At 42.6% G+C, this 124,963-nt stretch overlaps 1 protein-coding gene, 1 long non-coding RNA gene and 1 pseudogene across 11 annotated transcripts; 2 read left to right on the top strand and 1 right to left on the bottom strand.

The window, feature by feature from the left end:
• Positions 1-6,357: 6,357 nt before the first annotated feature.
• FUT10 (fucosyltransferase 10) lies at positions 6,358-106,580 on the top strand. 10 transcript variants are annotated; one of them, XM_054561415.2, is made up of 8 exons: positions 6,362-6,993; positions 8,506-8,869; positions 18,542-18,895; positions 26,655-26,949; positions 87,602-88,437; positions 104,320-104,480; positions 104,913-105,012; positions 105,377-106,580. In XM_054561415.2, the coding sequence occupies exons 3-7, from the start codon at positions 18,815-18,817 to the stop codon at positions 104,983-104,985; spliced, it is 1,446 nt and encodes a 481-aa protein (XP_054417390.2). In that variant the 5' UTR covers positions 6,362-6,993; positions 8,506-8,869; positions 18,542-18,814; the 3' UTR covers positions 104,986-105,012; positions 105,377-106,580. The 10 variants fall into 10 exon arrangements, 8 of the variants coding, with proteins under 8 accessions (XP_063582674.1, XP_063582675.1, XP_063582673.1 ...); XM_054561414.2 differs by having other exon boundaries at positions 104,913-105,016; XR_010141086.1 differs by having other exon boundaries at positions 104,320-105,012.
• On the top strand, positions 33,702-43,061 carry LOC129060950 (uncharacterized; annotated as a pseudogene).
• LOC129060951 (uncharacterized) lies at positions 93,455-99,598 on the bottom strand. The gene is made up of 2 exons (XR_008527859.1): positions 99,166-99,598; positions 93,455-95,035 (listed from the first exon to the last, which is right to left on the bottom strand). It is a non-coding gene; the product is annotated as an uncharacterized LOC129060951 (long non-coding RNA).
• Positions 106,581-124,963: the final 18,383 nt, after the last annotated feature.

The following is a 124,963-nucleotide window of genomic DNA, read 5'->3' as shown; positions in this document are numbered from 1 at the left end:
TGGGAGGCCGAGGCGGGCAGATCACTTGAGGTCAGGAGTTTGAGGCCAGCCTGGCCAACATGGTGAAACCCCGTGTCTACTAAAAATACAAAAATTGGTCGGGCGTGTTGGTGGGCACCCGTAATCCCAGCTACTTGTGAGGCTGAGACAGGAGAATTGCTTGAACCTGCGAGGTGGAGGTTGCTGTGAGCCGAGATTGCGCCACTGCACTCCAGCCTGGGTGACAGAGCAAGACTCCCATCTAAAAAAAAAAGGGGGGAAATAGGAAAGAGGTGATGAGGAAACAATCTAGAGGAATGACTTTCAAACTTGGTTATGTTCAAACATCAGAAGCAAATTGTGAACTGATTAATAATACAGATTTCATTGATAACATCAGAACTGCTGTGTCAGAAACTCAAGGAGTAGAGCTCCCAGATGATTCACATGTTAGATAGTGCCAGACACATTAGCAGTGCAAGAACTTGTATTTGAGAAGCAATGCTCTGAAACAGTTTGTACCCTCTTAGAAACAGGGGAATGCAAGAACTGAAGCTGCCTATAGAAGGTCACCAGGCTCCCTCTTTACTTGTTTCTTTTCTTTTTCTTTTTTTTTTTTGAGACAGAGTCTTACTCTGTCACCCAGGGTGGAGTGCGGCGGCGCTATCTCAGCTCACTGCAATCTCCATCTCCCTCCTGGTTCAAGTGATTCTCCTGCCTCAGCCTCCCGAGTAGCTGGGACTACAGGCATGCACCACTATGCCTGGGTAATTTTTTAATTTTTTAGTAGAGATGGGTTTTTGCCATGTTGGCCAGGCTGATCTCGAACTCCTGACTTCAAGTGATCCTCCCACCTTGGCCTCCCAGAGTGCTGAGTTTATAGGCGTAAGCCACCGTGCCCAACTGGAGGAGCAGATTTTACAGGTGGTGAGAGTTGAATTTTGGACATGTTACTTTATTTTATTTTTTATTTTTTATTTTTTTCTTGAGAGGGAGTCTCACTTTGTTGCCTAGGCTGGAGTGCCGTGGCGCGATCTTGGCTCACTGCAAGCTCCGCCTCCCGGGCTCACGCCATTCTCCTGCCTCAGCCTCCCGAGTAGCTGGGACTACAGGCGCCCGCCACAACGCCCGGCTAATTTTTATTTGTATTTTTAGTAGAGACAGGGTTTCACTGTCTTAGCCAGGATGGTCTCGATCTCCTGACCTCGTGATCCGCCCGCTTCGGCCTCCCAAAGTGCTGGGATTACAGGCGTGAGCCACTGCGCCCGGCCACTTTATTTTTTTAAAGACAGGATCTTGTTCTGTTTCCCAGGCTGGAGGATGCAATCATAGCTCACCGCAGCCTCAAACTCCTGGGCTCAAGCGATCCTCCTGCCTCAGCCTTCTGAGTAGCTGGGACTACAGGTGGGTAGCACGATGCCCAGTTAATTTTTAAAATTTTCTGTAGAGACAGGGTCTTGCTATGTGGCCCAGGCTGGTCTCAAACTCCTGGGCTCAAACAGTCCTCTGGCCTCAACCTCTGAAAGTGCCAGGATTATAGGCGTAAGCCACCATGCCCAGCCTGAACGCGCTGATTTTCATTTGCTCACTAGACATTCAATTAGAGTTGTTAGTACCCAGCGGTAAGCACACAGCAGTCACTGCTCCATGCAATACTGAAATTCCACCCAGCAAATGTTGTCAGGTCCCTCTCCTCCAGGGGCAGGGAACATTCTATGATTAGAGCCCAGTTTTGCTTTCTAGGAATGGCTCCCTGACACCTTGTTCACCAAAGCTTTTGGATTGATTCTCTGAAGCACCTTTCTTTTCCATTATGCTTTGTGGATTCTTAGGAAGAAATGACTCCTGTTGGCAGCTGAGTGCCCTTCTAAGTCTGTATCTGGCCCACAGAAACTTGGGGCCTCAGAAACCTTTTTTTTTTTTTTTTTTTTTTTTTTTTGAGACAGGGTCTCACTCTGTCACCCAGGCTGGACTGCAGTGGTGCAATCTTGGCTCACTGCAACCTCCGCCTCCCGGGTTCAAGCAATTCTCATGCCTCAGTCTCCCAAGTAGCTGGGATTACGAGTGTGTGCCACCACACCCGGCTAATTTTTGTATTTTTGTAGAGGCGGGGTTTCACCATGTTGGCCAGGCTGGTCTCGAACTCCTGACCTCAAGCAACCCGCCCATTTTGGCCTCCTAAAGTGCTGGGATTACAGGCGTGAGCCACTGTGCCTGGTCAAAACATGTTCGCTATGTAAAACTTTTGAAACTTTGTGAACTTTCTATGTTGAGTCTGATTTCAGTCTACTCCGCTGGTCAAAAGCTATATACATCATTTTTTTTTTTCAGACAAACTTCTTTCCAGACTTAATTGAGATTACTTCGACTGTAACCGGCAGCTAAGAGAAGACATTTTTATGATTCTTACTGGCTCTTTTGTTTAACTGAAAAGATCCATTAGTACCAACTTAACTCTTTTAAAGGTCTTAACAAAAGATCTTCCAGCCTCATCTTGAGGATCTTTTACTGGCTGGGGAGGCTGGAGGTAAGAACAGGATTTTTTTTCCAATCTGCTCAATTTTAATCTCTTGATAGTTCCTCTAAATTCAGTACAGAAGCCCTTTCCCCTTATTTCTCTTATTTCTTTCTGGCCGTCCTTACAATATGCAGCTAAAAGACACCAACTAACACATTTAGCATTCTGCCTGGAAATCATTTTATCAAGGCATACAAATTAAGTATGTTTTATATCTTGTGAGTTGTTACAGGTAATAGTTTTACCAACTATTTTGCTGCTACCTAACATGTCATCATTTTTCCAGTTTGCTATAGCAGTTTTCTTAGCACCTTAAGAAAAGCCTCAAATTTTAAATTCATTTTGGAGTAAAACAGGCTCTTTACTATTTACAAGATTATTTCTGAGTTGCAAAAATTATCTGTCTATGTTTTTCCCTTTATTACCATGTTTTTTCCCTGTATTTCCCCTACTCAATCTTGGCTGCCACAGTCCAACAGAGAGCATGGCACTTCTTTTTTTCTTTTTGCATCTGTAGTGGAAACCTTGGCAGCAGACAGTAAGTGCATCAGGTCTGTCAAACACAAGCATACTTCTTGCTTTTTCAGTGTTGCCCAGCACTTGGTCCCTAAACCAATGCCACATATTTTAGGCTTTTGTTAAACAGCATCCCATTTCTAGATGGCAATTTCTTTTTTTGTTTGTTTTTTGTTTGAGATGGAGTCCTGCTCTGTAGCCAGGCTGAAGTGCAGTGGTGTGATCTTGGCTCATTGCAATCTCCACCTCCTGGGTTCAAGTGATTCTCTTGCCTCAGTCTCCCGAGTAGCTGGGATTACAGGCGCGCACCACCACACCCAGCTAATTTTTGTATTTTTAGTAGAGATGGGGTTTCACCATGTTGGCCAGGATGGTCTCCATCTCCTTACCTCGTGATCTGCTCACCTCAGCCTCCCAAAGTGCTGGGATTACAGGCATGAGTCACTGCATCCAGTCATAGATGCCAATTTCTGTATCAGTTAGCTATTGCTGCATAACACATGCCTCTGAAACTCAGTGGCGTAAACAGTAAGCATTTATTAATGTTTGTGTTTCTGTGAGTCAGGTGGGTAGTCTGCTGACCTGGGCTTGCTCATGTATCTGCAGTCATCTGGTGGACTGGCTCGAGGCTGATTAGTCTAGGATGGCCTCACTCACATATCTTAGAGTTGGGTAGCAATTGACTGGGGCAACAGGGGTGACTGAGCCATTATCCCTCATGGTCCAGAAGGCTATTCTGAAGTTGGTTTCATGGCAGTTGCACAGAGTGGCAAGAAAATAAATGGAAGTATGCAAGGCCACTTAAGGCCTGGACCCAGAAATGGCATCCTGTCACTTCTGCTACATTCTGTGGCCAACACAAGTTACATAGCCAACCTTGAATTTTAATTTTCTTTCTCTTTCTTTCTTTTTTTCTTTCTTTCTCTCTCTCTTTCTTTCTTTTTCTTTCTTTCTTTCCTTCCTTCCTTCCTTCTTTCCTTCCTTTCTTTTTTTTTTTTTTTTTGGAGTCTCACTCTGTCACCCAGACTGGAGTGCAGTGGCAGTGATCTCTGCTCACTGCAGCCTCCACATCCCGGGATCAAGTGATTCTCTTGCCTCAGCCTCCCGAGTAGCTGGGATTGTGGGTGCCTGCCATCACACCTGGCTAATTTTTGTATTTTTAGTAGAGTCAGGGTTTCGCCATGTTGATCAGGCTGGTCTCAAACTCCTGACCTCAGGTGATCCACCCACATTGGCCTCCCAAAGTGCTGGAATTACAGGCGTGAGCCACCACACCTGGCCAAGTTTTCTTCTTTGATCTATGTGCTATATAGAAATGTGTTGTTTTTATCTCCATGTATCTGGAGATTTTCTAATTATCGTTCAGTTACTGGTTTCTGGTTTAATTCCTTTGTGGTCTGATAGCGTGCTTTGTATGATGTCCATTCTTTGAAATTTGTTGAGGTGTGTGTGTGGTTTTTTTTTTTTTTTTTTTAATCGAGTTTCGCTCTTGTTGCCCAGGCTGGAGTGCAATGGCGCTATCTTGGCTCACTGCAACCTCCGCCTCCCAGGTTCAAGTGATTCTCCTGCCTCAGCCTCCTGAGTAGCTGGGATTACAGGCGCCTGCCAGCACGCCTGGCTAACTTTTTTGTATTTTTAGTAGAGACGGGGTTTCTCTATGTTGGTCAGGCTGGTCTCACACTCCCAACCTCAGGTGATCCGCCCTCCTTGGCCTCCCAAAATGCTCAGATTACAGGCGTAAGCGACCGTGCCCTGCCGAGGTGTGTTTTATGGCCCAGTATACATGCCTTTTGATGTTCATATATAGGTATGTGTATTAGGCCTATACCTAGGAATTTCTGGGTCACAACTTGTATATTCAGCTCTAGTAAACATGAATAGACGATTTTCTAAAGTGGCTGTCACAACTGCACCCCCAACAATAGTGCATAATAGTTCTATGTGCTTCATGGCTTTGTCCTTGTGTTGTCAGTTTTAAAACCTGTAGCCATTTTAGTGGATGTGTAGTATATATCATCATCGTGTTCATTTGCATTTCTTTAATGACTGAAAACATTAAGCATCTTTTTCACATACTGCCTGGCTATTTGGATTCCTCTTCGTTGAAGTGCTGTACTTATTGATTGCTTTTCTTTCTTATTGCTTTTAGGAGTTCTTGTTATATTCTAAATTCATTGTTAGATAAAATATATCAAAAATACCTTCTCTCATTCTGTAGATCATTTTTCATTCTTTTTCTTTCTTGAGACGGGATCTAACCCTGTTGCCCAGGCTGGAGTGCAGTGACACAATCCTGACTCACTGCAGCCTTGACCTCCCAGGCTCAAGCAATCCTCCCACCTCAGCCTCCTGAGTAGCAGAAACCACAGGCGTGCACCACCCCACCTGGCTAATTTTTAAAAATTTTTCTTAGAGATGGGGTCTCCCTGTGTTGTCCAGGCTGGTCTCCAACTCCTGGGCTTGAGTGATCTTCCCGCCTCAGCCTACCAAAGTGCTGAGATTATAGGTGTGAGCCACTGCACCCATTTCTTTTTTTCTTAATGGTGTCTTTTGATGAATAGAGTTTCTTACTTTTAATCATATCTAATTTATCAATCTTTTCTGTGTGTTTGATGTTTTTTAGACATGGACACCATTATTATCAACCTGTTTTTATAGAAAAGTTGAGTTGCTTGGCACTGGAGCTCCGCAGGGTTGGGACCAGGGGGAGGCACGCCTGAAACAGCAAATCACTCTCAGGCTTCTGCAGTGCACCCAGGACTGCAGGACACCCAGAGTCAGCGCCTCCTCAGATTTTGAGCCCTAAGTGCCTCATTTGCCTTGCGCTAGACCCAGCCCTCCCAAAGTGCTGAATTACCTCCTTAGGTTTATTACCTCCTAGACTAGGGCACAATAATTTAGAGTTTTTGGACTTGGAACTCAGTAGCTTGAAGTCAATTAGCTTTCCTTTACCAGTGTCTAGTCCGTTTGGGCTACTATCACAACACACCTTAGTTTGGGTAATGCATAAACAACAGAACTCCACTGCTCCCAGTCTGGATGCTGGGAAGTCCAAGATCAACACACTGGCAGATTCCTCATCTGTTAGCGTCTGTGCCTCATACAAGGGACCCTCTGTGTCCTCACATGGCAGAAGCTCTCTCTGGTCTCTTTCATAAAGACACAGTACATTTGTAAATTTATAAAGACTATAAAGGCACGAAATTCACATATGAATTTGGGGCAGGGTACAAACATTCACACCATAGCAACCAGTACAATTTTTTCTTGAATAAATGACTTTGACCTTTTTTTAAAAATTTATTTTATTTGTTTTTGTAGACAGTCTTGCTCTGTTGCCCAGGCTGGAGTGCAGTGGCTTGATCTCGGTTAACTGCAGCCTCTACCTCCTGGACTCAAGAGATCCTCCCACCTCAGCCTCGCAGTAGGTGGGACTACAGGCACGGGCCACCACACTCGGCTAATTTTTGTATTTTTTGTAGCGACAGGGTCCCGCTATGTGGCTCAGGCTGGTATCGAACTCCTGGGCTGAAGCGACCCGCCCGCCTTGGCCTCCCAAAGTGCTGGGATTACAGGTGTGAGCCGCTGCCACGCCTGGCCTCAATAGGTGACTTTGAATGCGCTCCAGTCCTAGTCCAGTTGGAGAAGCAGAAAGTTTCCCGTGTCTTGAAGAAGAGGGCCCCCGAAGCCTTCCCGAGAACTTTCCATAGGGCCGTGGCCTCAGGCGGACTGCGAACCAGGATCATCAGCAGGGGGCGGCCCAGTGTTCTTAGAACCTGGGTCCCACGAGCTTGTGAACAGGGCACGAGTGAAAACCCGGATCCAGGCTGGCTCCGCCGGAACGCGCCCCGAGCTCGCCCCCGCGGCCGCCTCCGCCGCTCCTGATCGGCTCTCCGGGTCTTCCCGGAGCCCAGGCTGGGGCTCTTAGGGAGAAAGGAAGCTGCGCTGCGGTCCGTTGGGCGAACCCTGCTCCGCGCGAGGTGAGTACGAGCGCCGCATCTCATCTGGCCTCTGCGGTCGCTTGGTGGGGGTAAGGGCTTGATGCTGAGACACGGAAAGACGCTTTTCTGATCCCACGGAAGCTGGGACACTACCTCCGGGAGTCACAGCCTAAGGAAACTCCCTCACTGTGCCGAGCAGTGGGTGCGTGTAAGAGACGGAATGGTGTGTGCAAAATAATCCAAGTCTGTTTTGGAGACTTAGTGGCGCATAGGCAGAGCCACTGCCTGAGATTGAAGCCTGATCCACCAGGCGGGAGGCGGATGCCGGGCCGGAGCCTACGCTGGAGCACGCAGGAGGAGCGCGGGGTCCCGGCGCCTCCCCGCCTGCCCCGATCGGCCTCCTCCCCAGGCCCGCGGCCGTCCATTCCAGAACCTGATCTGCCTTTGCGGGGCGTGAATTGCTTTGTTCTCGCCCAGGTCTTCCCAGAGAATCACTTGTTGCAGGAATGTTGTGTTGAAGTCTTAGCAACTGTGACTTTCTAGTTGCAGAGAATACGGTGTATTTAATGGAGAAAATGCCCCAGGAAAGCACCGGCAACCGCAGGCCTGGGTTATCCCATTTGCAAGCCATGTGTTAGGTATTTTGCACCGATTAGTGCCCTCACAACAGAGCTCATTTTTTGTAAACTATAGAAATAATCTTGCTGTGATTTTATGACATTTTCTGGGGATCTTTTAATAATTCTTCAAAATAAAGCAAATGTCACACAAAATGACTTTTTCTAACACCACAGCCCCAACAGCCTGCCCCCGTGCTCCCTGCTGCAGCTCCCTGCAGTAATAGTTGGTTAGAGTGTTTTATGCATGAAATGACTTGGATTGTTAATTTAGTTTGTGGAATGCATCCAGCTCTGGCTGGCCACAGTTTTGAATAAGGCAAGTTGGCTTTCAGGACTTTATTCCCTTCGTACATCCTTCTTTCCAATGAGACACCCAGTAAACTCACGACCAATCTGGGGCTTGTTAGTAACGTCACACTACAATTAGGGCAGGGTTTCTCCCTGGTCTACCGTAGTCTCAAATGGAGGCCTTTCTCTCATTGAATAAGCAGCTCAGCTCTTTGAACGCTGAAGTTTCACTGCCTCCAATCTAGCAGCACCATAGTCTCCATTTTAAAACTTTCTTCTGAGTAAGGAGAAGCCAGAGGCGATTGGGTAGCCTCAGGTGATCATTCAGGTCTGTTCCAATTTTGAAATTGCTGTAATAACTCTTGCTCGCTTCCTGCTAGATGGCAGTGTGTAACAGTGAATTAAAAACACGATCTCAATTCTTACTGTGTTGTTATTGCTTGTCTTTTACAATAAGAAAAAAAAGTAAGTTTTCAAGTTTTATCTTACAAACAATATTTTTGAAAAATTCCAAACTATGGTTAAATTCGGGAAGTAAAAAAATATAGTTTGGAAAAACAATGTTATTTATATATGTACAAATGTCGTTCAGTAGGCAGACATTTCCAACCCATATTTAAATGCTTTAAACTTTGGAATGTAGGCCGGCCGGGCGCGGTGGCTCATGCCTGTAATCCCAGAACTTTGAGAGACCGAGGAGGGCGGATCACGAGATCAGGAGTTCGAGACCAGCCTGGCCAATATGGTGAAACCCCGTCTCTACTAAAAATACAAAAATTAGCTGGGCGCATGTGGTGGCGTGTGCGTGTAGTTCCAGCTACTTGGGAGGCTGAGACAGAAGAATCACTTGAACTTGGAAGGAGGAAGTTGCAGTGAGCCAAGATTGTGCCACTGCACTCCAGCCTGGGCAACAGAGCAAGACTCCGTCTCAAAACAAAACAACAACAACAACAACAAAAAAACAAAAACAAAAAAACCAACTTCGGAATGTAAAGAGTTAATTTCAGGTAGATATTCAATATCTAATTCAATTACCAGCATTCTACAATGAACATTTGTTACAGTGTTTCTGAACATGGGTTTTTGAAAATTTTTTAAAAGTTAAGTTTATCTTAAAATGTCTTTCAGATTTTTTTCTTTGATAATGAAATTAGAGTTTTCAAAAGATTATACAGAATTACCAACAAGGAAAATGAAGATAAAGTAATCCCAAACCTGTTATATACAATTAAAAAAATATATTTCCAGAAATCTTACTTTGTGATGACTCAAGTTGTCTGGATTACTGTCTCTTGATTAATCTTTTATGGAGAGTTTTTACTCCTGGATATAATTTATGGGATGAGAGAGCTTAGTTTTGGGATGGAACCTCAAGATCCTCAGGGATTTGTCTTTAGTCATGTGAAATATTAGCTACATTTTGTCAGTGTTACTGAACCAGCTCCTCGTTCATGATTATATAAATGATAAAAGCAGATCAGGGATTTTATTTGTTTTTTCTAGTCTGCAGTTATTCAATATTTATTAATTTATATTTTTTTCTAGAGATGAAGGATTTTAATTCGGGTATCCTGTAGGGTAGGAAATTGCCACAAAGTAACCTATAAGCCCTACTTGGAGGAAGAATAGTTACTAATAGTTACTAATAACACCTCATAGGAAAAACAAAGATGAAAAAGAATCCCTGCTCTTGAAGAATTGACTTAGTTCTTACTGTGACACATAAACTTAATAGTCTTGTGCTGCCACCCCACTTTTAATTTTTATTTATTTTTGAGACGGGGTCTAGCTCTGCTACCCAGGCTGGAGTGCAGTGGCACGATCACAGCTCACTGCAGCCTTGACCTCCAGGGCTCAAGGGATCCTCCTGCTCAGCCTTCTGGTAGCTGGGACTACTACTGCAGGTGCACACCAGCATGCCCAACTAACTGTTTTTTTGTTTTTTTTTTTTTTTTTTTTGTGGGGATGGGTTCTTGCTGTGTTGCCTAGGCTGGTCTTGAACTCCTGGGCTCAAGTGATCCACCCACCTTGGCGTCTCAAAGTGCTGAGATTACAGGCATGAGCCACGACACCAAGCTTTCCATTTAAAAAATCTGTGCTTCTTGCCGGGCACCATGGCTCACACCTGTAATCCTAGCACTTTGGGAGGCTGAGGCAGGTGGATCATGAGGTCAGGAGGTCAAGACTATTCTGACCAACATCATGAAACCCTATATCTACTAAAAATACAAAATTAGCTGGGTGTGGTGGTGCACACCTGTAATCCCAGCTACTTGGTTGGGAGGCTGAGGCAGGAGAATCGCCTGAACCTGGGAGGTGGAGATTGTGGTGAGCGCCAGTACACTCCAGCCTGGCGACAGAGTGAGACTACATCTCAAAAAAAAAAAAAAAAAAAAAAGTAAAAAATCTGTGTTTCTAATTGAGGCATTGTATCAGTCTGTCTGTTTATCTGGCTGTCTGTCTTTTGGATTTGTTTTTAGTTTCTACATCGAATAGATCCACTGAATACTCATTCTTGTGAGGTTGTATTATTAACACTGCATAATTTAAGCACTTTAGTATATGTCTGGAATTTAAGGATTGAGGAATGACATTGACTTCATTTCTGCAATAGAAGTGCAGAGGTGTTCTGGCTACACCTTCTCTTTCCCCATTAATCACCAGTCTTGATTCACATGACTGCCAGTGTGCCTTTCTCCCTTACTGTTCTCTGTTGGTCTCTCCTGAAATTTGTGTAGTACGAAGAGGATGACTTTCCCACATAGAAATCTACAATCCAAAGCATGCTTTATATAAAAATAAATGCTCAGCAAAATATGAAGTTCACTGAAAATGAGTGAGGAACACATTAACACAAATTTTTGTTTTTGTTTTTGTTTTTGTTTTTTTTGAGACAGAGTCTTGCTCTGTAGCCCAGGCTGGAGTGCAGTGGCGCGATCTCGGCTCATTGCAAACTCTGCCTCCCGGGTTCATACCATTCTCCTGCCTCAGCCTCCCCAGTAGCTGGGACTATAGGCATGCACCACCACACCCAGCTAATTTTTGTATTTTTAGTAGAGACGGGGTTTTGCCATGTTGGCCAGGCTTGTCTCCAACTCCTGGCCTCAAGAAATCCACCCTCCTTGGCCTCCCAAAATGCTGGGATTACAGGCATGCACCACTGCATCCGGCCTCACATTGATAAATGGCACTTTACTGTGAATACTTTAAATTTGATAATTAGATACATTTCTTCTAAAAACTTTCCATGGTATTACCTCTAGCTTATTAACCCAGTTGACTCCCAATTACCAGAACAGAAATGGGCAAAGGAGTCTTCCCAAAGCTCCCTGTTTTCTAAGCTAACAGTTTTATTTTTATCTTGAGGTCTTTGGGCAGCCATTGAAGGATTTTAATCAGGAGAGATATCCAATCAGCACTCTAGGGACATCTCTTTATGGCTGCATGAAGAATGCAAAAGGGTCACCACTGGGAAGAACACCAGTTGTTGGGCCCTTTGGAGTAATCAGGCAGAAATGAATGAGGAGTATTGAGGTCTAGTTGAAAGGAGGTACTTAAAAGTGCCTGAAGAGTTGTCCAAAGGCCTTTAGGCATCTCCTCAGCCTATCACATGTCTTTCCCAGGACAGTCACCATTTAAGGGACGTTAGGAGATTTATATGTTATCAAGTGAAAACACCTTGGGAGAGTCAAACCTATTTGATACATTGCATTTTAGTGTGAATGGTTTAAATTTGATAATTAGATACATTTCTTCTAAAAACTCTCCGTGGTATTACCTCTAGCTCATTAACCCAGTTGACTCCCCAATTAGCAGAAATGGGCAAAGGAGTCTTCCCAGAGCTCCCTGCCTTCTGCCTCGCCACTCCTGCAAGTAGGGAGAGATAGGAGGAGGAGAGGCACACGAACTACCAGGTTCTTCTTCTTCTTCTTCTTCTTCTTTTTTTTTGAGACACAGTCTCATTCTGTCGTCCAGGCTGGAGTACAGTGGTGCAATCTCAGCTCACTGCATCCTCTGCCTCCCAGGTTCAAGGGATTCTCCTGCCTCAGTCTCCCCAGTAGCTGGGATTACAGGTGACTGGCACTACACCTGGCTGATTTTTGCATTTTTAGTAGAGATGAAGTTTCACTGTGTTGTCTAGCCTGGTCTCAAACTCCTGACCTTAGGTGATCCACCCGCCTTGGCCTCCCACAGTGCTGGGATTACAGGCATGAGCCACCGCACCCAGCCTCACAAACTACCAGGTTCCGAAAGCTCAGAGTGTCACCTAAGGTTGTTTTCTCATTTTACAGTCAGACATGCAGGAAAGAAATCATCCCTTGGTTCCATTTCTGAGACTCTTATACCTTCAACTGGCCCTGAATGGCCAAAATTTGAAGCTGGCACCCTCAAGCTGCTAATTACCTGGAAGATATTCAGTCTCTCTTCTGTCCATCTTAATTCAAAATACGGTTGAAAATTTGGAATTATTTTAGGATGAAAGTGTTGCTGGTTTTGATGGCGTAGCTCGTGCAAGAGTATGAGGTAGTCATACTCAGCTCCAAACCCCACTCTGTGCAGCAGATGGTTAACCCTGGTGGTGCACGCCAGCCGTGCAGTGCACTTTAGAAGCTCAGCTCCTAGGGGTAAGAGGATTGGTGAGTGAGAGTCCATTTCAGATGGTACCTGCCATGGTTGTCTGAATATACATATCGTTCTGTCCCAGGAAGGAGTATTCTAGGGCACCCTCTTGCAGAACTCTGAGATTCATCCTGTAGGCAATGATGAAATGAGAGCATTTGTCTTGGAGTCTCATAATTTAAGTGCTTCAGTATGTGTCTGGAATTTAAGAATGGCATTGCCTTCAGTTCTGTAATAGAAATGTGCTCTGGCCACACCTTGACTAATCACTAGTGTTTTTTTTTTTTTTTTTTTTTTTTGAGACTGAGTCTCGCTGTGTCACCCAGGCTGGAGTGCAGTGGCGTGATTTCGGTTCACTGCAAACTCCACCTCCCGGGTTCAAGTAATTCTCCTGCCTCAGCCTCCCGAGTAGCTGGGACTACAGGTGCATGCCACCATGCCTGGCTAATTTTTGTGTGTTTTTTTTGAGACAGAGTCTCGCTCTGTAGCCCAGGCTGGAGTGCAGTGGTGCAATCTCAGCTCACTGCAACCTCCGCCTCCTGGGTTCAAGCAGTCCTTCCTGCCTCAGCCTCCCAAGTAGCTGGGATTACAGCAGCCTGCCACCATACCTGGCTAATTTTTGTATTTTTAGTAAAGACAGGGTTTCATCATATTGGTCGGGCTGGTCTCGAACTCCTGACCTCAGGTGATCCACCCACCTCAGCCTCCCAAAGTGCTGGGATTACAGGTGTGAGCCACTGTGCCCGGACTAGTCACCAGTCTTGATTGACATGGCTGCCAGTGTCCCTTTCTCCCTTACTGTTCTCTTTTGGTCTATTCTATTGAATTGGAGCCTGCTGTCCTTCATAGTGCTCTCTGCAAGTCTGTCTGTCCCACCAGTTGGAGGACCGCTGACTTGACGTCAGGCTTCTGGGTAACTAATACCATATACAGTATTAAATTGACTGTTATTGTTATAAATGTACCCTGAGGCCTGGATAATGGTTGCATGCTCTAAGTCAAAATACTACTATCTACCCTGGCTGGGCCCTGCCCTGTCCTGCCCTGCCCTTCTTTTCCCTTCCCTGCCCTGCCCTTCTTTTCTCTCCCCTTCCATTTTCCCTTCCCTTCCCCTTTCCCTTTCCTTTCGTTCTTTTGTTTTCTTTTTTGAGACAGTGTCTCACTCTGCCACCCAGGCTGGAGTACAGTGGCATAATCATGGCTCAGTGCAGCCTCGAACTGCTGGGCTCAAGTGATTCTCCTGCTTTAGCCTCCCAGGTAGCTGGGACTACCGACATGCACCACCATGTCCAGCTAATTTTTAAATTTAAAAAAATTTTTTTTGTAGAGACAGAGTCTTGCTTTGTTGCCCAGGTTGGTCTTGAACCCCTGGGCTCAAGGGATCTTCCTGCCTCAGCCCCCCAGAGTCACTGCACCTGGCTGGCTCTGTTCTTTAGTGGTAGTTATTTAACCATAGGTTGGCCCCTGAGACCTACTACACTTCTGGCTTTGGGAAGATAGCCTAGGTTGAGATTCTTTAAATATAAGGGAATTCATAATCTTAAATTCTTCTGTCATAGTTCATAAAGCTATGCGAAGGTCCCAAAAAGGTCCTATGATAGACCTGAGCTATGCAGTAGCTGTAAAAATATCCCAAACTCTGTCCTCAAATTGTATCTTTTGTTTTCCTTTATTCCTGATTCTTTTTGTACTTTTCACAAGCTGTCACTATGTTCCTTCATTTGTTTGCTTTCCACACATCTTTGAGTCGAGTGAGCTGATATCTAGACTCACTTCTGTCTTTAAAAAATATGATCTTGTGGCCGGGTGTGGTGGCTCACACCTGTAATCCTAGCACTTTGGGAGGCCGAGGCAGGTGGATCATTTGAGGTGTTCAAGATAATTCAGCAGTTCGAGACCAGCCTGGCCAACATGGTGAAACCCTGTCTCTACTACAAATAGAAAAATTAGCTGTGTGTGGTGGCACGCACTTGTAGTCCCAGCTACTTGGGAGGATGAGGCAGGAGAATCACTTGAACCCGGGAGGTGGAGGTTGCAGTGAGCTGAGATCACACCACTGCACTCCATCCTGGGCAACAGAGCGAGACCCTGTCTCAAAACAACAACAAAAGCAACAACAACAACAACAATAACAACTCTCTCTCTCTCTATATATATATGTATATGTGTGTGTGTATGACTATGTGTGAGTGTGTGTGTATATATGTGTGTATATATATATGTATGATCTTGGGCAAATCTCTTAAAACTTGAGGAGGTTCAGCTTCCTTGGGAACTGGGAATAATAATACCTACCTTGCCTATTTTTCAAAGTGGTTATAAATAAGATTGAGTAGAGTGATATATCTAAACATTTTTTGAAAACAATATAGGTTTATTCCCATTCAAGTAGGTGATATTATTTTACTACTGTAAATGTAATCTGGGTTACATTAATGATAACTGTAATAAATTGTTTCTGCACATTAAATAAAAATTTGGTAATCTTTATGTTATGCAAGGGAAAGAAATAGTGATATTTAACATTTATTATTTACTATGAAGAAGCTGAGGCTTAGAAAGATTCAGTAGCTTGTCTAAATTTATATTAAGTGATAGAACCAGGATTGGGACCCAAAGTGCTAGCTCCATATTGTATGTAGTTAATAGCTACAAGCATCTACTAAGTAGGAGCAAAGGTACTTTACAGGTTCTTATAGATTTTTATTCCTTTTTTCTCTGATATACCAGCTGACAACTGTACTACATATGTTTTCTGTGGTTTAGGCAGGTAACCTGTGAGTGTTGGTATTGTCTGGTGGTAATTTTACAGTATTTCTTTTTTTAAATTTTTTTTTTATTTTTTGAGACCAGGCCTGGCTCTGTCACCTAAGCTAAGTGCAGTGGCACAATCACTGCTCACTGCAGCCTCAATCTCCTGGGCTGAAGCAATCCTCCTGCCTCAGCCTCCCAAGTAGCTAGGACTACAGACACTCACCACCATGCCTGGCTAATTTATTTTTTGTAGAGATGGGGTCTTACTGTGTTGCCTAGGCTGGTCCTCCCACCATGGCCTCCTAAGCTGTTGGGATTACCTGCATGAGCCGCTGTGTGCAGCCAGGGAATTTTATAGTATTAATGCTAAAATATATAAAGGAATGTGTGCACTTCAGATCATAATACTTGTCAAAGTTAGAGTCTTGGGCAAGTTACTTTACTTCATTCAGATTCAGTTGTCTTATATTTGAAAATGAGAGTGGAGTTGTTGGGAGGATTGAATGAGTGCCTGCCTGTGTGCTAAGTACTTAGGAAAGGCCTTGCCCATGATAAGTTACTCAACAAATATTAGCAATCTCCTTTTCTTTGGCAAAGTGAGCATTTTTCCTTTTAACCTTCCAGTTGATGGGGTAGCAATCTATTTTATATGCTTCATTTTCTACCTAAAGGGATAATAAATTCGAATAATATTTAAATATAAGGATAACAAACATTTATTGGATATTTATTATGTGTCAGGGTCTGAAATAAGTGTTTTACCAATCATAGCTCATAAAATTCTCACAACTCTGATTAGGCCTCATGAGGATCTACTTTTGGAAAGTGAGTTACGGAGAGGTGAGGTTAAGCCAGCTGGGGAATTGGGATTTGAATCCTGGCAGGCAGACTTGAGACCTTCTCTTAGTCACTGGGTTTTGGGAATTTCATGGATGAAAGAAGAAAAATGCACTTTTGGTGATTTCTGAGTCCAAGTGTTACTTTGTGATTGAAGGAAAAAAAAAATCCTGGATTTAAAAGTGAGGCTGGGCACGGTGGCTCACACCTGTAATCCCAGCACTTTGGGAGGCCAAGGCAGGAGGATCACTTGAGCCCACGAGTCCAAGACCAGCCTGGACAATATGGTGAGACCTCGTCTCTACAAACAAACAAACAAACAAAAATTAGCTGGGTGTGGTGGCACATGCCATTAGTCCCAGCTACTCGGGAGGCTGAGGTGGGAGGATTGCTTGAGCCTGGGAGTTGGAGGCTACAGTGAGCCATGATCGCACTACTGCACTTCAGCCTGGTTGACAGAGCAAGACCCTGTCTCAAAAGAAAAGTAAATCAAGGTAAACTCATGAGAGGGGAGCCCACCTTTTTTTTTTTTTTTTTGAGACGGAGTCTGGCTTTGTCGCCCAGTGCAGTGGCACGATTTCGGCTCACTGCAACCTCCGCCTCCCAGGTTCAAGTGATTCTCTGGCCTCAGCCTCCCGAGTAGCTGGGATTACAGGCGCCTGCCACCGCGCCCAGCTAATTTTTGTATTTTTAGTAGAGACGGGGTTTCACCATCTTGGCTAGGCTGGTCTTCAACTCCTCACCTTAAGTGATCCACCCGCTTCGGCCTCCCAAAGTGCTGGGATTACAGGTGTGAGCCACTGCGCCCGCCTGGGAGCACACCTTTAAGACTACAGTTTTTAACTAGGATTCTATATTATTTTTATAGGTCTAATTGTATCTAATTATATCTTTAACTCTGTATGCCAGGGGCATGATGTAGGTCTGACTTAGACTCAGATCTGTGAAGTACTGTGCAGCAGCACTGCCCTTCCTCTAGAAAGTTGACCCTTCCTCCACTCGGAGCTCCACAGTGCCATTTGCCCAGGACATTGAAGTTCATAGACTATCACAGGGATAAAGGGCATTCTATGGGGGCATTTTTTTTTTTTTTTTACCTTTTCTTTTTTTTTGAGGTAGGATCTTGCTCTGTTGCCTACACTAGAGTGCAGTGGTGCAATCACGGCTTACTGCAGCCTTGACCTCCTGGGCTCAAACAATCCTCCCACTTCAGCCTCCTGAGTAGCTGGGACTATAGATGCACACCCCCATGCCCAGCTAATTTGTAAAATTTTCTGTGCAGACAGGGTTTCACTATGTTGCCCAGGCTGGTGTCAAACTCCTGGGCACAAGCCATCCTCCTGCCTTGGCCTCCCAGAGTACTGTGATTAAAGGTATGAGCCACTGTACCTGGCCCTCATTTAGTTCATTTTTACAACTTTTTTGAAAAGATCATTCATTTCAGATAGATGAAAATTTTATTTGGAAACTTCCAAAGAATAATATTGCTCCAGCAGCCCACTGCTTTATTCATTTGCTGTAAAAGACAAATAAATCATATTCAGAATTCCTTATGCTGTGGCAAAAGTTGGTTTCCTTAGTGGGCATTGGGGGCCACGTGATCATTATCCATTTTTGATTAAAGCCTGAATCTTTTATTTTCTTCCCAAATTTTATGGGAGTGGGTGGATAGTCCTGGTAACTTTTATTCCATTTCTAAACTCCTTTGAAGCTTAGATAGAAGAGAATGACTCCATATAAAAATCTTGGAATTCAGTCTTCTGATGGCAGAGAGCGTTAAATGGAAGCAGAGTTTTAGATTTGGGATCTGGTTGTAGATTTGTCACTCTCCCCTGATGGGCTATGTGGCCATGAGTAAGTCAATTCACCACTCTGGTTCCCTTCCCCTCCCCTCCCTTCCCTTCTCCCCTCCCCTGCCCTCCACTCCCTCCCCTCCTCTCTCCCCCCCTTCCCTCCCTTCTCCCCTCCCCTCCCTTCTCCCCTCCCCTCCCCTTCCCTCCCCTCCCCTCCCCTTCTCCCCTCCCCTCCCCTTCCCTCCCCTCCCCTCCCCTTCCTTTCTTTTCCTTTCCTTTCTCTGTTACCCAGGCTACTCACTGCAACCTCCACCTCCCAGGTTCAAGTGATTCTCCTGCTGCAGCCTCCTGAGTAGCTGTGAGTACGGGTGCATGCCACCATGCCTGACTAATTTTGGTATTTTTAGTAGAGACAGGGTTTTGCCATGTTGGCCAGACTGGTCTCAAACTCCTGACCTCAAATGATCTACCTGCCTTGGCCTCCCAAAGTGCTGGGATTACAGGAGTGAGCCATCACGCCCAGCCTTGATTTCCTTACTTATGAGTGAGGTACTAGGACTACATGATCTCAATGCTTCCTTTTAGTTTAAAATGTCTGTTTTTTCATGATCACCCTCCTGCAAGACTACATTTATTGAATCTGCGCTATGGCTAAAAGGTGATCTTTTGTTGCAGAATTTTTTTGATGCCTTCTTATTTGGAGAAATCTCCAGCTGCTCTGATGATAGCCTAAGAAGACTGCATGCTGCTTCCTCTCGATGCCAAGCCAGGCCCTCTCACAACTTCGGATCTCAGTCCTTCATGGAGACCTGGTCCCAGCAGGAATGGCAGTGCAGGAAATTGGCGCCCAGATGGTTCTTCCATGTGAAGTTGTCTCGGGCTCTGGGCTGACAAGAGAACACCTGGTAACCAGGTTAGCCCTCTGTCAGCCACCCAGGGCAGGGCAGCATGGTACGGATTCAGAGGAGGAAGCTTTTGGCATCTTGCCTGTGCATCACAGCTACCGTCTTTCTGCTTGTCACACTCCAGGTACCAAGAATGTGGGTTGTGTAGTGTTGATAGCTGGGCCTTTGCCATGTCCCCCCACCCCGTATTTTCTCAAAACTCCAATTATTTCACTTTTTGTTGAATCAGGGGTGTTCAGGATCAGAGTTTTTTTTTTTTCTTTCTTTCTTTCTTTTTTAAGACACAGTACCACTCTGTTGCCCGAGCTGGAGTGCAGTGGCGTGATCTCTGCTCACTGCAACCTCTGCCTCCCGGGTTCAAGCAATTCTTGTGCCTCAACCTCCCGAGTAGTTGGGATTACAGGCGCCCGCTACCACGCCCAGCTAAATTTTTTGTATTATTAATAGAGATGTGGTTTCACCATGTTGGCCGTGCTGGTCTCGAACTCCAGATCTCAAGTGATCTGCCTGCCTTGGCCTTCCAAAGTGCTAGGATTACAAGCAGGAGCCACTGTGCCCAGCCAGGATCAGAGGTTTTCTACTGGGAGGAAAATACCTCCCAGCATTCCTCCCAGTAAAAAACCTCTGGCAGGGAGACCCTTCCATTCACCCCCTGCCCCACTTTTTTAAACAGGTGAAACTGAGGTTTAGTGAATGGACGTGTCAGGCAGAAACAAAGTCATTGAGATACAAGGTGAGTTTGAGATTCTCGTAGGCTCCTGGTTATAGAGAAACAGAAAGTAAAGCTCAGCCTGTCTTCCTGGGTCAAAATTGGATGGCTTCCTCAGAATCTCCTACTGTTATCACTTTTGAAAGACTGCATTCTTGGAGAAGCAAGGACTATTCTGAGAACAAGATAGTCTGTATCTTGTAGTAAGTATAGAACACAGACATCTACATTATAAGTAAATCTTGACATGTGCTTCTAGACCAAGGACTGTGTATGGATGAATGAACTGAAACGTGTGCTTAGTTTTCCTACCTGTAATCCCTTAGTCAGTTATTCTGAACTTCATTCACGGATTTCTATTTATTTATTTATTATTTTTTGAGACAGGATCTCATTTTGTCTCCCAGGCTGGAGAGCAGTGGCGCAGTCTCAGCTCACTGCAGCCTCCACCTCCCTGGGCTCATGTAATCCCACCTCAGCATCTCCAGTAGCTGGGACCACAGGCATGTGCCACGGTGCCTGGCTAATTTTTTTTTTTTTTTTTTTGAGGTGGAGTCTCACTTTGTCACCCAGGCTGGAGTGCAGTGGTGTGATCTTGGCTCACTACTACCTCTGCCTCCCAGGTTCAAGCGATTTCCTGCCTCAGCCTCCCAAGTAGCTGGGATTACAGGCTTCCGCCACCTAGCTAATTTTGCATTTTTTAGTAGAAATGAGGTTTCACCATGTTGGCCAGGCTGGTCTTGAACTCCTGACCTCAAGTGATCCTCCCGCCTCGGCCTCCCAAAGTGCTGGGATTATAGGCGTGAGCCACCACACCTGGCCTAGTTTTGGTATTTTTTTGTAGAGACGGGGTTTTATCACATTGACCAGGCTGGTCTTGAACTCCTGGGCTCAAACAGTCTGCACACCTTGGCCTCACAAAATGCTGGGATTACAGGTGTGAGCCACCATTCCCAGCCCCTTCACTGATTTCAAATTGAAATAAAAATTGGGCAGTGATAGTAACAGTATAGATATCAGCTCAGATAGAATTTGCACCCATTCAGGTACCAGCCATCCATTTCAAAATCCACAGAACTTTTTTTTTTTTTTGAGACAGTTTCACTCTTGTCACCCAGGCTGGAGTGCAGTGGCATGATCTCGGCTCACTGCAACCTCTACCTCCCAGGCTCAAAAAAATCCTCCCAACGCAGCCTCCTGAGTAGCTGAGACTATAGGTGTGTACTACCACACGTGGCTAAGTTTTCTATTTTTTTGTAGAGATGGGGTTTCACCATGTTGCTCAGGCTGGTCTTGAACTCCTGAGCTCAAGCGATCTGCCTACCTGGCTTCTCAAAGCACTGAGATTGCAGGTGTGAGCCACTGCGCCTGGCTTCCACAGGACTTTTTTTTTTGAGATGGAGTTTTGCTTTTGTTGCCCATGCTGGAGTGCAATGGCGTGATCTCGGCTCACTGAAACCACCACCTCCTGGGTTCAAGCAATTCTCCTGCCTCAGCCTCCTGAGTAGCTGGGATTACAGGTGCCTGCCACCACGCCTGGCTAATTTTTGTAGTTTTAGTAGAGACGGGGTTTTGCCATGTTGGCCAGGCTGGTCTCGAACTCTTGACCTCAGGTGATCCACCTGCCTTGTTCTCCCAAAGTGCTGGGATTACAGGCATGAGCCACCACGCCTGGCTCTCCACACAACATTTAAAGGTTATTTGTGGATGTGAGTAGTTGCACTTGTGGGACTGGTAGAAGCTAAGGTGTTCTCTGGGCTTTTTCACTCTGCGGGATCTCCCTTCTGCGTAGGATTGAATGAGATAATGCTTATAAAAGCACTTTGGCAGACAATATGGTGCTGTATTTCTACTGCTGCCTTCTGCCAGATTGGGATTCTGGTGAGAGGCAACATGTGCCTCTTTCCTTGTTTGTGCTGGAGGTATCTAGGACCTGCTGCACAGAAGGCCTGACATTTTCAGCTTTCTGCTGCTTTCTGTGGGAAGTTTTTTTTTTTGTTTTTTGAGACCGAGTCTTGCTCAGTTGCCAGGCTGGAGTGCAGTGGTGCAATCTTGGCTCACTGCAACCTCCGCCTCCTGGGTTCAAGCAATTCTCCTGCCTCAGCCTCCTGAGTAGCTGGGATTACAGGTGCCTGCCACCACGCCTGGCTAATTTTTTGTATTTTTAGTAGAGATGGGGTTTCACCATGTTGGCCAGGGTGGTCTCGAACTCCTGACCTCAAGTGATTCACCCGCCTTGGCCTCCCAAAGTATTGGGATTACAAGCGTGAGCCACCGTGCCTGGCCTCCATTCCTGTTTTTAGGCAAATGTAATACTTTGCCACATGAGTAGGGTAAAGATAGGATAAATAGGAAAAAATCATGCCATGGATCCTTCGTTAGTTTGCTAGCGCTGCTGTAACAAAATACTGCAGATGAAGTCGCTTGCTTCCACAACCAAAATTAATTTTTTTTTTACAGTTCGGGAGACTGGGAAGTCCAAGATCAAGGTGTCAGCAGGGTTCTTTCTTCTGTGGCCTCTCTCCTTGGTTTATAGATGGCTGTTTTCTCCCTGTATCTTTACACTGCCTTCTCTCTGTAATTGTGTGTGTCAAAATTTCCCCTTTTTATAAGGACACCAGTCCTACTGGATTAGGGCCCACCCATTTTAACTCAGTTACCTCTTTGAAGACGCTGTCTCCAAATATAGTCATGTTTTAAGGTACTGGGAGTAAGGACTTCAACATATGAATTTTTTTGTGGTATACAATTTAGCCCATAGCAGATTCTATAACATAAATTATTTAATTAATATTAATCTAAACATGAAAATATTATAGTTACCTACACTTAAGCTAAAACATAGTTCTCTGGAGGAAAACTTAGACATTGTTTTCCATTCACATTTAACTATATTTTGTATAAACTGTCTGTAAATTCTTTGGGTATATATGTATATTTATTTTTTGATTTTACTTTTTAGTTGCATAAATAGTTTAGGAATGTATTTTGGAGTATTTTAAAGCAAATCCAGGACATAATAGCATTTCACTTGAATATATGTTAATATGATTCTCTCACTTTGGAGCTGGGAACTTTGAAAAATATAATGTAACCATATTGCTACTATCACACCCAGCAAAATTAACAATTACTGAATATTCTCCGTATGATAGGCCATGTTAAATTTTTCCCAGTTGTCTCAAAATAAAAAGAATTTTCATAATGAGTTGGGTTTTTTTTTTGAGACGGAGTCTTCCTCTGTTGCCCAGGCTGGAGTGCAGTGGCATGTTCTTGGCTCACTGCAACCTCCACCTCCTGGGTTCAAGTGATCCTCCTGCCTCATCCTCCCAAGTAGCTGAGATTACAGGTGTGTGCCACCAAGCCCAGCTAATTTTTGTATTTTTAGGAGAGACGGGGCATGCCACCATGCCCAGCTAATTTTTTGTATTTTTAGAAGAGATGAGGTTTCACTATATTAGCCAGGCTGGTCTCGAACTCTTGACCTCAGGTGATCCACCCACCTGGGCCTCCTAAAATGCTGGGAGTACAGGTGTAAGCCACCATGTCTGGCCTGAGTTGGTTTTAATTTGGGATAAACAAACCTATACATTGCATTTTGTTGGTGAGTCTCAAGTTTTATGTTTTTGTTTTTTTCACTCTTAAAAGGTTTGGCCAGGCACAGTGGCGCAGGCCTGTAATCCCAGCACTTTAGGAGGCCAAGGTGGGTGGATCACGAGGCCAAAAGATCGAGACCATCCTGGCCAACATGGTGAAACCCCATCTCTACTAAAAATACAAAAAAATTATCTGGGCGTGGTGGTGCATGCCTGTAGTCCCAGCTACTTGGGAGGCTGAGGCAGGAGAATCACTTGAACCTGGGAGGTGGAGGTTGCAGTGAGCCGAGATTGTACCACTGCACTCCAGCCTGGTGACAGAGCGAGACTCTGTCTCAAAAAAAAAAAAAAAGAAAAAAGAAAAAAAAAAAAGGCTTTTCTGCCCCACCTTTTATTCCATGTCATGGACTTGTTAAAACTGGGTCATTTATCCTTTTAACTTTTCTAGAGTGTGGGATTGGCTGATTATGGTTTTATTTAATGCATTCCTTTATTCTGCCATATTTCCTACAATCTGGTAGTGATATCCGAAGGTAATGTCTTTTAAAAAGCTGTTTGGGCCAATGTGATGAAACCCTGTCTCTACTAAGAATACAAAAAAATTAGCGGGGCGTGGTGGCCCGCATTTGTAATCCCAGCTACTCTGGAGGCTGAGGCAGGAGAATCATTTGAACCCGAGAAGAGGAGCCTGCAGTAGGCTGAGATTGCACCATTGCACTCTAGCCTGGGTGACAGAGAGAGACTCTGTCTCAAAAAAAAAAAAAAAAAGTTGTATGGCAGAAGAAGAATCTCTCCTTAAAAGCATCCCTATTATTTGTAAATGAATTTATAACTCACATAGTAGATACTGATCTGAAATGTGGAATAAATTTTACCTTTGGAGTTGTATCCTATGGCTTTCTAAAAGCCTTTCTTTTAAGTGACTGGTTGTACATTTGGGAAGAGGGTCAGATGAGAAGATAGTTTGTGGCTACAAGTCATCTCCCGTGGATCAAACTACTGGGGAGAGCCACATTGCTCCATCATAAAAATGCTGAGAGAGCTATTGGCAACAGGCAGACTTTAGTTTTCAGTGATGGTTCTGCTGCTCTAGTGTTGACTTTGGCATCTCAGGTGATCCATGACTTTTTAAAGCCAATATAATTTCTTACTTCTTCTGGAGTGCTACTTGGCTTTCACTCAGTGGTTTTTTTTTTTGGCCTTGGATACCGTTGAGAATCTAATGAAAGTCACGGGCCCTCCCCAGACTCCATGCAATGCATCAATGATCAGTGGCCTTTATCTAACACCAGGAGCAGCGAGCACATAAAAGAGGTAACACTCTTGGCTGCTAAAAGCAGGACCCGAGGGCTGCACAGGGAATGGCCTCCATGGCCGACTGGTGGAGCAGTTGACACATAGAAATGTAAATGTGCCTTACTTTAACTGCTTTAACACTGTATTTGTTTCATAATCTGACTACTAAACTTTCAGTTACATATGGAGCAGATCAACCCTTTCTCCAGCATATTTCTATAATTAGTGCCATATCAATTATATTAATATCAAATCTTGTTTTTTTGTCGAGATGGAGTCTCCCTTTTTTGCTCAGGCTGCAGTACAGTGGTGCAGTCATACCGCACTGCAGTCTTGAACTCCTGGACTCAAGCGATCCTCTGGTCTCAGCCTCCTGAGTAGCTGGGACTATAGGTGTATGCCACTGTGCTCAGCACAATACCAAATCTTAAAATTTGATGAAAAGGCAGCACTTCTGGAGTTTCTGCTACACTCACCCTGCCCTCCAGATGACTGTTACTGATGTCCAAGCTGTCCAGTGACCCAGACTTAGACTATCCTGGAATAAATTTAAAAATGTGGTTCTAAGTGGGAGTGAGTGGAAGCCCAGTATTTATGGTCTACTATGTTGGTAACATAGACTCTAGGGAATTTTGACATTAGGTATTGTTTCACCATCTCAATGCTATAGTGAGTATTATTAGAAACATAAAACACATGTTATGACTACTTTAATTGTAATAAAAAACCAGTTGGTAATTTATAACTCATTTTCCCTAGAGTGCATTCTCTAGTAGTAGTCAGGTAATTATCCTGTCATAGGTTTCATTAAGAGGCAAAACTGGCCAGGTGTGGTGGCTCATGCCTGTAATCCTAGCACTTTGGGAGGCTGAGGCAGGCAGATCACGAGGTCAGGAGTTTGAGACCAGCCTGGCCAACATAGTGAAACTCCATTTCTACTAAAAATACAAAAAATTATCCGGGTGTGGTGGCTGGCACCTGTAATCCCAGCTACTTGGGAGGCTGAGGCAGGAGAATCGCTTGAACCTGGGAGGCGGAGGTTGCAGTGAGCCGAGATCGCGCCATTGCACCCAGGTGACCGTGCGAGACTCTATCTCAAAAAAAAAAAAAAAAAAAAAAGAGGCAAAACTATTTCTGGATATCCTATAGACTTATGAGATGGAGGGGAAATGTATTTGTTCTAAGTATTTAGTAGAATCATTGGCCATTCTTGTTGGTTGATATTTGGAGGCTGTGTCCGCTCCCTGATCCCTGAAACCTGTGAATATGTTACTTTAGGTGGCAAAAGGGACTTTGCAGATGGGATCAATGTGACCCACTTTGAGGTGGGGGGATTATCCCAAATTATTCATGTGGGCCCTATGTAATCACATGAGTTCTTAAAGATGGAGAGCCTTTCCTGACATGGTCAGAGAGAAGAGGTGACATCAGAAGAGTCAGAGAGATGCAGTGTTGCTGGCTTTGAAGAGGAGGAATGAGGCCATGAGTCAAGAATGGTGGAGGCTCTAAAAGAGAAGCAAGAAAGAGGTTTCTCTTCTAGAGTCTTCAGGGAGGAATGCAGCCCTGCTGACCCCTGGGTCTTAGCCCAGTGAGACCCATTGCAGACTTCTGACTTCAGAACTGTGTGATAACAAATTTGTGATTGATTGATTGATTGATTGGTTTTTGAGACAAGGTCTTGCTATGTTGCCCAGGCTGGAGTCCATTGGTGCAATCATAGTTCACTACAACCTCTAACTTCTGGGCTCAAGCAATCTTTCTGCCTCAGCCTCCTGAATATCTGGGATTACAGGCCTACATCACCACGCCCAGCCGATTTTTTTTCTTTTCTTTTTTTTGACACGGAGCTTTGCTCTGTTGCCGAGGCTCGAGTGCAGTGGCGCGATCTTGGCTCACTGCAACCTCTGCCTCCCGAGTTCAAGTGATTCGATTCTCCCAACTCAGCCTCCCAGGTAGCTGGGATTACAGGCGTGTGCCACCACCATGCCTGACTGATTTTTGTATTTTTTAGTAGAGTCGGGGTTTCACCATGTTGGCCAGGCTGGTCTCAATCTCCTGGCCTCAAGCGATCCTTCCACCTTGCCCCCCTGATGACGCGCTGAGATTACAAGTGTAAGCCAGTGCACCTAGCTTAAATTTGTGTTATTTTAAATTACTGTTTGTGGTAATTTGTCACAGCAGCAATTGAAAACGAGTCAAGGGCTAAATCATCAAGATGAATGAGAGATGTGCAAAAGGAAATCAAACAGTTTGACTCTGGTAATAATTGTCTTCTCTTTTAGGTCATGGTTGAGCTGGGGAAGTTTGAAAGGAAGGAGTTGAAAAGTTCCAGTTTGCAAGATAGACATACAAAAATGGAGGAAGCACCTACGCATCTTAATTCATTTCTTAAGAAAGAAGGATTGACCTTCAACAGGAAAAGAAAATGGGAATTGGATAGCTACCCCATTATGCTCTGGTGGTCCCCGCTGACGGGGGAGACTGGGAGGTTAGGCCAATGTGGAGCAGATGCTTGTTTCTTCACCATCAACCGGACCTACCTGCATCATCACATGACCAAAGCATTCCTCTTCTATGGTAAGCAGGGCTTTCGCCTCTCTCCCTTGTTTGCTGTGGTCTTCCTCCAAAGCTGAGTTACAGTTTACCTCTGAAAAGTGATGGTGGAGCTCCCCTTGAAAACACTTTGACACCCCTGATTTCCTTTGCATTTGCTCTGTGGAAGGCCTGAGCATTTAGCAGATACAAAAAAGAAACAAGCCTGGCTGGGCGTGGTGGCTTCTGAATTCTCTAACACGTATATCTCTGAAGGGTTGGATAAGGGATTATGATCTTCTAGTTGTGCTTTGAGATGAAGCAAAGTTAAATGTTGAGTTTAATTTCCCAAATTGTAACAGAAGCTTCTAGAAAGATTTCCGTTACATTCACAAAAAATATAGATAATATAATGGGCATTTATGTACCTATCACATAGCTTAAGGCATAAAATACTACATGTATAATTGAAAATCTGTATGAGCCCCTCCCTGACCGATCCCATTTCCCTCCCTGATACTCTAGAGGGAATCATGATGTGTGTGTGTGTGTGTGTTTGTGTAACAATCTAAGTATGTTATTTAGACATATAGGAGTTATATATACATGTGTGTTAAAGTTTTTTAAATGTTTAAAACTTTTAAAAAAGTTTTTTAAATGTTTAAATGTTTTAAATGTTGACAGTGGTACAACCACTTTAGATATTGGTTTGGCAATATCTAGTAAATGTGAATTCATACTTAGTAATTCCACTGCTAAATTTATAACCGCATGAAATCTCACATATAGACATGGATTGTTCATTATAGCATTGTTCATCATAAGTAAAGCTTTTAAAGTAACCTAAATGTCCAATAACAGAAAAATGATTAAATGAAGTGTAATATATAAATTCAGTGGAATACTATGCAATGATGAAAATGAACTAGAGCTGTGAGCATGTAACTTTGATAAACCTCAAAACTAAGTTACAGATAGAAAGTTACATATAACACTACTCTACATTGTTTATGTTATTGTTAGAAATCTGTAGTAGAAATTTATTTAAGAATATGTGATGCTACTCTAGGGAAAACAAGTTGTACACACATATACATACATAAACACATGCCTACACATACACACACATATATATATATACACACACACATATATATATACACACACATATATATATACATATACATACACTATATACATGCATATATACACACATATATACTGATATGGTTTGGCTGTGTCCCCACCCAAAATCTCATCTTGAATTGTAATCCCCATAATCCCCACGTGTCAAGGGTGGGACCAGGTGGAGGTAACTGGATCATGGGGTGGTTCCCGCATGCTGTTCTCATGATAGTGAGTGAGTCTAATGAGATCTGATGGTTTTATAAGCGTCTGGCATTTCCCCTGCTGGCACTCACTCCATCCTGCTGCCCTGTGAAGAAAGTGCCTGTTTCTCCTTTGCCTTCTGCCATGATTGTAAATTTCCTGAGGCCTCCCAAGCAATGTAGAACTGTGAGTCAATTAAACCTCTTTCCTTTATAAATTATCCAGTCTCGGGTATTTCTTCATAGCAGTATGAGAATGGACTAATACAATATACATATATATATGTTCATACACATATACACGTATACGCACATATACATATGTACACACATACACATATGTACACACATACACATTTATGCATACGTACGCATATGCATATACATATGCACACACATATACATACATATACATACATGCATATATGCATATATACACACATATACATACACACATACACATGCACATATACACACATATATACACACATATATACATGTACACATGTAGATACATAAATACACTTACACACATACACATACTGTAATTTTTATATACATATACAGATTGAGCATCCTAAATCTGAAAAATTTGAAATCTGAAATGTCCCTGAATCCAAAAGTTTTTGAGCACCAACATGATGTTCAAAGGAAGTGCTTATTGGAACATTTTGGATTTCAGAATTTCATATTTGGGATTCTCAATGGTATAATTCAGGTGTTCCAAATTTAAAAAAAATCCAAAATCTGAAAATCTCCTGGTCCCAAGCATTTCTGTTAAGGGATACTCAATCTGTACATAGGTACATGTATGTGTACACACACACACACACACACACACACACACACACACATCCTTTGTGTGTAGTGTACTTTTTTTTTGCTCCTCTCTCATTTCTCTGGAAGCATATAGAATCTTCTCTTTTTCACCAGTTTGGAAATTTAGTAATAACTGCTTTGGTGTGGGTCTGTCTCCTTTTACTGAAGTGGGAACGTAAATGTCTGGTTGCCAGGAAGCCTACAAAACGGTCTTTAACTTGGTGACTTTTTCGGGACTCACAGATCTACAGAGTCATGCACTTAATTTTGTCAGCACACTGAAGAGTTGGTTTTTCTGTCTGAGATGGACTTATCTCCAACCAAATTCCAAGGAGACTTCTGGTTTGACCTTCCATACCTCAGATCCTGTTACTCTCCAGTGCCCGAAACTATCAGTGACTCTCATGGAGAACCGAATCTATGCTGTCTATTACCTCGGCATTCAAGGCTCTGTGTAATCTGACTCCAGTCTACCTTCCAAGCTCACCCCCCTCTGATTCTACCAACTAAACCTTACGTTCAAAAGTCAAACTGGAATAGTCCCCATTTGAGGCATAAGTCACAAATATTCGTCACTTAGCACCATTGTTCATATAGTTCTGTGTCCTAGATTGTCCTTTTCGTATTTGTCCTGTCAGAATAATCTACTGAATACCTTCCATTTATTTGGCAATATAGATGAATAATATAGTTTCTGATGTCAGAGATTATTATCTTGAGAAAAAGATATGACCCAACTGTAATGCAGGGGCAAATGGTACGTGTACCATGAGAGAAAAGCCAACAAGTCTTTGTGGGGTTTCAAAGACAGGAGAGAGCACCTACTATTGGAGGGATCAAGAAAGGCTTCATAGGCCGGGCACAGTGGCTCATGCCTGTAATCCCAGCACTTTGGGAGGCCGAGGCGAGTGGATCACCTGAAGTCAGGAGTTCAAGATCAGCCTGGCCAACATGGTGAAACTCCGTCTCTACTAAAAATACTAAAAATAGCTGGGTGTGGTCGTGTATCATGCCTATAATCCCAGCTACTCGGGAGGCTGAGGCAAGAGAATCACTTGAACTTGGGAGGTGGAGGTTGCAGTGAGCCGAGATTGCACCACTGCATTCCAGCCTGGGAGGCAGAGCGAGACCCTGTCTCCAAAAAAAAAAAAAAAAAAAAAAAAAAGAAAGGCTTCATAACCCCTTCTTTAAAAAGTAAGAAATTTGAATTTGAAGTGGACCTTGAAGGATATTGGGATTGGATAACGTTGAGATTGGAGGATATTTCAGTATGAAGAACAGCATGAATGGAGGCATGGAGGAAAACAATTATAAGTAATATCTGAGGTACAGCAAGCAGAGTGGTTGGCTATAGCTTAGTTCTGGGTAAGGGAAAGATAAAGATTGAAGGACATATTGGGACCAGAGCTTGGAGAACCTTCAATGTTGGCTTAAGATTTTTCCATCACATCATAGGATGGTGTTGAAGAGTCAGTCCCTGGAGTTAAAACCACCTTTTAAAAGTCAACTCAGGCCAGACGCGGCGGCTCATGCCTGTAATCCCAGCACTTTGCGAGGCTGAGGTGGGCAGATCACCTGAGGTCAGGAGTTTGAGACCAGCCTGGTTAACATGGTGAAACCCCGCTTCTACTAAAGATACAAAAATTAGCCAGGTGTGGTGGTGGGTGCCTGTAATCCCAGCTACTCAGTAGGCTGAGGCACAAGAATCGCTTAAACCTTGCAGTGAGCCAAGATCGTGTCACTGCACTCTAGCCTGGATGACAGAGTGAGACTCTGTCTCAAAAAAAAAAAAAAAAAAAAAATCAACTCGGATATAACACCTACAAACCATTCCTGATTCCTCTCCATCAGATAAAGCCCTTCTTCTCTCAATGCCCACAGAGCATTTTATATCTCCTTTATGTAATTTAATTGAGTATCTACTATATATCAGGCACAGTGCCAATCATGAGGAATACAGAAGATAAATAAGACAGCTATGGCATTTGGTCTTATACTGTATGACCTTCTCTTCCCTAGTGCAGTGTAGAGTTCATGACAGACAACGTCAATTCATCTTTGTTCCTCCTCCCACCCACTGTATATAGCGCACTGCTTTGTACACAGTAGGTGCTCAGAAAATATTCTTAGAGACTTACAGTCTTTTTTTTAAGATGGAGTCTCACTCTGTCACCCAGGCTGGAGTACAGTGACGTGATCTCAGCTCACTGAAACCTCCGCCTCCCAGATTCAGGTGATTCTCCTGCCTCAGCCTCCTGAGTAGCTGGAATTACAGGAGTGCACCACTATGCCTGGCTAATTTTTGTGTTTTTAGAAGAGACAGGGTTTCACCATGTTGGCCAGGCTGGTCTTGAACTCCTGACCTCAAGTGATCCACCTGCCTCGGCCTCCCAAAGTGCTGGGATTACATGTGTGAGCCGCCATGCCGTGCGGAGACTTAGAGTCTTTATGAATAGAGAGACCCATTCTAAACCCGAGAGTCTACCTTCTTTTTTGTAAAGGTGAGAGACTGTGGCTCAGGAGTGTTAGGGATGTGCCAAGATTGCAGTGGTTAGTACCATTGCAGTATACCAGTGGAGAACCAAGGTGTACTGACTCCTGACTGTGTGCTCCTTCACCTAGACCATATTTGTTTTTTGTTGGTTTTGGAGACAGGATCTCACTCTGTTGCCCAGGCTGGAGTGCATTGGCATGATCATAGCTCACTCCATCCTCCAACTCCTGGGCTCAAATGTTGGCTTAAGACTTTCCATCACATCATAGGATGGTGTTGAGGAGTCACTGGAGTTAGAATAACCTTTTGAAGGACAAAAGGCTATTTCCTTTCGTCCTGCCTCAGCTTCCTGAGTAGCTGGGACTACAGGTGCTTGCCGCCATACCTAGTTAATTAATTTTTTTTTTTTTTTGTACAGATGGGGGTCTTATAATGTTGTCCAGGCTGGTCTTGACCTCCTGGGCTCAAGCAGTCTCTCTGCCTCGCCCTCCCAAAATATTGGGATTACAGGTGTGAGCCACTGCACCTGGCCTAGATCATATTTGAATGGACACTCATGACTATAATTAAACCTGAATATTTGGGTCTTGGAATTGCCTAAGGTGCCTGGTTTTTAACAAACGAATTAGAAATTCAATTTATTTATAAGGTCTATTGAGCAAAACAGAATGAAGACAACACACTCTTCTGTCTGAGTGTTCCAAATCCTAATTAAGTAGGTCAATTAAAACTGCAAATGGGATTCTGGGGCAGCAGGATTGAAAGAGAAAATGCTGAAAAAATGATGGAAGTATCAAAAGCTGACCTAATTAAGGATAAAGGAAACTCACAGGATTATGTGGCCTGGAAGTTTTGCAAACGTTTTACATTTGAAATTTTGTTTGTTACCTTTGTAACCTCCTTGTTTTTTCTTCTTCCTAGAGATGAATCATTTTCTGAATATAAACACGTTTCTGGAGGTACTTGTTAAAGACTTTAAGCAGTGAAATATGCGAATACTGTGTCTGGTTTGAGTCTTTGAGAAATGCAAGGATTTAGCTACATTAACAATTCTCTAGCCACCACTGAAGGAGTTGTTATTTTTAGACTAGTTTATTGAAGTGAGGAAGAAAAGAATAAAGTTTTTTTTCCTTTGAGATGGAGTCTCGCTCTGTCACCCAGGCTGGAGTGCAGTGGCGCCATCTCAGCTCACTGCAAGCTCTGCCTTCTGGGTTCACGCCGTTCTTCTGCCTCAGCCTCCGGAGTAGCTGAGACTACAGGCACCCGCCACCACGCCTGGCTAATTTTTTGTATTTTTAGTAGAGATGGGTTTTTACCGTGTTAACCAGGATGGTCTTGATCTCCTCACCTTGTGATCCGCCCAGCTTGGCCTCCCAAAGTGCTGGGATTACAGGCTTGAGCCACTGCGCCCGGCCTGGAATCACCATTGTAGTCCTCCATGACCCGATGTGGTAGAGAGCAGGTGTTCTAGTTGAAAAGGTCTCCCGAGTGATGAAGTATCTCTACATACACCATCTATGGATGACGAATTCCCAGAGACTTGTAATGAAATACATTTAGAACAACTGAGAGCAGACCTAGTCGATGCTTCCTTTGTTTCAGAGCATGCTTCAGGATTTCTCAGTGCCTTCCTGTGATCACCTATAAATAAAAAGAGAGGCATACCCAGATGGGAGCCTGACTGTTCAGACAGGGCCTCTCAAGGGTCAGACCTCTGCTGCAGTCCTCATTCTTCAATGTCTAGTCAGTTTTTTCAGTTCACCAAGAATCAGTAAAACTTTAATGAACTGAATGCCATTGACCTACATAGGAGATTCATGCTTATAACAAAAAAACAATTTGTTGGTGTCTTTTCATGGGAACAGGAGTACTGATGTTTATTGTTCAGGGTACCTAGTCCTGATGATCAGGTTAGACAGAAAATGGCATTAGACTCATGAGGTTGCTTAGTGAGCTTAGAATTATAGTAAACACTTGAGCAATGGACCATCCAAGAAATGAGAAAGCCTCATTAGCTTCCTTTGTCTCTAACAAACGAGCAGTAATAATGATCACTGTCATTAATTGATACCTACTCTGTGCCAGGCACCAAAGGGACACTCTCTAAGTATTCTCTCTTTTATTTTTTATTTTATTTTTTTTAGATAGGATCATGCCTTGTCACCCAGGCTGGAGTGCAGTGGTGTGATATTGGCTCATTGCAACTGCTGCCTCCTGTGTTTGAGCGATTCTCATGCCTCAGCCTCCCTAGTAGCTGGGACTAAGGGGTGCATCACCACACCTGGCCAATTTTTGTATTTTTAGTAGAGACGGGGTTTCACCATGCTAGCCAGGCTGGTCTTGAATTCCTGACCTCAAGTCATCCACCCACTTCGGCCTCCCAAAGTGCTGGGATTACAGGCATGAGCTACTGCACCTGGCCACCAGTTGTATCTTTTTGCATTCCCCAGCTCAGACCCCTTCCCCACTGGAAGGCTGCCGTGGTCCTTCTGCTCTATGCCCTTTCCTGGTTCCTCATCTCCTTCCCTCTCCAGCTGCTTTCTGGAGCCTGTCAGAGTTGCAGTGAGGACAGGGAGGAGAATGAAGGAGACAGGACATTTCTTAATTGGCTGGGTGGCTTTATGTCCTCTGAACCTAGTAGGTGGTTGGAGCTGGTGTCTTTGGGTGGGTCTGGCAGGTGATGCAAGTGAACTTTTTTTATTCTGGGGTGGTTTCCTGGCATTTGATATTTCTTTGCTGGACTTGTTGCTTTTATAGTTTCTTTTCCTAGGAAGCTGCATCTCTGCTCTGGGTAGTCATATGGGACAGCTTCCCAGCACCTGGCATTTTGCAGACCACAGCCAGCTTCTTTCTGCAGAGGTCTCTGGTCTCTATGTCCTCATGGTTACTTTGGAATCTTGATATCTGTCCTTTTAGTTCCATCTCAACAGTCAGTTCTAGAATGTCTCTTTGGAAGGTCACCATTTGCCAGGTCCCTTCTGTGTTGGAGAAGCACAGAAATGGAACAAGTACAGTCCAAGATGATTATGTCATCATTGATGGGATAGCAACCTTGATAGATTTCCTTATACTGCTACCCCTGGTGGCAGTACTTGTACTGGGTATCTCCTAAGGCTTCATAAGTGATGTATCTATGACCCATTCTCATGGGGGGAGATTTCTGCTGATCTCATCCATTTCATGTTGATTCTTACTAGTTTTTTTCTCCAGAGGTTAGCTTTATTTTGGAAACTGTGCATTGAATGCAGATAGTAGGTAATTGTCATTTATAGTGTGCCAGATTTAAGACTTTTTGGGAAGTGGCAAAGAAATGGGCTTAGAGTGTTTGGCAGTAACAAAGTTGGACACAAAAATGAAGGTCATGGCTAGGCGCAATGGCTCACACCTGTAGTCCCAACACTTTGGGAGGTCAAGGCAGGCAGATTGTTTGAGCTCAGGAGTTTGAGACCAGCCTGGACAATATGGCAAAACCTAGGCTATACAGAAAATACAAAAATTAGGCGAGCATGGTGGCGCTTGCCTGTAGTCCCAGCTACTCTGGAGGCTGCGGTGGGAGGATTGCTTAAGCCTGGGAGGTGGAGGTTGCAGTGAGTTGAGATTGCGCTACTGCACCCTAGCCTGGGCAACAGAGTGAGAACGTGTCTCAAAAAAAGAAAAAAAAAAAGAAGATGAAGGTCATAACTGAACAATAGATTTTATATATATCTACTCCAATCAGATACTTTGTTTAAAATAGACATTCCATTTTTATTTAAATAAATAATAATAATTATTTTTTTGGGGATGGAGTCTTGCTCTGTCATCCAGCCTGGAGTGCAGTGGCGCGATCTCAGCTCACTACAACCTCTGCCTCCTGGGTTCAAGTGATTCTCCTGCCTCAACCTCCTGAGTAGTTGGGATTACAGGCGCATGCCACCATGCCCAGCTAATTTTTGTATTTTTAGAAGAGACAGGGTTTCCCCATGTTGGCCAGGCTGGTCTCAAACTCCTGACCTCAGGTGATCCACCCGCCTTGGCTTCCCAAAGGGCTGGGATTACAGGTGTTAGCCACTGCACCTGGCCCAAATAATAATAATAATAATAATAATAATAATTTTTTTTTTGAGATGGAGTCTCGCTCTGTTGCCTAGGTTGGAGTGCAGTGGCGTGATCTCAGCTCACTGCAAGCTCCGCCTCCCGGGTTCACACCATTCTTTTGCCTCAGCCTCCCAAGTAGCTGGGACTACAGGCACCCACCACCACGCTGGGCTAATTTTTTTGTATTTTTAGTAGAGATGGGGTTTCACTGTGTTAGCCAGGCTGGTCTTGAACTCCTGACCTCAGGTGATCCACCCACCTTGGCCTCCCAAAGTGCTGGGATTACAGGCGTGAGCCACTGTGCCTGGCCAGAACCATTTATTTATTTATATTTTATTTTACGAATTTTACAGTCGTAGTTTGATCTACCTTATCTAGATTGTTATAGGGCACAGATTCGAGTCCCCTGGCCTTTGAGGAATGTGAGTGCCAGAGATCACTTGCCCACTGTTGAGAACCAGTGTCTGTTTCTCAACCAGCTTTGTGTTATATACTTTTTCATATGTTGGAACGCCCTTGAAATATTAAAAATTTTGCTTACTAGTGAAAAAAATGACCCCTCAGAAGGAAGTCAACTACATGTACTGTTAATGGAAATGAAGATAAAAGTCAAGTGTTTTAAAACAGCAGTTTATTAGGCAGCAGATAGTAATTTAAATAGATTAAATTGTAGAACATTGGACTAACTTGATGGTTTGCATCTGTGTGAAATGGTTCATGTGACTCCATTTTTTTTGAAGAAATCATATGCTATAATGGTTGTGATCTGGGATAACTTGAGGGTGTCTCAGGATGTATCCCTTGCTACTATCAAAGTCTGTTCTTTATTCATTTATACAACTGGCATCTAGAAACCTATTATGGGTTAGGTGCGGGGGGTTTATAGTGGCAAACAAAACAGGCTCTGCCCTCATGGAGCTTATGAGATATGTACACAGCATGCCACCAGATAGGGATGAGCATTTTGACTTTAATTAATTAATTAATTAATTAGTTTTTTGAGAGAGGGTCTTGCTCAGTTGCCCAGACTGGAGTGCTGTGGCATGGTCATAGCTCACTGCAGCCCGGACCTCCCAGGCTGAAGCAATCCTCCTGCCTCAGCCTCCTGAGTAGCTAGGACTATAGGCGCATGCCACCATGCCTGGCTAATTTTTAATTTTTTACAGAGACATGGTCTCAATATGTTACCCAGGCTGGTTTTGAACTCCTGAGCTCAAGTGATCCTCCTGCCTCAGCCTCCCAAAGTGCTGGGATTACAGGTATGAGCCATCAGGTTCTGTCACATTTTGACTTTAGACAGAATGATCAGGGAGGTCTCTCTGAGGACCTGACATTTGAGGCAGAGACTTGAAGAGGAAGCAGTTTGAAGGTGGAAGGAAGAGAAAGAAGGCAGCATGAGATGAGATTTGAATGGGAGTCAGGAGCCAGGCCATCAGGGTTTCATCAGAGTGGGAAGTTTGGATATATTCTTTTTTTTTTTTTTTGAGACGGAGTCTCATTCTGTCGCCCAGGCTGGAATGCAGTGGCACAATCTTGGCTCACTGCAACCTCTGCCCTCCAAGTTCAAGCAGGTCTCCTGCCTCAGCCTCACGAGTAGCTGGGATTACAGGTGCCTGCCACTGCGCCTGGCTAATTTTTTGTATTTTTAGTAGAGACGGGGTTTCACCATCTTGGCCAGGCTGGTCTTGAATTCCTGACTTTGTGATCCACCCACCTTGGCCTCCCAAAGTGCTGGGATTACAGGCATAAGCCACCGCGCCCGGCTGAAGTTTGGATATATTCTAAGTGCCTTGGGAAAATATCAGGAGGTTTAAAGCAGGGATGATATGATCTGATTTTTATTTTGTTTGATTCCGATTTATGATTTAAAAAGATCCCTCTGACTTCTCCACGGAGAACCGATTAGAATAGGAACATGGAAACAACACACAGTTTCTTTCTTTCTTTCTTTTTTTTTTTTTTGAGACTAAGTCTCACTCCGTTGTTCAGGCTGGAGTGCAGTGGCGTGATCTCGGCTCACTGCAACCTCTGTCTCCCAGGTTCAAACGATTCTTCTGCCTCAGCCTCTCCAGTAGCTGGGATTACAGGCACGCACCACCATGCCTGCTAATTTTTTGTATTTTTAGTAGAGATGGGGCTTCACCATGTTGGCCAGGCTGGTCTTGAACTCCTGACCTGAAGTGATCCACCCGCCTTGGCCTCCCAAAGTGCTGGGATTACAGGCATGAGCCACCACTCCCAGCTGCAAAACACAGTTTCTATTCAATAAGTGGAAATGATGGTGTCCTGGATTAGGGTGAGATGCAGAGGAGAAGGAAGTGGTAGTTTTGAGATGTGATTTGAAGATAGATACTATGTCTTTTTTGTGGGTGATATGGTTTGGCTGTGTCTCCACCCAAATCTCATCTTGGATTGTAGCTCCCATAATTCCCATGTGTTGTGGAAAAGACCCAGTGGGAGACAATCGAGTCATGGGAGCGGTTTCCCCCGTGGTAGTGAATAAATCTCACGAGATCTGATGATTTTATAAGGGCTCTCAGTCTCTCTTGTCTGCTTCCCCTTTCTCTTGGCTCTCATTCACCCCTTTCACTTGGCGCTCTCATTCTCTTGCCTGCCACCATATAAGACATGCCTTTCGCCTTCCACCATGATTGTGAGGCCTCCCCAGCCATGTGGAATTGTGAGTCTATTAAACCTCTTTTTCTTTATAAATTACCCAGTCTCGAGTTTGTCTTTATCAGCAGTGTGAAAATGGACTAGTACAGTGTAGGCGGACTAGTACAGTGTGGGAGAGGAACAGGGTCTTGCTCTGTTGTCCAGTTTGGAGTGCAGTGGTGCAAACAATGCTCACTGCAGTTTCAACCTCCTGTGCTCAAGCAATCCTCCTGCCTCAGCCTCCTGGGTGATGGTACCTGGCACTACAGGCATGCGCCACCACACCTGGCTAATTTTTAAATTTTTTTGTAGAGACAGGGTCTCCCTATGTTGCCCAGGTTGGTCTTGAACTCCTGGGCTCAAACGATCCTCCTACCTTGGCCTCCAACAGTACTGGGATTACAGGCATGAGCCACGGCATCTAGCCAGATTTTATGTCTTGCTGATGGCTTAATGGTATCTGTTTTCATATATACAGGTATATATATATATATATATATATATATATATATATGAAGAATTAACTGAGGTTATTTATTTAACCTCTTGACTTTTCAGACGCTTTGTTCAACCTCATGTTATCAATTTAACACAACTGTGTTGCATAAAAAACCTAAATGCAGTTATTCATTTCCTTCCTGACGGGCATAAAAACGTCAGTAAATTATTGATCACAAAATATTTTGCTTCCATAGGCATATAAATATTTAATCCTTAAGGTAATTGACATCTACATATTTTACCTTCCTGAGTACAGGCATCTAAATTTGACATCAAATCGTTGATAACTATATATTTCGGTTGCATGTGAGGACCCGTGAAAAAATTTAAGTGTGCAACTGTTAGGCAGTCATATAATTCACAGCCCAAAACTTTATATCTAAAAATGTAAATACAAATTCCTTAGACGCCTTTATTTTTATTATTTTTTATTTTTTTGAGATGGAGTCTCGCTCTGTCACCCAGGCTGGAGTGCAGTGGATGATCTTGGCTTACTGCAACCTCTGCCTCTCTGGTTCAAGCGATTCTCCTGCCTCAGCCTCCCAAGTAGCTGGGACTACAGGCATGTGCCACAATGCCCAGCCAATTTTTGTGTTTTTAATAGAGATGAGGTTTCACACTGTTGGCCAGGCTGGTCTCGAACTCCTAACCTCAAGTGATCTGCCTACCTCAGCCTCCCACAGTGCTGGGATTACAGGTGTGAGCCACCATGCCCTGCCTTCAGACTCCTTTTTTAACTGATGAAGCCATTTAATCAGTACATCTAGAAGAAAAACATCCACAGGCATTTATATGTTTGTTTGGTTTTTTTCCCCTCCAGTAAAAGTGTCTTGAAAGCTGGCAGTCTGCTTTTTTTTTTTTTTTTTAATTTGTTATTTTAACTGAGCCTCTGCTCTGTGACTGATGCTTCAGTTTTCTCTGTATTAGCCAGGGTAGTTTGAGTTCCATTATGGGTACAGTGCTAGGGAAGCAAGAGTGAGGGGGAAAGGGAAGTGATGCTGGAAAGGAAGAAAAAGGATGTAATGCACTCACATGTTCATCATAGCACTGTTCACAAGAGCAAAGACATGGAATCAATCCAGGTTCCCATCCATGGTGGATTGGATAAAGAAAACCTTCATATACACCATGGAATACTACACAGCCATAAAAAATAACAAAATCATGTCCTCTGCAGCAACATGAGTGCAGCTGGAGGCCGTTATCCTAAGCAAATTAGAATTAATGCAGGAGCAGATACTGCATGTTCTCTCTTATAAGTGGTAACTCAACATAGGGTACCCAGGGACATAAAGATGGCAACATTAGACACTGGGGACTACTAGAGGGAAGAAGGAGGGAGGGGGGCAAAGGTTGAAAAGCTGTTGGGTACTATGCTCAGTACCTGGGTAACGAGATCATTCATACCCTAAACTTCAGCATCATGCACATGGACATCCTGATTCTAAAATAAAAGTTGAAAAAAATTGGCCGCTATTTTAGCATTTTGTCAGAAGCGTCCATGCTGCGAGGAGGAGGCCCTGCTGATTTCTGTGCTGGCTGTGGTCAGGATGGTGAAGCTGTTCATTGGAAACCTGCCCTGGGAGGCTACAGAGCGGGAGATTCGCTCACTCTTCTAGCAGTATGGGAAGGTGCTGGAATGTGGCATCATTAAGAATTATGGCTTTGTGCACGTAGAAGACAGAACTGCAGAGGAAGATGCCATACGCAACCTGCACCATCACAAGCTTTATGGGGTAAACATCAGTGTGGAAGCCAGCACGAATAAGAGCAAAACCTCACCCAAGTTGCATGTGGGCAACATCAGTCCCACCTGTACCAATAAGGAGCTTCCAGCCAAGTTTGAGGAGTATGCTCTGGACGGTTGTTGAATGTGACATTGTGAAAGATGATGCCTTCTTACACATGGAACGGGCAGAGGATGCAGTGGAGGCCATCAGGGGCCTTGATAACACAGTTTCACCGTGGGATGTGTGTGGGCTGAAATTCCGAGCTGCGGTTATGCATGAGAATACACCCTTCATGGTACCCAGTCCCCGGGACGTTCTCAGCTTGGTGCATTCAGTCCCTCAGGAATCGTGGACCTTAATTTACCTTGCTAAGTTGAGACCTTCTCTTCCTTTCCTTTCCTCTCCTGCCCATTTTCGTGTTCTTCTGTCCTTCAATACTTCTGTAGCTTCCCATTCATGTTCTGTTCTCCCAGCAGGCCTCATTGTGTGCAGAAACCATGGTGGGGGCTGTGCTCTCTCCTCCGTGCCTTCTGCGCCTGTTGGATTTGGGAATGACTGTGGCAAGAGTCTCGCTGCCCCTGGGTCTTTTTTTGGTCCAAAGGCTAGACCTATAGAGTTGGATCACTTGTTTTTCTCTCCGGTGAAATAAATGGTTTTTCAACTTAAAAAAAAAGTTGAAAAAAATTATATAAAAACAAAATTAGGCTGGGTATGGTGGCTCAGGTCTGTAATTCCAGCACTTTGGGAGGCCGAGGTGGGTAGATCACCCGAGGTCAGGAGTACGAGACAAGCCTGGCCAACATGGTGAAACGCCATCTCTACTAAAAATACAAAAATTGTCCAGGAGTGGTGGCACACACCTGTAATCCCATCTACTCAGGCAGCTGAGGCAGGAGAATTGCATGAACCAGGAGGCAGAGGTTGCAGTGAGCCAAGATCATGACACTGCACTCTAGCCTGGGTGACAGAGTAAGACTCTGTCTCAGAAAAAGAAAAAAAAATTGTCTGGGCGTGGTGGCTCACGCCTGTAATCTCAGCCCTTTGGGAGGCTGAGGTGGGCAGATCATGAAGTCAGGAGTTCGAGACCAGCCTGGCCCATATGGTGAAACCCCGTCTCTACTAAAAATACAAAAATTAGCCGGGTGCGGTGGTGTGTGCCTATAGTCCCAGCTACTCAGGAGGCTGAGGCAGAAGAATCACTTGAACCCGGAAGGTGGGAGTTGCAGTGAGCCAAGATCACGCCACTGCCCTCCAGCCTGGGTGACAGGGCAAGACTCCATCTCAAAAAAAAAAAATTAAATTAAAAACTAAATAAAATTAAGCAAGATATAAATAAATTATGAGTAAAATATTAAAAGAAAAGAGCATGTAGATGGCAGTTTCACCAGGAAGCATAGTCATGAGAAGTCTCTGGAAAGGAAACATGTCTTGGATGGGGAGGAATGAATAAGAAAATATTTTTCAGGTACTCCCTGTCTCCTTCCTGTCTTTGATTGATCAAAGTTTGCCCCAGCACTCTGGGTCATGTTATTTTGTTCCTTGGACAGCCACTGGGAAAACTAGAGCCAGTGACAGCATCTGCACCACTAGCCAGTGAGCCAGTGCACCTGCACCTGTGTCCAGCCAGCCTCTTATTATCTGGTGGCAGTGGCAGGAAGACCCCAGGAGGCGACAAGGCCCTTTCAGGTGATGTGGGAATCCCTGGGGAGCGAGGAGCTGCCCTGCAGTGGCTTTAGCAGGGGTGGAGGTGCACATCAGTGAGCCTCACTCTGGGGAGGGTTGGAACCTCCTCTCTGGGGCCATAGCTGATTCCAGGTGGTCCTCCTGGAGTCACCAGCAGCACTGAATGGAAAGCCAAGGTCTAGTGCCCTGCTAAGGGGCTCTCTCCAGTTCTATAGTGGGGCATGAGTGATCATGGGAAGGGGAAAAAACGTAATAAAATAGCTTTTATGCTTATTTGGTTTGTTTTTAAAGAACCCACAGAGCTACATTAAACCCTAGGTCCTAAGTAGCAGGGTCATGAAAAAGGAATCAGTAGTGGCCTTCCCATTAGCTGGCCTTTCCATCACGCCCTCTGGGACTTCCTTTCTCCTCCACACTTTGGGATTATGGGAGTGGGAGGGGTGCCTTGGTGAGGGATGGAAAGAAAAAGCTAGGAAGAGCAAAGACAAGAAGATGAATAAGAGAATCAGATTCAAGAGGGTCCTGTAAGTAAAATGCTTCATGTGGACTTGCTGCAGGGCAACTTTTGTTTTTTTTGTTTTTGAGATGGAGTGTTGCTCTGTTGCCCAGGCTGGAGTGCAGTGGTGTGATCTCGGCTCGCTGCAACCTCTGCCTCCCGAGTTCAAGCGATTCTACTGCCTTAGCCTCCCGAGTAGCTGGGATTACAGGCATGCGCCACCACACTCAGCTAATTTTTATATTTTTGGTAGAGACAGGTTTCACCATGTTGGGCAGGCTGGTATCGATCTTCTGATCTCGTGATCCACCTGCCTCGGCCTCCCAAAATGCTGGGATTACAGGCATGAGCCACTGCACCTGGCTTTTTTTTTTTTTTTTTTTTTTTTAAGACAGTGTCTTGCTCTGTTGCCCAGGCTAGAGTGCAGTGACACAATCTCAGCTCACTGCGGCCTATACCTCCTAGGCCCAAGTGATCCTCCCACTTCAGCCTCCTGAGTACCTGGGATCACAGATACGTATCATCATGCCTAGTTAATTTTTCAAATTTAGTTGTTGTTTTTTTTTTTTTTTTTTCCCGAGACTGAATCTTGCTCTGTCACCCAGGCTGGAGTGCAGTGGTGCTATCTTGGCTCACTGCAATCTTTGCCTCCTGGGTTCAAGTGATTCTCCTGCCTCAGCCTCCCGAGTAGCTGGGATTACAGGTACCTGCCACCATGCCCAGCTAGCTTTTCAATTTTTTTTTTTTTTTTTTTTTTTTTTTTTGAGACAGAGTCTCGCTCTGTCGCCCAGGCTGGAGTGCACTGGCGCAATCTCTGCTCACTGCAAACTCTGCCTTCCCGGTTCACGCCATTCTCCTGCCTCAGCCTCCTGAGTAGCTGGGACTACAGGCACCTGCCACCACACCTGGCTAATTTTTTGTATTTTTAGTAGAGATGGAGTTTCACCGTGTTAGCTAGGATGATCTTGAACTCCTGACCTCAGGTGATCCACCTGCTTCGTCCTGCCGAAGTGCTGGGATTACAGGCGTGAGCCACTGCGCCCAGCCTCACATTTAGTTTTTGTAGAGATAAGGTCTTCCTATGTTGCCCAGACTCTGCAGGGCTATTTTTGAAAAGAATTGTTTAATGAATGATTTTTTTTTCTTTTTTGAGACTGAATCTCACTCCGTTGCCCAAGCTGAAGTGCAGTGTTGTGATTTTGGCTCACTGCAACCTCTGCCTCCTGGGTTCAAGTGGTTCTCCTCCCTCAGCCTCCCAAGTAGCTGGGATTACAGCTGGGATTATGGTTAATTTTTGTATTTTTGGTAGAGATGGGGTTTTGCCATGTTGGTCAGGCTGGTCTTGAACTCCTGACCTCAGGTGTTCTACTTGTCTTGGCCTCCCAAAGTGCTGGTATTATAGGTGTGAGTCACTGTGTCTGGCCTTAATGAATGATTTTAAGTACTTCTATATGCTACAAGGAAATTTATCAAAATTTAAAGGAGCAGTGCAAATTTCCTTTGAAGAGCTTGCTTAGACCTTGGTTATTTTGTTTATCATCCTGAAATTTCTTTTATAATAAAAAATGAATGTGGAATTAGTTAAAATATTTTAATATATCTTTTTGATAGCTAAATATTTCTATTTGGAAATATTTTAAAATTGTACATTTTAATGTATTCTAACACTATAATGTTTAGTATATTCAGACCTTTATATAAGCAGCATATTTGGGATTTCTGTATAGCTGGCACTCTGATGTGGAAAGAGCATTGATTTGGAAGTCAGAATATCTAGGTTTGAGATCCAGCTCTAATACTAGTCATGTAACTGTGAACAATTCACATAACCAATCTAGCACTCCCAAATCTAAATGTACATGTGAATCACCTGGAAAAATTAAAAGAGACAGCATTTTGTTTCCTAACCGTACCAATAGGAATGAGGCCTGGGAACTTGTGTTGTTTTTTATTTTTACTTTTTATTTTACTTTTTTTTTTTTTTTTGAGACAGAGTCTCGCTCTTGTTGCCCAGGTTGGAGTGCAGTGGTGTGATCTTGGCTCACTGGAACCTCCACCTCCCAGGTTCAAGCAGTTCTCCTGCCTCAGCCTCCCGAATAGCTGGGATTACAGGTGCCCACCACGCCTGGCTAATTTTTGTATTTTTAGTAGAGACGGGGTTTCACCATGTTGACCAGGCTGGTCTTGAACTCCAGACCTCATGTGATCTGCCCACCTCAGCCTCCCAAAGTGCTGGGATTACAGGTGTGAGCCATCGTGCCTGGCTGTATTTTACTTTTTAAATAGAGAGAGTCTCACTATGTTGCTCAGGCTGGTCTGAAACTCCTAGGCTCAAGAAATCTGCCCACTTCAGCCTCCAAAGTGCTAGGATTATAGGCATAGCCACTGTGCCAGGTCCCCAAATTTGTGCTCTTTATGAAACTTCCCAGGAGATAACGGTGTGGTCCTTCAGAGGGAATGTGTTTGGGACAGCTCCTAGGAGATCTCTTAAGTGGTTTCCACTGCTAATATTTATGACTAAATATAAAATCTCTAAGCTTCATTGTGGAATTTGTAGATGTATCTTTGGTTTTATCTCTTGTTATTGCTCATATATGCCTATTATTTATTTGGTGTTAGCCTTGATTGGTAAAAAAAATATCCAATTACAGCATTATGCCTTTGGGAATATATAATCCTCTTTAATACATCAGCCCTCTAACAAAGTTTCCAAGAATGTTTTGTGTTGAAATTGGAAAACTGTAATCAAGAATGTGAATTTTGATGATTCCTTCAAAGGAATTATGCAATTAGGGTATTCTTTTTTTTTTTTTTTTTTTTTGAGGCAGGGTCTTGCTCTGTTGCCCAGGCTGGAGTTCAGGGGCTCAGTCTCAGCTGACTGCAACCTCCGCCTCCCAGGTTCAAGCAATTCTTGTGCCTCAACCTCCCAAGTAGCTGGGACTACAGGCACGTGCCACTGTGCCTGGCTACTTTTTGTATTTTTTGGTAGACACTGGGTCTCACCATATTAACCAGGCTGGTCTTGAACTCCTGGCCTCAAGTGATCCACCTGCCTTGGCTCCCCAAAGTGCTGGGATTACAGGTATGAGCCACCGTGCCTGGCCAACTAGGGTATACTTTTAGCCACATGGGCATGATTAGCCTTTGAGGAGCACTTAATTATTGGACTAATATGGCATCTGGTGATATCTGAAAGTGTCAAAACGAGTGGTCTCTGCTTAGAATAAGATACTTAGCTGATGCTGAGCAAAAGCATGGATCCAGGAGGGATGACTTTGAAATCCTTCTCTAGCATCTCTACCCAGGCCCACACAGACCCACAATGCACACTTTCCAAGGGTAAGTGTGCATGTTGCCATAAAACCGTAAAACTCTTGAGGTTGAGGGGGCTCTGGAGTCATCTGAGTTAGTGTCTGCCACAGTATACAGGTGTTCCTAGTTTTCTTTAAAACAATGTCTTTGGCCAGGTGCAGTGGCTCACACCTGTAATCCCAGCACTTTGGGAGGCCGAGGAGGGCGGATCACCTGAGGTTGGGAGTTCGAGACCAGCCTGACCGACATGGAGAAACCCCATCTCTACTAAAAATACAAAATTAGCTGAGCATGGTGGCGCATGCCTGTAATCCCAGCTACTCGGGAGGCTAAGGCAGGCTAAAGCAGGAGAATTGCTTGAACCCAGGAGGTGGAGGTTGCAGTGAGCCGAGATCCCACCATTGCACTCCAGTCTGGGCGATAAGAGCACAGCTCTGTCTCAAAATACAAAAATAAATAAATAAAACGATGTCTTTAAATTTCCTCTGTGAGCAATAACTGTAAAACTCCTGGTTTTTCTCAAGTCTTTGACACATGATTGGCTTGAGTGGTCCATATTCCCTTTTTTCTCAAGGTAACTAAACACTAGTTTTTAATTTTCATACATGATGTTCAGCAGTTTGCAACCTTTCTAGTCAAATTGTCCCATAGTTTGAAGCAAAGGCAAACGATCACACTCTACATTCCCGGGTTTCCTATTTTCAGCCTCTAAATTTGGTTTTCCTAGCACTGCCTGGTTAAGTCACCAAAAGATTGAGAGGAGTTGAAGGTATAAAGATGAAAGGACCATTTTTGATTTTCGGGGCAACCAAGTTACTTTGGCTTTTGCTCATCCTGTAACATTGATCTCCCTGGACAGTGCTCTGTCTTTAAAGCGTAATAATGACATTTGGCACCAGGACATCATAATGCTCATACAAGTCATAGATTTTCTCAGTCACAGCCTGGGTGTGAAATGGGGGTTGGTAATGGCGTTGGTGGAGTAGAGGGTGGTGAGTTTTGGCACATGGGAAAGTTTGCTAGGCTTACATATAAACTGGAGTCTTTCTTTTCTTTTTTTTTGAGACAGAGTCTTACTCTGTCATCCAGGCTAGGGTACAATGGTGCAATCTCGTCTCACTGCACTCTCTGCCTCCTGGGTTCAAGTGATTCTTTTGCTTCAGTCTCCTGAGTAGCTGGGACTACAGGTGCCCACCACCATGCCCAACTAATTTTTGTATTTTTAGTAGGGATAGGGTTTCACCATGTTGGCCAGGCTGGCCTCAAACTCCTGGCCTCAAGTGATCCGCCCATCTCGGCTTCCCAAAGTGCTGGGATTACAGGTGTGAGTCACCATGCCCGGCCCATTTTTTTTTCATTTTAGTTAAGATCAGGTGTTTCTCCTCATTGTTGGTTGCATGCACCCGTACCTCCTGTACCTTTTCTTGCTCAGCTTTTTGTCACTGTCTCTTCCTCCCCTTCCTCCATCTGCCCTCCCCCTCAATTGCTTCATGCATTTCTGCCATGAATTATAGAAAGTACGTATCTTCTTTGTAATACCCCACATGCTCTATTTTATACTGTATTATTCCTTGGAAGAAAGAAGCCAAAGTTGATTTACATTAGTCAAACAATGATTACATACTCAGTTTGACAGAAACAACTTCTGTCTTTATGCACAATGGCAGATCTAATTTTATACATTTCTATACTTTGCAGAGATAATAGTGACTTTTTTGGCAGGGAGAGGGGTGATGTGAGGCATGTCATAACTAAACTCTCTACCCTGAATTGCTTGAGAAACTGGAGTAATGGAAAGACCTTGGGTTCGAGAGTACTGCAGTAAATATTGCGCCGAATTCATCTCCACCACGTTACATCTCTGACATTGGCATCTTTACTTAATATCTTTAAGCTTCTTTTCTTATTTGTAAAATGAAAATAGAAAACCATTTTCTTTAGGGTTTTTGTAGGGTTTGAGTATAATTCATCTAAAGTACACAACATATTGCCTGGGGCAGGGTGGATGCCCAGTAAGTTGTATCCTGTGACTTAGCATCATGCATTTGTTCAGATGAGCTGCTGTACACAGTTAAAGAGCAGTGGCAATAGGATTATGATATTGTCTTAGCCTGTTTTGTGCTACTGTAACAGAATACTGGAGACTGGGTAATTAATATGCAACAGAAATTTATTGGCTCATGGTTCTGGAGGCTGGGAAGTCTAAGATGGAGGGGTCATCACTTGGCGAGGTCCTCCTTGCTATGTCATCCCATGGTGGAAGAACCAAAAAGAGTGAGAGCAAGAGGTTGGACTCATAGTCTCAAACCCTTTTACCATTGGCATTAATCCATTCAGAGGGTGGAGCCCTCATGATCTAACCACCTCCCATTAGGCCACACCCCCCAACACTATTGTGTTGGGGATTAAATTTCCAACACATGCTTTTTGGGAGACACATTCAAACCATAGCAAATATATTTAAAAGCTGTACTAATCAAGATGGTTTTCTGGGGGAAGGTTCTTCTTTTGAATAGGTTACCATCTCCCTTGTTAGTCTAAAGCATCCATCTGTTTTGGGGAGAATAGGACTATTGCAGGAGAAAAGTTTGACATTCATACTCAATTTTGACATTGATAATAGGGTCTTTCCTATAAAATAATAAGAGCCTTCTTGCTTCTCCTTTGACATAATAAGAATGAAGATTAGAATACTCAGTGCTTAGATTTCTCCTGTTGAGAACGTGCTGCTTCCAGTGGTGACAGCTTGGTCAGGAGCCTTGACACTACATGGTTGAAGGAAGAAGAGACAGCCTTATGTCTTTTAGTCTTAGGTGCTGGGAAAAGAACCAGGAGAAAGAAGGAGATGAGGAGTTGGAGGTCATTTTTTTTTTTCTTTTTGAGACAGAGTCTCGCTCTGTTGCCAGGCTGGAGCGCAGTGTTGCGATCTTGGCTCACTGCAACCTCCGCCTCCCGGGTTCAAGCGATTTTCCTGCCTCAGCCTCCCAAGTAGTGGGATTACAGGCATGTGCCACCAAGCCTGGCTAATTTTTGTATTTTTTAGTAGAGATGGAGTTTTACCATGTTGGCCAGGATGGTCTTGATCTCCTGACCTTGTGATCTGCCCACCTTGGCCTCCCAAAGTGCTGGGATTACAGGTGTGAGCCACCGTGCCAGGCTGAGGTCAGTTTTTATATTCGCTCTTGCCAACCCCAAATCTTGCTTTGGGGATAGCTTTTGAAGACAGGACTTTAGAAATATCATGGTAAGTTGAGGAAACCACAAAGACAACAGGTTTTGAGATAAATTAGTTATTTGGGTAGATTGGCTGGCCAGGCAGCGGGCTTGTGGTCTGCTTTCCAAGCTTTTGGTGTTTTAAAATTTTTTTCTTTGTAAGTACTGGTTATAGCAAGATAATTTTTTTTTGTTTTTTGTTTTTTTTTGAGACAGAGTTTCACTCTTGTTGCCCATGCTGGAGTGCAATGGCATGATCTCGGCTCACTGCAACCTCTGCCTCCTGGGTTCAAGTGATTCTCCTGCCTCAGCCTCCTGAGTAGCTGGGATTACAGGCATGCACCACCATGCCCAGCTAATTTTTTGTATTTTTAGTAGAGATGGGGCTTCTCCATGTTGGCCAGGCGGATCTCGAACTCCCGACCTCAGGTGATCCACCCATCTCGGCCTCCCAGAATGCTGGGATTACAGGTGTGAGCCACCGCGCCTGGCCCTTTTTTGTTTTTGTTTTTGTTTTAAAGAGACAAGGTCTCCTACGTTGTCCAGGCTGTTCTTGATCCTCCCATCTCTGCCTTTCAAGTAGCTGGGATGGTAGATGCATGCCACCATGCCTGACTGCTCACCAAGCCCCTTTGTTTCCATATTAGATGTTCTGCTTAAAGTGAAGTTGTAAAGTGAGCACCTGGGCCAAAGCCTGGGCAGAGTGTGTGGCAGTGATTCCTCTGCAGGGGGCTGCACGCTTGTTTGCCTAGGGCAGCCCGGCTTTCACCTGCTGTCCAAGGCTTCTCTGCAGTTGGTACCCTCTGTCACTGGTACTCTCTGGAATAACCATATAATTTATGGTACAACTGGCACACATAAATTATGTGGTTATTCCAGAGAGGGTACCCTTGTGAGCCCTGAGTGGGGCTGAGTCCTCAGTGGAACATTCCCCAGGCCCTGGGAGGGTCCCTCGGGGCCAGATCATAAGGACGCCAGGTGCCGATTTCAGCATTCTGAGGTCAGAGAAATCAGAGGACAGAAATTACATGGCTTCCAGGCCCTCCTTTCCCCTGGCAAATGTAGTCATAGAGGAGAGCTGGGGAGGGAGGTAGGACCTGGGAAATCTGAAAGGCAGCCATTTTTACTTAGAGTGAATGTTACCTGAGAGCACAGTTTTAAGGTTTTGCCTTAGATCAGATTGAATCTGTTGTTTTACCTTTGTATGCCCAGGGGATGGGGACTCATGAGAAAAACTGGATTAGTTACAGAGAAGATATACTTCACTTCCTCTGCAACACCTGAGCGCTAGGTGAGCAAATTTTGTAGGCTTGTCAATGAACAATTACTTTTTCCTACAGCTTCTTTGTGTCTTCACTGTGCTTTCATTCCTAAAGTTTCTCCAGCTATTTAGACAAGATCACTGTGAGCCTCATAGCTTATGGTCAACACTTTTCTAAAAATATTTAGCACCAAAATGAAGCAGAGACAGTCCTCATTTTTCACTACTTCACATTTTCCTTCTCATTCAATACTGACCACAGAGATAGGTAATACTTCATATATGGGCAGAGTCCACTTTATATCTATAATGCCTTTAAGAGGTGATCTTCAGGCCGGGCATGGTGGCTCACACCTGTAATCCCAGAACTTTGGGAGGCTGAGGCGGGTGGATCACATGAGTCCAGGAGTTCAAAACAAGCCTGGCCAACATGGCGAAACCCCATCCTATTGAAAATACAAAAAATTAGCTGGGCATGGTGGCAGGCGCCTGTAATCCCAGTTACTCAGGAGGCTGAGGCAGGAGAATTGCTTGAACCCAGGAGGCGGTGGCTGCAGTGAGCCGAGATCGTGCCACTGCACTCCAGCCTGGGCAACAAGAGTGAATTCACTAATCTTTTTTTTTTTTTTTTTTTTGAGAGGGAGTTTCGCTCTTGTTTCGGCTCCCTGCAACCTTTGAACGCCTCCTGTGTTCAAGTGATTCTCGTGCCTCAGCCTCTCGAGTAGCTGAGACCACAGGCATGCACCACCAGGGATGGCTAATTTTTGTATTTTTTTGGTAGAGATAGGGGTTTCACCATGTTGGCCAGGCTGGTGTTGAACTCCTGACCTCAAGTGATCTGCCCGCCTCAGCCTCCGAAAGTGCTGGGTTTACAGGCATGAGGCACCATGCCTGGCCCATTGAGCCCCTTTTGCAGCTCCTTCCTCCACCCTCCCCACTCCTCTGGCTACACCGATTTTCTTCAGGTCCCTTCTAACATCCCAACATGCTCCTCCTAACCTAGACCCTAGACCTTATACTCAAGCTGCTTCCCCCTCTGGACTTTTTCCTTCTCCTCCTTTTTTCTGTTTATTCCACTCATCCTTCAATTTCAGCCTTAACCACCATCTCCAAGAAGACTTCTTTGACCTGACAAGGTCAGATTCTGTATTATAGGCTTTCATAGCATTTATTTATAAAATTTTTTAATTTTTATTTTTTTAAGAGAAAGGGTTTTGTTCTCTTGCCCAGGCTGGAGTGCAGTGGTGTGATTGTAGCTCACTGCAGTCTCGAACTCCTGGGCTCAGGCAATCCTCCTGCCTCAGCTTCCCAATTAGTTAGGACTAGAGGCGTGGACCACCATGCCCTAATTAAAAAATTTTTTTTGTAGGCATTGTGTCTCACTGTGTTGCCCAGGCTGGTCTTGAACTTTTGACCTCCAGCCATCCTTCCTTCTGGGCCTCCCAAAGTGCTGGTATTACAGGCGTGAGCCAGCACCCGGCCTCTTAGCATTTCATCACACTTTTGAGTTCTGGTATTATACTTACTAATATGATTCTTTGTTTAATGCCTGCGTTTTTCACTGTACTGTAAGTTCCATGAGAACAAGGCATTTTCTGATTTTGCTCACTTTGCTCACTGTTGAATCTCTAATACCTAGCACAGTGCCTGGCCCTGACCTCAGTTAAGTGCTGTGCGTTCCTGAAACCTGAAATGAGATTTCTGTGGCAAGAGCAGTGGCCTGTTCCATTTGGCGACAAGAGGGGGCAGCAGAGAGCTACCAGAGTAGAGGCCTCTAGTTTATCTTTCGGGTTAGCAAATCCAGTTTGTCAGGCTGTTTAATCAGGAGTGGAGGAGAGGGTGGAATGTCGAAGGGGAATCCAAGAAGCAAAAGAACAGGGATTATCCAGAAGAAAAATTGAGTGAAAGGGAGGAACTCCGAGCTGGAGTTAGCTGGAAAGGGATCTCAGCTGTGAGTGGTACACAATCTGTGGCCGGGCATCCTGCTTCTCTCTAGGCCTTTCGAGGGTTGGAAAGCATCCTGTCCCAGTATACCTGGAAGCCCTAATGATGCAGACAGACGTGGTATAGGAAGAGGAGAGAGCAATTACATCTTGCTGGTAGCAGCTTCATTTAGGAAGCTTCTGCATGGCAGGTGGGTAGTACTCCTATCCATTGCACAGGACATAGGACCGTGAGATTGGCTGTGGGACACAGGGAAGAAATAGGGAGGGATGGAAACTAAGATTTCCTAAGTAGCTTCTGTGTTACAGGCACAAAGGAGTCCAATATGGCCAGTATTTTCCTTATTTGAAAGATGAGGGTCATGGCTTAGAGAGTTACAATAATTTGCCCAAATCATATTGTGGCTAAACTCAGTTTTTATCCCTAATTCCCATGGCTTAAAAACCCATGTTCTTTCTCATATACTCTGGTGACTTCTTAAAGATTTTAGTAATGGCTTTTTTTTGAAATGGAGTCTTTCTCTGTTGCCCAGGCTGTAGTGCGGTGGTGCGATCTCAGCTCACTGCAACCTCCACCTCCCGAGTTCAAGCAAGTCTCCTGCCTCAGTCTCCTGAGTAGCTGGGATTACAGGCATGTACCACCATACCCAGCTAATTTTTGTATTTTTAGTAGAGATAGGGTTTCACCATGTTGGCCAGGTTGGTCTCGAGCTCCTAACCTCAAATGATCCACCCGCTTCGGCCTCCAATAGTGCTAGGATTACAGGCGTGAGCCACCACCCCCAGCCAGTAATGACTCTCTTTTTTTTCACTGCTGTGCCTGAAGAGAAATAGACCCTTCTCAGTTATGTGCCATATTGGTAGATTCAAAATCTATACTAGAAACAGTTATCCCTATTTTTAGATTTGTTGGCTTGTGAGAAATTTATTAACATAAATATAAAATGTTGCATTTTAGGCTAACAGCATATAATCTCTGATTGTCAACAATGACTCAGAATTTGAAATGTCCAAATTCTATATGGCATGCCTGTGAGGGTCAAAAACTGCAAGAATTGGGCCGGGAATGGTGGCTCACACCTGTAATCCCAGCACTTTGGGAGATGGAGGCAGGAGGATCACTTAAGCCCAGGAGTTCAAGACTAGACTGGGCAACATAGTGAGACCCTATTTCTACAACAAATTTGAAATATCAGCTGGGCATAGTGGCAAGAACCTGTAGTCCTATCTACTCAGGAGGCTGAGGAAGGAGAATCACTTGAGCCCAGGAGGTCAAGGCTGCAGTGAGCTATGATTGTGCCACTGTACCATGGCCTGGGTGACAGAGTGAGACCCTTTATCAAAAAAAAAAAAAAAAAATTGCAAGAATTGTCATCTTGATTTTGTATCAAAGGATACAAACTTATGGGGAGGGTTTTTGGTCAAAGTGTTAATCAAGTGAATACCAGTGTAGGGAATAGGATCTCTGCTCCTTGATCATAAGCCAAAATTAGAAGCACCATAAAGCGAGTTAAAGAATTTCTGAATCATGGGTCATGCTTGTAATCCCGGCACTTTGGGAGGCCAAGGTAGGTGGACTACTTGAGTCCAGGAGTTCAAGACCAGCCTGGGCAACATGGCAAGACCCCGTCTTTACAAAAAATACAAAGAATTATCCAGGCATGGTGGTGCATGCCTGTAGTTCCAGCTACTTGGGGGGCTGAGGTGGGAGCATTGCTTGAGGCTGCCTGGAAGGTGGAGGTTGAAGTGAGCCGAGCTCGTGCCACTCCAGCTTGGGCAACAGAGCAAGACCTTGTCAAAAAAAATGATTTCTGACCTGGAATATAACTATCAGAGAAGAAACATTCTTGTGAAATCCTCTAAGAGAGGATTTCTCAATAGAAAACAAATCCACCCTATTGTAGGTATTGACTATAGCATGACTTGAACACTCCAGTCCAAGTCAGTCTTTAGCAAAAGTTAATCTTCCTGATTAGCAAATTGAGTATAAGATCGAGGTCTCAGAGCCTGGGGCTTTGGGTGGAGGGGCAACAACGTTGTGGAAACTGAAAACTGTGGTTTTTTTTTTTTTTTTTGAAACGGAGTTTTGCTCTTGTTGCCCAGGCTGGAGTGCAATGGCACGACCTCACCTCATTGCAACCTCTGCCTCCTGGGTTCAAGCGATTCTCTTGCCTCAACCTCTCAAGTAACTGGGATTACAGGCACCCCCCACCGCCACACATGGCTAATTTTGTATTTTTAGTAGTGACAGAGTTTTACCATGTTGGCCAGGCTGGTCTTGAACTCCTGATCTCAGGTGATCCACCCGCCTCGGCCTCCCAAAGTGCTGGGATTACAGGCGCGAGCCACCGCGCCAGGCCTGGAAACCGAAAACTGTTGAAGTCAAGGGGAAACAAGGCACACTTCCTCTGTTATCTAGTAGCAAAGGAAGAACATCTTGGAACTGAACATGTGTCAGAATTTTGGCAGGGAGAAACGTGATTTTATCAAAAAGTAAATAATGCTGAGGAAGAAAATACATTCTTCTCATTGCAAAGAAAAGACTGTGAGGGAAAAGCAGGGTTTTGTTTTGTTTTGTTTTTTTGTATGGTTGTTTTTTCTTAGACCAAAACCATTTGATCTAGGGAAGTTGGCCTAAAAAGTTTGTTCTTTTTTTCCTTTTAGGAGGTGATGGAAGGCATCAAGGTGGGCCTTTCACCCATTAATCTCTCCATTTTCCCCTCCAGAAATGATTTAGATTCTATCATCTGTGTTGACTTGCCCATGTTCACTAGAGATTTGGCTTGGGCAGTTATTAATGATGACAATGATCACTCTCCTTTATGGCATTTCATGCTTAAAAGAATTCTTCAGACTGCCTCCAAACAACGAAACGAGTTCTGAACAGTCATTGCCAGACTCACTTAATGTTCCTTTGGGCATCCACTGCATATCAGACTTCTGTCCAGCACTGCATTTGATTTGAGGCATGTACAGTACTCTCAAGGAGTCAAAGACAAACAAATGGGTTCTTTCCCTCAAGTGAATAAACATTTGTTTAGAACTCAGACATATTTCCCCATTAATTAAGACCAGGTTCCAAGGCCCTCCCATTAAACCTTTTGAATCCATAACGAACCATCCTATAAAACTAGTAGCCTCGCCCTGAATTCTGGGTCCTAGGTCATATCCTAATAGGATATGACCACATGGAGGTGATGGAAGATCCAAGAAGAAGAGAGAATATGGCATTCGAAGATTTAGTTAAATTTCTAGTTTATGAAATTCAAGATGCTTGTCCCACAAAGTGACACTAGAGGGCAGTGCATACAGCAAAACCTTGCAATGGAACAAGACTGTATTCCCATTTCCAATTAATGCTTTTTAAAATTCAAATGTCAGCTCTGAAGTCTTTTCATTTCATTCCATAGATAAAGGGAAAATATATTTAAATTATATGTCATCATAAAAAATATCTTGAGGATGAAGAATTTTGTTAATATTTATCAAATTAATAATTTGATAATTTTAAAAATTAAATAGTATTAACATTTCTTTCATAAAAAGGAAGTTCTTGTCCCTTCTTCTTCCCACCTGTCTTTCCTATAGTTTCTTCTGAATTTACGTTTGTATTTCTATTTAATATGAACATACATATATTTTTTCTTTTTTTAAATTTAATTTTCTCTTTTTTTAAACTGACAAATAATTTTACATATTCATGGGATACGTAGTGATGTTTTGATACATATAATGTGATTAGATCAGGGTAATTAGCAAATCTATCATCTCAAACATTTATCTTTTTTTTTGTGTTGGGAATGTTCAATATCCTTCTGGCTATTTAAAACTCTATAATATATTATTGTTAACTATAGTCATCTTAGAGTGGTTTAGAACATGAGAACTTATTCCTTCTATCTAGCTGTAATTGTCATACTTACATTTCTTGAGGCAAGTGATTATTTGGTTTGTTTTTAATGAATTTCCCCGGATACATTTTTCTGCTCCCCCAAATCTATCTAATGTAGTCCAATTTTATTACATCAGAAATCATTATTTACAATGAGATGTTATAATTGAAACTTTTCATTTTGGCAATTTTCTTATGCAAACAACAGACAGAATGATATAAAGAATGCCCATTTAGTCTTCATCTAGCTTCAACAACCATCAGTTTTCTCATTCGTGTTTAATTATTCCCACATTATCTCTTCCTCCTCTCAATTATTTTAAACAAATTTTAAACCTTGTCATTTCATCAGCATTGTTCATATTACTATGACTTTGAAAATATTGCTCAACGTAGAACCAGCAATTACATTTTTTTGTATATTTTATTTGTCTAAAGCTAATAATTCTCTCTTAAATTTTTGTTAGTTTTTATTAATTACTTATCATTAATTTTATTTTAACAGTGTTCCATTAGATATATGAGACACACACATATATGTAATAAATAAGTACATACATTTTATTTATTTATTTATTTTTTGAGACAGGGTCTCAGTTTGTTGCCCAGGCTAGAGTACAGTGGCGTGATCATGGCTCACTGCAGTCTTGACCTCCCTGGGTTCAGGTGATCCTCCCACCTCAGCTTCGAGAGAGGCTGGGATTGCAGGAGTATGCCACCACACCTGGCTAATTTTTGTATCTTTTGTAGAGACGGGGTTTCACCATGTTGACCAGGCTGGCTTTGAACTCCTAGTCTCAAGGGATCTGTCTGCCTTGGCCTCCCAAAGTGCTGGGATTACAGGCTGAGCCACCATGCCTGGCCATAAACTTTAAATAAATAAATGAAGTTTAAATAAATGACCTAACATATTACATAATGTATCAACTTTATTTTTCCCCCAGAAAACATTGTTCTGCAGTCCCCATCCTCCTTCTTTTCTTTTTATTGATACATAATATTTGTACCCATTTATAAGGAACATGTAATATTTTGTTACATGCATAGAATGTATAATGATCAAGTCAGGGAGTCATGGCATTTAAGGGAGGGGTCCCCAACGTCAGGGCCTGTCCGTGGCCCGTTAGGAACCAGGCTGCACAGCAGGAGGCGAGTGGCGGGTGAGCCAGCATTACCACCTGAGCTCTGCCTCCAGTCAGCTCAGCAGCAGCATTAGATTCTCATAGGAGCATGAACCCTATTGTCAACTGCACATGCGAAGGATTTAGATTACTTGCTCCTTGTGAGTGTCTATCTAATGCCTGATGATCTAAGGTGGAACAGTTTTATCTTAAAACCAATCCCCCACCACCCCAGTCTGTGGAAAAATTGTCTTCCATGAAACCAGTCCCTGGTGCCAAAAAGGTTGGAGACTGCTGATTTAAGATATCTATCACCTCTACTATTCTATGTGTTAGGTACATTTCAAGTCTTCTAGTCTAGCTGTTTCAAAATATACAATAATTTGTTGCTAACTGTAGTCACCCTACTCTGCTATCAAACACTAGAATTTATTATTTCTACCTCACTGTGTGTTTGTACCCATTAAACAGCCTCTCTTTATCCACCCCACTCCCAACCTTCCCAGCCTCTGGTAGCTACCATTCTACTCTCTACCTCCATGAGATCAACTTTTTTAGTTCCCACATATAAGTGAGAACGTGTAATATTTGTCTTTCTGTGCCTGGCTTATTTCACTTAACCTAATAACCTCCAGTTCCATCCATGTTGCTGCAAATGACAGGATTTCATCCTTTTTAATGGCTGAATAGTATTATATTGTGTATATGTACCATATTTGCTTTCTCTGGTCATCCATCGGACACTTAGATTGATTCCATATCTTGGCTATTATGAATAGTGTTGCAGTAAAGATGGGGGTGCAGGTGTTGCTTTGACATACTGAGTCCCCTTCTTCTGGAAAGATACTCAGCAGTGGGATTGCTGGATCATATGGTAGCTCTGTTTTTAGTTTTTGAAGAAATCTCCATATTGTTTTTGATAGTGGCTGTACTCACATTTCCACCAACAGTGTATAAGAGTTCCCTTTTCAGCTGGGCTTGGTGACTCACGCCTGTAATCCCAGCACTTTGAGAGGCCGAGGTGGGCAGATCACCTGAGGCCAGGAGTTCAAGACCAGCCCAGCCAACATGGTGAAACCCTGTCTCTACTAAAAATACAAAAATTAGCTGGGCGTGGTGGTGCATGCCTATAATCCCGGCTACTTGGGAGGCTGAGGCAGGAGAATCACTTGAACCCAGGAGGTAGAGGTTGCAGTGAGCCGAGATCATGCCACTGCACTCCAGCATGGGCAACAAGAGCAGCAAAACTCCATCTCAAAAAAAAAAAAAAAAAAGAGTTCCCTTTTTTCCCACATTATCACCAGCATCTGTTATTTTTTGTCTCTTTAATCTTAGCTGTTGTAACTGGCATAACATGATACACATTGTGGTTTTGATTTGCATTTTGTCCTCCAGTTGGGTGAAAGTGCATGGAGGCTCTGCTGTGGGGCAGCGGTGATGGTGGTGGGGCCAGTGGGATCATTGTCTGTGGCTCATGCTTTGGCCCCAGGGCAGCAGCCAGCAAGGGGGATATCACTGGGGTGCCACAAATATGGAACTGCAGGGGCTGTTGGGTTCCAGTGTTGGATGCCGTCTGCTTGGGGCTGGGGGCTCAAAATGGTGCGTTGCTGTAGCCACTTAGGTTTGGGCATGGGTTGGACCCTGGTGTGAGCTCCCTCTCTGAAACAGTGTGGTCGTACAGTCTCCAGGCACCTCCCAGTGTTAGTATCAGGGCACGTGAGGGTGAGGTGCTGTCGCGTGGCTAGGATTGTGGGAGTTCAGAGTGGGAATGTGGACCCCTGGGGGTCTCTCCGCAACTCCTTCCGTGCACTGGGAAGCCTCTCTGGGCTTCCGGCTGATCCTGGCTGAGCAGGCTGCCTGCCTTCCTTCTCCTTCCTTGCCTTAGACGTTTCCTGTCACTTCTCTGTTCTCTCCTAGATGATCTATTTGAAGTGTGATTATCTACTTGCTATTTTGATTCTTGGTGGAGGAGGCGAGTACCAGATGCTTCTTATTCAGCCTTCTTGAAGCCCCCACCCCTCCTCCTTCTTTAACTTGGACTTGTTGTTCCCTAACCCTGCTGAATATTCTCATCGTGGAGCTTCAGATATCCTAAGGATTTATTTTATTTTACTTTTTGCTGCTTTACAGTGGAGTCCCTGTTTCCCAGTTCCCACATTTTCCTCTCTCTTGATTTGCTCTGCTGAGTGGCTGTAGCTCATCTTCTAATTCAGGAGTCCGCAACCATTTTGGCACTAGGGACTGGTTTCACCAACAACAATTTTTCCACAGACTGTGGGGCGGGGAGGGGAAGATGGTTTCGGGATGATTCAAGGGCATTACATGTATTGTACACTTTATATCTGTTATTATTACATTGTAATATATAATGAAATAATGATACAACTCACCATAATGTAGAATCAGTGGAACCCTGAGTTTGTTTTCCTCCAACTAGACGGTCCCATCTGGGGGTGATGGGAGACAGTGACAGTTCATCAGGCATCAGGTTCTCATAAGGAGCGTGCAACCTGGATCCCTCACATGCGCAGTTCACAGTAGGGTTCATGCTCCTGTGAGAATGTAGTGCTGCTGCTGATCTGACAGGAGGCGGAGCTCAGACGGTAATACCAGCGCTGGGGAGTGGCTGTAAATACAGATGAAGTTTCTCTCACTCCCGCCCCTCACCTCCTACTGTCTGGCTGGGTTCCTAACAGGGTACGGATGGATACCGGCCTATGGCCTTGGGGTTGGGGACCCCTGTTCTAACTGTTTCCCAAGTAGAGTAATAAAGGAAGATTGGAATTTGAGGCCAAACATCCTCTTCTCTCAGAACTATTTTTTCTTTTCTTTTTCTTTTTTTTTTTTTTTTTGTCGCCCAGGCTGGAGTGCAGTGGTGTGATCTCAGCTCACTGCAACCTCTGCCTCCTGGGTTCAAGTGATTCTCCTGCCTTAGCCTCCAGAGTAGCTGGGATTACAGGCATGCGCCACCATACCCAGCTAATTTTTGTATTTTTAGTAGAGACTGGGTTTCACCATGTTGGTCAGGTTGGTCTTGAATTCCTGACCTCAAGTGATCCTCCCGCCTTGGCCTCTCAAAGTTCTGGGATCACAATCGTGCACCCCCACACGTGGCTAATTTTTGTATTTTTAGTAGAGATGGGGTTTATCCATGTTGGCCAGGCTGGTCTCGAACTCCTGGCCTCAAGTGATCCTCCCGCCTTGGCCTCCCAAAGAGCTGGGATTACAGGCCTGTGCCACCATATCTGGCTAATTTTTGTATTTTGGCCAGGCTGGTCTCGAACTCCTGGCCTCAAGTGATCCGCCTGCCTCCGCCTCCCAAAGTGCTGGGATTACAGGTGTGAGCCACTGCGCCTGGCCCATACTATTTTCTGAATCACGTCCACCTGTGTGATTTTATTCTTAAAATGACTACTAGGTGGATATCCACTTTCCTGGATTAATTCTCTGCATTAATTATTACAAATATTTTCCATACTTTGCCATTTTATTCTGCTTTCCAGGTTTCCATTTTATTTCTGTTCCTTCTGTTACACTTAAATATTTTGTTATATTGCTCTTAATTTTGTTTCTTTGATTGTTTTTGTTTTGTGGATGCAATAATGCAACATTTATTTGATTAAATAAATTTTAATACTTAAATCCTGCTTTTTAATAGTTCTACTTTTGTTTATTCTTTGTAATTTGTGTTGGAGGTTTACCTTACATTGACTAATGATTTTTGATTGTTTTTATTTTAGAGTAAGGCACTAAAAAAACTGTTCGGGAGTTCTGAGGGAGAGAAGCTTATAGACATATGGCTTCTAGGGGGAGGCTGATGAAACCCGCTTTTCTCTTGGGGGACCATTAAATATTAGTACAGTTAATGCGGGTCATTTCTGTGGGCTGCTCAGTTTCTGAAGGGAAGTGTTTGAGTAACATAAGCCTTGCTGTTAATACTCTGGGAGCTGATGGGGATAGGTCCTGGGACTTTAATCCTATTTTCCCTTTATCCTCCTATTTACAGTTCAGGATCTCTCTCTACCCTTTATTATGCTGGATGAAACCAAGTCTGAAGATTTTTATCTCAATACTATGGGGAGAATAAATCTGTCACCTGGCTGGGAGTGTATTGATCACAGGCTGCATGTATGAGGGTGGGGACCTGGTACTTGACTGCTCTGTAATTAGATTTTCCATTAAATCCCGATATTTTCACCTCTACACCTCCTTCATAGTCCCTGTCAGTGTCTGGTCCTGCACTTTTCAAGTGTCCCTTGGGTTCTCTTGGTTCCCTTCTCCTCCAAAGCAGCTTCTCCACTGGGTCCACCAGCTCCACATCTTTCAAAAAGGAATTTAAGTCCCTCATCGGATTCAGACTTTTCTCTAATTATTTGTCCTTGTAGGTTTATTTATTTATTTACTTATTTATTTATTTTTTTGAGGCAGAGTCTCACTGTGTTGCCCAGGCTGGAATGCAGTGACATGATCTTGGCTCACTGCAAGCTCTGCCTCCTGGGTTCAAGTGATTCTTCTGCCTCAGCCCCCTGAGTAACTGGGCCTACAGGCACATGCCACCACAGCCAGCTAGTTTTTGTATTTTTTGTAGAGACGGGGTTTCACCATGTTGGCCAGCCTGACCTCGAACTCCTGGACTCAGGTGATCTGCTCACCTCGGCCTCCCGAAGTGCTGGGATTACAGACGTGAGCCACCGCATCTGGCCTTTCTTTTTTTTTTTTTTCTTTGTGGTTCATTTAGTGGGGTTTGGTGATGGGGGAAGAGATGAACTAGCATTTAGCTGAGATATTGAAGAATGATTAACATAATGAGCCAGGCACTGAGCTCAGTGCTCTCCTTATCCTGCCTGTGAGTTTAGGTGTCCAAGTCAACTCTTGGGAGTTTTTCAATAAACAGAGAAGGAAATAAGGCAGTGTGTTGTTTGGAAATAAAAGAAGGAAGATTATCACAAAATTAAGGGAGATTAGATTGTTAAATTTGAGCTAATAACCACAGAACTTTATGCTATTTGAAGGTGTAGGGGAGACGGAAAAGCATTCTCTCTGCTCACTGAGGGTTTGTTGAATGATGGACAACAGATAGATTAATAGGGAGAAAAAAGCCATGGTAAATTTATTAACATGTATATAGACAAGGGAGTCCCATAGATATGAGACTCAAAGAAAGGCCAGATGGTTGAAGCTTAAATACTCTCTTCATAGGGCAGAGAGGGGTGAGGGGGCTGTAGGTAAGTTTTTAGAGGGGTAGTAAATGATATTTAGGTGGAATGAATGAGCTGAAAGAACAATGGTCTGGGACAGAGTTCCTCTGAGCTCTGCGGGAGGTGGTGGAAAGGTGAGGGACAGAAGTTCACTGTGAACAAAGTTTGTTTTATTATGCAGATAAAGTCTCCCAGGCAATCTCTGAGTTGCTCTCAGAAAAATAGATTACAAAACCTATTTGGGCTTGGTAATGGACTTTTAATCTCTTCTTGGTGGTTAATCTTTTCTGGTTATTCAACGAGATTCCTACAGAGGGGAATCTTAAGACAATTGTATTTCTTTTGGAAATAAGTTTCCTTAGTCAGATAAGAAGCCCCTCCCTGCACTGGGGGTGGAGTTGACGGGGGGACAGAGAAGATTAGAGTCTTTGGTTCTGAGGTAGCTTCTAAGGCCTTCCTATTTTAGTTCGAAGTGTTCAGCATACCAGAGTGCCAAACCTTTGGGTATCATTTTCTGAGCCCCAGCAAAGGAGAGATACTTACAGATAATAAGTCAAAATTGGGTTCATCTTTATATCCAGTTATTCTAGTTAGCTCATTTTGGAGGGTGAAATGCACTTATGGTATATGTATCTTCATTATATGTGTTGCAGTTAGTCATTATATATATTATTTTGATGGGCTATTATGGCAGAAGGCACTGTGATAGCTTCATCCAGCATCCTTGGCACACTGCTCACTTGAATTCCCACTTAGTTGGTGCAATAAGGACATTTGCTAGAGTGACTAGAGAAGGACAGAGATGGCAGAGGAGGAGAAGAGAGTTGTTGAATAATGTTTCCAAGATATGAGTGTGTCTTCGTCAGTTTGGGCTGCTATAACAAGTTACTCAAGATGGGTGGCTTAAAGACACACTCATTTCTCAGTTTTGGAGGTAGGGATAGTCCAATCAAGGTGTCTGCAAATCTCATGTCTCGTAGGGCTGGCTTCTTGGTTTGCAGACTGCCATCTTCTGGCTGTGTCCTTACATGGCAGAGTGAGCAAGAGAGGGAGAGTTAGAGAGAGAGAGAGAAAGAGAGAGAGTTAGTGGGCAAGCAAGTGAGCACCCGTGAGAGCTCTAGTCTCTTCCTCTTGTTAGAAGAGCACTAATCCTATCATAAGGGCTCCACTGTCATGACCTCATCAAAACCTAATTACCTCCCAAAGACTCTCCCTCTCAGTACAAAGACGTTAGGGCTACAGCTTGTGAATTTTCAGGGGACATAAACGTTTAGTCTTTAGCAAAGTGCTAGCACTTGTTTTTGTTTTTGAAAATAAATATATGTGAAAGGAACAGGTAGGAAGAAAAAGAAGTGAATAAATAAAAAAACGAAATGAACACAACTATCATGGTCTTGTATACCTAGAAAGTGAAATTTTGTGTGTTTGTGTGTGTGTGCTTTTTCATTTTCTTATGCGTAGACCCATTACTGCAATGCCTCGGTGCCCAGGGTCTCTTAAGATGGCAAAGCAGTCCAAGTGCAGTGGCTCATGCCTGTAATCCCAGCACTTTGGGAGGCCAAGGTGGGCAGATCACTTGAGGCCAGGAGTTCGAGACCAGCCTGGCCAAAATGGCAAAACCCTGTTTCTACTAAAAATACAAAAATTAGCCGGGTATGGTGGTGCACGCCTGTAATCCCAGCTGCTCAGGAGGGTGAGGCAGGAGAATCATTTGAACCCAGGAGGCAGAGGTTGCAGCGAGCCGAGATTGTGCCACTGCACTCCAGCCTGGGCAACAGAGTGAGACTCCATCTCAAACAACGATAACAACAACAACAAAAGATGGCAAAGCAGAGATGCAATGACTGATATGGGAGCTTTTCGCTTGAATAAAGAGTACTTCCTAGTAGTCAGCTGGACAGGCTTCATACCAGTGGATCCACTCAGACACAGGGCAAAAATCACAGCCCAGGCCTCAGCATTTCCCTGTGCTGTACCTGCAGCTAGGCTGATGACTGGTGAAGGAGCCCAGTCATTTTAGATCTTGCCTCCTTGGTGGTGCAGTAGTTGAAGAATGAATTGAATGGATCAAATTCCAATTCTAGCTGTATTGTCATTGCTGAGTCTTGTCTTGGAGGCCTTTTTCTGCTTTTGCTTTGACTTACTATTAATTCCCAATGCTTCACTTTTGGTTTCCTTCACCCTGTATTTAGTGTCTTTGAAGATATGTGAGGCCTTATTAAAACAACTAACTTGATCATGTTGATTTCAAAGCCCATGAGTTTTACTTACATTGAGGATTTTCCGTCCCAGTTCTTTAGACCAAAGAAGATGAAAATGTGTGTTCAGTAAATACAAAGCCTTGTTATTTAATCGGTGTTCATATGTTAACTCTGTCAAGTGGTTTGCATTGCTTGTGTGATGTGCATAAGGAAACGTGACTCTCAATGTGCAACCTGTGAATGAAAATTCAGGAACTGTCAAATGCCTGTTCTGAGCTGTGAATGGTGAACCCCTGGGCAAGTACAGTGAAGAGCCTTTGAGTGTCAGAGTTCTCTGGCGCTGCCCAGTGAAATTCCCAGGTACTTGATTTGGAGCTAGTCCTAAGACCGTGTTGTAGATGACTCCCTCTAGGTTTGGCAGATTATCATTATTATTTTTATTTTTTATTTTTTTTGAGATGGAGTTTCACTCGTTTTGCCCGGGCTGGGGTGCAATGGCACCATCTCGGCTCACTGCAACCTCCACCTCCTGGGTTCAAGTGATTCTCGTGCCTCAGCCTCCAAGTAGCTGGGATTACAGGCATGTGTCACCCACACCTGGCTAATTTTTGTATTTTTAGTAGAGATGGGGTTTCACCATGTTGGCCAGGCTGGTCTCGAACTCCTGACCTCAGGTGATCACCGACTTTGGCCTCCCAAAGTGCTGGGATTACAGGCATGAGCCACGGCGCCCGGCCCGTATTGTCATTTTAAATCCAAATGAAGATTTTTAAAAAAATTCAGAATCTATTTTCTTAGGAACTAATGGTGCCATGTATTTTTCCTTTTGAGATAGAGGAATTCAATAAAGTTGAAACCAGCACATCCTTTTCAGCAGGTCTGCTAGGGAGCAGATTAATGGAAAATAAAACTAAGACTCCCTGGTTCATTTTGGGCTCATTCCAGCTGTGCTGTAGATTAAAACGACTTTAGCATTGCCCTGTCTCACCCCTCCATCCTGATTTTGTGTTATTCGATCTTAATTTTCGTATGTACCTTGGATCAGTGAATTTGCTATTTTTCTCATAACGTCATTCACCAATTCTAATCCTCTAATTCCTTTCATGCAAGCTCAACAGTATCTCTGTGGTGCCATTATTTTTCTTGAGCACTAGCTCCAAGTTACTGGGGGAGGATTTATTTTCAAGGTTTGGCATCTGAATGGCCCAGACCATAACACCCAGTGGCTTTCTCCAGCTCATTATTAGACAGAGGGGACTTGATGGTATGGTAGGAAACACGAGTGAGTGGCTGTTAGGGGTGGTGATCAGGAACAGGCAGCCTGCCTGGAGGGTCTGGCCTGGGCAGACAGCACTATGTTGGGGCCCCCGCGTACCAGCTCTGCTTTCAGGTTGCAGAGGAGAGAATTGGCTCTGCTCTTTTACTGGGCCAGGAACTCAGCTCTGCACTTGACTTCATTACATACCATCAGATGGAAGAGTCAACCCAATAACTTTCCATTTCCCAACCGGGAAATAATTCTGGGAAGATGTTTGGCTCTATCGGTGCAATGCAAAGGGCTGTGTTGCTGGCTAATAGGAACCAGCAGACATTTGGCACGTGGTGACATACACACATGCACACACCCAAACGCCCATGAGTCTCATCCCTTGCCAAATGTGTATTGAGTGGGAGACTTCTGGCTTTTCACTTGAGAGATGTTCAGTGCAAACGTCCCTATGGGCTGTTTAAGGGTTGACCTGCTTTCCTGTCTCACAGTCACCACCAGTAGGCAGCTCCTCCTCCCCTGTGGGTGCTACACTCCTATCTCGGGGCTGCCCGGCGACACCGGACCGGATGCCAGCTATTTGCAGTGCATACCAATCTGCTGGGCAGCATTAGAATCACAGAAGATGTGAGGAACTGAAAAGTGATCATTTCCTTGGATCAGGTCAAGCTAACACTCTAACAATCAAAGATGCAAGGACTGCATCCCTTGGAAGGGTCACTGGATGCATCAAAGGACATCTCTTTGGGTCCTCTGGTCCCCTCCCTGGTACTTGCATCTTTCCATCCTGGAAGCCTATTCCCTAGGATCTAGTCAACTCTTGGACACTTCCTTGTAATAAGTAAATAAGGCCTCCAGATCAGAATGGAGTTCACCTCCTGACCCAAAGCCACTTCACACATCTTTATTAGATTAAGTTTCCACAGCTGGGATTATCCCTGTGCTAGAAGCTATTGATGTTGGGCTGCTCTATTGCATTATTCAAAGGCACTGACATCTGTGCCACCTCCTTTTCTACTGTGCGTCTTGTCTTCTAGTCTTTGATTAGTTGATAGTTGTTGTTTTTTTGAGGCAGAGTCTTGCTTTGTCGCACAGGCTGCAATGCAGTGGCGCAATCTCCGCTCACTGCAAGCTCCGCCTCACGGGTTCACACCATTCTCCTGCCTCAGCCTCCTGAGTAGCTGGGATTACAGGCACCCACCACCACGCCCGGCTAATTTTTTGTATTTTTAGTAGAGACAGGGTTTCACCGTGTTAGCCAGGATGGTCTCAATCTCTTGACCTCGTGATCTACCCGCCTTGGCCTCCCAAAGTGCTGGGATTACAGGCGTGAGCCACTGCGCCCGGCCAGATGAGTTCATAGTTAAAGCAGCAACAAAACAACACGAAATGGGGGAACATTAGCTGTACTTTTCTTTACATATTTCCAGAGAAGGAATCTGTACATTTTCCAGTGATGGAGGACTGCACAAATTCCAATGAATTTTAACTTTATTTTAGATAAGGGAGTGGAGTAATGTGGTGCCCTTTTAGAATCCTATAAATGAGAGTTGAAAATGACCACAGATCAGGCCAGGTGCAGTGGCTCATGCCTGTAATCCTAGCACTTTGGGAGGCCAAGGCGAGTGGATCACCTGAGGTCAGGGGTTTGAGACCAGCCTGGCCAACATGGCAAAACCCCGTCTCTACTAAAAATACAAAAATGGGCATGGTGGTGCATGCCTGTAATCCCAGCTACTTGGGAGGCTGAGGCAGGAGAATTGCTTGAACCCGGGAGTCAGAGGTTGCAGTGAGCCAAGATTGTGACACTACACACCAGCCTGGGCAATAAAAGCAAAACTCTGTCTCAATAAATAAATAAATAAATAAATAAATAAAAATAAAGAAAATGACCATAGATCTTTGATATGCCTCCAGCCTATATCTAACTCAGAAATCCCACCAACGACATCCCTAAAAGATATTGCTTAATTTGTCCTGAATCTTTTTTTGTGATGGAGGATCTCACATCTCTTTTTAAAACCAACACTTTAAAGGTTAAGTTTACTTAAAATGCACACATTTTAAGTGTGCAGTTGGTGAGTTCTGACAAGTGTATCATGTAAACACCATCCCAATTAAGATATAGAACATTTCCCTTACTCCAGAAAGTTCCCTGGTTCCCCTCTGTGCGTTTACCCCCAACTCTCCACCCCCAAAAAACACTGACCTGATTTCTATCACTGCAGGTTAGTTTTGCCAGTTTAGAGATGTTATATAAACTGAATTGCACACTATGTTCTCTTTTTTGTCTGGCATCTTTTGCACAGCATGTTTCTGAGGTTCCTCTATTTTCCAATCAGGAGACTAAAATCAAGAGATTTCCAGCCTTTGTTACACACTTATATGACATGGAGTAAGACCAGGCTGAGCATCATTGCATGCTTCTTGTGCCCATGCTGAGGCAATTGAAGGTCCTGAACATTTTTCTTCTTTGATAGGAGTGTGTCCAGGAAGTGACTAACTGCGCTGAGTTGCCTAGGATTCAGGGAGTTTCCTTGATATGAGATTTTTCAGTGGTAAACTGGACAGATCCCAGGCAAATTGAGACAGACTGGTTACCTGTCCTCCTCTAGGAAGTACCATAAAGAACATCAGACACCAGGGTAGAAACTTTTTTTTTTTTTTTTTTTTTTTTTTTAAGAGACAGAGTCTCGCTGGAGTGCAGTGGTGTGATCATAGCTCACTGCAACCTTGAATTCCTGTGCTCAAGTGATCCGCTGCTTCAGCCTTCAAGTAGCTGGGACTACAGGCATGCACCACCACCCCCAAATAATTTTTACATTTTTTTTGTAGGGATAGAGTCTTGCTATATTGCCTAGGGTGGTCTCAAACTCCTGACCTCAAGTGATCCTCCCACCTCAGCCTCCCAAAGTACTGGGATTAGAGGTGTGAGCCATTGTTCCCTGCCGGATTTTATGTTTTTTTCTTTCTTTTCTTTTTTTTTTTTTGAGACGGAGTCTTGCTGTGTTGCCCAGGATGGAGTGCAGTGGTGCCATCTCAGCTCCCTGCAACCTCCACCTCCTAGGTTCAGGCCGATCCCGAGTAGCTGTGACTACAGGTGTGTGCCACCATGCCTGGCTAATTTTTGTATTTTTAGTAGAGACAGGGTTTCACCATGTTGCCCGGGCTGGTCTCAAACTCCTGACCTCAGGTGATCTGCCTACCTTGGCATCCCAAAGTGCTGGGATTACAGGCGTGAGCCACTGCACCTGCCTTATGTTTCTTTAACTTAAGGCTCTCAGCTACAAAGGACCCAACTTTGGGAGGTCCCTGTGGAAACTACATCCAGCTGGAGGGTTTGCTGAGGGCTTGCATTACTTACCTGATTTCAACTGAGATAAAATTTTTTTTAACATTCTTTATAATTTGGTTTTCTATTTTATTACGGACATATTATGTTTTATTACTTTTCTACCTTCCAAAAATACTATTTTAAGAGCTTTAACATCACCAGCATTTAATGCTCTTAAATGTAATGAAGTTTGTGAAGTATGTATTTGAAAGCACTAAGATTAACAAATTAATAATTATTGTGATTTCGAGCTGCTTGATTTGATGGACTCCAGCTTGATTACTTTGAAGTCAGTTTAATTTTTCAAATCCAGCCAGTTTTTCAGCTGAATTAGAAGGCATTGTTCTATCAGGGCCTCTCAGAGGATGTGTCCTAATCTCCCATTTATAGCTGAAGTAATTCATTAGCTGGATGTTAGCAGAACACATTCTCCTGTTGATGTTCAAATAAAATATAATCTGCCAGCTTTCCTTTTGGGGTAGATGAAATCTCTGGCATTTTACCGTGCCACATAATTTTCCATATAAATTTTGAAATATCATCCTCTTATAAGCAGGTAGGATTCCAAGGGAAGTATTTCCTAAGTATCATGGGGGATAATGTGATGGTTTTGAAGTTTATCTGTGAACTTTTACATATTACACAAGGTTTGTGAGGCCTTTTTATGCTTGACTTCAAAGAAATGCCTATGCTCTTCTTGTTAGTTTTTTTGATTTTTAAAAATTACACAAAGAATGAATGAACGTATCACTATGTCAAAATTTAAACAAAAAGAAGTCTACCAGGGACCAGGGACAGTGGCTCATGCCTGTAATCACTTTGGCGAGCTGAGGTGGGAGGATTGCTTGAACCCAGGAGTTTGCCCTCAGCCTGGGTAACATGGCAAGACCTCCGTCTCTACAAAAAATAAAAATTAGCTGGATGTGGTGGTGCATACCTGCAGTTCCAGGTACTTGGGAGGCTGAGGCAGGAGGATTGTTTGAGTGCAGGAGTTCAAAACCAGCCTGGGCAACATGGTGACACACCCTTCTCTAAAAAAAAAAAAATAAAAATTAGCCAGGCGTGATAGTGCACCTGTGGTCCCAACTCTGGAGGCTGAGGCAAGAGGATTGCTTGAGCCCGGGAGGTCAAGGCTGCAGTGAGCCGTGATCTTGCCACTGCACTCCAGCCTGGGCTGGAGTGAGACCCTGTCTCAAAAAATAAAAAAGAAGTATACCAGTAAATGGTATACTTCATGGTAAGTGAAAATCAGTCTTTACCATGTCAAGCCCTATCCCAGTCAGATTAAGGGCTATCCTTCCAGAATTTTTATGTACAATTGAATTCGGCCTGTAATTTTATGTATTTTTTTAACTGAATCATACCATAGATATATATTTGTTTTTCCATTTAAGTGGATTTTAAAGACTTTTTTTTCATGTTAGAATATATCTATTGACTTCATTATTTTTAAAGCTATGTTGATTCTATAGTATGGCTATAACTAAAATTATTTAACCATTCCACTGTTGATAGTTTTTTAAGGCTACTTCTGTTTTTTGTTATGTTACTATGAGCATATTTATCTGTCTCTCCTCATACGTGCGATTATTCCTCTATCTAATATCTAGAAATTTGAGTTGCTGTGTTAATAGGTGAATTAAATTAAAAATTTGGTACATACTACTAAATTGGTCTCTGAAAAAGCTATACCAGTTTTCCCTCCAAGTTTGAACTTTTTTAATGGGAAAAATTGGAAACAAAGTAAACATAGTTAATTAAATTTTGTAAGCTCAAACCACAAACTGGGAATTTGCTCTGCTTTTAACAAAATTTTATTTATTATTTGCTTATACATTTGATTGGCATAAAACTTCTCAGAAAAGCTTAGGACACTTGGCTTGTTGATTTATTTGGCAGTTATAATTTCATAGACTTCACATGAGCTCTGAGTTAGGATGAATCTGAGTATTTCTCCATGACTGACTGATAAGATCTTTCTATATAATAAACACTAATGAAAATGTGATCAGCTTGGAATAATCAAGAAATTACCTCCAACTAAAAGATCTCTTTCATACCAAAGGTCAGGTTAAAAGTTGAGTTCTTTAGTATTTCCTTAATATTTCATTCCCATTCTTACAACTCACTAATTTCTCGAATCATCGACTATTTTTTTTTGTAAAGAATAACTGAATGCCAAAGTGTTGCTAAGACTTCATCATTTTTTAATGAGGTGGTAGTGCCACTTACTAGTCTACCATCATAAGTAATTAAAACTGCCATACTTGTCTGAGTAAATGAGGCAGGAGAAAGTTCGTAAGATGATGTAGTGGTTTTGTGATCAATTTGCTTCACCTATTTTTCCTTTTTTTTTTTTGAGACAGAGTCTTGCTCTGTTGTCCAGGCTGGAGTGCAGTGGCACAATCTTGGCTCACTGCAACCTCTGCCTCCTGGGTTCAAGCGATTCTCCTGCCAAGGAGAATTTTGTGGGCCAAGATGAACAAGACATGGATGATAGGAGGGCTTCCAATCTGGTGGGGAGCTAGACAGGTGCACACATAATTGCAGTTGAGTATGATCAATATTATAGTTCAGATCCATACAAAAAGCCACGAGATCACTGGATAGGGAGCAACATGAAGACTTGAGCAATTTGGAAATTCTTCCTGCAAAAGTATTCACTTTCCAGAGTCCTATTGACAGTAGCAAATTATCATGTATAGAAAAAAGAGCAGGAAAGGTCTCATCTACAACTCTGCTTCTTTTTTTGTTGTTGTGATGAAACTTTAAATTTCATTTGTATAAATTTATGGGGCGCAAGTGTAGTTTTGTTACATACAAGTCAGGGCTTTAGGTTTTCCATCGCCTTAATGACATACATTGTACCCATTAGGTACTTTCTCATATTTGATGCTATTTAATGGAATAGTTTTCTTTTCTTTTCTTTTCTTTTTAACACCAGTGTGCAGACTTTCCAAACATGATGAGACCTGCCATTGTCATTTAAATGCATTAGGCTGCATCCATCAAGAACTTGACCCAAAGCGGCTTAGAAATAAAGGCATTTATTTATTAAATTAGTCAGAAATCTGGGGCAGGCAGACCTGTTTTGTTCAGCAGTTCAACTTGTTACTGAAGATGTCCTTTTACTCTGCTGTTTCTCCACATGGTGGGGAAGCCTTTCCATGTGGTGGTATGAAGGCTGTAGCAGCTGAAAGCTTTGTGAACTCACCTATCCAAGCACATCCCACACTCCCAAACTTTGTATAATGAGACTCCTCTCTGATAACCCGAATTTTCTTTTTCTCCTTATTTTTTTTTTTTGAGACAGAGCCTTACTCTGTCACCAGGCTGGAGTGCAGTGGTGTGATCTTGGCTCACTGCAGCCTCCGCTTCCCGGGTTCAAGTGATTCTTGTGCCTCAGCCTCCCAAGTAACTGGGATTACAGGCATGCACCACCACGCCAGGGTAATTTTTGTAGTTTTAGTCAAGACGTGGTTTCGCCATGTTGGCCAGGCTGGTCTCGAACTCCTGACCTCAGGTGATCTGCCTGCCTCGGCCTCCCAAAGTGCTGGGATTACAGGTATGAGCCACCGCACCCGGCCTGAGAACCTTCATTTTCTTACCCATGTTGTGTTTTTGTTCCTGTGCTCCTGTGCTTGTCTGCTGTGCTGAGCTGTAGATGTGTCCTGCCACAGCTTTGCAGGACAGGGATAAGTTGAGACATGAAGCAAGAAGCCTTGCCTGTCAGGCTGCCCTTGGCATGACTAGAGTGTATGTGGGGATTTTCACCTCTTATTTTGGGGTCCATTCTGTTCCTTCTTTGAACCGTAGTCTCTACAGGATAGGGTGTTTTGGGACAGATTTCGTCTTACTTTAGATATAAATAATATAAAATTAACCCACTATAAATTTATTTTTTATTAAAAAAATTTTTTAAAAGACAGGCTCTCACTCTCCCACACAGGCTGGAATGTGATGGTATAGTCATAGCTCACTGCAGCCGTGAATTCTTGGGCTCAAGCCATCATCCCACCTTACACTCTCTCCCTAGTAGCTGGGACTACAGGCAGGCACTGCCACACCTGGCTAACTTCAAAAATTTTTTTGTAGAGACAGGGTGTCACTCTGTTGCCCAGGCTGGTCTTGAACTTCTGGCCTCAAGTGATTCTCCTGCCTCGGCTTCCCAAAGTACTGGGATTACAGGTGTGAGCCACCACAGTCTGCCAATTACTTCTTTTTCTCAGGACATATCAGTAGTGACTTCACTACTAATCAGTAATGATAGACTTCACTACTCATCAGTAGTGAGCTGAAATCAGTATTTTCTTAGTCCCATACACACACAGTCCACACACTGTCTCTCATACACACACACACACACACACGCCATACAAACATGCACACATATGGAAAAAAACCCTGATGATGAGCATTGCTTTTCTTTGGGAATATGGGTGATGATTCTTCTCTTTTTTTCTTTCTTTCTACCCGCTTTCCTTCTTTTATGTATTTGAGCTCAATAAAATTTCTCGTTACTGAGTATATATTATTAGTAGAAATTTGATGAAAACAGTTTTTTTTGTTTTTTTTTTTTGAGACACGGTTTCACTCTGTCATGGGCTGGAGTGCAGGGGTGCTGTCTCGGCTCACTGTAACCTCTGCCTCCTGGGCTTAAGTGGTTCTTCCACCACAGCCTCCTGAGTAGCTGGCACTATAGGTACACACCACCGCACCTGGCTGATTTTTAAAAAATTATTTATAGAGACGGGTCTCCCTATGTTGCCCAGGCTGATCTCAAACTTCTGGGCTTAAGTGACCTTCCTGCCTTAACCTCCCAAAGTGCTAGGATTACAGGCATGAGCCACCGCGTCTGGCTAATAATTTAAATAAAAGAAAAATTATTGGAAAATATTTATGTCCTTTGCTTTACGCTTTTACTGTCTCATTCTTTTTCGACTGCCATAGGAGAATTGCATCTTATTTGTTTACAGTATTAGACCTGGGCATATAAAATACAATTTATACATTGTATTACTAGGGATTCTTAATGTGGACCAAAAATCCTGGACCAAGTTTTTTGCTGTTTGGAGGACAGTGCTTTATTCTGTGCTGTTTCCCTCTTGGGTAGAGAGATACTCTAAGAAGATTAAATGGAGTGGAACACTGCAGGTTTTGAGAATAAAGAGTTTATTTCTCCAGGTCATAGCTTCTAACTGAGGTCAAATGTATCCCAAAGGCTAAGTGGAGTAAAATGATTTGGCAGTTTCCATATCTACCTGGTAGATAGGCTTGCTTTCAAAAAAAGCTTTCGGTTGGTATCTTGATCATTAGTTTCAGAGGATAAACCTTTGATTTAATTAATTTGGAGATTGATTGCTATATTCAGTATTGACTTCTGTAAAATGTCTCTCCAGCCAAGGGTCTGGGGCAGACACATGGACAATATGCTCTGAAATTCTAGTTGCTTTTGAAGATATCAGCAATTACTGAGTGCCTTAGGATGTAATGCACCTAACTTAGAAAAATAGCTGCTTCTTAACCCATTTTTCTTTTTCTTTCTTTTTTTTTGGAGACAGGATCTCGCTCTGTCGCCTAGGCTGGAGTGCGGTGGTGTGATCTCGGCTCACAGAACCTCTGCCTCTTGGGTTCAAGGGATTCTTGTGTCTCAGCCTCTGAGTAGCTGGGACTACAGATGTGTGCCACCACACCCGCCTTATTTTTGTATTTTTAGTAGAGACAGGGTTTTGCCATGTTGGCCAGGCTGATCTCAAACTCCTGACCTCAAGTGATTCACCCGCCTCAGCCTCCCAAAATGCGGGGATTACAGGTGAGCCACCGCGCCTGGCCTTAACCCACTTTTCATAATTTGCATTTTGCACCACAAAGTGGAATAATTGGAAGAATATTGGACTGACTGCATATACACAACAGAATAATACCATGTGACCATTCTTGAAAATAGGGTAGCTTTATATGTACCAATATTGAAGTATTTCCATGGTACTTACACGGATAATACCAGGTTTCTAACAGTGTATATGTTTTCATGTATGTGAAAAGATTTTCCTTAATTATAAAAATATTTATTTTCTTTTTAAATTTGAATGTCTCTGAAATCGACATGTATTTTGCAATTGATAGCCTCCTGCCTGTCTTTGTCAGCTGGGCAGCAGCAGTGGTGTAGTATGAATGCCTGCATGGACATGAACTGGGTTGCTCTTCCACCTGGAATGATGGGGCAACTACAGCCCTTTGATGCTTCCGTCAACACACCATTTAATGACCATTTGACAAAAGAATATGAGTCTAGGCCAGGCGTAGTGGCTCATGCCTGTAATCCCAGCACTTTGGGAGGCTGAGGTGGGCAGATCACCTGAGGTCAGGAGTTTGAGACCAGCTGCCTGGACAACAAAGTGAAACCCTGTCTCTAGTAAAAATACAAAAATTAGCTGGGCATGGTGCCATGCACCTGTAATCCCAGCTACTCGGGTGGCTGAGGCAGGAGAATCACTTGAACCCAGGAGGCAGAGGTTGCAGTGAGCCAAGATCGTGCCACTGTACTCCAGCTTGGGTGACAAAGTGAGATTCCAACTCAAAAAACAAAAACAAAAAAACAGAACAAAAAGAATATGAGTCTAGTTGGTGTCTGAAAACTTTCTTTGACAACTTTGGTAATATTAAGAAAGCATCAACATTAAAACTTGGCGATGTCAGTAGCTTGGAGGCAAATCTCAGAGACAATAGTAGAGCACTCTTTTAAGCAATGCTGTATTGCTTATGGTCTTAATGTTAACAAGCAAAATATTGTATAGAAATACACAGACATCAAAGATCAAAAAGTGATTCAAAAGAGACTCTGAAGAAGTTTTGATACTTAAACCAATTTAACTTATATTTTTTCTAAGTATTCACAAGAGTGATAAATAATAAAAATCTACATTTAAGTAAATTTAAAAGAGCTCTTTCACTAATTATAAATACAAAGTCTAGGTATAAGAAAGCATTATATCATAGTTTAATTGGATATACTTTCCCTCCCTCCTTTCCTTTCTTCCTTTATCCCGCATTCCTTACTTCATCCGTCTATCCACCCCTCCATTTATTTTATATTTTATTTTTATTTATTTATTTATTTTTTGAAGACAGATTTTCACTTTGTCACCCAGGCTGGAGTGCAGTGGAGCGATCTTGCCTCACTGCAACCTCTGCCTTCTGGGTTCAAGTGATTCTCGTGCCTCAGCTTCCCGAGTAGCTGGGATTACAGGAGTGTACCACTACATGAAATGAAGTTTTTCTGTTTTTAGTAGAGACAGGGTTTCACCATCTTGGCCAGGCTGGTCTCAAGCTCTTGGCCTCAGGTGATCTGCCTGCCTTGGTATCCCAAAGTGCTGGGATTACAGGCGTGAGCCACCACGCCTGGCCCCCCCCCAACCATCTTTTTTTTTTTTTTTTTTTTTTTTTTTAATGAACTTAACAAAGGGAACTTTAATAAAGGGAAGGGACCTAGATGGCTGGGGTGTGGGGAAGAAGACTTACTTTTCCCATATAATCTTTTGTTCACTTTACTTTTATTTTTATCAAAGCTATATATGCTCCACGTTTCAATAGCAAATGGGTATCTTCTCAGATTACTACTTTTAGGCTGGGCTCAGTGGCTCAAGCCTCTAATCCCAGCACTTTGGGAGGCCGAGATGGGCGGGTCACCTGAGGTCAGGAGTTCAAGACCAGCCTGACGAACATGGTGAAACCCCGTCTCTACAAAAAATACAAAAATTAGCCGGGCGTGGTGGTGCACGTCTGTAGTCCCAGTTACTGGGGAGGCTGAGGTGGGAGGAATGCTTGAACCCAGTAGGGGAGGTTGCAGTGAGCTGAGATTGCGCCTCTGTATTCCAGCCTGGGCAATAGAGTGAGACTCCGTCTCAAAAATAAATAAATAAATAAAAGATGACTACTTTCAATAGTTTTTTCTGACCCTTGGTTGTTATCATCAGATCTCTGAATAACATGCTGATATTAGTATTTCATGATGTTTTGCTATTAAGCATTATCATTGACTCCCTGTCTTGGAAGATGAGGAATCACTCTTTTACCCTCTCCTGTTCAACACATATACACTCATCCTTCCTATATCCCCCGTCCACTTACAGTTATATTATCATGTTTGGTGGATCAATATTCCCTCTTTACATTATTATGACTATGTAAATAATATTCATAGGTAAACCAGAGAGCACAAGGATTACTTTTCTTTTTTGCCCTGAGTTAATAATTGGATAATTGTACAGTAAGATTTTAACACACTTCTCCTAGTAATTGAAAGAATAAGTACATGTTTTCAGAAATGAATAGAAAATGTGATTAAAACCTTTGAACTAATTGACATGTATAGGGCACAGTACAGAATACATAGCCTTTTAAGTATTGAGGGAACATGAAAAGAAAATGGCTATATGCTGGCATTAAGGTAAATCTAAATAAATTTCAAACTTTGGCAATATACAGATTATGTTCTCCAACTACAATGCAAATAAGATAGAAACAACAACAACAACAACAACAAAACTAGAAAAAGCCCTTCTTTTGGAAAAGTAGACATACTTCACAACATCCCATGGTTTAAAGATAGCAAAATTGAAATTTGAGAAATCTCAAACTGAATGAAAATGAAAATATTGCAGATCAGAATTTGTGGAAAAAAGTGCCAGCACATAAGAAGGCCCATGGCCCTACCCTACCTCCTCACATCATCCTTATCTTTTTCTTTGTACTCAATTTACAAGAGAAGAAAATACAGATGAGATCTATATCTGAGATCATCTTCAGTGTTATGAAAGGGAGCTTAGGGAAGGAGGAAAAGATCTTTTAATTTTAACTTTTATTTTAGGTTTGGGGGTACATGTGCAGGTTTGTTATATAGGTAAATTTGTGTCACAGGGGATTGTTGTACAGATTATTTTGTCACTCAGGTACTAAGCCTAGTACTCAATAGTTATTTTTTCTGCTCTTCTCCCTGGGAAGAGGAAAGGATCTTGACCATGTATTTCCAAAAAGCAGAAATAGAATAAATGGCTAGAAATGCAAGAAAGGCAGATTTTTGCTCAGTGTAAGAGAAAATGTGGTTATTATTTGTTTTGATGTATTAGGAGATAATGAGTTCCCTATCACTGGAAATACACAAACGATTCAATGTGGATCCCAGCAGGAGGTGGGGGATTTGACTAGTCATCTGTGTTTAAAAACAGTGTTAACATGTTACATGAAAATATGACAGTTTTAATAATTTTTGAATCTGAATGGTGGGTGTTCCATGTTAATTGTACTGTACAGTTAACTTTTCTCTAAGCTTGACAATGTTGATGATGAAAAATTGAAAAACAAAACAAAAAAATAATAATTGGGTAATTGTGTCTTAATTTTCTTAATTGCTGGGTTTTCTGTGTACTTATCAGTAATTCAGCCCCAAACTCTTTGACCAGTCAGAAATAATTACTCCTTTCTCCCACCATGGCCATTTGCATTTTTGTTAGTCTAGATTGAATATCGGCTAATGGTTTAACATTTACATTCATAATCATAATATCCCTTGGGACTTATTTTGTTCATCTTTGAAGTCCCAGAATTCTCAGCTTAATGTTTTTCAAATAATAGAACTCAGTAAAACCTTGCTTTTTAGAAATGCCTATGCTTCTCTCAGTTAGTAATGTCTTCTGTCTTCAGATATGTTGACTGCAGTAGAAAGCACTTTAGGAGCTCAAGGTGGGAGGCATCACTTGAGCTCAGGAGGTTGAGAGCAGCCTGGGGAACATAGTGAAGAACCTGTCCCAATCAATCAATCAATCAGTCAGTCCAGTTTTAGTAACTGACCAACTAACCAGAGTGTGATACATCTGTATGTGGCCTTTAATAACTAAGAATAAGAGGTAGCAACAAACCCTCTACAAGTTATGTAGCCTCATCATGAAAGTTTCATGTCAGAGTTCTGCAGAACATTCTGGGACTCCAAACTGACTTTGCCAACCCCTTAAGGCCATCTCAGCCCCTGTTTCCCTGAGTGAAGGGCAGTGCCTTAAACTGTTACTCCTCCTCTGTTTTCAGTGATAAGATCAGCTGTAGCATCAAGGAGTAGCGGCAATGGTGACATGAGCTGGGCAGACAGTGGTGACAGCGATAGTGGCAATGACAATAACTTGGGAGTGCTGGCTAGAGAGTTCTTGCCCGGTTAACTCACTCACAACAGCAGAGCCTCAGAGACCCACGGACCTACACTCTGGACAATGCTCTTCCCAAAACCTCTCCTCTTCCCAACACCTAATTCTCACTTTTTCTTATTATTGAAAGAAACTGAATTTTGTTTTGTGCTTGGATATTGAAGTTGTCAGAAGTACTTTAATTTACTTTAAGCTTATTCTAGGGAGTTCTAATAGGGAAGTAGCACTATTCATAGTTATCTCAAACACTAGAAGTTGTTTGAGTTTTGTGAAACAAGCGATTTAATCCAAAGCAGAAAATGAGAAAAAACTCAGGTCACTGCAAGTTTAGTTACAGCTGAGGTGATTACCAATAGTTGTAATTTATGAACTATTGCTATTCCTACAATAGTCATATTTTGCCAATTGTTTCATGAGCTTTAACATCTTTTGGCCATAGTTTTCCCTTCAGATGGGTAAAAGACTCTGTAGTAAAATCTTTTAGCAAGAAGAAAGTCTTTATCTCTGTTTAATTAGGTGTCAAGAACCCAGTGGAGAGGATTTGTCATTTGTGATAAAATTAGAATGTAGTCAAACAGTGTTACTGGAGACCTTCACCCCAACCTGATTATTCTTTGTGGTTACCTGGGTCTCAGTATTCTGTATATTTTAATTCTTAGCTCAGAGAAGGAATTTACAGCACAGTACCTGAATGGGGAGTGTGTTTTTGGTTTCAAGTATTTTGATGGTTTCTTTCTTAAAAGGAGTCTTATCTTCTGATATTATATTTTTCCTTCTCAAATAAAAGGCTTGCATTTTTCTTTTACATTATCACCAGATGGATGAAGAGAAGGGAAAATAGAAGCCTAGGATGGTGGTAACAAGGGGATAGAAACAAGAAACATAGTATTTTTAGAAAAATCAAGGAGCAAGACAGCAAGAGAAAACTTGCAGCAGAACTTGGAATAATCAGTTGTGATCAGGTGGAAGTTCCAAGCTTTTGAAATGGACCTCTGTATTAATCATATTCTGATAGGAAAACAAATTATTCTAGGTATTTCAAACAGTGGGAATGTATTACAAGAACTGGTTACAAAGGGACTGAAGGGCTGGTGGAGCAAAATACAGAAAGAGAAGGTTATACAGAATGAATAACTGCAGGAAATCCCTGCTACGCTTCGACTGGAGAGGCACAGGACGGGTAGCATTGCCCAGAGTGTGGGCCAGTGAGTCTCTGAGGCTCTACTGTTGGGGGTGAGTTAACCGGGCAAGAACTCTCTAGCCAGCACTCCCAGGTTATTGTCACTGCTACTATCGCTATCACCACTGTCTGCTTAGCTCGTGTCACCACTGCCACTACTCCTTGATGCTACAGCTGATCTTATCACAGTCAGGAGTGCTAATACTTGCTCTGCTACATGAGAATCGGAAGAGGTTCCTTCTCTCTTCCTTCTGAGACAGGATAGTTCCCGTGACCCCCTTGCGGGCCTTGCGACAGGGGTGGCTTGTTTACTCAGCCACCATGCTCAAACCCCTTGCAGGAAGGGGAGCACGCAGGTGAGCAGGTGCAGGAGCCCGGGCAAGTGCTTTTGGGCGCCAGCAGGAACAAACCGCATACCAGCCCACGGCAGTGTCTAGGGGTTGCCTGTGACTTCTGAAGCCCGAGAGGGCATGTGTTACAATCAGTGCTCTTTTAGCAGTTGTCATCCGTGGATGGCTAAGTGTTAAACAGCTCAGTGGAGAGTCAGTTTGACAGCCTCTTGCACCTACACTCAGGTCCTTATCCAGTGCCCAAGAGGAATGACGTCAAATGGACTTGAAGGATGGTGAATGTGGAGATTTTATTGAGTGGTGGAAGTGGCTCTCAGTGGGATGGGGAGCTGGAAAGGGGATAGAGCGGGAAGATGATCTTCCCCTGGAGTTTGGCTGGGGATGGCCAAACTCCTCTCTGACTGTCCCTGGCCAAACTCCTCTCCGATCATCCCCGGCTGAACTCCTCTCTGACTATAATCTCTGATGTCCAGCTGCCTCTTCTCTCCATGTTCAGATGCTCCTTCTCTTCTCCTTTTCTGCCGCGCCACTCTGCTCCTTTGCCAGTGGAGTTTGGGGTTTTTTATGGGCACAGGATAGGTGGTGGAGCAGGCCAAAAGGCAACATTTGGGCGGGAAAACAGGGATGTAAATTTCTCATTTAGGGCCAAGGGTCCAGGCTTGAGGGTAGAACCCTCGCCAGGGACCCCATCCTCTTCTATCCAGTATTTCCCTGCCTCCTGTCTGTATCGTTCCCACCTTCAGTCTTCCTACAGTGCTCCTAGTTGTAACACCTATTGGCAAGCCAGTTGTCCAGGGAGCCTGAGGAGTGAAGTTTTCAGGGTTTCAGTCCCATGCAATAAGGAGCATAGCATAGAAGTTTGGACATGGAGCTGAGCAACTGACAAGCCAATGACTCATGCAGCCTCCTCTTAGAAAAAATTACTAAGCTGACTCTGTGCTCTTTATGCACCTGGGTTTGGCTGAGAGTACTGTAATCTTGGGCAAAAGACTGTTGTACTAATAAGGCTAGTGTTTTAAATCCCAAAGGCAGGTGTGTTGGGGGACATTGGTGTATCTGGAAGAAATTTTTCTCCACTGGAAAGGAGGTCTCTGCTTTAAATTCTGTGCTTTAGAGATGGGTTTACATGAGCACTGGCGCATTGACCCATTATGGTGAAGATTTTTTTTTTTTAATTTTTAAGAGCAAAACCTTTCATGTATATCATGTTTTGTTTCTTATAAGAATTTTGCATTGGTATATTTGAAATCATTCCAGGAAAAATATGGATGTGAAAAACAACTTTATCTGCTGGCTTACAGTGTTGGTTCAGCATGTGAAAGATTAAGGGGCTACTCAGATCTGGGGCAGTGTTGCTAAGTGGCAGGTCCTTATGTGATCTGGAGTCAGTCTGGACATTGTGGGTAAAGAGGGGCAAGACTTGGAACAGGATATGAGTGAACTTCCACCCTTACTCCAAAGAAGAAGAGGAAATGAGTGGTTCACTTGTGGGGGTCCTGAGTGGATGGATGGGAAGGTTTGAGGGATTAGGTGAGGGTCAGTTAGCAAGCAAGGGAGAGTCCTCTCTTTCCCCCTTTTTACCTCATGCCAGTCCCCATGAAGAATCACCACCTTTGGCAGAAAATGATGGTAATTTTTATTTTATTTTATTTGTATTTTTTTGAGACAAGATCTTGCTCTGTCACCCAGGCTGGAGTGCAGTGGCATGATCACGGTGCACTGCAGCCTCAACTTCTTGGGCTCAAGCGATCCTCCTACCTCAGCCTCCTGAATATCTGGGACTATAGGTGTGCACCATCACATCCAGCTGATTTTTTACTTATGGACAGGGTCTCACTATGTTACCCAGGTTGGCCTTGAACTCCTGGGCTCAAGCAATCCTCCTGCCTCAGTCTCCCAAAAGGACACAACAGTTTTATGGTAGAGATTATTTTTTAAAACAGATTACCTTTGGAGAGCATTCTGCAGGAGCACTTCTCTTTTCCAAATTAAGGCAGGCTGGGCTTTCCACATCATTAGTGTGCTAAAGCTGGCTAACATTTCTGTGGGTGTAATTGCAAGTACCAAGAATGTCATGGAATCAACATTGCAGCAGGGCCCGTCATCCCTCTGGTCCTTTCCTATTTGCTGGTCTGACGTTCTTGTCCCCACCCGGGGTTTTCAGCTCTAGATGAGTGATTCACGCTTTGTTAGTAAAGTGAGGTTAATAATGTATGTTGCCTTCTGTTTTCACCAGTTTGTGTGGGAGTAATGAAAGAAGAGGCCATGCTCCTGCAGAAGGAGAGGGGCACATAAACACGTCCCATAAAGTATGTCACTCTCAGGCTCCTCTGCTGTTTCAGATCCAGTCTCCATAGTCAGCAATCTGCCACCCTTTGCCAGCATTCATTTTATTCCATTTGTATTCCAAGTTGCAATTCCCTTTACAGTGCACATTAGTGCAAAAGATCTATTTAGCTGTTGTTTAAAGAAACGAATAGGTTTGTCAGAATTCAGTAAACACAAAATAACCCAGAGGAATGAAAGTTTGAATCTGAAGTTGTTAAATGTAAGAGCAGTGAACATGACTAGAAAACTAGTGAGCCAATTGCACATACGTTAGTCACATTTTTGTGGATATACCATAGGTTAATTGATTTTCATTTCTCTATAGACTCCAGTTCCAACTCTTGTTACAGTAGGCATTGTGCTGGAGTTGGGGGGAGCTAAATAACTCAGTTTTTTTATGAGCCACATCTAATACCATTTAGAAATTGTTCAATATTGATACTTATGTTCTAGGTCATGATATCCCCAGTGAAGTAGTTTAGGTTGGTCATGGTTCTTTTTTTGTTTTGTTTGTTTTGTTTTTGAGACAGAGTCTCACTCTGTCACCCAGGTGGGAATGCAGTGGTGCAATCTCGGGTCGCTGAAACCTCTGCCTCCCAAGTTCAAGTGATTCTCCTTCTCAGCGTCGAGTAGCTGGTATTATAGGCATGCACCACCACGCCCAGCTAATTTTTGAATTTTTAGTAGAAACAGGGTTTCACCATGTTGGCCAGGCTGATCTTGAACTCCTGACCTCAGGTGATCCACACACCTCAGCCCCACAACGTGCTGGGATTACAGGTGTGAGCCACCATGCCTGGCCAGGTTGGTCATGGTTCTGATTTCAGTATTCTTCAGCACTTACCATCTGAAGCTCTAGGCTTAGGAGAGGTGCTTGCAGGGCAAAATGACGTGTTTTTATTTATTTATTTATTTTTTAATTTTTGAGACAGAATCTCACTCTGTCGCCCAGGCTGAAGTATAGTGACGTGATCTCAGCTCACTGCAACCTCTGCCTCTCCAGTTCATGCAATTCTTCTGCCTCAGCCTCCCAAGTAGCTGGGATTACTACTACCATGTGCCACCATGCCTGGCTAATTTTTGTATTTTTAGTAGAGATGAAGTTTCACCATGTTGGCCAGGCTGGTCTCGAACTCCTGACCTCAAGTAATCTGCCTGCCTCGGCCTCCCAAAGTGCTGGGATTATAGGTGTGAGCCATTGTGCCCTGCCAAAATGACCTATTTTTAATCTTCTCCAGAGAAGTTTAGTTTGAAAGCATCTGACAATCTTACAGAAAACCTATATTAGCATGATTGCACACATGCACACGCATGTGTGGTTGTGTTTTGTGTGGATGTATCTCAGGGAAGTTACCGGGAAATGCTTTTATAGATAGCAAACATGGGAAATATTTCTGGAACGCTAGGTCCCTTTAACTTTCCTCTCTATTCAGAAGCATCTACCACTATTAAAGGCAGCTGCACCCCTGCAGACTAAACATAATTCAGATGAATGCAGGAGACCTTCTCATTTTCATTTTTAAAATGGCCTGTTGCTTCTTCATGCATGCGTATGAATAGATTCTGCAGGCATTTTTGGCCACTATAGATTGTATGCAAGAGGGATCTCAGCCTCTTCTCCCCTTCCTTCCCACATGGAGATTCTCATATCAGCACAGCTATGAGTGAGCCTGTAAGCCTGCATCTCCTAGTTGTCATGAATGACAGGCTCATTATACCTAGTGCAGCTTTGGGGTCCTGTTCCTATTAGCAACACAGCCTGAGTGGATCTACATAGTGGCCACAAGAGTCTAGACACAGCTGCCTTCAGCTTTTTCTCGTCTTTCTTGAAGTAGACCAGCAGAGATGGGACTTGAGCCCTGTCCATTCTCTGAAGCACCCGAGGCAGGCTTTGTGTCTTTCTGCTTCCCAGCTCTGCATCTGGTATTTTTGCTGAGGTGCACCCATGCTGAGCCAGGTTAAGAATCTTCCATGTGCCACCTAGCAGGTGGCAGCAGACAGTGACTGGTGTTTGGGTCACTCACTCAAATCCCCTGTGCCTGATCCCCCCAGTTAATTCTGGACCCACTTTTGTTTTAATCATATCCTCTTTAATCTCTCTCTCATCTCATACCTTGAATTCCTGCTTCTGATTCCTGTGGACTGGATTCTAGTACTTTCTCTCCCAGGTAAATGGCCTTGATTCTCTGTTATGCCTTAGGCGGCAACTTTGTGTTCTAACTCAATTTTATAGGTTCTGGTTCCTATCATTGGCCACTCGACCAGCTTAGACCCTTTTTGAGCAGCAACTGTTGTACTTCAATGCAATCAGTTGCCTTTCTTCTCACATTCTCTTTCATATCCTTTCATATCTCTTTCATATCCTCTGTCTTAATGATTATTAACCTTTGCCAGCCATCCAACTCTGTACACCATTAGATTTCAGGTATATGGGTGAGTGTTCTTTTTGAAGCCTAAGGTCAAATATAGCAAATACCAATAAACAAGGACAAGCCCATTTTTACGTTAGTACGTCATTGCCGAAGATTGAGAATAAAAGCCTGTTATCAAAACAGAGGCACTTTCTTCAGCAATTTCTCTGTGCTTAGTATATGTCCTGTGACATAATCTTATCTGATCTTTGTTTAAAAGCCTTTCTTGATTAATTGATTTCTCATTGATGTAGTGTTGGCACTGAACAGTTTATCTTTATTTGTGGGAGTGTACACTGGCATTAAATAATTAATTTGTATGAGCTCTGCCAGAAAATGTTGATAAAGTTTTATTTTGGCGTAAATATATATTTGGTATTTTCTTTTCCAGTGGGTATTGCAAGATGAATTTTTTCCCATTTCCTTATATTTATTTTTAAAAAACTCAAGGGTCTACAAAATTATCCATGTCAAGAATACTTCAGAAATTGTATATTACCTATTGTGTTATTGTCTTAGTTCTTCTTTCTCAGTTATTGAAATAAGTTCTTCCTGATTGGATCTCCACCCATGCAGTCAGGAAACAATCGCTTACCACATCCATCACTTCTGTCTGCACATCATCATGTTTCAGAGGTTTTTCAATTAATCCTGTGGATGCTAGGGTCACTCATACTTGTAATCCTGTTAGGCCTTCTTTATTTCTCGATGCGCTTGTTAATTCCTGTCCATTTTGCAGTGGTCTGTAACATAGTGCTATTATCAGCTCTTTCGTCTTTAAAAGCCTCTTGTCTACCATTTTGACTAAGATTGATTAACTGCACTTTGCTGAAATCGATCATTTTGGATTAAAAAAATCTATCCTCTATATTTCTTCTGGCTACTTTTGCACGGTTTCACTTTTTTTTTTGCAATTAATCAACCTGCTGACCTGGTTGCTTTCCTTTTTTGGCTTCCTTTCTCTTGCTCTTTTCTTTTTAAAGGACTATCTTCATCTCTTTATTTCTCCTATTTTCTTGTAGGTAACACTTTCAGGAAGAAAAGCCCATTGCAGGAGGCAGTGGAATAAATTCTCCTTTAGAACCTGGCCAGACATGACTCCTGTTTCCTTTTTCATAAAATGAGAAACGATAGTCCCCCTCTTTGGTGATCCTCTCCCTGAGTAGTTTCTGGGGTGAAAACCTTGTGACTGATTGCCAGGCACTTTGCAGTGACACTGTAACATGCTTCATATGTGTGTATGTGTGTGTGTATGTATGTGTGTATGTGTGTGTATGTATATGTATGTGTATATACACTCACACACACCCACTCTTGCTCTGTCACCCAGAGCACACACTTGCTCTGTCACCCAGGCTGGAGTGCAGTGGCTCAATCTTCGCCTCCCGGGTTCAAGTGATTCTCCTGCCTCAGCTTCCCAGGTAGCTGGGATTACAGGCAATGTGCCACCACGCCCAGCTAATTTTTGTATTTTTAGTAGAGACAGGGTTTCACCATGTTGGCAAGGCTGGTCTTGAACTCCTGACCTCAAGTGATCCATCTGCCTTGGCCTCCTAAAGTGCTGGGATTACAGGCGTGAGCCACCGTGCCTGACCACATGCTTCTTATTCATAGCCTCAGACTCCTCTGTATTCTAATCTTACCAGGTAGACCCAAACTTAGCAACATTCTTTTGGAAATACTAACTAATATCTCATTTTCTTCTCCTAGGTACTGACTTTAACATAGATAGCTTACCTCTGCCTCGGAAAGCCCATCATGACTGGGCTCTTTTTCACGAAGAGTCCCCGAAAAACAATTATAAGCTCTTTCATAAACCAGTGATCACCTTATTCAACTACACTGCCACGTTCAGCAGGCATTCCCACTTGCCACTAACTACCCAATACTTGGAGAGCATTGAAGTCCTGAAGTCACTCCGATACCTAGTTCCTTTGCAGTCCAAAAACAAGCTTAGAAAAAGACTTGCTCCACTGGTGTATGTACAGTCAGACTGTGACCCACCATCAGACAGGGACAGCTATGTTCGCGAGCTGATGACTTACATCAAGGTTGATTCCTATGGTGAATGTTTACGAAACAAAGACCTCCCTCAGCAGCTGAAAAATCCAGCCTCTATGGATGCCAATGGCTTTTATAGGATCATTGCACAGTATAAGTTTATCCTAGCTTTTGAGAATGCAGTTTGTGATGACTACATCACTGAGAAGTTCTGGAGGCCACTGAAACTGGGGGTAGTCCCTGTATATTACGGATCCCCCAGCATCACAGACTGGCTTCCAAGTAACAAAAGTGCTATTCTTGTATCAGAATTTTCTCACCCCAGGGAACTGGCAAGTTACATCAGACGACTGGATTCTGATGACAGATTGTATGAGGCCTATGTAGAATGGAAGCTGAAGGGTGAGATCTCTAACCAGCGACTTCTGACAGCTCTCAGGGAACGGAAATGGGGAGTGCAAGACGTCAACCAGGACAATTACATCGATGCATTTGAGTGTATGGTGTGCACCAAGGTGTGGGATAATATCAGGCTTCAGGAAAAGGTAAGCAAATCAAAGGTGGGCATAGAGCCAGCAAGTTGGCCATCTTGATGTTCTCTGCTCTCCTGTGTTTCCTTCTATTATTGCTACCTCATCAGTGTTCTTCATTCCTATCAGAGAGACCGGGCTCTGCAGGAAGGTTGAATATTCCATTACTACGTTTTGGTACCGTCATGAAGTTTACAAGCCCCGGACAGGCCTTCATTCCTGAAAGCCTTCATTCTCCTTTATTGTTTCTTCTGGAGGATCCCGTGCTGCAGGTGCTGGGCAGTGACACAGAAAGCTGCAGAAAAGGGGAAGAGTCCCAAACATAAAAAATTAAGAGTTCTTGCCAGACATGGTGGCTCATGCCTGTAATTGGAGCACTTTGGGAGGTTAAGGTGGGTGGATCACTTGAGCCCAGGAGTTTGAGACCAGCCTGGGCAACATGGCAACCCCCATGTCTACTAAAAATATAAAAATTAGCTGGGCATGGTGACATGCACTTGTAATCCCAGCTACTTGAGAGGCTGAAGTGGGAGAATTGCTGGAATCCAGGATGCAGAGGTTGCAGTGAGCCAAGATCATGCCACTGTACTACAGCCTGGGTGACAGAGCAAGACTCTGTCGCAAAAAAAAAAAAAAACAAACAAAAAGAAACACAAAAGAGTTCTGCTTATCCACATGCCACACGGTCAATCCTTTAGCCTCTCCATCAATGCTGTGGCGAAGGAGTATGATAATTTCTGCCAGACCTCTCACACTGACACTCCACAGCCTCCACTTTCAAACTCATTTTCATTTTGCTTGCTGCTCTAATATTTACTCTTTCTCTTTCTGGCAAATATGTGCTTATTAATATAGAGAGAAACTACTGAAATAATGATGGGGATAATCCTTATAAAAACTTTCTTAAATTATTATGAACTTCTTAGTAATGTCTTCAAATTTCTAGATTGTGCTTGGTGTTTGTTTGCTTACTTTATTTATAATGGGAATGAACCTACTTTATGTGTAACTGAATTTGTTCAAAGGAAATTTGTTGAAAGAAAAAGAAAGATTACTTTCAACTTCTCCTGAAATTTTTACAGAATGAGGTGGCCCACACATAGCACTTGCCGATCACCCATCATTGCTGTGCCAGACTCTCATAGATGTGTAAGGTTTTATCTAAAAATTTTCTTCTTCTTCTTCTTCTTTTTTTTTTTTTTTGAGACCAAGTCTCACTCTGTTGCTCAGGCTGGAGTGCAGTGGCACCATCTCAGCTCACTGCACCCTCCACCTCCCAGGTTCAAGCAATTCTCGTATCTCAGCATCCTGAGTAACTGGGACTACAGGCATGAATCACCACACCTGACTAATTTTTGTATTTTTAGTAGAGACGGGGTTTCACCATGTTGGTCAGGCTGGTCTCGAACTCCTGACCTCAGGTGATCTGCCTGTCTCAGCCTCCCAAAGTGCTGGGATTACAGGTGTGAGCCACCACGTCTGGCCTTATCTAAATTTTCCGAAGGCCAACAACTTTTCTTAAATATTTACATGCTTACTTTATTATATGAATTTTAGATCAAACATAAACCTAAACAGTATGTCAAATTATCTTTAGGTATTGTATGTATACCATATGGGGCTCTCAGATACTACTAACTCTGTATATGGTAGACAGATTTAAAATATTCAAAATATATTTTTTAAGATTTTAAGAATTATGAAAATTTAAATTCTTCTTTCTTGTTTTGTATAACTGTTCAACTCATAAAATCACTTATTTTATGCTGGCTGTCTTGGTCCGCAACACGAACACTAAATATTACATCATTCTTCCCAGAGAATGCATCCTGATTTCTGATGGCTTCCTGTATGATCTAATTTATAGGGCCATAAGCAAAAAATTAAATACACACACACACACACACACACACACACCCATGTGAAAACATGAGAGAGTAGAGACCACATTAATTGCCCATGCTATACCAATTATTTATTCTCAAAATATATCAAGGTAGAAAACAGAATTTCTGAGGGTGATGATGTGCTTGGGCTAGGTTTCAAGATCATTTCAAGGCTTCAAGATTATATTCACAGAAAACTGAAATATGCAAACCCTAACTGCTTCTGTACCTCACAAAAACCCTATTGAGATAATTATTGGGAACTGGAAGAGAGGGTATGCTGGCATTGGTAAATAGCTTTTTTAAAAAAAATTTTTTTTTTGAGATGGACTCTCGCTCTGTCGCCCAGGCTGGAGTGCAGTGGCGCGATCTCGGCTCACTGTAAGCTCCGCCTCCCGGGTTCACGCCATTCTCCTGCCTCAGCTTCTCGAGTAGCTGGGACTAGAAGCGCCCGCCACCATGCCCAGCTAATTTTTTGTATTTTTAGTAGAGACGGGGTTTCACCATGTTAGCCAGGATGGTCTTGATCTCCCAACCTTATGATCCTCCCACCTCGGCCTCCCAAAGTGCTGGGATTACAGGCGTGAGTCACCGCGCCCAGTGGGTAAGTAGCTTTAAAGAAGATGTGGGAGATCATTCCTGCAGTTCTAACAGAAACAGCTAACTGAATATGGCATTTCAGAATGCCCAAAGGTGGTGTGATTGAATGTTCTTCTCTCTGGACTCATTGAGGAAATTAGAGTAGGTTTTTCTCCAGCGTGCTCTGATTCCTCCCAGAGAGGTCAGTGAAGATGATTAGGAGGCTTTGCTTGCATTTTAATGAAGTAGTTCCAATTCCAAAATGCTAATGTGCTTATTATTGAAAAGCAGAATAAAACATTCTATGAAAGTAAATGAAAAGGTATTAGACCACTTATTTATTTATTTATTTATTTTTTTTGAGATGGAGCCTTGCTCTGTTGCCCAGGCTGGAGTGCAGAGGCTCGATCTCAGCTCACTGCAACCTCTGCTTCCTAGGCTCAAGCGATTCTTGTGCCTCAGCCTCCCGAGCAGCTGGGATTACAGGCGCATGCCACCACAGCCGGCTAATTTTTGTATTTTCAGTAGAGACAGAGTTTCTGCCATGTTGACCAGGCTGGTCTCGAACTCCTGACCTCAGGTGATCCACCCGTCTCGGCCTCCCAAAGCTCTGGGATTACAGGCATGAGCCATGGCACCCAGCCACCAGTTTTCATTTGCACTTATTTTACGGGAATTGTTCTATATGGCACAATATAAAGTAAGCTACTTAAGTATGTTTCATATTTTTTTCCCCTCTTTCAGCCAAAGCAATTCTCCTGCCTCAGCCTCCTGAGAAGCTGGGATTACAGGCATCTGCCACCATGCCCAGCTAATTTTTTTTTTGTATTTTTAGTAGAGATGGGTTTTCACCATGTTGGCCAGGCTGGTCTCAAACTCCTGAACTCAGGTGGTCCACCCACCTTGGCCTCCCAAAGTGCTGGGATTACAGGTGTGAGCCACTGCACCCAGCCTTCCCTCACTCTTGGCCAGTGATTTGACTATTCTGGGCTGCTTGCCTGATAGGGTGACTCAGACCCTCTTCCCTTAGGAGCCTGTGGTTGCCTTGCCCCTCTGAGACTGTGATCATGGCAGTTACACTTTCCCCTATTCATCATGGGGCATGGACAAGGCCCCGTCCTGGACAGACCCTGTTTGCTTCCACTGTGTAGCGGGAATGTCATCTCCTCGTGAGTCCATTACCACGACCAGTACAATAATTTCTTCATTTTCCTGCTTGCACAATGAATTCAAAGTGACCAGGTAGCAGTTACAGTTCTGTAGATTCAAGTTCAGTGGGAACCTTCCTGTGCCCCTAGTGGAAAAGAATGCCCCTTCCCCCACCACCCGGGAACCAGGAACCTGGAAAGCCTAGGGTTGCAGGGATGAGAACCACAAAATAAGCAAGTGGGTCACTGGGAATGAGGGTGACATTAGTCAGTTCTACTTCAATGGGTTGGTTCCTGCATCTAGTCTAGGTATTTGGAGCACAGTCCCATGTATGGACTACTGGTGTCTTAAACCCAGAGACTATTGTCGTTGAGCTAAGCTATTTATAGGCTATTCCATAGTTCTTTGAGGCTGGCTTCTGAGTGATGGAGTACCTGGTAAAACCGGTGACTGCTGTGCCCACTGTCACATTGTTGTCACAGTGTCATGTGTCCATTTTGGTACCTCCCTCACCATGCAATGGGTCCCTGAGTCTGAGTTAGTGTTGTACAAGATACCGTGTTGCTGAAGAAGGTATTCTTTTTTTTTTTTTTTTAGGCAGATTCTCACTTTGTCACCCAGGCTGGAGTGCAGTGGCACGAACTTGGCTCACTGCAACCTCTGCCTCCCGGGTTCAAATGATTCTCCTGCGTTAGCCTCCTGAGTAGTTAGGATTACAGGTGCACACCACTATGCCTGGCTAATTTTTTGTATTTTTAGTAGAGATAAAATACAATTTATATTTCACCATGTTGGTCAGGCTGGTCTTGAACACCTGACGTCAGGTGATCCACCCACCTCGGCCTCCCATAGTGCTGGGATTACAGGTGTGAGCCACCATGCCCGGCCTGAAGAAGGCATTCTGTAACCCCTGAGTGATACAGTAGGCAGAGGTATGGGGGACAAGGAAGTTCCCCATGAGTGTATCCAAGGTAGGTGTCAATTTCAGCAAGGACTAATTGCTATTCCTTCTCGAGTAAAAGGATTTTAGCCTGTCACTGGGAGACTAGAGATTAGACATTCTTCTCAAGGAATTGTGCCTTATCAGAAGCTCCAGCATTGATCATTGTTGCTGGTAGGTCAGGTCTTCAACAGTGGCAGTGATAAATTCTGCCTTTGAGTGAGAGCCAAAGCTCTTCTGTTCATGCATAGCCTCCATCATTCCTACAATGTCCTGTTCATGGGTCAGTGGAACCAGTATTGGGGTAACAAAGGGACAGGCCAGCTGAAATCCAATAACTCATAATATCTACCTGCTTGTTGTGAGCTTTCTCTCAGTGGCTGCTTACTGGTGTGCATCAATATCAGATACTGATTGGAGCCATATTGATCCTGTATAAATGCCAGTTTCAGCAAGGCAGCTGCATTTGGAACTACTGTCAGGTTAAGTTCCTGATGTCCCCTATCATCTGCCATGATTTATCTATTTTTTTTTTCAGGGGTCAGAATGGTGAATTAAATGGTGGTGGTGGGGATTATGATGGGGAAAACTCCTTGGTCTTATGGGGCATTGACCTCTACAGTTTTTCCAAGACAATGGTGTTGCTTCAGACTTGCTATCCTGTCTGAGGGGGCAGTTGTTTTTTGAGACAGAGTCTCACTCTGTCACCCAGGCTGGAGTGCAGTGGTGTAATTTCGGCTCACTGCAACCTCTGCCTCTCGGATTCAAGCGATTCGCCTGCCTTAGCCTCCTGAGTAGCTGGGATTACAGGTGTGCACCACCACGCCCAGCTAATTTTTGTATATTTAGTAGAGATGGGAGTTTCAACATGTTGGCCAGGCTGGTCTTGAACTCCTGACTTCAAGTGATCCTCCAACCTCAGCCTCCCAAAGTGCTGGGATTACAGGTATGAGCCACTGCACCTGGCCACTTACCCAGTTCTTGACAGTACACCCTAGCCTTTGCTGCTTTTCTTGGTATATGAGCTATTTCTTCCCAGAGTAGGGCCTCTGTTTCTCACTTAGGTGATGAGTGCTGGTGATAAAGCAGGTGATATTAATTTTAATGGGGCTTTCCCACCAGCAATGGGGCTTTTATTGCCATCAGGTGAATAATGCTCTTTAGCGTCACTCCTGGTACCAACGATCTTAACCTGGCTTCCACAGAAAACAGAAATGGAAACACAGGCATCTGTGCCGTGATTCTGTTAGGGAGTGCAGTCCTAGAGGGTTGGAGGGAGGAGCAGGGAAGGAAGGAGGGCAATTCGAGGATGTTACTGAGCTGAGTGTTAAGTGGGAGTGGTTGGTTCATCCTCAGGACCCTGCCCCTGAGAAGCACATACTGCACTCGGAATCATTACTTCCAGGTAAGGAAGGGGAGAAAATTGATCCATGGGCCCTGCTTTCTCTGTGGTCCAAAATTTGCCCCACTGGTCCTAACTTGCTCCACCTTTTGGGTTGCACGTGTGTGATATGGGTGCTGAGAAGAGTTCCACAGTGACTCCAACAGTTAAATTCTAGAGCAGGAAGTCACATGGAAGGAGGTGAGGTGTACTGTTGGTCAGAGCCCTGTGCAGGTGGGGCAAGGGATAGATGAAGTTGAGAAGTTCAGGAATCTGCTAGAGGGAGGTACTCTTACCCTCGTTCATGCCTACTCTCCCCTAGTCTAATGATCTACTGTTAAGTTTCTTTGGACAATACTCAGCTGCTGCTGGGGTAGGAGAACGTCGGTTTCTTGCTTGTGCACAGTGATGATTTGGGTCTTCAGTTGCCTCCTACAAAACCGGCATCCACTTCCCTTTCAGCCTCTTCTTTATACCCACTGCCAGAGGTTCTGTGCGCCACCAAATTCTGCAGCATCTTGTGCACGCTGCAGTGAACGTTGAGTTGCTTTTCTGCTTTCCCGCTGCTTCTTAGAACTCAGCTTTCTCACATCAACTAAGTCATTTGCCACCCATCTGTTAACTTTGCAACTTCCAAAATTTTTTGTTTTCTTTATCATTTTGTTTTTCTTCAGGAATCTATGCCATAAAAAACAAACAAACAAACAAAAAACAACTTGCTGTCATTTTATGGGATTTCAGGAGGGAATGAAATTAAAAGTGTGTATCTAGTCAACCATTTTTATTTGGAAATCTCCATTTGATTGATTGATTGTTTGAGACAGGGTCTCTATCACCCAGGCTGGAGTACGGTGGTGTGATCTCGGCTCACTGCAACCTCCAGCTCCAGGCTTGAGTGGTCCTCCCACCTCAGACTCCCGAGTAGCTGGGACTGTAGGCGCAGCCACCATGCCTGGCAAATTTTTGTACTTTTTGTAGAGATGGAGTTTTGCCATGTTGCCCAGGCTGGTCTTGAAGTCCTTAGCTCAAGCAATGTGCCCGTCTCAGCCTCCCAAAGTGCTGGGATTGCGTGTGTTAGCCACTGTGCCCAGCCTATTTTATTTATTAAACAAACTAGTTGAAAAAAATTGTATTGAAAGTGCACTCTGATTCGGGCATTATTGTGCTAGATAATGGTAAGCAAGAAAAGACATGGTCCCTTGTCATAGGGCTTACAATTTAGATGAGACATTATTAAAGGAATAAGCTTTGTGCACTGTGAAGGAAAAATTCTCTAAAATGGGAGATCTGGATACTTTTGGTAAAGATTCTACAAGAGTCTTCCAAAAGGCCAACTTAATCGCTGGCAGCCAGCTGTTAGTACTACCGCCACAGTATCAGAATACAGCTGTTACAGAGATTCCATTAACTACCACGCTAAGATGATGAACTCATAACAAACGCTGCATTTAAGTGCACTCTCTTCATTTTAAAGCTTTCTAGCATAAGACATCCTTTGGTACTAAATCACCACCAGAAGTAATAACCCTAAGTCATCAAATGGGCACTTACCAGGAGAGCTTGAACTACCTTACAAGTCCTTTCTTTGAACAAACTTTTATCTACTATCTATGAAGGGTAAGACCTTGCACTTCCTGTATCACCTTTCTTTGAACAAACTTTTATCTACTGTCTACGAAGGGTAAGATCTTATACTTCCTGTATCACAATGTCAGTTGTTCAAAGGTAGATGTACCTTAGGTCAAAATTTTTCTTCCTACAGATTAAACGTGGTTTTAAATAGTTTGGATTTCTTTTTAAGTTAGAATGATAAAGTATAAAAATGGGGGAAGGCTTCTAGGAAAATAGGATTTAGTATGAAAGGACTAAAAGACAAGATAATTTGGTGATTTCCTATCTGTATTTAAACTGAACAAAACAGACAATCTGTCTTAAGGTTAATAGAATTTACTTTTTAACTGGAGTTGCCTGTAGTAATTTTCCATTGCTTTATATATTTATATGTATACATATATAAATTTGATTGATTGAGACAGGGTCTTGCTCTGTTGCCCAGGCTGAAGTGCAGTGGTGTGGTCATGGTTCACTATAGCTTCCACTTCCTGGGCTCAAGTGATCCTTCCATCTCAGTCTCCTGGGTAGCTAAGATTACAGGTGCATGTCACCATGCCTGGTTAATTTTTTAAAGTTTTTCTGTAAAGTTGGAGTCTCACTATGTTGCCCATGCTGGTCTCAAACTCCTGGGGTCAAGCCATCCTCCTGCTTTGGCTCTCCAAAGTGCTGGTTTTACAGGTGTGAGCCACAGTGCCTGGCCTTTTTAAATTTTTTTTGAGACAGGGTCTCATTCTATCACCCAGGCTGGAGCGCAGTGGTGCGATCATAGCTCACTGGAGTCTTGAACTGCTGGACTCAAGCAATCCTCCTGCCTCAGCCTCCTGAGTAGCCAGTACTACAGCATGTGCCACCATGTCTAATTTTTTAACTTTTATTTTTGTAGAGACAGGGTCTTGCTATGTTGCCCAGGCTGGTTTTAAACTTCTGACCTCAAGCAATCCTCCCACCTTGGCCTCCCAAAGTGCTGGGATTATAGGCATGAACCATTGTACCTGGTCACTTTTTGTATTTTAAATTGAAGATGAGAAGGAACAATTCTAAGTGGGAGATTATTAGTTATCTCATGTTTTCTACACCTAAACTATCCATTTTCTTATCGTTTATCTTCTCTTACCTTCTTGAAGTGGTGGTCTTAGAGTCATACAATGTCAGAATTGAAAGTAGCTTAGGAATCACCTAATTCACCATCTCTTTAGCTGCAGAAACCTAGCATTTCCATTTGACTCCTGTTTTATATTACATCTCCCTGCTGAAATTACCCTTATGTTCATGCATATCATGCATATTGTCTCCCTTTTCTACTATGTATATATATATATATATTTTTTTTTTTTAGACAGAGTCTTGCTCTGTTGCCCAGGCTGGAGTACAGTGGTGTGATCTCGGCTCACTGCAACCTCTGCCTCCTGGATTCCAGCAATTATCCTGCCTCAGCATCCTGACTAGCTGGAACTACAGGTGCATGCCACCACGCCTGGCTAATTTTTGTATTTTTAGTAGAGACAGGGTTTCACCATGTTGGCCAGGCTGGCCTAGAACTCCTGACCTCGTGATCCACCTGCCTCAGCCTCCCAAAGTGCTGAGATTACAGGCGTGAGCCACCGTGCCCAGCCTTCTACTATATTCTTTAACATATTAATGGTAATTTAAAGTTCCTTCCTGATAGTTCCAACATCTGAGTCATTTGTGAGTCTGGTTCTGTTGATGGCTTTATCTTTTGATAGTGTTTGTTTTTTGTTTTTTCTCTTTTTATGTGTTTCATGATTTTTTTTTTTTGATTCCTGGACATTATGTACAAAAGCAGAGAGACCGAGATCAATGTTTATGTATGGCAATGGACATGCCTCTTTTCTGTCAAGGCTGTTAATGTGTGTGGGTGGGGGAGAAGGGACGTGTATTACTCCATTTTCCCACTGTTTATAAAGAACCAACCAAGACTGGGTAATTTATAAGGAAAGAGGTTTAATTGACTCACAGTTCTGCGTGGCGAGGGAGGCCTTGGGAAACTTACAATTGTGGCGGAAAGCAAAGTGGGGAAGCAAACACATCTTACCACGACAAAGCAGGAGGGGAGGGAGGGGGAGAGAGAGAGAGAGAGGAAATGCCACACATTTAAACCATCAGATCTCGTGAGAACTCACTATCACGACAACAGCATGGGGGAGATCACCCCCATGATCCAGTCACTTCCCACCAGTTCCCTCCCTTGACACATGGGGATTACAATTCAAGATGACATTTGGGTGGGGACACAAAGCCAAATCACATTAGGGAGGTAGAGTCAGGTTAGTCAAGAGTTGAGCTAGATTTGGATTTTGTGTTGCTATTGTTACCTTTTGTGCTCCTCAGGTTTCAAACGTTTCCAGTAATAATAATTATCCAGTGACTAAGCACTGCTATTGCCTATGTTTAAAGTGGGGCCTGGGGTGTTAAAGAGTTTTTCTCAGTATTTCTCCTCCACCCTCAGCTTTTAGCAATTCCTGCATTGCTATGCCACAGATGAGGTCTATTTCAATATTCTTGCTTCTCCCCACCAGCAAACTCCTGTTACTCATTCCTTAGCAGTAAACTTATGTTGGGAGTAGGGCAGGTTCTTTGTTGCCTTCACAGCCTCAGGCTTAGGCAGGTTCTGGATTCCTGGGTCTCAGGGGTGAAGCTTTTCCAGTGTCCTTGCCTCTTCTCTTGGCAGCCAAGCTCTGCCTCGTATCTGTGGTTAGTTTGGAGGGAGAGTTTATGCCGCTCCCCAGTGGTGTAACTTCTGGTATCATGATAGGATTCTAGGCCCAAAATGGTTTCCATCCTGCCCCCAACCATGAGAAAGAGGAGTTTTGCTTCTCTCTCTCCCCCAGAAGTAATAGATTTTTCCCTTGGATCTGGAAGCAGAAGGGTTTGCTACTGCTCCCCCAGTGGCTTAAGGCCTTTACATTTATGAGGAAAAGGTCTGGGGAGGGTGGAGAGGCTTCCTGAATTCCCCTAGCAGAAGAAGATCATCCACCATGCTGTGCCAAGGAGGGAGACCCTTTACAATCCTGTGCTGCCCCCAGTCTTCCTTCTGAGCATTTGATGGAGGTCCACAGAAAAGAGCTTTTGATGAGTTTGAACTCTTTTTTGTATCTGGGCATCCAAGCTATTCCAGCTGATATGGTTACTCCACTTCTAAGAATTTATTAAAATTTTAACTGATTTCTTGTTACCTGTTTGTATGGTGATCACCTCTCTCTCCTGTGTTCTGCCAAAGGTGAAACAGATTATCCATCTTTCCTCAAAGGGGCTTTGTCACCCTCTGGAACTCAGTTCCCTGATGGGCTCAAGAAGTTATGAATTTGAGGATTATCTGCATTTTCCTCATTGCTAGGAACCACGTTCTCTTTGGAAACAAAGTCTTTTAAAATCATACTTTAGAAACAGCTGGTTTTTCTGCACAAGACCTCAGCTGGAAAGGGATACTGAAACTTAAGTTACTTCTAAAACTGTCATAACTACTTCATCAGACACACTTCCTTTGGGTCATACTGTGAAATATTTCTGGCAGAATGTTAGAGTGAAAAGAGTTCATTTCATAAGATTCTTTTCTCTGTGATGTCACGTTGAGTTGGAACTTTATCCTACCCTTGATGGGCTCCTCTCCTGAGTGGGAAGGCAAGGAAATAGGGTAATATTACTGACTTTCTCATATAAACCATTATGCAAGGTCAGGGTTGGGAAGACCATGGAAGGTTATGTGATCCGTACAATTACCAGCTGACTGGTGACTCGAGTATCATGAACAAGCCATCCATTAATTTGTGCTAGGGCATTTTCAGTGTTGGTGATTTCATTATTTTTAAAGGTAGCTTATTTTATCTTTTGTTTGTTTTGACAAACAAAAGATAAAATGTTTCCAGAACATTTGGTTCTTTGTATTGAACTGAAACTTCCCCTTTTATAGTCAATTCTTTTTTTTTTTTTTTTGAGACAGAGTCTTGCACTGTTGCCTGGGCTGGAATGCAATGGTGTGATCTCAGCTTACTGCAACCTTAGCCTCCTGAGTAGCTGGGATTACAGGCATATGCCACCATGCCCAGCTTATTTGTTATATTTTCAGCAGAGATGGGGTTTCACTATGTTGGTCAGGCTGGTCTCGAACTCTTGACCTCATGATCCACCCGCCTCGGCCTAATTGCTGAGATTACAGGTGTGAGCCACCGTGCCCAGCCTTTATAGTCAATTCTTAGCTACCTGCTCTGATTCCTCAGTTTGGCAGGATACAGTCTGGCATCTGTACTACCAGCCAATAGAGGTGAACAGTGGCCTCTCAAAAGTTGAAAGTTGTTTTGCATCTCCTTACTTGATTTTGTTCTGCTCTTGCTTCAAATCCAGTCTCTATCCAACCATGAACTCTGGCTAATGTAATCACAATTTTGAGCTTACCTTTGGTCCTTTGAACTTGATATTCATAGATTTCCCAGATTTTAAGTCTTAACATTCCTAATGGTTTGCAATTTCAATTTGCACTCTGGTTCTCTGTGCTTGGTAAAGAATCCCTGCTCAAGTTCTAGGCCCTTGGAAGTCAGACTTCATGATAATCCATCAGTGGTTCCCAAGAGAAAGGAGGACTTGACAATCTCTATCCTTCACATTTTACCAAACAAGTTAATTCACACTTCCACTTATATAGTCCCTTCACTTGAAGGGACTTCTTTGCTTGAAGACAAACTCTGTTCACTCAAAGTCATCACCTCTTCACACTAAATACTCCTAGTATCTCCTCATATATTTCCTATGGGAGTTTTAAAGAAAAGAAAATATGTTGAGCCAATCATAACTAGCACCCACATTTTTATATTTCCAGCTGGTTTTTCTGCTATGCTTTCTAAATTTGGAATGGAGGAAGATTGTAATAATTATAAACCTGACACATAATGGACTGTCTTCCCATTAAGACAGTTTTTTTTAAGAAAAATATATACATGCATATAGGTTGAAGAATCAAATATTTCTACAAAGTTAATTAACAAAAACAGCAGTCTTCCACTTCTTTTCCCTTTTCTGTCCTTCCCAGAAGCAACCACAATATTTAGCTAATTATTTAATTATTTTGGTATTTACCCAATGTTTCTTTTTCTTTTCCTGTTTTTTTTTTTTTTTTTTTTTTTTTTTTTTTGAGATGGAGTCTGACTCTGTCACCCAGGCTGGTGTGCAGTGGCATGATCTTGGCTCACTGTAACCTCTGTCTCCTGGGTTCAAGCGATTCTCCTGCCTCATCCTACTGAGTAGCTGGGATTACAGGCACGCGCCACCACACCCGGCTAATTTTTGTATTTTTGGTAGAGACAGGGTTTCACCATGTTGGCCAGGCTGGTCTCTAACTCCTGACCTCTAGTGATCCACCTGCTTTGGCCTCTGAAAGTGCTGGGATTACAGGAGTGAGCCACCACACCTGGCCTATTTACTCTATGTTTCTAAGTAACACATTTACATACTATTTTTTTTTATATTTAGTGTTTGAATATAACTGTGTGACTGTTATTAAAAATAAACCATGTAGTACACTATCATTTCCCCCTTATATATACAGTTTTTTGTTTCTTTCCCAGGTAATAATTGCCTTCTTATTTGATTATTTTTCCATGTACCTGTCAGTCATTCAGTCTTTGTTGATTGTTTAACTCTCCTCTGAAGATGTTGAGATATGGCAGGCGTCCAGCTCTCTTGATCTTGTGGAAGGGATCTCTCCTGGAGCCTCCGACCCACTCCCATCTGTGCTCATTGTCCTTTACCTTAGTGTGGAGCAGCAACCTGAGATGTCACTTCCCCAGCAGTCTTCTCTTTTTTTCCCTTCCGTTGACATCTGTTTCCTGCATGCTATGTCTCCTGTTTTCTTAGTTTATTCTCTTGTTTTGGTTGATCATACTCTCTAGTCGCTTCCTGAGAAGAGGTACATGCGAGAATGTGTGAAAATGTCTTCATTTCAGCTGAGCACAGTGGCTCGCGCCTGTACTCCCAGTACTTTGGGAGGCTGAGGCAGGTGGATCACCTGAGGTCAGGATTTCGAGACCAGCCTGACCAACATGGTGAAACCCCGTCTCTACTAAAAATAAAAAAAAAAATTAGCTGGACATAGTGGCAGACACCTGTAATCTCAGCTACTTGGGAGGCTGAGGCAGGAGAATCACTAGAACCCAGGAGGTGGAGGTTGCAGTGAGCTGAGATCATGCCACTGCACTCCAGCCTGGGGGACAGAGCGAGATTCCGTGTCAAAAAAAAAAAAAGAAAGAAAAGAAAATGTCTTCATTCTACCCTAAATTTAAGCAATAGGTTAGCTGACTGTAAACCACTAAAATGGACATTCATTTTTCTCAGAATTTTAAAGGCATTTTGCCATTGTCTTTTACTAAAAAAACTTTTAATTTTGTTTACAGAACATTTTAAAGATAGTTCAGAGTTCTGTATGCCTTTTCCCTGGCTTCCCCTCATGCTATCGTTTTACGTAACTGTGGTACATTTGTCACCAATAAAAAATTCATATTGGCACATTACTGCTTGCTAAACTGCAGAGTCTAGTCATACTTCTCTTTAGTCATATTTGGCCATATTTCTGTAACATCCTCTGTCTGCGCTAGGATCAAATCTGGGATACCAGGCTGTAATTAAGCCATCACGTTTCATTAGCCTCCTCCAATCTGTGACGGTTGCTGAAGCTTTTTCTTATTTTTAATAACTTTTGAAGAGTACTGGTCAGTATTTTGTAGAATGTCCCTTCATACGGTTTGTCTCTAATGTCTTCTCATGTTAACACTTGGGTTATGGATTTTGGGGAATAATACCACAGAGGTAAACGTGTTCTCATTGCATCCTATTAGGGCAGCTGTTCCCAACCTTTTTGGCACCAGAGACCTATTTTGTGGAAGACAATTTTTCCACAGACCGGTAGGTGGGTGGGGGATTAGATGCTTATAAGGAGTGAGCAAGCTGGATTCCTCGCATGTGCAGTTCACAATAAGGTTCACCCTTTTAGGAGAATCTAATGTCACTGATGATCTGACAGGAGGCAGAGCTCAGGCGGCAGTGCTCACATGCGTGCTGCTCACCTCCTGCTCTGCAGCCTGGTTCCTAACAGGCCACGGAACAGTACTGGTTCATGACCTGGGAGGTGAGGACCCCTGTATCAGGGGATGCATTATACCAACATAACGTATAACTGGTAATGTTAACTTTGATTGCTTGATTCAGGTGGTATGTGCTAGGTTTTCCCACTGTGAAGTTGCTAATTTTCCTATTCTTCTATGTTTTGTTACTCTTCTGCCCTCTTCCATTCTCCCAATTCTTACAGGTTAATGCCTTTCAAGAACAGTCGTTTTACTCTCATTTTAATGGTGTTTCTGGAGGAAATGAAATTGGATATGTGTGTTCACTCTGTTATCCTGGAGTTTTTCTGTCTCCCCTCTTTCTCTTTTACTTCTTTTTTTCTTTTCTCCCTTTCTCCCTTCTAAATTATTGGAAGGTCAAATCCTGAACATGTAGGCCATTTTAAAGACTTGGACTTGAACTTGGAATGAGAAGGGCTGCTGAGTGTAGCCTGCAGAGGATCAGAAGTGGAATCAAGGGGTTAGTTAGGAGACCATGGAAATAAGCCACGACTGAGCGTGGACCAAGCTCATGGTGGCATTTTGAAGCTGGGAGGTATTATGCAAAGGTCAGGTATCATTATTGTTGGGTGGAAACATCTTAGTACTGGGGACAGTTGAGTGCAGTGCAGTGGGAATATATTAAAAACTAGGGATTAGTTGTCACATGTGACAACATAGATAGATGTAAAAACAATGCTTGGTGAAAAAGTAGCAAACAAATGAGATATATGATAGCATATAAGTATATTAAAAATAAATGCCCAGAGATTGAGAACACATTTTGCAATGAGTATTCGAATACACTTTCATGCAAATACAAAGAACTGTGTTAAACATCTTAAAATATGTGCCTATGGGGAGGAGAATAGGGGTGGGATAACAGGGGGAAAAGGAATAAACAAATCAACAGATAAATAACCAGAGGGAGGGGAAGGCTTTAGAATCTAAAGAGAACTATATTCGATCTTAAGTATATACTGTTTGGGGCAATTTATGTAACTTTTTTGTGGTTTAGTTTCCACTCCTGTAAAATGGGGTAGTAGCACCTATTTAATATGCTTACTGTAAGAATTAAGTAAGGCAATATGTGAGATGCTTTCTTTCCCCTTTAACTCCATGGGGTAAAGCTGTTGCTTTAAGGAAAGTCTGTGCTGTGTTCCATTTTTGTGAGATGGGAACACGGGAATTGTGCTTTGTTATCATATGTTTCTAATTCATTTCTCTCTTCTCTTCCTGCAGGGCTTACCACCCAAAAGATGGGAGGCAGAAGATACCCACCTGAGTTGTCCAGAGCCCACGGTGTTTGCTTTCTCACCACTCCGGGCTCCGCCTTTGAGCTCTTTGCGAGAGATGTGGATATCCAGCTTTGAACAATCCAAGAAAGAAGCCCAGGCACTAAGGTGGCTGGTTGATAGGAATCAAAACTTTTCATCTCAAGAGTTTTGGGGCCTAGTATTCAAGGACTGATTTCAAAAATGATCAGAATGAAACAGACTAGAGCCTTCTTGAGGTTTATTTTCTAGGTTGCCTTAATATTTGAACGTAATAGCTGTTCTGTTGATTATTCATCAGGATAATAATTAGTTGCTGCAGTACTCATAATGAGCCCTTTCAAAGAATAGATGCAAATTACACTTAGGGGTTGCCTCTATATTTTTTATACTAAAAAAGGAAATATTTCTTATGGACACTGGTTATCTTCCATGTCCATGTCTGTGGACCCACATACTTACTGCCTTTTGTGGAAATTCACCTAGAGTGAGTACTTTCCTTGTGCAATGGAGGGAGATGATCTAGATGTAGATTCTTGATACTCACCTCACTCTCAACAGCTTATTGGTATTTGGCAAACCTGGTGTCCTGCAGCCGAGCATGAGGATGAAATACATTAGAACTTGGCAATGAGAGATCCCGTCTGTTGGTTCCAGGGATGTAAGTGAGTAATAAAAGCTGTTTCAAGTTTATCCGCTATCCCCTCTTTAAGTGAAAAGAATTTATGTGTGTCTACCTTCTTCTCCATGCCCTGAGCCACCTCTCTCACTTTCTTTAGTTATGCCTTGCCCTATCGCCTCCCATTTTCCCTTCAAAGTAGAATGTCTTGTAAAGACACAGTAACTCCTGTGTGTTTTGATTAGTGAGATGTTACCACTTATCCCTTCTGCTGCGCAGAATAATATTAAGAATTGCTATGATTATGATTCAGGCTGGACAGCCTGGACATTTTGAGTAGTGTGAGAGTAGAAGTGAATACCCCCAGGAACTCCAATTGTGCTGAAGCTGATTTGTCTGTTCGTAGGATGATGTGCAGCCTGTCATGGTGGCAGCTACAGACATTCAGTTTGTGAGCATTTCCTGTCATTTCGGATCCTGCTATAGGGAAGGTTCAGCTGTCCTGTCTGGGGCATCTACTGGAGCATCTCAGAAGACAAGGAGGAAAACACTGGCTCACGTTTTCTTTCCATGTGAGGGAGGGGAGGCTTCTAGATGATACTAAAAGCCTGTTGCCACTGTTGTGTCATGGTTTCCATTCTTCATCATGGAAAGCCACAAGCCTCAGAAGGCAGCCAGAAGACAGGAAGAGTCTGTGATGCTCATGTCTGTGTCATGGCATGAGGGAGAGTTGATGAGTGCTTCCTTAGCATCAGCTCCCATTGTATTGAAGGCTGTGCCCTTGGTGTGCTTAGCTGTGAGCAGTGTCTTCATTAGGAAGCTCTGGCTGGGCTTTGTCAGCCAGCATGTGAGAAAGGAGAACCAAAACCAGTACCTCCTTATAGAAGCCAGAAGGATCACATTGGGTGAGAGAAGGTGTCTATAACTGGGTTCTTCCCAATCCCAGCTCTTTCATTAACTAAATATGATCTTGGACATATCTCTTAACCTCCATGGGCCTTAGTTTTTGCATCCAAAAAGAAGTGATTGGGCTGGCTTTGGGAGGTTTTTTCTTTTTTTTTCCCCTGTGTAACATTCTTAATTGTTCATCAACATTTAAGAAATTTAATTTTGTTGATGTTTTTACTAAAGAGGGTAACAAACTATTTTGGAACCACTGTATATTATTCAAGGGAAGCACGCTGTTTGGATGAAGGAGCATACTTAATGGGTAGTATTGAGGATGAAAGGGAATTTCTCGCTCTGCCATTGTATTTGATAATATTAAAGAAATAAAGACTGGAAAGGGGGATTCCTTGTTAAAGGTCAGATTTTAAATTGCGTATAAAATGAAGTGAGTTGTGTTTTTTTGAACCCTCAAAAGAAAGCCTGAGAGGTGATTTATGCCTCTGGCAAGATATTATCATGATAACTTCAGTTCTTCCCCATAAATGCCTTAAGCAAATACCCAGTGCTTATGTGCTGTGTGTATGTCTTAAACCTTAACTTTTCATGAAATCTCGTTCCATCTTAGTTCTTCATCAAGTCCATAGATAAAATCCTCTCTAAGCATTTCTGAAGTATTTATCCCTGAACAAGTTTAGTGAAATAAAATCATTAATCTGTGTTGATCCCATTTTGCCATACCTTTCCCTTTACCTCACTGTCTCCGTTTGTGAAATATTTTAAGAAAGGAACCTCCCTCACAGGACTGTTGTGAGGAATGCCTCATGGCTGTGAAGGAGTTTGTACAATGCAACATTTTGCTTGGTCCTTCAGTACATTTTACTTGGATTGTTTTCAAGAACTTCATATTTTTTTGAGACGAAGTCGTGCTGTATCACATAGGCTGGAGTGCAGTGGTGCGATCTCAGTTCACTGCAACCTCCACCTCCTGGGTTCAAGTGATTCTCCTGCCTCAGCCTCCCAAGTAGCTGGGATTACAGGCGCCTGCCACCGGGCCCGGCCAATTTTTGTATTTTTTTTTTTTTTTTTTTTTTTTTTTTAGTAGAGATGGGGTTTCAGCATATTGGCTAGGCTGGTCTTGAACTCCTGCCCTTAAGTGACCCACCCACCTCGGCCTCCCAAAGTGCTGGGGTTATAGGCATGAGCCACTGTGCCTGGCCATTCAAAGACTAATTTTTTAAAGCAATATGACAAAATGGTCAGAAGCCTTTTCAGAAATGTTGGAGAAAATGATCACTAATGCTAGTTAATAGTCTTCACCTAAAAATGACTGCAACTTTGACCCTTGATCATATAGCAAATATATTTTGGAAGCTGAATGCTGACTGGCTTCTTTGTTGCTGTTAAGGACTAGATTCTAGTAACCAGAATATCAGTTGGGGTCATTATCATTGTTAGTAACAGATTGGAAACATATAGTGTTCTATGCATTACTCAGAAATAAAAGACATAAGCAAAAATAAACATCATTCCTTTGGCCACACATTGTATATTACACGTAGAAGAACCTGCTCAATATCTATAAAAGACTGTATGAATCCAAGCACAGTGCCGACCTGCCCAGTAAAATGCCCAGTAAAATGTGCATTAAAAAAGTCATTGATAGGACATAAGTCCTGCTAAAGATGACAATTCATTAGGAGCTCAGGCTGCTATAACAGAATACAATAGACTGAGTGGCTTATAAGCAACAGAAGTTTATTGCTCATAGTTCTGGAGGCTGGGAAGTACAAGATCAAGGTGCTAGCAGATTTATTGTCTGGGAGAGCCCACTTCCTGGTTCATAGATGGCTATCTTCTTGCTGTGTGGCAGAAGGGGTGACAGAGCTCTCGGAAGTCTCCACCATTATGACCTCACTCTCCAAAGTCTCCTCCTCCTAATGCCATCACATTGGGGGTTAGAATTTTGACATGAATGTTGGGGAAACACAGAATTCAGTCTGTAGCATCAGTATAGAGTTAATTTTCAGTGAATTATGTTGATTACCCTTAAAGCAAGAGTACAACTTTGGATAAGTGACATATATCTTCCTTGGAATCTTCAAAGTATACCATTTAGAAATTAATAGACCAAGAATAGTGATGGTTAGTTTGTTTCAAGTAATTTTGCAATCCTGAATGTTTTACAAATAATTTTCTTTAGGAAATTTCTTTCAATTTTTATTGTTAATGGTAATATCTTTACTGTGTAATTCTAATATCAGCATATATCTTGTTATCTTTGATTACAGACATAAAAATGCCTGAAAAACTCAAAGGGGATATGGAATGATGACTCTAAGAAATATCTAGTTTTAGTTGCTACTCTGCAACATACTGTCTTTATTATCTTGGTCAAGTTATTTGGCCTTTCTAAGATTCAGTTTGCTTATCTGTAAAATGGATGTTATAATATCCAACCTCCTTGTGAGGTTATTGTGATGATTAAATAAGCTAGTGTTCAGTTAGCTCAACAGATGCTTGTTGTAGTGATTACAGCTATCTGTGGTCATTACCGTTTTGTGTTTGAAGAGCTTGATTGAGATTTGTCCAGAAAAAGGGAATCATTGATGATAGTACCTGGGGTGGTACACATTTATTGTGTTACAAAATAGGCATTGTACTAGGTGCCATTGCTGATAGGAATAAGACACAGGACAGAGAGGTGTGAAGGGTTTTGAGGAGGGCTTTTTGATATTTTGATGGTATTAAAACCAAGGACTGAGGAATGCTTAAATTATTCTCTGACTCTTCCCACCCTCCGTGGGATTTCTGGTGGAGTTTTGCACAAAGCTCTCAATAGGATAATGAGACTCAAATAGCCTCTTTATAGTAGCTTTGCAAACCACATAAATGCAGTACACTGATTTCTTGTATAAGCTGGATCTGAGCATATTATTTAGATTTGAAGTGTAACTAGGAGAGGATCTTTTACTGCTTTTCCATTTCCCAATTCTGAATCTTGGGACTAGTCTATTCAATGTGCTTACAATAAGAAAGAGGAGAGAAAATTGCCTAGGTCTGTAGGTCTTGACCCTGCTTGCTCATACTGAAGATCAACTGAAGAAGGAGAAGAAGAGGAACCTGAGCAGCCTTTCTCCTAGGAGACAAGCCCTCTCTTGCTCTCCATGTGATATGGATGCAAGAATATGGAGTACAATGCATGGGAGCTTACTTTTAAGTCATATTAACCTTTCTCACTAGTAAAATGTGGCCTCATCAATATCCTGGAATTCAACCAATTAATTTAGCAACACCATTGGTGCTGGTAGTAGGCCCAATTAAGGAGATCGGCAAAGGGCAGAGGTGTTTGAGGAGAAGCGACTCTTTAGGATTATTGTCCTCTTGAGTCATTGGGCTTAACAGCCAAGGCTCTGGTCAGTCAGAGGTGTGGCTGTATCCCAAAGAGGATATGACCAGTCATGACCAGCAGAGACTTTCTTTTATCTTCCTGAGGCTTCTTCTCTGCTATATACCCTTGCCCCTTTGTATCCTCCTGGAACAGTGACACGAGCAGTTAAATTACTGTCTCTAAGCCTCTGAAATGAGTCAGAACTGGAATTGATTAATGCCTCCAAGGGCATTTTGAGCATTAGGTCAAAAATTTATTGTTCATTTTATTTCCCATACAAACCGTAACCACATCATCCAACCCAGTTTACCAGAGAAGATGATTCAACTAGCCCAAATAGGCCATTATGAATATTTGAAATTTTATGCTTCTAAATTAAAAAAAAAACTGATTATGAAAGTAATTATATTTAAAAACCATTACTGTAGATAGGGGGTAATATTAATACTTTTGGGTCAGGATATTATCCCAAGAGCTTTTGGAATGAATGTAACGTAAGTTGCTTCTTATATAAACGGAGTAAATTCATCTCATGAGTCTGCTCATGGGGGAAAAAAAAAGCCAGTTTTACCTAAGAATGCCCTCAGTGAAGCAATAAAAATATGAATTTTATTAAATCTTGACCTTTAAGTGCATGTCTTTTATTTATTTATTTACTTACTTATTTATTTATTTATTTATTTACCAAGACCAGCTCGGTTGGGGAGACCTAACCCAGCGGCGCTAGAGGAATTAAAGACACACACACAGAAATATAGAGGTGTGAAGTGGGAAATCAGGGGTCTCACAGCCGTCAGAGCTGAAAGCCCCGAACAGAGATTTACCCATGTATTTATTAATAGCAAGCCAGTCATTAGCATTGTTTCTATAGATATTAAATTAACTAAAAGTATCCCTTATGGGAAATGAAGGGATGGGCCGAATTAAAGAAATAGGTTAGGGTAGTTAACTGCAGCAGGAGCATGTCCTTAAGGCACAGATCGCTCATGCTATTGTTTGTGGCTTAAGAATGGCTTTAAGCGGTTTTCTGCCCTGGGCAGGCCAGGTGTTACTTGCCCTCATTCCGGTAAGCCCACCACCTTCCAGCGTGGGCGTCGTGGCCATCACAAACATGTCACAGTGCTGCAGAGATTTTGTTTATGGCCAGTTTTGGGGGACTTGTTCCCAACATTTATTTATCTATCTATCTATTTATTTATTTATTTTTATTTTTTGGTAGAGACAGGGTTTCTCCTTGTTGGCCAGGCTGGTCTCAACCTCCTGACCTCAGGTGATCCACCCACCTTGGCCTCCCAAAGTACTAGGATTACAGGCAGGAGCCACCATGCTCGGCCAGTACATGTCTTTTTAATATTCTGTGTGACAAAAATAAGAGTAAAACACTTGTGCTACACATCATAGTGTAACAGGAGTTTCACAGTGCTTGTGTGATTGAGTTGTGAGCTGAACTCGCTGCTTTTCCCATGGAATACTATTTTTAAAATCTGACAAACTATGCTTACTCGGTCTTGTGTTTTTGTCAATAATTTTCATGAAAACAAAGTGAGCCTGTCACTTTCAGAGACAGAATTTGTTGCCAATGATAAAAATCTCAGCTTGCAAGTGAAAAGTGAAATTTTGGAAAATGAATATCCACCACATTGAGCTTGACAACTTCGCAATACTTAAAAGACTTTCCTGAGGAGATTGGTGGTAATATTAACAAATGTTACTGTTGACACTGAATAAATGCAGAAATAATGACGTGGAATAATGTTTTTAGTTTGTTTATCATTTGTTTTTATAATTCTGAAGAAGGAAGTGTTAAGTACCGGAGACAGCAATTTTTACAAGTTAAATACTTTTTTTTTTAGTTGAAAAGTTCTATAAGTGAAGTTTTTAAAATATACTTTGAGTTCTAGGGTACATGTACATGATGTGCAGGTTTGATACATAGGTATACATGTGCCATGTTGGTTTGCTGCACCCATCAACTCATCATTTACACTAGATATTTCTCCTAATGCTATCCCTCCCACAGCCTCCCATCCCCCACAGGCCCTGGTGTGTGATGTTCCCCGCCCTGTGTCTAAGTGATCTCATTGTTCAATTCTCACCTATGGGTGAGAACATGCGGTGTTTGGTTTTCTGTCCTTGTGATAGTTGCTGAGAATGATGGTTTCCAGCTTTGTCCATGTCCCTGCAAAGGACATAGACTCATCCTTTTTTATGGCTGCATAGCATTCCATGGTGTATATGTGCCACAGTTTCTTAATCCGTCTATCATTGAGGGACATTTGGGTTGGTTCCAAGTCTTTGCTATTGTGAATAGTGCCACAATAAACATACATGTGCATGTGTCTTTATAGTAGCATGATTTATAATCCTTTGGGTATATATGCAGTAACGGGATGGCTGGGTCAAATGGCAATTCTAGTTCTAGATCCTTGAGGAATTGCCACACTGTCTTCCACAATGGTTGAACTAATTTACACTCCCACCAACAGTGTAAAAGCATTCCTATTTCTCCACATCCTCTCTAGCATCTGTTGTTTCCTGACTTTTTAATGATCGCCATTCTAACTAGCATGAGATGGTATCTCATTGTGGTTTTCATTTGCATTTCTCTGATGACCAGTGATGATGAGCATTTCTTCATGTGTCTGTTGGCTGCATAGATGTCTTCTATTGAGAAGCGTCTGTTCATATCCTTTGTCCACATTTGATGGGGTTGTTTTTTTCTTGTAAATTTGTTTGAGTTCTTTATAGATTCTGGATATTCGCCCTTTGTCAGAAGGGTAGATTGCAAAAATTTTCTCCCATTCTGTAGGTTGCCTGTTCACTCTGATGGTAGTTTCTTTTGCCATGCAGAAGCTCTTTAGTTTAATTAGATTCCATTTGTCTATTTTGGCTTTTGTTGCCATTGCTTTTAGTGTTTTAGTCATGAAGTCCTTGCCCATGCGTATGTCCTGAATGGTATTGCTTAGGTTTTTTTCTAGGGTTTTTATGATTTTAGGTCTAACATTTAAGTCTTCAATCCATCTTGAATTAATTTTTGTATAAGATGTAAGGAAGGGATCCAGTTTCAGCTTTCTACATATAGCTAGCCAGTTTTCCCAGCACCATTTATTAAATAGGAAATCCTTTCCTCATTGCTTGTTTTTGTCAGGTTTGTCAAAGATCAGATGATTGTAGATGTGTGGTGTTATTTCTGAGGCCTCTGTTTTGTTCCATTGGTCTATAGATCTGTTTTGGTACCAGTACCATGCTGTTTTGGTTACTATAGCCTTGTAGTATAGTTTGAAGTCGGGTGGCGTGATGCCTCCAGCTTTGTTCTTTTGGCTTAGGATTGTCTTGGCAGTGCGGGCTCTTTTTGGTTCCATGTGAACTTTAAAGTAGTTTTTTCCAATTCTGTGAAGAAAGTCATTGGTAGCTTGATGGGGATGGCATTGAATCTATAAATTACTTTGGGCGGCCATTTTCACGATATTGATTCTTCCTATCCATGAGCATGGAATATTCTTCCATTTGTTTGTGTCCTCTTTTATTTCGTTGAGCAGTGGTTTATAGTTCTCCTTGAAGAGGTCCTTCACATCCCTTGTAAGTTGGATTCCTAGGTATTTTTTTCTCTTTGTAGCAATTGTGAATGGGAGTTCACTCATGATTTGGCTCTCTGTTTGTCTGTTAATGGTGTGTAGGAATGCTTCTGATTTTTGCACATTGATTTTGTATCCTGAGACTTTGCTGAAGTTGCTTATGAGCTTAAGGAGATTTTGGGCTGAAACGATAGGGTTTTCTAAATATACAATCATGTCATCTGCAAACAGGGACAATTTGACTTCCTCATTTCCTAATTGAATACCCTTTATTTCTTTCTCTTGCCTGATTGCCCTGGCCAGAACTTCCAACACTATATTGAATAGGAATGGTGAGAGAGGGCATCCTTGTCTTGTGCCCATTTTCAAAGGGAATGCTTCCAGTTTTTGCCCATTCAGTATGATATTGGCTGTGGGTTTGTCATAAATAGCTCTTATTATTTTGAGATACATTCCCTCAATACCTAGTTTATTGAGAGTTTTTAGCATGAACGGTTGTTGAATTTTGCCAAAGGCCTTTTCTGCATCTATTGCAATAATCATGTGGTTTTTGTCATTGGTTCTGTTTATGTGATGGATTATGTTTATTGATTTGTGTATGTTGAACCAGCCTAGCATCCCAGGGATGAAGCCCACTTGATCATGGTGGATAAGCTTTTTGATGTGCTGCTGGATTCAGTTTGCCAGTATTTTATTGAGGATTTTCGCATTGATGTTCATCAGGGATATTGGTCCAAAATTCTCTTTTTTTAGTGTGTCTCTGCCAGGCTTTGGTATCAGGATGATGTTAGCTTCATAAAATGAGTTAGGGAGGATTCCATCTTTTTCTATTGATTGGAATAGTTTCAGAAGGAATGGTACTAACTCCTCCTTGTACCTCTGGTAGAATTCGGCTGTGAATCCGTCTGGTCCTGGACTTTTTTTGGTTGGTAGGCTATTAATTATTGCCTCAATTTCACAGCCTGTTAATGGTCTATTCAGAGATTCAACTTCTTCCTGGTTTAGTCTTAGGAGGGTGTATGTGTCCAGGAATTTATCCATTTCTTCTAGATTTTCTAGTTTATTTACATAGAGGTGTTTATAGTATTCTCTGATGTTAGTTTGTATTTCTGTGGGATCGGTGGTGATATCCCCTTTATCATTTTTTATTGCGTCTATTTGATTCTTCTCTCTTTTGTTCTTTATTAGTCTTGCTAGTGGTCTATCAATTTTGTTGATCTTTTCAAAAAACTGGCTCCTGGATTCATTGATTTTTTAAGGGTTTTTTGTGTCTCTATCTTCTTCAGTTCTGCTCTGATTTTAGTTATTTCTTGCCTTCTGCTAGTTTTTGAATTTGTTTGTTCTTGCTTCTCTAGTTCTTTTAATTGTGATGTTAGGGTGTTGATTTTAGATCTTTCCTGCTTTCTCTTGTGGGCATTTAGTGATATAAATTTCCCTCTACACACTGCTTTAAATGTGTCCCAGAGATTCTGGTACGTTGTGTCTTTGTTCTCATTGGTTTCCAAGAACATCTTTATTTCTCCCTTCATTTTGTTATTTAACCAGTAGTCATTCAGGAGCAGATTGTTCAGTTTCCATGTAGTTGTGTGGTTTTGAGTGAGTTTCTTAATCCTGAGTTCTAATTTGATTGCACTGTGGTCTGAGAGACAGTTTGTTGTGATTTCTGTTCTTTTAAATTTGTTGAGGAGCTTTACTTCCAATTATGTGGTCAATTTTAGAATAAGTGTGATGTGGTGCTGAGAAGAATGTATATTCTGTTGATTTGGGGTGGAGACTTCTGTAGATTTCTATTAGGTCTGCTTGGTGCAGAGCTGAGTTCAAGTCCTGGATATCCTTGTTAACCTTCTGTCTCGTTGATCTGTCTAATATTGAGAGTGGGGTGTTAAAGTCTCCCATTATTATTGTGTGGGAGTCTAAGTCTCTTCTTAGGTCTCTAAGGACTTGCTTTATGAATCTGGGTGCTCCTGTATTGGGTGCATATATATTTAGGATAGTTAGCTCTTCTTGTTGAATTGATGCCTTGACCATTATGTAATGGCCTTCTTTGTCTCTTTTGATCTCTGTTGGTTTAAAGTCTGTTTTGTCAGATAGGATTGCAACCCCTGCTTTTTTTTTTGCTTTCCATTTTCTTGGTAGATCTTCTTCCATCCCTTTATTTTGAGTCCATATGCATCTTTGCACGTGAGATGAGTCTCCTGAATACAGCACACTGATGGGTCTTGACTCTATCCAATTTGCCAGTCTGTGTCTTTTAATGGGGGCATTTAGCCCATTTACATTTAAGGTTAATATTGTTATGTGTAAATTTGATCCTGTCATTATGATGTTCGCTGGTTATTTTGCCTGTTAATTGGTACAGTTTCTTCATAGCATCAATGGTCTTTACAATTTGGCCTGTTTCTGCCGTGGCTTGTACGGGTTGTTTCTTTCCATGTTTAGTGCTTCCTTCAGGAGCTCTTGTAAGGCAGGCCTGGTGGTGACAAAATCTCTCAGCATTTGCTTGTCTGTAAACGACTTTATTTATCCTACACTTATGAAACTTAGTTTGGCTGGATATGAAATTCTGGGTTGAAAATTCTTTTCTTTAAGAATGTTGAATATTGGCTCCTACTCTCTTCTGGCTTGTAGGGTTTCTGCCGATAGATCCGCTGTTAGTCTGACGGGCTTCCCTTTGTGTGTAACTCGACCTTTCTCTCTGGCTGCCCTTAACACTTTTTCCTTCATTTCAAGCTTGGTGAATCTGACAATTACGTGTCTTGGGATTGCTCTTAAGTGAAGATTTTAAAAATCATTTTTTTTTAATTTGAAAATTGGAATAAGATAAAAGATAACCAGAGCTATCAATCAATGAGTGAAAAGAAGCCTTGGTTTTTCAATTGGGAAACACGGAAAAAAATGTATTCAGGAACATGAAAAATGCCTTAAAATCCTAACAAGGAAACTATGATTATTTTGCATTACTCAGAATATTAAACTGCCTGAAATTTATTAACGTATTCAATATATTTTTATTGAGCATTTACTATGTGCCAGGAATTATTTTGGGCAAATGGGATATAGCAATGAATGGAAGTCGCAAAACTGCTGCCACCACAGAGCTTACATTTTAATTATAGCGGGGAATTAGAACAGAAATGCTTTAGCAAAATGTAAACCACTTCAAGGAAGCTTTTATTTCTCTGTTTTGTGGATGCCTCATAAGATAAAATTTATCTCCTGAATCTCTGTCACTCTATTTGAAACATGAAATGTGATACAAATGGATTCTATTTATAGAGTATATTAAATGGGCTATATTATTAATGAGATGTGTTAAAAGTACTAAAAGTTCACATTTGAAGTGAGCTGGCAAGTCCAGAATAAGTCCTTTTAATTTTTATACCAGTGTTTATTCCTGTTCCCCGGGAGAGGAGGCATTTTTTTCTGTCAACACTGGACGATTTAAGAACTGACTTGGGGGATGAAAATAACTATGGTGAGCCCACAGGGGCAAGCAGTTCTGCTCCAGCCAATCCACATCTGTTCACCTTAAGTAGAGAGGCTGGGGTGAGTCAATATTTACTCAGCCTTAGTGCCTCAGAAAAGGTGATGGATTTTATCTTATGAGCTGCTTTCAGTCATCATGTATATAGTTCACACACCATTAATAAGAAGACTCATTCACCATGGAAATAATCTGCTAGTCTGAGAGAATGTTGGTCCCTACGACAAGCATCTTGAAGTATCAAAGTTTCATCACAGATGTTTACTACTTCATGTTTCTGTGGTCTAAAATTCACCTCAAATGTGTAGTTAACCTGTAAGTGATGAACCACTTCCATCACTTCCGCAATAAAATTAAAACGTGTCTGCTGGGGCACCCCCTCCCCATTTGTTTGCTTGTGTGTTTATTTTTGCAGTGACTCTAAGGCTGCCATTGAAGACACATTTTGGTAGCCTTTATTCAGAAAGACCATGCAGCTCTCTGTGCCTTTTAGCAGGATACATTTTCTGGAAAGAATAAAACAGTAGATAGAGGGACCTTATAATTTATTATCCAAGTTGGGGCACTCTGAGAGTGGAAGAGGCACTATTGGTTAAGCCAGAACAATAGGCATAAACTGGGATGTGTGGTCATTTGAGCTATAGGGGTTGTAGGGGAGGAAAAGGTGTTTCAGTACCACTATATTCAGAAACATTCTCTGGTGATGGGATCCTTGGATAAGAAAAAAGTTTCCTGATATTTATTTATTTATTTTATTTTTATTTTTATTTTTTTTTGAGACAGAGTCTCACTCTATTACCCAGGCTGTAGTGCAGTGGCGCCATCTCGGCTCACTGCAAGCTCCGCCTCCTGGGTTCAAGCGATTCTCCTGCCTTAGCCTCCCAAGTAGCTGGGACTACAGGCACCCGCCACCAGGCCCGGCTAATTATTTTTGTATTTTTAGCAGAGATGGGGTTTCACCGTGTTAGCCAGAATGGTCTCGATCTCCTGACCTCACGATCCACCCGCCTCGGCCTCCCAAAGTGGTGGGATTACAGGTGTGAGCCACCACATCCGGCTGGTTACTGATATTTATTAAGGGTCCCCTGTGTGCCGGGTACTTTGCTGTATTCTGTCATATATAATGGCACTTATCTGACACAATAACCATTTGAGGTAGATTGTTTTGTTTTTGTTTTTGTTTTGTTTGTTTGTTTGGTTTGTTTTTTTTGAGATGGTGTCTTGCTCTGTTGTCCAGGCTGGAGTGCAGTGGTGTGATCTCGGCTCACTGCAACCTCCGCCTCCCGGGTGTAAGCAATTCTCTTGTCTTGGCCTCCCGAGGAACTGGGATTACAGGTGTGTGCCACCAAGCCCGGCTAATTTTTGTATTTTTAGTAGAGATGGGGTTTCACCATGTTGGCCAGGCTGGTCTCGAACTCCTGACCTCAGATGATCTGCCCGCCTCGGCCTCCCAAAGTGCTGGGATTATAGGTGTAAGCCACTGTGCCTGGCTGAGGTAGATAGTTTTTGATTTTCTTGCTTTTATAATACTAAACAAAATAAAACTAAAATAATATAGCTATGGTGGGGTGAAATTTTAAACTTCTTTTCATTGTGAGAAGTCAATAGTTAAGATTTGCCAATAGTTTCTTTTTGTGGTGGTAGAGCAAATCCAAAGCCTCCTGGTGGAGATGATCTGAACTCTAGCTGGAACCTCTTGTGCAAGCCCTTTACATATGGTGATTTAAGGCACTGAGGCTCCCTTTGTTCTATAGGGTGGGAGTAATTTTCTGTGTTTGGAAAACATAGTGCCTTCACCAAACATCTTAGTTATGGAAAAGTCAAAAGTCAATTATAGGAAGAAGTGGCAATTTGAGAATAGATGTCATAAACTCTTGGAAAGCAAATGATTGAGACTTAGAGATCCTTCTTCCTCGCCTTACAAAACCCATTTTCCCACAACATCTTATTTTGAAGAAGTTTAAGAAGTACAAAAAAGATGTAAGAATACTATAAATAACACTTGAATGTTCTTCAGTTAGATTCACCAATTGGCAATATTTTGCCACATTTGCATTATCTCTTTTAATTTCTCTTTATTTTTTTGCTGTTTGAAAGTAAGTTGCAGCCATTGTAACAATTCACCCCTCCATCTTCTGTGATTTGTTTTAGTTCATTCAGGCTGCTATAACAAAATGTCATATACTGGGTGGCTTATAAAGAAAAGAAACTTATTTTCCACAGTTCTAGAGGCTGGGAAGCCCAAAATCAAGGTGCCAGCTGATGTGGTGTCTGGTGCAGGACTGCTTCCTGGTTCATAAACAACCCTCTTTTTGCTATAACCTCACATTGCAAAATGAGTGAGAGTTTCTCTGGAGTCTCCCTCTCTCTTTTTTTTTTAAGAGATGGGGTCTTGCCATGTCGCCCAGGCTGGTTTCAAACTTCTGAGCTCAGGCAATCTACCTGCTTCAGCCTTCCAAAGTGCTGGGATTACAGAGCTAGCCCAGCACTCTGGGTCTCTTTTATAAGGACACTAATCACTAATCCCATTCATGAGAGCGCCATCCTCATTACTTAATCACCTCCTAGAGGCCACACCTCCTAATACCATCATCTTGCAGGTTAGAATTTCAACATGAACTTTGGAGGGAGGGGAACAAATATTCTGACCATAGTAACATTCTTCTAAGTAATCACAAGAGCATTATTGCACCTAATAAATTGAACACTGATACAATACTATTATTTAAAACACAGTCCATATTTACAGTTTTCTAATTTCCCCAGTGATGATTTGCTATGTTTCTTTTTTCTTTCCAGTTGAGAATTGCATGTATTTTTTACACATCCCTCTGTTAATCTAGACCAGTTCTCCTGTTTTATTTTGTGTCACTTTGGTTTTGGTCTTTTATGACACTGACATTTCTGAAGAGTCAAAAACATTTATCTTACAGAATATCCCTTTTTAAAATTTATTACTTATTTATTTTTGAGACAGCGTTTTGCTCTGTTGCCCAGGCTGGAGTGCAATGGCGCCATCCTGGCTCACTGCAGCCTAGACCTCCTGGGCTCAGGTGATCCTCTCACCTCAGCCTCCCAGGTAGCTGGGACTACAGAAACACACCACAACACCTGGCTAATTTTTTTGTATTTTTTATATAGAGAGATGGGGTTTTGCCATGTTGCCTAGGCTGGCCTTGAACTCCTGGACTCAAGTGATCTGCCCACCTCGGCCTCCCAACGTGTTGGGATTACAGGCGTGAGCCACTGTGCCCAGCCTTGTCTTGTAGAATATCCCATAATGTAGATTTATCTGATTGCCTTCTCATGATTAGATTCATGGACCCCCTTCTTTTTTGAGGTTCAACAGTATTAGAACATCTCTAATGGACTAAAGAGACCCTGATTGAGGCTGCCTGTTAGAGAGGAGACCAGTTGCCTATGAGTGGAGATTCTTTGGGAAAACAGAGTCTGGAGTGGTGACTCAGGCTTTAACTGCCAGGTCTACAGGACAGTTTTTTATGTAGTTCTGCATGTGTGTGTGCACGTGTATGTGCATGCACAACAAATTTTTGGGACTGAGAGAATTAAGAGAAGGAGAAAAATAGGAGGAAAAGGAATAGGGGAAAACAAAAGAAAACTTAAGAGGTATATACAGAGAGAAATATATACACACACACATATATGTATTTACACACACACACACACACACACACATATATATATATTTCCAAGAGGATAATGGTGGTAGAGAATGGGGTCTTCTAACGTACCGATTAATTTTTTCAGTTTTCTCTCTGTAACCAAGAACAACTCCTTGGGCTAATAGGCCCCTAAAATTCTTAGATTTATTAGAACAGTTAGAAAAGAAGATCAAAACCTTTTGGAGATAGGAAAGATAGAAGCTCATATTAAAATAAATGTGATGTTATTGTCTGAGATGATGAAGCAGGACATGTCAATATAAATATAACATCCCAGGTTATATAACTAACAAATGGCAGATCCAAATTTCAAACCCAAGTTGGTTTATGATAATGCATGATGGTTAATTTTATATCATCTTGACTGGACTAAGGGATGCCTAGGTAGCTGGTAAAACATTATTTTTAGGTGTGTCTTTGAGGGAGTTTTCAGAACAGATCAGCATTTAAATCGATCGATGAAGGCTGCTGCAATTTTTTTTGCAATACTCCTGAAAAAGCTGTTCATTTTCCACATTGATATGGAAAAACCCAGTTGTACTCTTATAACCTTTAATATAAATATGAGCTCTTTACAAGTGGAAGGGAGCCTCTGTCAGCACTTATAAGTGAGCCTGTTTTTCCCTTCTTTAGAAAGGAAGATATAATATTGATGTTGGAATATAAATAATCTGGTTTGCACATATTAAACACTTGGAAAATCCTGCAGCAGCTGTGTTAGCCTTAAAAGATACTCCCATTGATAAGAAAGCCTAGGTGTGGTGGTCTCTCACCTGATTTGTTTGCAGGTTGCCATTGTAATTCTGCATCCAAAAGTATTTCCATTTCTCCATTGTGGGTACTGGCAGAATAAGGCTCACAAAGGACTGTGAAGTAAAGATCACATATTTGTGTAAACAACAAAAGTTCAGAAAGAAGTACTGTTGGGATTTTGGAAGTGCCACTATGGTAAACCATGATCATAGTTATGGGAAATGACCATAAAGTTCAAAGAAAAATAGCATATGATGTCATCCCCCATGCCCTACTTGTTATGCTCTTCCCCATATGAGTCTCAGATCTAAGAAACAAAGATGCCATTAGTCAAGTCTGTTATTCTCCTTAATTTGATTCTTATCCAAAATTTCCTTTATTTTTGCAATTATAGAAGATAACATGTGATGGTTAATTTTATATGCCAACTTGACTGGGCTAAGGGATGCTCAGGTTGCTGGTAAAATATTATTTCTGGGTGTGTCTGTGAGAGTGTTTCCAGAATAGATCAGCATTTGACTCAGTAGACTGAGTAAAAAAGATTGCCAATGAAAACAGGCATTATTTAATCCAGAGGGCTTAGATAGAACAAAAAGGCCAAGAAGAGTGAATTATCTCTCTATTCTTGAGCTGGAACATCCATCTTCTGCCTTCATGCATTGTTATTCCAGGTTCTTGGGCCTTCAGTCTCAGATTGGGAATTATCCTCCTACTGCCCTCAGACTCAAACCCGGGCTTACATCATCAGCTCCTCTGGTTCTTGGGCCTTTGGACTTACAGGGAATTACACCACCAACCCTCCTCGTTCTCCAGATTGTGGAACAGATGGTAGGACTTCTTGACCTTCATAACTGAATGAGCCAATTCCCATAATAAATCTTCTTATCTGTATGTAATCTGCTATCGGTTCTGTTTCTCTGAAGAACCCTGACAAATATGATGTGGTTCTCCAAAATTCATATTCTGCCTATCTTTTGAAACACCAACAACACACCAAACAAATTTTACTATAATAAGAGGCTTTCAAATTTTCAAAAAATCAGCGGGTGGGGAGGGGCATGACAATAACAAGTAACAGAGCTGTATGGATAAGGAAGAAAGAGAGTAAAAAATGCACTTTCTGAGGAGATGTAAAAATAGCGTTAAGTTGGTGAAGCAGAATTGTACAGTGGAGCTGATGCACAAAGCATAATTCCAGAAAAAGAGGCTTTCTATTGGTTTCTTTACCGAGGCCAAAGTCTTAGTTTTGATTTCAGGAAATCCCCAAACAGGAAATAAGATGTTGCAAGCTTTGGGCTTTTGGGACAGACTCAGGAGAGGGATAAATTCTAAAAACCTAAAAATTGCTCAGTGATTTCTTGGCTTCTGAGGGCATGTCACCGAGCCAAGGTGAAGCCACCCTTTCTCCCTCTGACTGCAGCTGGCTCAGGTGCCAGATCTCACCACCAAGCACCCCAAAACTAGTGATTGCTCAACATAACCACATCCCCCATGTCCTCACAGGGGCTCTGTTGAAGTTGCACAATCCTTTAGCAAACTTAAGGGGTCATTCATGAAGGGCACGAAAAACAAGGAGAAAACAACTTCTAATCTTGTGCAGACAAGAAAGAATCTGTTTTGGCAATAGCAAGGAGGGGGATGGCTGTAGAACTCCGGGGTTTCTGCAGTGATCTCAGTGCTGGCAGCCTCTAGGATGACCTTGGAAAAGACTTTTAGTCTGTGTCAACTTGATCAGAATCTCCAGACAAAACATGCATGCGTTCAGCCAAACTGACTGTTTCCAACATTTGCCTGTTTGACATCATATAGGCACAGTCTTTATTGCACTGGGCTTTAATTTTACTCTCATAAAAGATGTTGGGAAGGGATCCCTGTCTACTTCCATTCCCTCTTTGTCTAACACCCCTGCAAGCAAATTATAGGGAAACATTCAACAATGAAGATCTACAAAGCTATTGCACCATTCATGTGTTAACCAGAATATGGTGGAATTGAGTTTAGATGAATTTGGAGATGGCTGGAAAGTGACACTGGGGACTACAAATCTGAATGTGTTCAGTGGGATTTACAAAGCTTTTGAAATGTTGCTCTCCTCATATGGGCATGCTGCTTCCCAATTAAACAGAAAACTTGGTCTCAGGCTGTGCACAGCTTCTCTCATGTTTACATGTGTCCCATATGTCCTCAGGGCACTGCCCACTGGGATAATTGATTAATCTGAGGTGGTCATTAATTGTTTGATGTCTGTTGTAGAGAAGGATAGGGTGGTCCCAGGGTAATCTGATTTGAGGATAGCCAGTGGTGAATGACAGTATCTCTATTCTCTCATGTCCTGCCAAGTCCCGACATTCAAAGTGAGCTTGGCAATTATCTAACAAAGAAAAGAGCGACATGTGGCTTTTCCCAATGGGGACTTTCATTGTCCGTTTGTGTCCCTTTGTTTACTGCCTCTCAAAGAAACCATGACAACCATATTTGTCTCTATATCCTCTCCCCTAGATGTCTCTGGTTCCATCTGTTAGATACTCACTGATGAAGTCAACTTTTTTGTCTTTCTCATTATAAGTGAAAATACACTTATGTGGGTTCATTTAAAAAAAAAAGAATTAAAAATAAAAATGGGATACTTGGCTTGATACATTGTTAAATAATTTCTCCACACTTTCTTAGTTTTCACTAGCCTGTGGACATATTCATTTATCTGATTTGTCAGAAAGTGCCTGTGCAATGTGAAGAAATGCATCATCGCACGGGGAAATAAAGCCCCGTTTAAGGTATTTGTGTAACAGAAAAGTGGCCCCTTCGTTCTCTGGCCAAGTGGTGCACTTTTTGTTTCTAACTCCAAAATCTCAGGTAGTGACAGCCAGGAACACCTCTTCTACCTCATAAGGTGGTTTTGCTTTCTAAGGCTTTTTATAAGTGTGTGGAATTGCATGGCTATTTGATGAATACTAGACACAGAAAGCAGTGACTGTGGCTTCACCCTCAGCAAGACACAAGAGGGGTTTCTTTTTGTGTAAAGTGTCGTTTACACCTTGGTCCCACTGACAGCCGTTCAACACACAGCCATCCCAGGCCTGGGAGTCCTGGCTTATATCTAGTTTTGTCTTTGTTATTAAATCTTTATGACCTTGAGCAAAACATTTTGTCTCAATGTGAACCCCAGCTCCTTCATATGTAGAATGAAGTGAAACTAGGTGACATATAAATTCCCAAACAGCTTTAAAATGATATAATTCTGTCATGGCTAACCACTGGCTAATGATTCTGCTAGTTTTTATCTTCTACCTATTATATACAGTTATAGCCTCTATCCTTTTTTTATCTCACTCTAATGTTTCTCATCTGTCTTGCCTGTTTTATGTTTTCCACTGTCATCTGTTTCAATTTACTGTTTTAGTCCTTTTGTGTTGCTATAAAGAAATATCGGAGGCTGGGTAAGAGGTTTATTTGGCTCACAGTTCTTCAGGCTGTACAAGAAGCATGGTGCCAGCATCTGCATATAATGAAGGCTTTAGGCTGCTTCCACTCTTGGTGGGAGAGGAAGTGGAGCTGGTGCATGTGGAGATCACATGGCAAGGGAGGAAGAGGTTAGGGCGGGAGGTGCAGGGCTCTTTTTTAACAACCAGCTCTCGAGAATAATAGAGCAAGAACTCACACCTCCTGCCCCCCGCCAACTCCCCATCACCAGGAAGGGCATTAATCTGTCATGAGAGATCTGCTCCTATGACCAAACCCCTTTCATTAGGCCCCATCTCCAACACTGGGGACCAAATTTCAACATAAGGTTTGGAGGGATCAAACATCCAAACTAAAGCATACACTTATGACTTTAAAACATATTTAAAAATGAGCTTTAGGCCTGGTGCAGTGGCTCATGCCTGTAACCCCAGCACTTTTGGAAGGATGAGGTGGGTTGATCACCTGAGGGCAGGAGTTTGTGAATAGCCTGGCCAACATGGTGAAACCCCGTCTCTACTAAGAAAATAAAAACTAGCCGGGTGTGGTGGTGCACACCTGTAATCCCAGGTACTTGGGAGGCTGAGGCAGGTTGCAGTGGGCAGTGAGCCGAGATCATGCCACTGCACTCCAGCCTGGGCAACAGAGTGAGACTCTGTCCCAAAAAATAAAAATAAAAATAAATAACTTTATTGCATTATAATTATATAAAACACAGTGCACCCATTTCACATTTAGTGAATTTTTTCAAATGTTTATAAAT

This window comes from Pongo abelii, chromosome 7, assembly GCF_028885655.2.
Source record: "Pongo abelii isolate AG06213 chromosome 7, NHGRI_mPonAbe1-v2.0_pri, whole genome shotgun sequence".
In the NCBI taxonomy this organism is placed as follows: domain Eukaryota; kingdom Metazoa; phylum Chordata; class Mammalia; order Primates; family Hominidae; genus Pongo; species Pongo abelii.
This window is presented reverse-complemented; position numbering and strand designations above follow the sequence as displayed.

Coding starts and splice junctions, on each gene's coding strand:
- FUT10 (XM_054561415.2), top strand. CDS start 18,815: ATGGTACGGATTCAGAGGAGGAAGCTTTTGGCATCTTGCCTGTGCATC. Junction 18,896..26,654: donor TTCTGCTTGTCACACTCCAG/GTACCAAGAATG, acceptor CTTCTCTTTTAG/GTCATGGTTGAGCTGGGGAA. Junction 104,481..104,912: donor AAAGAAGCCCAGGCACTAAG/GTGGCTGGTTGA, acceptor CACTCTCAACAG/CTTATTGGTATTTGGCAAAC.